The following is a 144,179-nucleotide window of genomic DNA, read 5'->3' as shown; positions in this document are numbered from 1 at the left end:
CCACAGGTAGTTCCACAGGTGCTACTAGCCCGCGGTGGCAACTAAGATAGAGGTACAGTTACGACAGGCAGTCTTGTGGTAAGAAGCAGGCAGATGGTCAGGGCAAGCGGCAGAGGTCCAGAGTCAGGAAAAGGAGCAGGAGATCAAGGCTGGCAGAACAGAAGCAACAACAGGGTCAGGTCCAGGGTCACAACAGATCAACGCAGAAGTAGGAATGGGAACAGGGACAGGAACAACCAACGCTTAGTAAAGCTTTCACAATGGCTAAGAGCTCAAAGATCCGGCAGGGAATGTTGGGAGCAGCCGGCTTAAATTGGAAACCTGGACGTACCAGCGCAATTCATAGGTGCGCTGGCCCTTTAAATCTATGAGAGCCTGCTCTCGAGGGCGCACACATGGCCTAGCTGGGACGAAGCGTGGAGAGGTAAGTGAGGGCCAGGACAGGCAGTGCCACGGAGAGGGGCATGAGTGTGCCTGCGATCCGAGACATGGATTGCAGGAACACCTGTGACACATATCCATAATATCCATACTCACTTAACAGATCTCCCATTGCTGTGTTGTACATATAGGCTCTGTCATGGACATAGGGGAGGATCATCACTGTAGTCAGTCATTGAGTGCAATTGGTTACCATTCCAGTCATCAATGGGCTGAAGAGTTTTCTGAGGATGTAAGCATGGATTTTTTTTTTTTTTTTGCTATTTTTAGACTGCAGACTGGGTCATTTTAAATATTTTATAATTTTTTTTCAATATACATTCCCTTAAAACCCCTTTATACCCACCTGTGTTATTTTCTGAATATAACAGTTAAGAGTAAATTATTTTGTCTGATAGTACAGAAAACCATGACAATTGCACAGTCCTCAGATACTTGAGCGGAACATAATAGTCCCTTTTATAAGACAGTACAGGCCATTGGGCTCCAATAATGTGCTTTACACCAACTAATGGGTCCATATTAAACCACTTATAAAACAAGATCACAGCAAGAATCATAATATTTACACCTACTGCCTCGTGATGGGTCCAGGATTTTGAGAGTTAAATCTATGAATTTCAGTCCATGTGCAGTAAGTTTATACTTAGTTGCAACTAACCTGAGACTAAGAAAATATATGTTCACATCATGAGAATTAGGTATTAATTTCAGATGAATGTCACGTAAGATATCACACCTTGACCAGGTGAAAGAAAGCACAGAACATTAGACAATAACAGACCGTACACACCCTGCACAAAAATGTAATATACTCTGTCTTAGTGGACATGTTACCCTGCACCCAACAGGTAACCTTTGTCTGCCTGGGGGATTGTGTATCCTCTAAAAATGACAGCTTCAACAATCAGTACATATTTCTGTGACAATTTGATAAATCTTAATCACAGTTGAGTGACTTGCATGTCTAACCTGTGTTTGTCCTGGGCAGCTCTGAAATCACCAATAAATGGAACGTAACAGACATCAGCATTTGTTACCTGCAATAAGAAAAACATGTCAGAGCCTAATCTGTCTGCCTTCTTAATGTCTGCCCCCCCGCTGCATGTACTAACATGATTGCTTGCTGTGTTATTGGATTATATAATCTAATGACAGACCCTGGTTTTATTTTATACTTCAGAAAGTACAAATTTAAAACTAGGTTTTGCTTTAGGGAATACATTTGCACAATAATAAAGTATGTCGTTAGTTTGCAACGTCTGCGAGTCAAGGTTTTTTTTTTATTGTTTCAGTACAACGTTTGTGAGGGAATGTAAAAAACAGAGGTGTTACTTCTAAACTCTTCACCGTGTGATCATTTAAAAATTCCCTGTAGATTCTGTCAATTTGCTATAAATTGTATGCACCAGAGGTTTAGATAAAATAGACCACCTACATTGCAGAAAGATGTACACAGATAAAGCGCAATATCTTAAAATGATTTTTCCCCAAAGGCTCGACAAGTGTTAACTATGTTGGTATTTGCATTATGGATTATGTGGTGCTCTCCCTCTAGAATTACATTAACATACTGTATAATACCACCCAAGAGTAACGTTGTAGTATCTTCATAAACAACTCTTCCAGGGTTATTCTCTGAATTTATTTCATTGTGATATTTGTGAATGGGGTTTATTATAAATGTAATGTTTTATACATAAGTACATAAATCATTTAGTTTTTTTTGTCTATTTGTGGACTGTCTACCTTACATGATTATAAGTAATGATGAGCTGGTGTGTTGGAATTGAGATTGTCCGGACCAAAAAATTTGGTTTGGCACCTGACCTTGATCACAAACTTGAACCCTAACACCAAAATTATAACCTCTTAAGTACTGGCCATAATACATGTACGTCCTCAAGACACAGGCTGTGTCCTCTCTATGCAGGGCAGGTATCTGCTGTATTATGCAGCAGACACTTGCGGCTACCTACTGCAATCAATGCTGGCAACAGTTGTGGCAATTTACCTGTAAGCTGCCATGTTCATAGCCAATCATTTCACATAAACAGCAGCTTCACTTTGGTGCAGCCATACTGCTGGCAATCAGCATCCCCCACAACAACATCAGCATACCTCCTAACATTTGTGGAAGGGAAAGAGGGACAATATGGCGGCACGCGGCGATCCCCCTAAGCCACACCCCTAATCACTCCCTGGTCACGCCCCAAATTTTTACGACATTATAATAATAAAAATCATCTTCTCAATAATAATAATAATAAAAATTTTATTTTAAAGGCTTAGTGGTTAGCAATATGATGATTTTTGGTAACTAAGAGCTGTTAACTCCTACTGTTACACTGTGGCACAGACTTACTATAGAGAGGGATCTTCTCAGAGATTGTTATTGTAATTATTGAGACGATTATTATTATTTTTATTATGGAGACGATTATTATTATATTTACTATTATTGATAATCCTCTCCATAATAATAAAAATAATAAAATTTATAATAATAATAACTGTCTCAATAAATACAATAATAATCTCTGAGAAGATCCCTCTCTACACTCACCGGCCACTTTATTAGGTACACCATGCTAGTAACGGGTTGGACCCCCTTTTGCCTTCAGAACTGCCTCAATTCTTCGTTGCATAGATTCAACAAGGTGCTGGAAGCATTCCTCAGAGATTTTGGTCCATATTGACATGATGGCATCACACAGTTGCCGCAGATTTGTCGGCTGCACATCCATGATGCGAATCTCCCGTTCCACCACATCCCAAAGATGCTCTATTGGATTGAGATCTGGTGACTGTGGAGGCCATTTGAGTACAGTGAACTCATTGTCATGTTCAAGAAACCAGTCTGAGATGATTCCAACTTTATGACATGGCGCATTATCCTGCTGAAAGTAGCCATCAGATGTTGGGTACATTGTGGTTATAAAGGGATGGACATGGTCAGCAACAATACTCAGTTAGGCTGTGGCGTTGCAACGATGCTCAATTGGTACCAAGGGGCCCAAAGAGTGCCAAGAAAATATTCCCCACACCATGACACCACCACCACCAGCCTGAACCGTTGATACAAGGCAGGATGGATCCATGCTTTCATGTTGTTGACGTCAAATTCTGACCCTACCATCCGAATGTTGCAGCAGAAATCAAGACTCATCAGACCAGGCAAAGTTTTTCCAATCTTCTACTGTCCAATTTCGATGAGCTTGTGCAAATTGTAGCCTCAGTTTCCTGTTCTTAGCTGAAAGGAGTGGCACCCGGTGTGGTCTTCTGCTGCTGTAGCCCATCTGCCTCAAAGTTCGACGTACTGTGCGTTCAGAGATGCTCTTCTGCCTACCTTGGTTGTAACGGGTGGTGATTTGAGTCACTGTTGCCTTTCTATCAGCTCGAACCAGTCTGCCCATTCTCCTCTGACCTCTGGCATCAACAAGGCATTTCCGCCCACAGAACTGCCGCTCACTGGAAGTTTTTTCTTTTTCGGACTATTCTCTGTAAACCCTAGAGATGGTTTTGCGTGAAAATCCCAGTAGATCAGCAGTGTCTGAAATACTCAGACCAGCCCTTCTGGCACCAACAACCATGCCACGTTCAAAGACACTCAAATCACCTTTCTTCCCCATACTGATGCTCAGTTTGAACTGCAGGAGATTGTCTTGACCATGTCTACATGCCTAAATGCACTGAGTTGTCGCCATGTGATTGGCTGATTAGAAATTAAGTGTTAACAAGCAGTTGGACAGGTGTACCTAATAAAGTGGCCGGTGAGTGTATATATCAGTGTAGTAACAGCTCTTAGGTACCAAAAATCCTCAGATAATCACTGAGCTCATAGCTTATAGCTGGATAGAGGCTCTTTGTCTCTATGGCAGTTGGACTGCAGAGGCTGTGGGTTTGAATCCTGGGCTAGGCAAAAATTTATTTAATTGAATTAAATAGAGCCTTGGGTCTGGGGGAACCCTAGGAGAGGAGATGTAAACACCATATATGGACAGATGGCGATGTCTCCCTGATGACGTGGCCCCTGCTCTGCGCTAACCCGACACATCTCTCAAAAGGTTTCCCTGCCCGATGTCTGTAGAAGCAAGAAACGCAAGTTCAGGCTTTGAAAGTATTTACTAGGCGGGACACAGAGCCGAGACAACCCCAGCCAGTGCAGGACCTGGAGGGAATATCCGGGACAATCTCCCAGCTGCCTGTGACAGCGGGGCAGAGATTAAGAAACGGGACTGTCCCACTGAATCCAGGGTTGCTGATTTTTGCTAAGACAGCTGGGAGGCTCTTATGGCTGCCAGTTAAAAGTCTATCACAGCCTGCCAGTCTGTAATATAAGAGCTGTATATTCACAATATACTGCAATACAGTTGTGTAACAAAAAAATAAGCAATGGGAAAACCACATACCCTTCCTCTCACTGCGGTTAAAGGCGTTCTGGCTGTTCAGACCCAGTTACTCTCATAGTGGTAAAAGAAGCATTTTGAATCAAGCTAATGCAGGATTTGATCATTTCAATTTTAAATCCAGCTAATGTGGTATTTAACTTAATTAGACTTTATAACCACTCAGACGCTGACACACCCAGGTCACATGGTACACATGGTCCTGGTTCATCTTAATAAACATGATGGTGTTCACATTGGCTGTGGATAGGCGGATCCTATTGTTGGTGATGACACTCCTAGTGGTGCTGAACATGCGCTCTGACTGCACACTTTGCACAAGGCAAAGCAGGCAAACTCTGGCCACATGTTAATGTGTTGACAGATAATCTTATACCATGTAAGTCACAGTCTGCCTTCTAGTACTACGTGGCTTGTACTATGCGCCTCCACCTATTTTCACTTGTACTCCCTCATTTTTATCTCATAACTATCCGAGCAACTTGGTGGTCATTGCCCAGATACTGCACCATGTATTGGCACATATAAGGAAGGATGGCTGAGGAAGCAGGAGAGGAGGAAGCAGAGTAGGAGACAACTGGAGGGAAGGGGTGCTGTCCGGCAATCCTGGGTGGAGGCAGAATGTGAGTACAAGGCGCATGCTGATGGCCTGCAGAAAAGTAGTGGTGGCTGGGAATTACATGCTAAGGGACAGCCGTAACCATATGAACTTTAAAGCTGCCCAGTTGGATCTACCATATTTCTCGACAAAGATTGTAGTGGGAAATCACAGCATTATACACCTGTATCCCATATGACAAAATTAATAGAAATACTGATTATTCCCCCGACCGGAAGGAGTATATTCTTTCAGTGACACATTTTTTCTTTCTGACAAACAATTTGCTGGTTATATGCTCCATATTGTTGTGCGCTTTAAATTCTTCTGTTATCTCTAGTTTACAGACATCAGCTGGACATGATGCTAGATGATTAATTTGGTGCAGTATAAGACTGGCGAGTTGTACTTTGCACCTCCTATTAGTTGGTCTAATTTGCAGCACCATAATATTGAATTTTTTTGAAGCAAAGACTGCATTTTAAGAACTGGTTATTGTCTGGTGCAGCCCCTTTTAACAAGGACACAGTCTAGAAACTTCTTAAAAATGGTCTTGAATGTTCAGAAAATGTGGAACATAGCATTTTAAGTTCTGTTGTGGACAGAAAACTGGGAGAGATTGAAACATCTCCCCCAATAAATCTAAATGAATCTAAAATAAAGTATGGAGCTAGCCAAGAATATAACCAGAACTGAACTTACATTAAACATATATGGAAGCCAGAGAGCCTCTGCCCCAGAACATTAGAGCAAAGCTTTGTTGGTCACAGCTGGTTAACTATTGCTGGACCAAAGCAGAACTTCAGAGGAGATGGATTTGGTGCAATTAAATCAATCCCATCAGCAAGGCAGCCACATCTTTTGAAACAACAAAACAATATTTGTAAAGATGACATAAATTGAATGAAAAAAAAGTTCCACCTTAGTTTTCTTATACTTTATTTAACTTATACAGTGTTCTATTGTTGTTAAAATGACACATATGCGAATGCAGCTCTGAGAATCTGATACTATGGAAATAAGTTCATGCTTTGTAAGGGAGGTGAGAGGGGAGGGAGGGTATGTTTGTTGTTTATGCTGAGTAAATAGGGAAAAAACGGAAAACTACTGTGTTTTTCACTAAAAATTTTATTTGACTAAAAAAAAGTTCATGCTTTGTGATATGTAAAAGTAAACTCATAGATCTGTATCCCATTAAGTGTACAATTGTGAGATGAATAAATTGTTGTTTAAAAAAAAATATATATACATTTATTCTGTGATAGCATATTTCTATTTCTACCGCTACCATCACGGGCCCCCTGATACACTCTGTCAGGGATCTGCCTCTTATACTGTGAGTGCCCCAGTGGAATAAAGCACAAGTCATAGGGGGAGATTTATCAGAACATGTATGCCACTTTTCTAGTGCACAAGCCCTGAGATAATCACAATTCTTTACAAACCGCTTGCACACTTGCTATAGCCAGGGGGCGCTCAAGCCTGAGCGCTCGCTGGTAATGGCGCAATTCTACACAGCACAGCCAGCCTCCAGATCAGGGGCTGATATGATATGCCACTGCATGATTCACAAGCGTATGATAAATGTCCCCCCTTGTCTATATGAATAGAGTAATGCAGTAATATTTGTTAGGGGTGGATGTTATCTATGAGGTCACAATCTGTTTTATTTATACTGAATCAAAATAATTGTCCAATATATATGGGCCTTTAATGGGGGACTGTCTAGACGTAGTGCCTAGGGCAGTGGGAGCTGTAAATATGTCCCTGATTACAATACATGACCGAATAGCCTGACCACAAAAATGCATCATTCAATTACATCCCTTTTTTTACTGCAAATAAAAAAGTAGGATTTTTTTTTTGGATGAGATCCTCATGATGGTCCATTAATGAAGCATGTCATCTTGAAGGGGTTAATTAGCGTGATATGGTACCTGTAGTAGTTTATAAGGAACATTTCTGCTCACTTTTTAAAGTTGTAAATATTTGTGATTTTTATGAAATTTTGCAATAATTACTATAACTGTTTTTGATTTCGAAGAATAGGTACTTTGCTATGACTAATAAATTCCTAAAGTAGGTAGATGTAGATGAATCACTTTATATTAAAGTGTTTGTATTTCTTGTGGAGCCATCTCAAGTGCACTTTGGTTTACTTTACCTGCTTTAGCCTAAAGGTGTGTCCTTATCTCACCTTGCTATCTAAATGAGGGGTGTGTAAGCTTACCTTAGAGGCAAACAATGTGTAATTAGAAATCTATGCTAGTAGTAATGATAACCTGCTCCACATTATGTGTTGATATAATATTTTATATATTTTATAAAACTTGGAAAATGTCCTGTAAGGCAGGCAGTTCTGAAGACAGCTGAGCAGATATGCTCGAACAAGAATATATACCATATACATTATTTACTATATTGAAAAGAATTTACAATTGCCTAAATTCAACTTCTCTTTATATGAACAATATACACATTTATATAGTACATGGCAGGGCCGAGTTTAGTCTTTTTGTCGCCTGAGGCGAAAATTTTAATGCCGTCCCTCCATCCCGCTACATACTAGGTATAAAAAGTCCTCATTTGTCATCCACAATTAAATTAACCAGTGACTTTGCTAAACAATGAACATGTAAGTTTGGGCAGTAAATCTGGTAGATGTCTCTTATTGGCGCATGTAAATAGAAAAGCAGCCAAGAGAGCAGAGACACACCATTATAAGTTTCCCTGCAGGAAGGCAGCACTGTAAGTATTGGATGACAACTAAGTAGCATTATAACTCTCATTTTTATTATACACATTAAAGTTTTCTATTTTTTTAACAGGTTTCGGGACCCTATTGGATTATTTTTCAAGAAAAGGATTTTATAACATCTAATAAAATGGTCAATCAGGGGTCTGGGGGAGTTTTTATTTCAATAAAATATTTTTTCATTTGTATGAGTTGTATCTAAACCACCCATAATCTATTATATATACCACAAGCCCTGATCTACAGCACCCTGCTAATTTATTTACATACCTGATTTATTTATATACAGTTCCCTTAATTTATTTATAACAGCCTCAGATACATATTACCAAATTAAATTATATACAGTACTCCGCCAGTACACACAGCCTCCCCAGGCAATGTGCAGGTTCCCCAGTATACACAGCCTCCCCCAGTAGTATATACAGCCATGATAACCACAAAAATGTACACACAGGTGCATTGTGCTGCACCTCTCTTCCTGTCAATTACATTGGCAACTTAAAGGCAGCGATATAATTGATTTTTCAGCCATCTGACACCCCCCCAAAAAGAGTTTGCAGTCTGCCACCTGAGATGGGGACTTCATCATAGCAGATGTGGTCCTGATTGGGGCCACCAGCCAGTTATCCTGCATAGTGAATGGCTGCCACCTGTCATTATTCTACTTTCTACTTAGTATAATCATTTCCACCAGTCAGTTATCCGTCTCAGTGTAATCAGTGCCAAGAGTCACTATTCTGCTTAGTAAATTCATTGCCGCCAGACAGAATTCCACCAGCTGCCACCGGTCAGTATTCCACTAATATTCCACCAGCTGCCACCTGTCAGTATTCCACTTAGATCACACTAGCTGCCACTAGTCAGTATTCCACTTAGATCACACTAGCTGCCACTAGTCAGTATTCCACTTAGAACACACTAGCTGCCACTAGTCAGTATTCCACTTAGATCACACTAGCTGCCACTAGTCAGTATTCCACTTAGATCACACTAGCTGCCACCAGTCAGTATTCCACTTAGATCACAATAGCTGCCACCAGTCAGTATTCCACTTAGATCACGCTAGCTGCCACCAGTCAGTATTCCACTTAGATTAAACTAGCTGCAACTAGTCAATATTCCACTTAGATCACACTAGCTGCCACTAGTCAATATTCCACTTAGATCACACTAGCTGCCACTAGTCAGTATTCCACCTAGATCACACTAGCTGCCACTAGTCAATATTCCACTTAGATCACACTAGCTGCCACTAGTCAGTATTCCACTTAGATCACACTACCTGCCACTAGTCAATATTCCACTTAGATCACACTAGCTGCCACTAGTCAATATTCCACTTAGATCACACTAGCTGCCACTAGTCAGTATTCCACCTAGATCACACTAGCTGCCACTAGTCAATATTCCACTTAGATCACACTAGCTGCCACTAGTCAGTATTCCACTTAGATCACACTAGCTGCCACTAGTCAGTATTCCACTTAGATCACAATAGCTGCCACCAGTCAGTATTCCACTTAGATCACGCTAGCTGCCACCTGTCAGAATTCCACTTAGATCACACTAGCTGCCACTAGTTAGTATTCCACTTAGATCACACTAGCTGCCACTAGTCAGTATTCCACTTAGATCACACTAGCTGCCACCAGTCAGTATTCCACTTAGATCACACTAGCTGCCACCAGTCAATATTCCACTTAGATCACACTAGCTGCCACTAGTTAGTATTCCACTTAGATCACACTAGCTGCCACTAGTCAGTATTCCATTTAGATCACACTAGCTGCCACTAGTCAATATTCCACTTAGATCACACTAGCTGCCACCAGTCAGTATTCCACTTAGATCACACTAGCTGCCACTAGTCAATATTCCACTTAGATCACACTAGCTGCCACTAGTCAGTATTCCACTTAGATCACACTAGCTGCCACTAGTCAGTATTCCACTTAGATCACAATAGCTGCCACCAGTCAGTATTCCACTTAGATCACGCTAGCTGCCACCTGTCAGAATTCCACTTAGATCACACTAGCTGCCACTAGTTAGTATTCCACTTAGATCACACTAGCTGCCACTAGTCAGTATTCCACTTAGATCACACTAGCTGCCACCAGTCAGTATTCCACTTAGATCACACTAGCTGCCACTAGTCAATATTCCACTTAGATCACACTAGCTGCCACTAGTTAGTATTCCACTTAGATCACACTAGCTGCCACTAGTCAGTATTCCATTTAGATCACACTAGCTGCCACTAGTCAATATTCCACTTAGATCACACTAGCTGCCACCAGTCAGTATTCCACTTAGATCACACTAGCTGCCACTAGTCAATATTCCACTTAGATCACACTAGCTGCCACTAGTCAGTATTCCACTTAGATCACACTAGCTGCCACTAGTCAATATTCCACTTAGATCACACTAGCTGCCACTAGTTAGTATTCCACTTAGATCACACTAGCTGCCACTAGTCAGTATTCCACTTAGATCACACTAGCTGCCACTAGTCAATATTCCACTTAGATCACACTAGCTGCCACTAGTCAGTATTCCACTTAGATCACACTAGCTGCCACTAGTCAGTATTCCACTTAAATCCCACTAGCTGTCACTAGTCAGTATTCCACTTAGATCACACTAGCTGCCACCAGTCAGTATTCCACTTAGATCACACTAGCTGCCACTAGTCAGTATTCCACTTAGATCACACTAGCTGCCACTAGTCAGTATTCCACTTAGTGACCGGCAGCAGCTTCTCTTCCCCAATCACATAAACAGAACTTGTTGTGGACCACAGGAGTCTTGAAAGCTCTTTTGCTTCCAGGGAAGGAAAAGAGGTGTGAAGTGGTTTTCCCTCCTCCCCTTCTCTTCCATTCTTTAGCAGTCGGGATTAGTGCTGTGCAGAGCAGCTATAGGAAGCTGCATCACTGAGCACCACTGCCACCTACTGACCACATTAATTCTCTCTAATCTGCAGAAGAGGAGAAATGATTATTGCAGTTTCTGTTGGAAACCTAGAGAACAAGAAGCAGCACCATGCATGATAATAGGTACAGACACCAAGAGTGGGCACACCAGGTCCCTGGACCCGAAGCCACTGCCCCTTATACTGGGGATGTACCAGCAGTTTAGACACTATAAAGCTGTTGACAATGTTTGGAGAGTAGTGTAATCATGCCTTTGTGTATTTTGGTAGACTCCATTTAAAATGTCTGCACAAAGGGCGCTTATTTTCTATGGCATTAGCGCTTATTTGCAAAGGAGGATGATGTGAAAGAGCGCACCTACATGTATGATCATTCCACATCCTGTGTAATTGGATGTTACACATGAACTTTATTTAGAAGGTGGCTGCAGCCAGAAATGCAGAATATGGTGATTATATGACTTTGCAAGTACTATTACCCAGTATATTTCTAAAAGCCAAACCAATACTTTGGTCTTGGCAGTAGAGCTAGCAGACATTTGGGTTGGACATATAAAGAGAAGAAATCGCTTCTGACATAAGGATGCCCTGGGCTTAGATTGGCCATCGGTTTCTATATTCATAAGACATGACTCATTTAAACAAAAGACAAATGATTTTCTTTGAAGTCTTTCCCAAAACCGTGACATTTCGCTCATCACTCTACTTCATGTGAGAAGGATGCACAGCCATGATCAAAACAGGCCATATTTCATCTATAATGGGGAGGATTAATCATTGTGGCACTTACTGAGGCTGGTGCAGATGATTTACAAGCTTAGTCATGTTTCATAAAACTGTCTTTCTCAGGATGGTGGCACTAGCGTTAAGGAAATTGTCAATTTCATCAGCAAAAAAATGATGATTTTCAGATTTAAATCAGTTTTCTGTCAGATTTTGTAAAGTGTCAGATTTGAATATTTGTTTTGCATCAGATCTGGTGCCTTTTTTAGCAATTGCAACATCCCCCACCGGGGCCTAGCCCTTTGAGGTGAGGCCTGGAGTCAGCCGGGGCCCGCTGTACCGGAGTGGCTGGCGGTTGCGGCCTAAGCACGCTATTGTCACGGTGCTTGGTACGGGGGAACCGGAGGGCTGTCCTACAGCCTGGCAGGTCTCCAGCAGGGTGGTGTTGGCAAGAAAAGATATGGGAGCGGCTGCTATAGCGGATCTCCCTGGGGCAACCCCTTAATGTCCCGAGTGTGAGTCTCTGGGTGATGGACAGGGTGCCGGTGATGATGGTAGTTGTAGTAGCAGGGACCAGACGGAGACAGAAGTTGAAGAAAACAACTTACAGTTCGTTTATTGCAACCGGCAGGAACTGCAGAAAACGTGTCTTTAACAGGTGGAGTACTGGAGAGGTATTTGGAGGGAGCCACAGGATGTAGTTCACCAGCCTGGATGTGGAGGGCAGGCTGGGAGGCAGCTGTGTCCTAGAGGATGCTTCAGCTCGGTCCTGGATCTCTTCAGGTATCTCCCTTGAAGGTAGGATGATACCCCTTTCCTCACTACACTAGCTCTAGTCTAATCTTCCACTTCAGGCAGGGGCTAGGCTCTTCCTGCACTGGTCTGGTATGCTAGAGACTCTGAGCTGCTGCTCAGCTAACTACTCTCTGCTTTTGTCCTGCAGACCCGGAGGGCCTGACTAGGACCGGTCTCTTCTCCCTTCTGGGAGAGACTGCTCTCTTCTCTCTCTTGGGAGAGACTTCTCTAGAACCTTCCTGGCCAGAGGTTTTATTACCTTCCCTTGGTCAGGTGGTGGCTGCTCCTCCAATTACCTCTCAGTGCACAGAGACAGGATGTAACACAGACATTGGTTGACATAATTACATCTCAGATTAACATCTGCCTTGCCAGGCAGGATTAACCACTGCAATTTCCCCTTGATCCTATAAGGACCATGTAGTGTAATGTGGTGTTACCTACAGATGGAACGTATTCGCAAGCACTACCTCGCCATTGCATCGGCGAGGGTGTTGCATACCCCGGGGGCAATTGAAAGAGCCGCCCTCGGCTCGACTACCGATGGTTTGGGATACAGAGGGGGCTAAGGGCACTTCTGGGAAGTGCAGGCTGTGTGAGGTGTAGGGACAAACCGCCCATGGTCCTGGAGACAGGCACCTGGGTTGGTGTCGGACTAAGACAAAAATATATAGCTGTATGACAGTTGGTCGCTGACGCCATTAAACCGAACTGTACAGTAGGAAAGGTGTGGTGTCATGTCCTGTAATCCACTCCTTGCACCAAGGCCTGTATATTTGTTTGATCAACGCTTCTTCCCTGGCGGCAATTATATGGTGTCTATCTGCATTGCGTTAGCATATGCGACACGAGTACCTCCTGACTGACAACCTTACCCATGTATGAGTGGCATCCAGGTGCTAACTGTGTAACACCCCCGGTCCCCTAAAGACCCGCAGTTTACGGACTACCCCCATGTGCAAACCTCAGTTTGAGGGATCAGGTAGCGGTCAGTGTTTTACATAAAAGACGGTCCGACACAGCCACACTACAACCTGAAAAGCCTATGAAAGGGTTAATGCATACTACTGGCATATATTGACAGTGTGCAAATATTTTTGTAAACTCACATTGGCTTAGCAGCCCAATGGGTACACATCTTATAACATAACGTTACAGATAGATAGGCTACTCAGAGTAGCACGGTAACAAATGTCTCTTTTCCTGCAAAGAAAAGGCATAAAAAGTGCAAGCAGAATGTCCATACCTAGAAAGGAAGGCATTAAGTGCAAAATGATAATAAATAAAGTGGCAACTTTTCCTGGTAGTATCTGGCGAAAGTCTCACAGAAGGTCTCTAATGACAAAGTCCATCTTCTGGGTACAGCCCTTGATGTGGGGAAAAGTGCACTGAGAAGCAAAGGGTCTCCTCTATTTGGAGAGGGACAGAGTCCTTTGAAGACATCTCTGCTGTGGCAGAGGAAGGGTGCTATCATAGCACATGACAGTGTATAATCTCTTGACTGAGACAAATAAGGGTAAGAGTCTCAGGACAGTTTCTGGCTCTATAGGGATAGGCAGAAATAAATATACATATGTACACAGTACCTGAAGAAGGCTTTCAGCCCATCAGGGGTTAATCTTGCTGCTCAAGAGCAATGGCTGCAGGCATGGGAGCAGGAACTGCAGCATGGACATCATCAGCCTGGGTGAAGAAAGCAGTGTTGAGATCTGTCACCTGAAGACATCTGGTGGTAGACACTGGAACTGCTGACCTGGAACACCCAGAAGCTGGAGCTGGGACAGCAGGGAGGTCATCTGCGGCAGCAGGCATCTCAGCAAAGGAAGGAGGCAGGCACTTCTCTGGCTGACCTTCTGTAGCTGGGGGCGCTGTGGAGCGCATGATGATGACCGCAGGAGCTGTAACTTCTCCATTGCTGACAGCTGAAGGATTGTTGTTCCTGGACTGACCTGCAGCTCTTGGGGGCGCTGTTGCGCTGGCGGTGGTAACCTCTGTAGTTGGCAGGGCGTTCTCACCGGATAGCCTGGGCCTCTTAGCAGGTGGTCCTGGATACTCCGCAGGACGGTCAGCAGCATTAGATAAGGGGTCAGGCCCCTTTAAGAGAGTCCCTTTTGTAGCCGAACCTCCTATGGGGAGATGTTGGCCCTCTGCAGGGAGGCCGGACTGTACCCCAGTCGGGGCTAAGGGAGATATAGTCACAGTCACTGTGATATAGGCCCTGGGGGCCATGGTACTCACATCCGCGGTGGTCCTCAGGAGGTCCGGAATCGGAGGAGGCAGCCGCTGTGGAGAATCCGCCATTGGAGACTGCGTACGGGAGACAGCAGTAAGCGGTGCAGCAGAGGAAGGTGCCCGAGGCTTGTGGGCAGGCCATGCGACACTTGGTTCTTCATCTCGAAGGCTGTGCGGCATGTCGGCAGGACAGGAGACAGCACGTGGAGAAATCCAAGATGGCCGATTAACCTCTCTGATGCTGGATGGCGGCTGCGCTGACTCTGAGGTACCTCGTGGGCTCTCACTGGCGTTGCAGCGCGGGAGAGTTTCGCGCCAGAGGGCGGAGCTAGAGTCTTTCCCGCCAGGAGTTGTGGCGGGCTGAATTTTCTGCTGCGCCACAGCGCGCTGAGGCAGGATTCGCGCCATACACGCAGGGGGCGGAGCTTAGCGATGTCTCTGGGTTTCCCGCCAGTGAAGGTTTTGGCGGGCTGGAATTACTTGCTGCGCCACAGTTTCGTGAGGTAAAATCTTCAGGCGCGGCAGCGCCGGATGCAGCGGAGCTGGTACAGTTCTTGCAGGGATTAACCTCTTGAGTGCTGGAGCGGAGCTCGACAGCACGTGGCAGCAGTATAACACAGTTCAATCCAGAAACACACAATTACTTGGGCCTAAACCCGGATGGCAGCAGGGTTAGGCAGCACAGTCTTTTTAATAAAGGAAAGTCTTTAATGCCGTAATAAGGCACAGAAGTATCAATCCTGTTCGTGACGCCACTTGCAACATCCCCCACCGGGGCCTAGCCCTTTGAGGTGAGGCCTGGAGTCAGCCGGGGCCCGCTGTACCGGAGTGGCTGGCGGTTGCGGCCTAAGCACGCTATTGTCACGGTGCTTGGTACGGGGGAACCGGAGGGCTGTCCTACAGCCTGGCAGGTCTCCAGCAGGGTGGTGTTGGCAAGAAAAGATATGGGAGCGGCTGCTATAGCGGATCTCCCTGGGGCAACCCCTTAATGTCCCGAGTGTGAGTCTCTGGGTGATGGACAGGGTGCCGGTGATGATGGTAGTTGTAGTAGCAGGGACCAGACGGAGACAGAAGTTGAAGAAAACAACTTACAGTTCGTTTATTGCAACCGGCAGGAACTGCAGAAAACGTGTCTTTAACAGGTGGAGTACTGGAGAGGTATTTGGAGGGAGCCACAGGATGTAGTTCACCAGCCTGGATGTGGAGGGCAGGCTGGGAGGCAGCTGTGTCCTAGAGGATGCTTCAGCTCGGTCCTGGATCTCTTCAGGTATCACCCTTGAAGGTAGGATGATACCCCTTTCCTCACTACACTAGCTCTAGTCTAATCTTCCACTTCAGGCAGGGGCTAGGCTCTTCCTGCACTGGTCTGGTATGCTAGAGACTCTGAGCTGCTGCTCAGCTAACTACTCTCTGCTTTTGTCCTGCAGACCCGGAGGGCCTGACTAGGACCGGTCTCTTCTCCCTTCTGGGAGAGACTGCTCTCTTCTCTCTCTTGGGAGAGACTTCTCTAGAACCTTCCTGGCCAGAGGTTTTATTACCTTCCCTTGGTCAGGTGGTGGCTGCTCCTCCAATTACCTCTCAGTGCACAGAGACAGGATGTAACACAGACATTGGTTGACATAATTACATCTCAGATTAACATCTGCCTTGCCAGGCAGGATTAACCACTGCAATTTCCCCTTGATCCTATAAGGACCATGTAGTGTAATGTGGTGTTACCTACAGATGGAACGTATTCGCAAGCACTACCATTGCATCGGCGAGGGTGTTGCACAATTCTGTTGAGCCATGTGCACATCTGCTTGGGATCATTGTCCTGTTGCATGACCCTGTTGTGAATAGGTGACCATTTAACTTCAGAATATATTAGAATACAGAGGATTTTCTGCTCATCTTAGTGACTGTGAGGCGCCAAGGTTCTAAGGCTACCTCATAGACTGTAAGCTCTTGTGTCTCACCCTCATCCTCATAGACTGTAAGCTCTTGTGTCACCCCCTTATCCTCATAGACTGTAAGCTCTTGTGTCACCCCTCATCCTCATAGACTGTAAGCTCTTTTGTCACCCCTTATCCTCATAGACTGTAAGCTCTTTTGTCACCTCCTCATAGACTGTAAGCTCTTGTGTCACCCCCTCATCCTCATAGACTGTAAGCTCTTGTGTCACCCCCTCATCCTCATAGACTGTAAGCTCTTGTTTCACCCCCTCATCCTCATAGACTGTAAGCTCTTGTGTATCACCCTCATCCTCATAGACTGTAAGCTCTTGTGTCACCCTTCATCCTCATAGACTGTAAGCTCTTGTGTCACCCCTCATCCTCATAGACTGTAAGCTCTTTTGTCACCCCTTATCCTCATAGACTGTAAGCTCTTTTGTCACCTCCTCATAGACTGTAAGCTCTTGTGTCACCCCCTCATCCTCATAGACTGTAAGCTCTTGTGTCTCACCCTCATCCTCATAGACTGTAAGCTCTTGTTTCACCCCCTCATCCTCATAGACTGTAAGCTCTTGTGTCACCCCCTCATCTTCATAGACTGTAAGCTCTTGTGTCACCCCTCATCCTCATAGACTGTAAGCTCTTGTGTCACCCCCTTATCCTCATAGACTGTAAGCTCTCGTGTCACCCCCTTATCCTCATAGACTGTAAGCACTTGTGTCACCCTTCATCCTCATAGACTGTAAGCTCTTGTGTCACCCCTCATCCTCATAGACTGTAAGCTCTTTTGTCACCTCCTCATAGACTGTAAGCTGTTGTGTCACCCCCTCATCCTCATAGACTGTAAGCTCTTGTGTCACCCCTCATCCTCATAGACTGTAAGCTCTTTTGTCACCTCCTCATAGACTGTAAGCTGTTGTGTCATCCCCTCATCCTCATAGACTGTAAGCTGTTGGGTCACCCCCTCATCCTCATAGACTGTAAGCTCTTGTGTCACCCCTCATCCTCATAGACTGTAAGCTCTTGTGTCTCACCCTCATCCTCATAGACTGTAAGCTCTTGTGTCTCACCCTCATCCTCATAGACTGTAAGCTCTTATGTCACCCCCTTATCCTCATAGACTGTAAGCTCTTGTGTCACCCCTCATCCTCATAGACAGTAAGCTCTTTTGTCACCCCTCATCCTCATAGACTGTAAGCTCTTTTGTCACCCCTTATCCTCATAGACTGTAAGCTCTTTTGTCACCTCCTCATAGACTGTAAGCTCTTGTGTCACCCCCTCATCCTCATAGACTGTAAGCTCTTGTGTCACCCCCTCATCCTCATAGACTGTAAGCTCTTGTTTCACCCCCTCATCCTCATAGACTGTAAGCTCTTGTGTATCACCCTCATCCTCATAGACTGTAAGCTCTTGTGTCACCCTTCATCCTCATAGACTGTAAGCTCTTGTGTCACCCCTCATCCTCATAGACTGTAAGCTCTTTTGTCACCCCTTATCCTCATAGACTGTAAGCTCTTTTGTCACCTCCTCATAGACTGTAAGCTCTTGTGTCACCCCCTCATCCTCATAGACTGTAAGCTCTTGTGTCTCACCCTCATCCTCATAGACTGTAAGCTCTTGTTTCACCCCCTCATCCTCATAGACTGTAAGCTCTTGTGTCACCCCCTCATCTTCATAGACTGTAAGCTCTTGTGTCACCCCTCATCCTCATAGACTGTAAGCTCTTGTGTCACCCCCTTATCCTCATAGACTGTAAGCTCTTGTGTCACCCCCTTATCCTCATAGACTGTAAGCACTTGTGTCACCCTTCATCCTCATAGACTGTAAGCTCTTGTGTCACCCCTCATCCTCATAGACTGTAAGCTCTTTTGTCACCTCCTCATAGACTGTAAGCTGTTGTGTCACCCCCTCATCCTCATAGACTGTAAGCTCTTGTGTCACCCCTCATCCTCATAGACTGTAAGCTCTTTTGTCACCTCCTCATAGACTGTAAGCTGTTGTGTCATCCCCTCATCCTCATAGACTGTAAGCTGTTGGGTCACCCCCTCATCCTCATAGACTGTAAGCTCTTGTGTCACCCCTCATCCTCATAGACTGTAAGCTCTTGTGTCTCACCCTCATCCTCATAGACTGTAAGCTCTTATGTCACCCCCTTATCCTCATAGACTGTAAGCTCTTGTGTCACCCCTCATCCTCATAGACTGTAAGCTCTTTTGTCACCCCTTATCCTCATAGACTGTAAGCTCTTTTGTCACCTCCTCATAGACTGTAAGCTCTTGTGTCACCCCCTCATCCTCATAGACTGTAAGCTCTTGTGTCACCCCTCATCCTCATAGACTGTAAGCTCTTGTGTCACCCCCTTATCCTCATAGACTGTAAGCTCTTGTGTCACCCCCTTATCCCTATAGACTGTAAGCTCTTGTGAGCAGGGCCCTCACTCCTATTGTTGCATATGAGTGATTGTACTCTGTAATGTAATAGTATATTTGTATATGTCCCCTATGATTTGTAAAGCACTATGGAATATGATGGCGCTATATACATAAAGATTATTATTTACAACACAATTACAAACCGTACCCACCCCCACGTTGCTTTGCTTAGTTTTAACCATGCATTGCATTATGGCAAAACATCTACCATATTTTTCGGACTACAAGGCGCACAAAATATCCTTTGATTTTCTAAGAAATCAAAGGTGCGCCTTATAGTCCAGTGCGCCTTATACATGAACCGTACTTACAGACAACAGCTGCCTTGAACTGTGCACATGTCTGCCACCTGCTGGTCATTCATCATTATAATCCGGTGCGCCTTATATTTGAACGTAAACGTTTTAGCAGCCATTTATTGATGGTGCGCCTTATAGTCCGAAAAATACTGTACACTTTGGTCCACATTTATAAAAAACTGTTCTGCACTGCTCTGACAGAATGCAACATTTTGTTTTTGGTGCAAATTGTTCATGCTGCAGAATTGTGGTGCTCGTTGGACAGAATGGTGGGCCACAGTCCGACTAAGCACTAACATTCCCCTTTACGGACACATTGTCAGAGCCGAGACAATGTGCAGCCGAGACACAAAACTGGCGCATATACTTTATAAATACTCGTCTAAGCAGTTAACTTGCTCTTTGTAGTGCAAAGTCAGACAGAAAACTGGAGCAAACACTAATAAATGTGGGTCTTTTTCTTTTTTTTTTTAAATTTGTCTTAGAGACATTGGAATCCTAAACATCTTGCTCCGCATTTATCAAGATATGTTTACAACCAGAATGACATGAGGAAGGTGGATACGTGGGAAAAGCAGTGTTCACCAAGAATAATGCAAATTTCTTTCTGGTGGAAACGGAGTTAACAAATAAGACTATCCACCTAACTTTCGTTTGTTGAGATGCAAATTTACAGACTTACCTTATGTTATTTGGCCATTTTTCTTGGTCCTGTCAACCATTTCAAACAACCCTTTGGTGTTTAGTCTTCAACTTATTGTACTGTCGTGAAATTGAACATTCACAAGCTTACTGAGGCCAGTAGAATCTGAGATATAGCTCTATTTTGCTGTTTCTCTGAGCATTGTACAATGTTTATTTTTTAAAGGAGACCTACCACCCCGATTCTACCTATAAAGGTAGAAGGGGTGGTAGGTAGATGGATGGGACGTGAGGAGAGCCCTTTTTTGGGCTAATCCCGACGTCCCGGGTGTCTTTTAGAAAACTTTATTGCAGGTATATGCTAATTTTTTTATGCGGCTACTGGGGCATGGAGTAGCCCGACATGAGGCTACTAGTCGTGGCTACTCCACGCCCCAGTAGCCGCGTTACTCCGCCTACCAGGTAATCTTCGGCGCGCAGCTCCTGGTAGCTGCACGCCCTCGTCTGGGTCCCCTGCGTTCAGCGCATGCGCAGAGCGCAGGCCTTTGGCTGCGCGGGGCGGCTCCGGGGCCGGAATTACTGCTCATGCGCAGTAGCCGGGGGACTCGGACAAGGGCGTGCAGCTACCAGGAGCTGCGCGCCGAAGATTACCTGGTAGGCGGAGTAACGCAGCTACTGGGGCGTGGAGTAGCCGCGACTAGTAGCCTCATGTCGGCTACTGCAATAAAGTTTTCTAAAAGACACCCGGGACGTGGGGATTAGCCGAAAAAAGGGCTCTCCTCACGTCCCATCCATCCACCTACCACCCCTTCTACCTTTATAGGTAGAATCGGGGTGGTAGGTGCCCTTTAAAAAGCCTGTCCCATCCCGATTCCTAATTCTTTGGAACTCTTGGACAACCCCATTAAGGTTATTGTTGATGTGTTTCAGATTAGCAAAGTGTCAAAACTTTTTTTTATAGGAGTGTTCTCACGCATGGCTGTGACTTAGTCTAAGAAAGGAACTGTAGCAAATTCAGTTACTATACCCTAATCAAAATTCATATGTATTTATTTTTGAAGATTATATATTTTGCAGAAGCATAAAAGGGTGTACTATTTTAATCAATGTGAATGGCCATTTTTCATCAGTTGTTTTTTGTCACCAAAATAACAAGTTGAGTATTTTTCTAACCATATTGGAACAGATTTATTAGTCGTAAAGTTTTATCAATGTAAACTGAACAGGTTATCTAAAACTGTGATACATTTATACACTGTTCAAACAAATAAAGAGAACACTGAAACAACACAATATAACTTAAATCAAATCTCTGTGAAATCAAACTGTCCACTTAGGAAGCAACACTAATTGACAATCAATTTCACAGGCAATTAGCAAGACACACTCAATAAAGGAGTGGTTCTGCAGGTGGGGACCACAGACCACTTCTCAGCACCAATGCTTTCTGGCTGATCTTTTGGTCAATTTTGAATGTTGGTGCTGCTTTCACACTCGTGGTAGGACAATACTTAGACTGAGCTTTCTTTCATCTACCTCTAAAGCCATAAGGGCTTACAAGTAGGGTACATGCACATGGTCAGGATGTGCAGAAAATATGCATCCACATATGTGCATATAACACTGACTGATTTTAAAAGTAAACTTTGATTAGGTTTTCACCATTATACCTAATAGGATCCCACAGACATCTTTTAACTGTTTTCCTTTCAGTTTTTATTATAGAAATTCATAGCTCATATCTTTATTAAATCAATTAAAAACAAAGTAGCTGGTACCTTATCAGAAGACTCACCAGGGCAAAGTTTCTACCTCAACTCCCTCATTACCCCCTCGCTCAGGGACTTGGCCAACATCTCTCTTGACTCCCTCATTTGCCCCTCCTTTCTCTTCAATGAATCACTATGTGACTAAGCCAACGTCTCTCTCAGCTCTCTCATTCCCCCCTCCCTCAGAAATTTCTCATCAGCAAATCATACACAGCCAATGTATTTCTCAGCTCCCTTATCCCCCCCTCCGTCCGAAATTCCTCTTCAGTGAGTCACTGTGTGACTTGGCCAATATCTCCCTAGAATCAGCAATTCCCTCTTCCTCATTTATGAGGGAGGGGAAAATGAGGGAGCTGTTGGAGAAGAGAAAACACACCCCTTGTGACACAATGAGACCATTGGCAAGGTTCCAGATACTTATTTAAAAAAAATTGCCTTCATTTAGATATGAGCTGTGGATTTTTATAATAAACTGGTTGGGAAACATTGAGAAGACTTCTGTGGAAACCTATCATTAGATTTAATGCTGAAAAACTGATGACTGGATCGTTTAAAAGAACTTTTGTGGCTGAAATGACCAAAGAAACAAGGCCATGAGACTGCTGTATTGCCAATTTCAATTCAATAGATTAGGAAAAAGTGACATAGATTACTATACTACCGAAGGCAGGGCGTCGCTAGGTCAAAAGATCCGGGGCTCATGCCCCGGATCTTTTGCCTGGAGCCCCAGATCTCCCCGGGTTAGCAGGACATCAGCCCGCTGCCCGGGGATCCTTCCCTCTCTCATCGCGATCTGTGACACAGATCGTGATGAGAAGGAGTGCAGGCACTGCTTTCCCCTGCAAGGACCTAGACTCTGGGAGAATAAGACTCCCAAGGCTGAAGTACCTTTGATGATGTCATGGTCAGATGACCTGCCGGGGAAAGCAGTGCACAGAGATGCGAGGGTCTGTGAGGTGAGGGGGGAATATGGGGGGCTGTGTGTGGGGCACATTACTTACTGGGGGGCTGTGTGTGAGGACATTACTGGGGGGCTGTGTGTGAGGACATTACTTACTGTGGGGCTGTGTGAGGACATTACTTACTGTGGGGCTGTGTAAGGACATTACTGGGGGACTGTGTGAGGCACATTACTTACGGGGGTGCTGTGTGGGCACATTACTTACTGGGGGGGCTGTGTGTGAGGCACATTACTTATGGGGGGGCTGTGTGTGAGGCACATTACTTACTGGGGGGCTGTGTGGGCACATTACTTACTGGGGGGCTGTGTGGGTACATTACTTACTGGGGGCTGTGTGGGCACATTACTTACTGGGGGGGCTGTGTGGGCACATTACTTACTGGGGGGGGGGCTGTGTGGGCACATTACTTACTGAGGGGGGCTGTGTGGGCACATTACTTACTGGGGGGGCTGTGTGAGGCACATTACTTACTGGGGGGGGCTGTGTGGGCACATTACTTACTGGGGGGGCTGTGTGGGCACATTACTTACTGGGGGGGCTGTGTGGGCACATTACTTACTGGGGGGGGCTGTGTGGGCACATTACTTACTGGGGGGGGCTGTGTGAGGACATTACTTACTGGGGGGCTGTGTGGTGGACATTACTGGGGTAATGGGCACATTTCTTGGGGCGTATTCACATGAGGCACTAGGACAGGCCTTGGTTTGATCTCATTTGCGTTTCCAGTAATACACATGTGATGGGTAACAAGCACCTGGTGTTGTTTAAATGCAAGACAAAGTGTGAGCGCCGCCTTACAGTATTTGGGGAGATTGTTAGGGGCAGCAGCAGGATAACATTGCCAGGGAACCAAGATGTAGGGACAATGAGGAACATAAGACGTGGTGATGTATAATGGAGAAGATGGAGGACACGTCACCTACTATCACTGGATGTAACATGTAGGGATTCCTCCTGTGGTTTCTGTCGCTCTATACACCATTTGTAAAGTGGTTATTGGCACAACCAATGTGAGGGGGTTATGTACAGTAGGGGGCATGTTGTGCTCTGTCATGTTATATTATATTTGTATTTGTTTCCTATGATTTGTAAAGCGCTACGTAATATGATGGCACTATATAAATAAAGATTATTATTATTATTCCCATTACTGTAAGAGCGCTACATATGTATTGGGGCCCGTGCCCCGGATCTTTTACAACCCTGGCAACGCCCCTGACTGAAGGCCTGTTTATGTCGGTCAATTATTGTCATGGATCTCTTGTCTCAGAGTGATTGTAAAGGAAACCAGCCAGTGTAAATAAAGAATAATAATGATTAAAACGTGTAACTTTCACCAATTGTGGTTCTGTAAAAATCAAATGTTATTGACACAATCTCTTTATGTAAATGTGTACTGACATTTACTCAAGGCATGGCTGCAGTGGATAAAATGGGCTACATTCAGGCTGTTATTCAGGTCTTGTTCAAGATAAGTGATGGAATGTGCCACCAAATTTACTCAACATAATGGAGATTAGAAGTGCACACTGCGGAATGGGACTCAAAGCTGGAGATATATTTGCAAATATCTACTGACACGATTACTAAAAACAAAAATTATGACAGCTAGAAAGGGCCTAAAATTCTAAAGCAGAGAAAAAAAAATCACCTGCTGCGATTATTACCATGAATAATGGAAAATTAGACTGGAGGTTGAAGCAATCCACAACAGGAAAATCAAAGTGGGTTTATAAAGGCATTAATTAAAAAATCCTATCGTCATATAGTGCCAACATGTCTCCCAGCACTGCTCAGGAACGAATATTTACTTAGGAGGTAATGGAAACTACTATGGAGTAATTAGAACATGTAAATCACATCAAATCGGAAAGAAGCAATCTAAATATATAGCCATTCAATTAGTGGGTACATATACATAGTTATGTACGTAAAAAACTTAAAACATGCCATTTATACCTGTTAATGTTTTGTTACATTATTATTTTTTCCTAATTTGGAGCCGAATAGAACGCTCATAGGAAAAATTACTGCGTTTCCATGGTCAACAGAAGAACACAACAGATTTAGAAAGCCAAGTAATTTATTATATATCTGTAGGATATCAGTTAAATATGGAGTCTATTCCTTGAAGTTTCCTTTCTTATCTGGGTAAAGGATTTTCCCACATTTAAATAATCATTTATTCTATTTAATCACCCGTACCAGCTGTATCTAGAATACATACAAACCCGCTACTGTTAGTAGATATTGCTCTGACTTACTAATTTTGGCTCCCCTTGGTGTTCCTTTGATCCCCTCTCAGAATGTCAACAGGAGGAGTGAATAAATTAATGAGGGGGTGCTGTAAATATAAATGAATAATGGGGCTATTTATAAATCTAGGGGAGCACAGCATGTCTGCTGTAATGTTAGGGGTATTTTCTTTATATATGCAGGGGGCACAATTTTGCCAGACATGTTTTGAGGGGTATTTGTTATTTAGGAGAATATTTTGTGAGACTTAATGCACCAAATATCCCACGTGTGTGGAGAAGGCTCAACATCATTAAGGGGTTAAAATGACACCAAAATCATTGGTCCTATAGAGGGCAGCTTAGGGGGTTCTGAAGTAATGCGCTCTTACCATCCTCCAAAAGTGACTCGTAAAGCATAAAGTGATTCTTCTCAACTCCTTTGTGCATGTGACTTTGTAAGTAAAACATAGCGAACAAATACACAAGACAAAAAAGCAAATGGGTGACAGAACCGCTAGGCGGCAGTCAGGATTAAAGTTGACATCAAATGTGCTGGGTGGCCAAACAGACACGGTAATGGCCAGAGTGGCCTAATATAAGAAAAAAGAGAAGACAAGGTAGCAGATTTATCAAGCAGTCTGAAAGTCAGAATATTTCCAATTGCCCATGGCAACCAATCACAGCTCCCCTTTAAAATATTCATGAGCACTGGTGAAATGAAAGCTGAGCTGTGATTGGTTGCCATGGGCAACTGGAAATATTCTGACTTTCAGACTGCTTGATAAATCTGCCCCAAGGTGTTTTCTGTGGAAAGAGAGGAATGGAAAGAGGGGAGTAGGTAGGGGGGAAGGGAAGTGGAGGGAAAAGGGGAGAGCAGAGAATCCCCCCCATCCTCAACCCACAGGGGTGAGGATGGGGGGGAGAAGGGGTCATCAGTCAGCCCAAGCGACCATAGGGCAGGGGGATACCTATACTGGTAGGCGGGCTATTTGCCAGTGGCCAGGAGAGACCTGTATGCTGCTGATTGCCTGAACTGTGTCCAGGGGAGCCAGGTCTTGTGGAATTTCTCAAACGTGTCGTGCATTGAGGCAGTAAGTTCCTCCATTAGTATAGACATTATTTTAATAAATGGACAATGGGTAAAACTTAAAAGAGGTAATGCTGGAGAGGACAATTCATATCCTACGTGCTGATACAGTTAGTCAAGTGGTCTAAAAGCTGATGGCCGGATACATTTAATATGGCGTGCCGTAGAGGTGTGTAGTGGCCAGCGGAGTGAGCAAGCAGAGGGTGTTCCTGTCCCGTTCCTTTGCAGTTTTGAAAAAACCTGCGAACGTTCCTAGGTTTTTACACAAAACTACGCCTGGCAGGACCCGGTGTAGTTTTGCTCAGCCAGATACATCAAGACGCTGTCATGTCATATATCTCCCCCCTTGTTCCAGGGGAAGCCCTGGAGATGTGGAAACACAGTATACGGACAATTCAAGGTATTTCGTGGTTCCTGCTCTGCTGCTGGCCCCACATATCTATTCATAGGATTCCCCAACCCAACACATGTATTCAAAGGATTCCCTGTCCAATGTTTCCTCTGAGGAATTCCCTGCAAACAGTTACTAGGAGTCTGTAGAACAGCAAAAGTCTTTCAGTACTGAAAATTACAGAAACTCAGTAACAGTAACAAGGTTTTCATAGATTGTGCAACCCTAACCTGACATTCAGTGAATTTTCACTTTGTTGTGCTAAAATGTGCAACTTTTTAAAATAGTCATAAATTCCCCACCAATGAGAGATGGCATATAAATACTACTCCCCCAGCACCAACTGAAACCTTCGCTGCCACCACCTCTACTTTACTTTTTAACTTATAATAGGAAGGAAATCGGCCCCTGTCTACAAAAATCCCTCCACAATTTAGAGATATAAAACTTAACAGTAATACCAGTAGCATTATCCCTTCAGGAACTTAAGTTAGTTTAAGACAACAAGTAGAGACGTTTTAAGTTTTAAATATTTAATGCACGGATGTGCAGTGCAAACATGAAAAATACAATTGTCAGACTAAAAAAAAAAAAAAGATAAATGTTTACAAAGTAATATACATACAACACAAGCAGTTGTAAAATAAAAATAGAAAACCATATAGCCATTACTTGGATAGAAGACTTTTCCAGGCCAGTTGGTTTGACAGATGAGATTTGGACAGCCTGCCCTGTTGATATGGTTCCTCTAAAGACGGAATCTGAGCATTTCCATATGGCTTGTGACATTACGGAGAGGGGATTATTCACATGCTGATGTGGCTTGTCACACCCCGCTGTAATGTACATTTTGTTAGTGGATAGTTATTGAATCAGATAACTTTCCACAGAAAATTATTACAATGGTCCAACTGCCTCCGATTAACTGGGTACCCCATTCTATAAAAAAGAAACAATGTTCTCCAGCACTTCTGTACATGAAAAGTAAAAACTTTTATTGAAGCATATTAAAAATGTGGTGTACATCCACATACAAAGAGCAGACATATCTGCGCATTTCGAGCTGCTACAGTCGGCTCTTCAAGTTCTGGTCATGACTAAGAGCCGCATGTAACAGCTCAAAATGCGTAGATCTATCTGCTCTTTGTATGTGGATGTACACCACATTTTTAATATGCTTCAATAAAACTCAGGTTTTTACTTTTCAGCTATGGAAGTGCTGGAGAACATGGTTTATTTTTTTTTATCTATTACTCTGCTGCCTGCATGTGTCTTATTGCCTCCTTTATGTGCACCATTAATGGTGTCCAAGATCACATATGGATATGGTGAGCTGACTATTATATATGATTTAGTGTTGTGAAATATGACCTCATTCTCTTTGACCTAGTGGGGTTCCTTGAAAGATACAAACCTGAAATCCGCAACGGAGGTAGGGAGGTAGATAGTCCAAAGATGCACCAATACATCAATATTCTTCATCCCAACTCATGGATATAAATCTCCATTATGTAAAAGAAAACAAAAACGTCTCCATTTTTCATATCTATGCTGTCTTACTATTCATGCTCTATACAGAGAAGATATGAAGCACATGCTATTACTGTAATGCCCTTTCTCCCATAAGGCAGGATAGAGATAGCCTAACTCTATTACAATGAATGCATTTTTAATAGGACAAGATAAATGGAGCAGGCGGCACTAGTAATGGGCATCCCAGGAGAGATCAACAACATTGTCTCTTTGGCAACCCCTTTAATTTTATCACAAGAACGCAGATTGTTTTCACTTGTGGTTTAGATATTGTTATCCGTCTAGCAGGATCCATTCATGAACAAGTCATTGCAGTTAATAATTTAAGACCCATATCAGCTACATTACCGTCTTTAGCTTCAAACTAATTGTAAAGTCTTCACACATACGGAAACGTTGTATGAAATATGTATCTCCTGCTCACAAATTATGATTATTACCATACTGTATCAATAATTCAGTCAAATGTAGAATATTATTGTTATTTATTAAACAGCTGTAACATTTACATACCGTAATATACACTTGTTATTACACATCTTAAGGAAGTTGTGGAGCCAACATCTTCTCTTCATTTGGGATCTTTCAGACCAGCTTTTTCCATGTCCATATGAGATCAGTGATTGTTACTGATCCATTGTACTCTATGTGGATTTTCACATGTCTGCATTTTTCTACCCACTCAAGATCCATGCAAAATAAATCACATACAAATAAAGCACAATTTTTTCAATACCCAATGACCACTGACATCCATATTGGTCAATGGTTCCAGGAAAAAAAAAACCCTGTGTCATCAGTGCCCAGTAGGTTTTTCTCAGATGATCCTGGGGAATGTAACAGTGTCTGATTGATGTGATACATGAATAAGAGTCTGCTAATACTGGTTGCTGACAGGTGCAATCCTAATTTTGTACTGTACTGTAAGATGGATTTGTCCCATGCTTCTAATTATTGGATGTCCAGTTGGCCACTGTGGGCAGACCTCATCACACTGCTAATATCATTAGCTGACCTTGTAGTCGGAGGTCTGCACCTCACTGAGATTTATTATCAAGACTCAAGGCTCTATCACATCATTATCCTCTGACAGAACAGAAGAATCTGTGTCCAGCAGGAAGTACAGATTCAGACATCTGGGCTTCTAAACACGGTGGATGAGGCCCCCCAAAATGGAACTGAACTAATTTCATCATTCCCGCAAATAAATACCAATAAATGTTTCTTTATGCTTTTCCATTAATTGTGTTAGTCCTTTAGTACGAGATTCATCAGGGAGCAGAACTGTCCGAGAGATCAGCTTTCATTCTGCCACAACAGCCAAATTAAAACTGAGCCCGGATTAGATTCAATGGGCAACTAGAACATTTTTACCTCAGACAATTATGATAACTCTCCCCCAGAGTCAAACCCTTGTATTTGTAATGCAAAATTCCCATTTGCCTACACTATCTTTTCACCACCTCCACCAACCCCAACCTTTTGCATGTAATTCCGAAGATTCTCGTTTAGTAGGAATTTCTTTATTCTTTAGTAGTGCCAATAGTTACAGCACCAATAAGCAATAGGCTCTCTATTGTTACATGGGCCATCGCAGGCAAAACTGGCAGTAGAGAAACCAGTTAACGTACCGGACACTGAATGGCCAGGAATCAGATAAAAATCCAACAAAACCAGTGGAAGGTCAGCTACCAAGGATAGCCCACCGATAGCAGGAGTTATTGGGGGTCTCGCTACACAACGTAACCTGCACTATTAGGCATAAATGCTAAGAATCAATGCATGTGGTTGAATGTCCCATCTCTAGAAACGCAAGACAATATTTTCAATATGCTAAAAGTCTGACACTTCACTGGTTCCTTCACATGTCCAGTGTTATTTTAAGATATTTATCAGCTCCTGTCTTTTACAATGTTATGTATGTGAGTGAAGAAGAATACTACGCAGAGATCCAAAATGTGTCAGATGCTTGGCCAGCAGAACATTAAAGGGGTATTCTCATCTGGGCACTCACATCCAGATTAATTCATCTGCCATATATAAACATTTCTTTAATTAGATGTCGTTAAAAAAAAAATTACCTGTGTGAAGATAATTTCTCATAAATGTAGTGATATGGACCCTTAGAAACAAGACTTACTCCTCGGATACGGCCACCTCTGCTGGAGGGATTGCACAAAGAAACTAAAAGTTTTTGTATATGAAATATCCGGGAGTTACTGCATGTCCCCCTGCCGTCCTGTGGTAATGATCGCTGAATCCAGGTGGTCAGGCAGGACTCAATAGCGCATGTCTGGCCACTGCTGCCAAAATGTGAGGTGGTCGTATCCCAGGAAGCCATCTCATTTCTAAGGGACAACATGCCTACATTTATTTCACACAGGAACATTTTTTTTAATAACATCCAATTGAAGAACTGTTTACATGTGGCAAATGAATTAAATTAAATTTAAATGCCCAGATGGGAATACCCCTTTAATGTGTACAAACCTTAACATCGAAATGTTATGTTTTCTGGTCTACTTTTCAGAAGGTGAACAATTATTAAAATACCTATAAAAGGTGGAGAATTAGATCTAAACTATGTTGCCTGATCCAGATTTAAGAACACCTACATTACTGTGCAGCACGGAGACTGAGTGGGTAGCACATCTGCCTTGCAGCGCTGGGGACCTGGGTTCAAATCCCACCCAGGTGAACATCTCCAAATGTTTGTATGTTTTCGCCGTGTTTGCATGGGTTTCCTCCCACACTCCAAAACATACTGGTAGGTTGTTTAGAGTGTGAGCCCCATGGGGACAGGGACCAATTTGGCAAGCTTTGTGCAGCGCTGCGTAATCTGTGTGCGCTATATAAAGAATTATTATTATTATTATTATTACAGATGACAGGAGTTACATACATTAACAGATGATAATATAGGTGCTTAGGTGGTAGCCTGGGGCCCAAGACTTCTAGTGGGCCCTTGGCCGCTAAACCACCCACCAAAATTTAGCCATGAAAATCCTTGTACATACTCATGAACACAAAAGCAACTTCAGGACCTCTGAAGGTCCTCCAAAAGTCCTGAAACTGTAGATTGAAAGCGGCAGAAAGGACACATCCTCTATTCCCTTAGAAGCTTGATGCCATTACCCACGTAGGAAGTGAATTCCAGACTTGTAGGGGCTATAATATTCATACAGACCAGGGTCCATGGCAGACTTACAGAGGTTACAGAGGTTTAAGACTGACATTTCCTATAATTGAAATTTTCTATTTTTATTACTTCTAGTCTATGTGTAGATACCTTGACTAGTCAGCATAGATCACTGGTAGATTCAAGTCTGGTTTTATAATTACATTTACTTTAACAAGAAAACTGTACATTACTTGTATAATAGAAATTGAGCAAACAGGACACCTATAGAAAATCACTGAAAATCTTTATTTGAAAGGTTAGAAATAACATCCATATCATCTCAGTTACATCCTCGTTCCATCAGTTTTTAATTTTTTTTTTAAATATATGCAAATGCTTTGAAAATTGCTCTTCAAAAGATGACACAAAACATAATATAATATCTATTTGATAATGTTACAAATATACTTTATATTATTAATATTTATTTGGATTAAACAAAATTAAGGCATTGTTATGGTAAGCAAAGTGTGATACATCGGACATCTGAATGCAAAACAAACATGAAAAGGGAAATTAATTTTCAACACTTAAAGAGGATCAATCACCTCTTCTGACGTGTTTTTCATTAAATACTGTCATTCTTTATTAATTCTGGAGCATCAATTCCTAGAATTCAGTTTCCCCGTTATTCCCCCAGAAATGTATGAATAACCTAGGTGTTCTCCGTGGGGATGTCCCTTCACTGTCTGAAGAAAAGCTCTTTTTTAATGGCCTATATGACTGTACAACTAAAGATATAAATGCTTTTGACAGTAACATTTAGAGCTAGTTCATACTAGACTGGAAAATCCCATAAAAAAACATTTTCCATTAGGAAGGACGGCAGGACACTTTTGTTGGCATGACCTATGTTGCAACAATTGCAAGTCCATGGTGGGTTGGCACACACATAGTTGATCTCCACTGTGTGCACCATAAAGGAATATACCAACAAAATCAAGCATGATAAATCAGGGACACTTAGGCTCGATTCAGACAAACATGTGCTTGTCCCAGGCAATGGAAAGCAAGAAGGGGGCGAACGCTGCTCTGTCCTCCCCTCTCCATAAGAAATATTGCCACACGGCTGTTCTTTAGACTGAAGATGGAGTAAGATCACTGTACCGCACCCAGGTGCCATATCCGGCCGCAACATCCGCACAAGTGAAGTCTGAATGTGGCCTTACTCCTAGATCCAGGCACTGTGACTGTGGTAATCTTCTTATATTTCTTATCCATGGCCTCCTTCATGGTTTGTCCCTTCGTGGTTTGGCTTCACAGGCTGTTACAATGGCTTACCCTGCATGCCTGCTGTAATCTCACTTCAGCAGAGGAAGTGCTCATGCACAGTGTAACAGCCTGTGAATCTGTAGCATGGAGTGTTTAAAAATTGATTTTAGAAGGAAGGAGACCATGGATAACAAATAGAAGGAGATTACCGCAGTCACAGTGCCTGGATCTATGAGTAAGTGTCCCTGGTTTCTCATGCTGGATTTTGATGGTACATTTCCTTTGAGTGTGTGTGAACTGATTGGAGAAACAGCTGGCTCTCAGCCTTGGCTACTTGCCTATGTGGCAACTTTGGACAGAATTTTTAATCAGATGTCCAAATCTGCCTCCAAATCTCCTCCATAAAGCATTGTGCGAACCCTACTCAAGATAAATAGTTTTTATGAGTTGGAATTACAATTCTGCTGGTTAGACAAAAGGCTAACAGTCAAAGGGAACCTATCAGCAGAAATTGATCCAGTAAACCACTACCAGTAGGTTATCGTCTGGCTTAGTGGCATCATCCAGGAAATGAACTTTGCAGTGAGATGTAAATGTGCAAAGTCACAGAGGCAGAGAGATCAGGGCTGTAGTCAAGCTCTCCCCACCTCTGAACACTCCTTCCGCTGTTGACATCATTCAATGGACTTCGTGATTAGTGATGTCTCCAGACACAGAGCCGTCGATTCTAGTGGACATGGTGCGCTTGATTTAACTGATGAACTCTCTGCCTATATGACCATTTTACATATCACAGTTGATTTGTTGAGTAGTGCCACCGTGCTGGACAAAAAAGAAACACAATTTCAAAGGTGTTTATTTGCTTGACACCATTCTGATAGTGTACCTTGCATTATGATCTTGGATGTACATCCTCTGAGCATGTACAATGGTAGATTATCATAGAGGCTGAAAGTTATTATAAATACCAATTGTAATCAATTAAATGTATCATATTTAGTTACTCAAGCTACAAATATAAATTGTCTGAAGGTGGACATACCATTTAAGTGTTAAAAATTAATAGGAATTTCCATCCCTACAAATGTGAGTAGGAACTGTAGAAGAATTATTTTACAGCAAAATACATGGATTAAGCAAGATTAACAAGAACCTGCCTAATAGTTTTAATATTCATTAGTCCCTGGTTAGAAGATAAGGGGCTCATTTAACAGTGAAGAAGGCCCCAAGATTTTCTTAAGGTTTAACACAAACAGACAAATAAATTAGACGTGAACAAATTATTGAAAACTTATTTAAAATGACAGAAAACTGGAGAAAACAAAAGGCATTGAAAACAGACGGAAAGATATTGTATTTGATTTCTTTTGAGGCTAAAGACAGAACATGTAATGAAACACTAGTGTGTATCCCCCACACCAGAAACCCATGTCCTAGCTCCAGCAGGACAGCCTGAACACATCAACAAAATGTAGAAATATGTAATAAATTATGGCTTTGACCATTCAGGCATAGTAATACATACCTCATGTTTATGCAGTGTGAATATATACATATGGATTCTTACATGCAGATAGAAAATTATCTTTTGCGGTAAAAAAAAAGGCTTTGCAACGGAATTGCTAAATGTGATGCAGAGAGTCGAGCAGTGAAATGTTGTAGATGAGGATTCCTGAGATATTTATTCATCGTTGTCTAGTGGAAAGACAAAAGAAAACACACGAATGGAGCTGACAAATATACAGGAAAACACCAAAAATCTATAATGACCGTGCAAGGCTGAGGTTCCAGGGGGTAACGAGTCCTGCTTTGGTCAATAAGTGTCTTTCCCAGACCATGGGACATCACTTGTGTTATTGGAGGAAGTAGTCCAAGGAGGCCACTGAATGGCCAAAGCAGGTCCCATGACACTTCTGTCTGGGCCCGAGGCCCGAAGAGGGAAAGTAGTAGAGCTATGCAAGGTAAATACACATTTTAAAAAAATATATAAAAATTTTAGCACCCCAGCCCTGGCCACCACAGGGTTTACAGAATTCCTGAAAAGACCCTTTAACATTGTTTATTCCTGTGGTTCTTTGGTGAGAACCTGTCTTCACTCCCTACATCAGGTGAAAGTCAGAGGCTACTGCCCCACCTTGCTCCTATGAGCACCACATTAAGGTCTAGAGAACCTCCCTGAGGTCCTCACTGGCCTCCCACCAGGGAAAAGAAAACCACTGAGGACCAGATAGAGGTGCTAGAATTGATGGTTTGGGTCTGCCTGTCCCTGGGAGTGGACCCCACTGTCTGGTGGGTGCTGTCACGGTGAAGGGAGAAAATAACATTTCTGTAGTATGCATTTTTCCTCTTTTATGCCTCTTAGAAATGTATGAATGAAGTCACACATATAGAGGTTAGCAGTTACTTTTAGCAGATTACTGTTTTGTACATTCTGTGCTGGCAGTGTCTGGCTGTGTAGAAATACTATACTTTCACAAGCGGAAGGTAATGCACAGATGTACATTTATTCCTCAATCTGTAGGAAGATTTTTAGTACAATAGTAGGTACAGGATAATAGGGAAAGTTGCCCTAGAACCACGAATTCATAAAAAACTAGGAAGGTTTCTTACAGCCACCATGACCACTTAAAGACACCTGTCATCAGCCCCCCCCTCCCCTCCACACACACGGAGTACCTATCCATGGGATTAGAGGCAGCATTCTTGTAAAAAAGACATTTATTTCTGTCCTCTGTTCCAGTCACGTAGTTGGAGCTGCAGTACACAGTCAAGCTACCTCTCTCCCCCTCCTCATGGACGCTGACATTACTGACCAGTGAGGAGGAAAGTTGCTTTCTCTTCACACAGCCTCATAGTCCTCACCTTCCTTAAAGGAAACCTACCACCACAAATCTACCTATAAAGGTAGATCGGGTGGTAGGTGAATCAATGGGACGTGAAGATAGCCCTTTTAAGGGCTAATCCTCACGTCCCCGCACTTTTTTGTAAACTTTTATTACCCTAATATGTTAATTTTGTTATGCGGCTACTTGGGCGTGGAGTAGCCGCATCTGAGGTTACACGAGGCGGCTACTCCACGCCCCGGTAGCCACTTTACTCCTCCTACTCACCATGTTCGGCGCGCAGCTGCTCATAGCTGCGCGCCCTCGTCCGCCGATCCTGCCATCTGCGCAGAACAGCAGGCGCGCGCCTGTGCAGCCCCGGCTTCGGAGCAGTGACCGCGCAGGCGCGGGCCTGCTGTTCTGCGCATGCGCAGACGGCAGGATCGGCGGACGAGGGCGCGCAGCTACGAGCAGCTGCGCGCCGAACATGGTGAGTAGGAGGGGTAAAGTGGCTACCGGGGCGTGGAGTAGCCGCCTCGTGTAACCTCAGATGCGGCTACTCCACGCCCAAGTAGCTGCATAACAAAATTAACATATTAGGGTAATAAAAGTTTACAAAAAAGTGCGGGGACGTGAGGATTAGCCCTTAAAAGGGCTATCCTCACGTCCCATTGATTCACCTACCACCCGATCTACCTTTATAGGTAGATTTGTGGTGGTAGGTGCCCTTTAATAAGTGGTAACTGATAGAGCAGAGCCGTCTAGCTCACTTGCTCCCTCCCCACTCCCTCAGGAATTCCCTTCAGCCAAGTTAGCAGTGTCAGCATCAGGGAAGAGGGAGGGGTAGCTTGACTGTACACTGCAACTCCCACCTCCGTGTCTGAAACAGAGGACATCAATAAAAGAATTGAAGAATGTTGGCTCTAATCCCATGTATAGAGGCATCAGTGGAACTTGTATAGAGACATCTAGAAGGTACTGGTGACAGGTTCGCTTTAATGATCGGAGCAGCAATATAAAGCTACACACCTGTAAACATTTATATTTACTAAAAATATACATATTAAGGGATCATACAGGGTCTCATGTAAAATACATGTAAAACAGTGGATAGTTTAGGAGGAGTCAATAAAATCAGAACCAACCTTCTTGGTATGCGCCATCAGCCATGACTAGGCGGAGTATCCTGGGATATAAATAAAGGTGTTCACTGCCTAGAATTTTTTCCATCAATGTTGAACATGTGTCAATGTTTTCATCTTCGTCTTCATGTATGGCCTAAAAAAAATGTTGTGTAAAAGTAAACGTTATTCAAACACCACGTAAAAGTAACTGTGTCGCAAACGCAATGTCAAGAGAATATTAGCAGAATGTGTGTGAACACAGCGATTAGATGAACATAGAAAAAACTCAGATCAATATTCATAATAGCTTCTCTGACATTGCCTGCCCCTGATTGGACAGTATGAGAGAAGATTAGCATAACACACGCCTTCAGCTCCAGCCCCTCCTCTCTGACCAAACATTGATTACAATGGTCAAACACTGGGAATGTTATCTCCACAACCGTGGAGGTTAGAAGGAAAATTCAAAGTGCCCCTGAATCTGTGTAGCCGCCCCTACAGGCTGGTATTATAATCTCTACATGTGTGAGGTGGTGAAAGGTCCTCTTTAAATGCATAACATTTTACAAATAAGTTAGTTTACAGATTTTAAAGAAAAGTAAAAATATGCATTTATTTTAAAAAGCGTTGTTGAAGACACTTTCTGCATAATATTTAGGCAAGTACCATTTTTTCAGACACACACAATTTTTGAAAGACAAAGTCTTACTTATAAGTGTCTGCGTCTTATAGTCTGAAGTCAGGAGGTTCCAGCACTGTCAGACCTTCCCGATTGCTATCAGATGAAGAGCTGAAAAAGCGTTTCACCGGGTTACTGATAGAGAGGAGGCTACCTGCAGCATGAAGGAGGTCTGGCGAGATGCTTCTTGCAACACTAAGGTCCTTAAACCCTTTTACACTGACATCAATAGTCAGGTCAAGACCAAGGCATGTGAAGGGAGAAGTTTTCGTCATACTGCAGCTGGGACTGGGTATGTAGTAGAGCTGTGTGTGAGTTAATGGATTTAGCAAAGCTATGTTTGTAAATATGGATGAAGCAGAGCTGAGTAAGTTAATGTATGTTTTTAATTGTATTACAGTGGTTAAGGACATGCTTTCTCATTATACTAAACATTTCCCCCTATATTCAGGTTGATAAGTAGTCATCATGCCATTAACTTTACAACAGTTGGGTGCAAATCCTCTCTATCGGCTGCTTCTTCTTTTTAACCTTCCATCTGCCTGGATGACACCACCCCCAGACAATGGCGGCATGCCGAAACGGGTATTGGAGTGTCAGTCATTCAAGTAGACGCGGGCGGCCATAGACACAGGTATAATGCCTTATGTATGTTGACTTAATGCCTGGTAATAGGGTTTGTTTTTTCACTATTGCACTTTAGGCTCTACATGCTGTACTGTATTAAACATATCATTGGATGTAATACTTATTGGAACACAAATCCTGTCCATCACTCCCAAAATCTGTCTTTTGGGAAAGGTGTGTAAATTTGTATATATGTAATATGTATATAGATTGTAAATATGTATATATATTTTTTGACTTACTTGATATTTGAAGTCTGACATCTTTCTGTATAAGGTATAGTGAATGGATGTAGTAAAGCTGTGTATGTGAGTGAATGAATTAAGCAGAGCTGTGCTTGTGTGTGACCACAAGGGAATTTTTTTATTGGTTTCAAATATAAGTTTCCCTTTTTTTGATGGCTAAATCTGGGATGAGACTTATAGTTACAATACTTGACATTATTACATAACATGTCACCTAACAGTGTTAGCATTATAGTGAAACACATTACAATATATTTATTAAGACTAAAATAGAAACATCCCCCCTTTACACTGTACAATATAACTTAGCATCGGTCCCTCTCATTTTAATTTATTTCACCACATTTTGTATACCAAGCACGTCATTCAGTCTATGAAACATCTAATGCAAATAAAGATGATTCCCAGAGTGTCAAATGTTACCTTTATTTTGTTGTAAACCTCAATGAACTTTTCAAATCCCATCTCCTGCTCCAGTTTCAGCCTCAGTTCCTCCAGGTGGCCAAAGACGCTGTCACCTTCATCATATTCATTCTCAAAGTCCTCGCTGCTGTCATCTGCAGAGACACGAGACATGTTTTCATGAGGTGTAAGACAACAACATAAACATGGATACTGGATGCCGCTCTGAGATGCATCTGTCACCCATGGGCATTTAAAAAACAAACAAAAGAATTTGCATACTTTATTCTGCGTTTCACTTTTTCTTGCCTTCTGTATTGGAAAGTTTAGTCTACTGCACAATTCTATCCTTTAAATAAACTTTATGTACACAATACTTGATAAAGGGAGGGGGGCACTTTTAACTTCATCTGTAAACTTGGATCCCCAGGTAATATTAGCTTAATAATCAAGACATTTTTTGCCTTTTTTCCTTGTCGCATGTCAAGAGCTTTAACCCCCCCCCCCCATCAAAGTAGCTGTATTAGGGCTTGTTTTGAGCAGGGTGAATTGTAGTTTTTATAGCTTTTTTGGGAAAAACATAATGTATTGATTACATTTTTTTTTAAATCTTTCAGGGGTGAAATGAGGAAAAAAAAAAAAAGAAAGAAAAACAGCAATACTGTTATTGGTACTGCATTGTATTCACCATCCCCTGATCTGGAAGGCATGTTGGGGTTTGCTCCTCTAGTTTTCTGCTTCAGTATTACTTAAGTATCCAATACTTTTCATTTGAGTTTTTACAATTTACAAAATAAAGACTAACATCTTTAACCCCTACCCCCTCCCTAGATGAGCACATATGTCCATGGCATTAAATATCAGCCTATTGACGCATTAGTATGCTACCATCCCATAAAAAGCATCATTTTTTGTCAGCAGAAATACACCCAGCAATACATCTACAATTAAAACACCCCCACGCCTTAAACGTGTATTGGGGTGTTCTGCTCACAGTAGTTATACAGTGCACTTTTATGGATAAGCAATATATCTAATCTATCAAAGCTTTTGGTCAGTTATATTGTTAAACACCCTTGGGTATGATTTGTATATATCTCTATGCACTAGCACTTTATCCACAGTTTTGGTACATAGGAGTGGTATGCTCTTTCTCTGCCTCAGCTTACTTGTGCAATATGTTGTAATAACTTAATGGGGTTTTCCTTTTGTATTATTCATTACTGTCCATGTATGTTCTCTGTCCCAATGATGAACTTTGTATCTCCATGCAGTGTCTTCATATTCCCCCTGACATTGATCCATATGTTGTCAAATTTAATAAAGATAACTTCTATTTTTCTAAAAATTTTAATTGGCTTGTTTTCATATGTAGTTGGGAGTTCTTTATGGTTAATCATATATTACCGTCTGTGACAGATTAGAACAATATGGGAGGAATATCTGTTGTTTATATGATATGTATATATCTATGTATGAAACACATGGAATATATACTGTATATACTTTTTCTTCACCTTATCTTTGTGGTTCTAAATCTTGTGTTAATTAAAAAATAAGACAGGAATAGCTGTAGGTACAATAATATGCTTTAACATATGAAGAGCCAGGGCAAGTTTTTTGGAAGAACCACTAGTTCTAGCAATAAGCCATCTAATGAGTTCAACCCAGGAGGTTGTGAAATATATAGCTCTCACCACCATCAATGGAGCCAAACCTGGGTGGTCTAACAAAGGACCCCATAGAGCCTCAATCTTCTGTATAGCATTATGTTTTTAAGTGCAGTAGTACTTAATGTTATTTTGTGTATATCCTTTGCAGTTCATTTACTCTCCGCTATCTGGTGCCCGTTTTTTTCCCTATACCCTGCCATTATTTACTTCCATATTGTACAACCCCACTGTGAGATGATGCATGTATTGGGGTACTGAATTTTTCATTTATATAAGCACATCTGCCCTATTTTGTTGTCTGATTCCTGCAAACACAACATATATCTTCAGGATGTTATTGCATATGTGGTTTTACACAAGTAGTGTGGTTTTGTCAGCAGGAGTGGGGGGTCCCATCCCGGTAAGTCTATTGTCCGCTGGGCTATTCACTGTGCTTTGTCCATTTTTAACTTGTACTCCAGTAAAATTCATATGTTTTTATCTATGTACCTAATAAAATGTACGGTATATTCTGTCATCATTTCTGAAGTGGTGTTTTCCTTCTTTGTTCTATTTCTGGTGTGGCACAACAATTGTAGTGGTCAGGCTTTTAGGGACTAAGTGATATTACTTGTATATATTTTTAAAAAATATGTAAACCTCATTTTTATTTTACACCTCATATTGGCTAAAGGTGCTTGCATTAAATAATGGCTGACAGATCTGGGAAAAATCAGGTTTTAATATGATATTGCTATGAGCGATTTGGATTCCTCTGGGTGTTGCTCTCACAAATACAACATGGAAGGGGGACTTACTTTAAATTGCTCCAGGTACTGTACACTCTGCCCCTCTGTGTGACATGAGACCACTACAGCCATCACAGGTAGAGACAATGAAGAGGTTCAGTGTGAGAGATGGCTCTTGCTGCACTTGCTACGCAGGCGCCCAGGGATCTAGGTTGGATTTTACATTCTACAGAACTAAAGCCTGATAGAATGTAAACACTCTGCCGACTCTAATGGAAGGTACAGGAATGTACCTGAATGCCATTCTTCATTAATGGCACTTTCACTGCTCGGCTGATTCTCCTCATCCTCCACATCATTATTTTCCTCTTCATTCATTTTATTTTTATCTTCATTAACGTTATCATCGGCTCCACAGTAATCTTCATTCGACTCCTCCCTTAGCAGCTGCTCCATTGATGCTTGCAGTTCCTGTAGATCTCGGTCTGTCTCGCCAAACATGCTGCAAAGCATTAAAAGATGTAGAAATCGAAGCTGCTGCTGACCAGTAAGGAAACCAGTATGTATAGAGATTGCATCAGAAAAACTAACAACTTCAGAAAGTTGTAATCTACCTTTTGAATTGAAAATACAGATTTGTCCACGGGAGATTAAATATTGACATATGGACCATTTTTCAGTTTTTCTTTTGCATTAGAGGAAGCAGAAATCTTAGAAAACTGACTACAACACATGTTTAATGTGTGAAAGGCTTAGGGGCACCAGGCTCCATTAACACCTATAGAACCTGGAGCCCCTCAGGCTCATTTGCATACAGTCTTTCATCCTGGTGGTAGATGCCCTTTAAAAACTTTATGTGTCAAGTCAAGTTTCAGTTTTAGATGGAAGAACCATTAGTGCCTGAAGGACTTTTTCTTCTGTTCAGAAAAACTTAGGTGAGGGACAAGAGCTGAGGATTCTGCAGCACAGACAAGGTACATGTTGTTATTTTAAAATGCATCCAAAACGTCGAATCCAATCCTGGATTCTGTCAGGATGCAAGGTAAGTAATAATACAAAATTATATTGTAATGCAATTGCTTAGAGAAAGCAGAAAGGCATATTTGCAATGCACATGTATCCGGCTTCTGTAACCTGTCTTTAGTGAAAATGAGGTCCCTGGTGACAGGTTCCCTGTAATATAACATATAAACTGAAAATAAGGACAAAATGTGAACTGTAATCAATCATAGTTTTCATGAATTTCAATGATTTTACTGGCTAAAAGGGTATGAAAAATTGGGACTAAGCTGGAAAAGTTTTATGATAGCTCTATTATAGAAAAAAAGTCACAGAAAAATTATACATGTATTATAGCTCAAACCATACAATGTGACATCATCTGATAAACATTTTGATGCAGATGCAAACATTAGGTTATACTTCAGAAAAAAGGATAAAAAAATGAAAACTTGATTGGCCCTTTTTTCTTCACACTCACGTGTCTTCAGAATCAGACTGATCGGCATCTTGTACAGGCTCATCTTCAATGTCCTCTATTTCTAGGGGCTCTTCACCCTGTAGGTCGGCTACGCTAGGGACATCCACCAAGGTCTTAAATAATTTAGACAGATCAGGCAGTGAACATGTCCTCAGCATCTAACAACAAAGTGAAAAAATAAATCCATAACTAAATAGAAAGAATCTGCATATAAGCAGCAATAATGGTAATTTCCGACCAATTGTCAATACCAGTTGTATTGTTATATCCATCTGTGATCATGTCAATGACTATTTTCATTTCTACTGTATTTCTCCTCAGACAGATGAGCTGTGGGGTAAGGACTGTCTACACACTTCCCACGTAGCGAGCGTTACATAAACTAAAGTCATGACAATAGAGCAGAGGTTTCCCGTAATGTTAAACCCAGGCATTAAGGAAATATGGAAGTAATTAGAGGACAGTTGTGGAGGAAGATTTTCATCTCTCAGTTAAAAAGAAAGTTTAGTATAAGTTTAGGCATCTAGAAAGCTGTGAAATCTCACACTCGTTTTCTCACACCTAATCCTACTCTATTGTAAAAGCACTTCCAGACACTGACTCGAGGAAGGAAAAAATCAGTTCTTTTTCAGCTTCCAAAAAAATAGTCACATAAAATCCAGAAATAACTTTAGTTTCAGAGACATAACATCTATTCTATCTTATGACCTGTGACCTTTCCATAGCTCAATCCATAGGTCCAGGCAGGAGAATACACATTTGGCGACTTGAGCCGATTTTACAGTTGGCATTTAGCAATTAATTTTATTCTATCATTTTTTTATTTTCATTTCTTACATAAAATATCTAATATGGCTCACATTTATCATCAACTCCTTTAGGAGTTAAATGTACTGTACTTTGCCATCTTTCTGATCATACAGTCCTATTTGTAGTCATGCATTTATATTTATTCAATTAGTCTCTTTTTCCAACAATTGTCCGAATTTATTATGCACTTTACATGAGTATTTGCATAAACTGCAGAGGTGAAATAGGCAAAAGTGATGATGCGTGACATTTATGTAGTATCGCTTTAGTAAATTTTAGCGAGAATAAAATGATATGCTGACATGTGTATAGATTTGCTTATCCATATCAATGCTAAGGATTCTAGAATTTTATCTCTTTATTTGAGTTATTAGTGTTAGTAAAAATACTATGTCGTGATTAGAGAGTTTGAGAGGTGGACCTAACGAAATTTTTGGGGTGGTCGGGACGAATTCATCTAAGTCGGCACGCGTGCGCAATAAGAATCCGCAATGGTAATATACAAGTCGGTACGCATGCGCCAGATGTCCTCTCAATCGGCCGAAACAATGATGCCACAACGAACAGCCAATCAGGTATAAGAGGTGGGCATAGAGACAAACAGCTGAGACACTTCCGATAATACAGACTGCGGATTGGTCCCTGATTGCACCATCCCACTAATGACGTCACATTACAAGGTTTCAAAAGGAGTAGAAACACGCCGAGCGCATTAGTTCAGCCCCGATACCCCCTGAGGACGCCAGAATTATGGCGAAACATGTCGGGGGGGCTACCTGAGCGTTTATAATCACGTTTTTAGAAGTGGTGATACGTAGTGGGACAAAGCTAATATAGCACTGTGTTGATCTGCAGCGACACACTAAAGCTAGGCAATCACTAGGAAGGAGATATTAGGGCATTTTGGCTGGCTGGGTGGTTAACTGAAGAGCGGCTATTAACAACCGCAAAAAAACGGGGTAACAAATATATCCCCTCCAGTCTATACCAAAAATCTACCCTCTCTCCCCCTGTTTCTACCCAAAATAGTACCCACTTCCACCACATCACGTTTTAACTTAAATTGCACATGTTACTAGTACTTAATATCTGAATTGTGAATATTAAAAAGACTATTCAGTCCTAATTCAAAAATTAATAAAAGTTAAGTTTTAAATTTAGGTCAAAGGACCTTCCTCTTTCTTGCAGAGATGCAAGAAATATGAATAAACTCCAGTAAAAATACTATAAAACTAGAAACATGCTGTGTTAACCTATTAGGGACTTGCCAATAGTTACTCGATTGTAACCAAAAGAACCCTTTAGTAAATAAAAATGAACTTTTATTAGCAAATATTAAAATATAAGAAATTCTTTATTTAGTGAAAGTAATAATTACATATAGTAAAATTAGGCGGCAGGACTTGATAGTTTAGTTATACTTAGTATTGCCCTTTCACTATATTATGTAACAAGAAGCACATGTAACTTTGCATTAAGTCATAGGGCAATACCACAGGGAAGGGTGGGCAAATAAATAATTTCTTGTATTACAGATTTATTAATAAAAGGTCAATTTTTATTGACTAAAGATCAATGGATGTTTATTATAAAAGCATAATTGGTGTATGTTTGAATATTGCTGCATCTGATGACAGGTTCCCTTTAAATAGGCTGGTCATGCTTCATGTTTTATATAAAAGTGTAGGGGCAGAATTTAAAGTACCGTATATACTCAAGTATAAGCCAAGGCTCCTAATTTTACCACAAAAAACTGGGAAAAGCTATTGACTCGAATATAAGCCGAGGGTGGGAAACGCATTGGTCACAGCCTACCCGCAGTATATAGCTATTCAGCTCCCTGCCCTCCAGCCTCCTGCCACCCAGTAAGTAGCCAGCCAGCCCATTCCCCCCAGTAAGTAGCCAGCCAGCCCATTCCCCCCAGTATGTAGCCAGCCAGCCCATTCCCCCCAGTATGTAGCCAGCCAGCCCATTCCCCCCAGTATGTAGCCAGCCAGCCCATTCCCCCCAGTATGTAGCCAGCCGGCCCATTCCCCCCAGTATATAGCCAGCCGGCCCATTCCCCCCAGTATATAGCCAGCCGGCCCATTCCCCCCAGTATATAGCCAGCCGGCCCATTCCCCCCAGTATATAGCCAGCCGGCCCATTCCCCCCAGTATATAGCCAGCCGGCCCATTCCCCCCAGTATATAGCCAGCCGGCCCATTCCCCCCAGTATATAGCCAGCCGGCCCATTCCCCCTAGTATATAGCCAGAAAGCCCATTCCCCCTAGTATATAGCCAGAAGGCCCATTCCCCCCAGTATATAGCCAGAAGGCCCATTCCCCCCAGTATATAGCCAGAAGGCCCATTCCCCCCAGTATATAGCCAGCAGGCCCATTCCCCCCAGTATATAGCCAGAAGGCCCATTCCCCCCAGTATATAGCCAGAAGGCCCATTCCCCCCAGTATATAGCCAGAAGGCCCATTCCCCCCAGTATATAGCCAGAAGGCCCATTCCCCCCAGTATATAGCCAGAAGGCCCATTCCCCCCAGTATATAGCCAGAAAGCCCATCCCACCCAGTATATAGCCAGACAACCCATTCCACCCAGTATATAGCCAGACAACCCATTCCACCCAGTATATAGCCAGACAAACCATTCCCCCCAGTATATAGCCAGACAAACCATTCCACCCAGTATATAGCCAGACAAACCATTCCCCCCAGTATATAGCCAGACAAACCATTCCCCCCAGTATATAAACAGCCAGCCCCCAGCATGTCCAGCATATAAAAATAGAAAAATCAATACTGACCTATCCGATCCCCCTCACAAGTCCTTCTTACGTCCGGCAGCGACAGGTTCGTGTAACAAGCTGCTGCCATCATATTGTTTGTGTGCCGACAGCCATGCACACACTGTCAGTAGTGGCTGATGTTATAGCCTGTTGGCCGCAACATCACATGGACCTGCTGCCCATAATAAGAGTAGACCTGTAGGGGGTGAGTATAACTTTTTTTTTGACTTGAGTATAAGCAGAGTTTGGGTTTTTCAGCACATTTTTATGCTGAAAAATTTGGCTTATACTAGAGTATATATGGTAACTTGCCAACATATATGCAAAAGTTCCGCACTGCTTTCTAGAAATGTAAAGGCTCTGATTCTTAAATGCTTTTTAACTTACATACTCAACCTGCCATTCCTGTGCATAAAATGTGATCTCAAATGGTCATAACTGGACAGTGCATGGTCCACTCCCAAGGCCTTATGACTGTATTCTCATTACTGTCACTTCCCTGTACACGGACTGGTCAAGGACAGTTTCGGATGACATGACCGTTCCCCTCTGACCATTGTACGGACAGGAATGGCTGACTTATGAGGTAAACATTTAGGAACTGGGGCTTTACTTTACATTTCAAGAAAACTGCAAAACTTTTAACAGTTATAAATCACCTAATATCCTGCCCCCATACATTACAGAAAATTTGAAGTAAAGCCGTAAACCCCTTTATAGGGAACCTGTCACCAAGTAGAAAATGATAAGTTTAATTTCATCCTATGGTGTTTTTGAATAATATGGATATTTTACTATTTTAGTTTAAGGGGTTGTCCTGAATTTATAAAATACTATATCTTGGGTGGGCTTTTTCAAACTATAAACATCTTATACAGTACTTACCTCCTCAGGCGCTCCTGTTCCACTGTTGGCGGTGCCATCACGACCACAGCCACATGCCTCTAACAGCATTAGTTTCGGTGTGTAGCGTGCAGTGCCATTCTCACCTGAACAAGCAAAGGCTCAGCAGTGACGTACGGCACCACGGATGAATGGGGACGCCAGAGAAAATAGGTATAAGAAGTTTATTGTTTTAATAGCGTCCCTGCTATATATTACTTAAAAAAAAAAAATCCTGGAAATCCCTTTAAGAGCCATAGATCTATTCAAAACCTGTATCTGTGAAAAACACGTTTATGTGCATGGGCCATTGCAAACTGTGCATCACTGTGCCATTCATTAGGAGTAGCAGACGTTCTTGTGCATTTAGCCTTAGAAGAAGGAACAAATGATTTTACTTAAGAACTAGTGAGAAAACAAGAAATCTGTTATTTTCAGCACTGAATCCCGACATCAATCTTTGCATAGAACATACAATTCAGTGTAGCTATAACAAGGATGCCCAGACTGAGATGACCCAGATCTCACAATACAGAAAACATTGCACGTCATCACGTTCATTAAAAAGAAGGATAAGAACCAGGATAAAACATCACACTATCCTCAGTAAGATGCTTGATCACACCTTCTATCCCCAACCTTCCACACACAGGATCACAGAATAAAAGATTAATGATCCTACAAAAGGACTTCAATGATATTAATCTCAAGAGTTTTAATCAACAAGCGAAAAGAAAAGGAGCAGTTTGATGTTTCAAGGTCACCAGGAGTAGGCTACCTCTACCCATGAGGTCACGCAGGGAGTCCAGCATTGTTCAAGGCTTTCATGCTTTTTATCTTTATGTTTGACGACACGGTCCTGTATTCCTGACTTTTCATATGTACTTCTTAATAATCTACCAAGGGAATCGGTCTCATTTGCATCACACCGCTTTCTATTAAACATGCTGTGCCGATGATTATATAGCCCTATGTAGAGGCGCCATTGACTTTGATCACTATAGGCTTCCTCCTAATCTCTTGGAATGAACTTCAAGCAGCCACTTACATCCATTAAGTATAATAGATTGGTGATTAATTACTTCTTAGAATTAGATTTTTGTCGTCTTTTCAAACATCTTCATTTTAAAAGATTGTGTAGTAGCTTATGTGATAAACATCACTGCTTTCTTGTAGACTTTAAAGGAAACCTACCATGAGGATTCTACTATCAGAAGTAGATCTGATGGTACAGTCATGGCCAAAAGTTTTGCGAATGACACAAATATTATATTTTCACATGATCTGTTGCCCTCTGGTTTTTATATGTGTTTGTCAGATGTTTTTATCACATACAGAAATACAAGTGCAATCATATTATGAGTAACAAAAGCTTTTATTGACAGTTACAATGAGTTAATGCAGCAAGTCAATATTTTAAGTGTTGACCCTTCTTCTTCAGGACCTCTGCAGTTCTCCCTGGCAGCTCTCAATCAACTTCTGGACCAAATCCTGATAGCCGTCCATTCTTGCACAATCAATGCTTGCATTTTGTCACAATTTGTTGGTTTTTGTTTGTCCATCCGTCTCTTGATGATTGACCACAAGTCCACAAATGGGATTAAGATCTGGGGAGTTTCCAGGCCATGGACACAAAATCTCTATGTTTTGTTCCCTGAGCCATTTAGTTATCACCTTTGCTTTATGGCATGCTGGAAAAGGCATTGTTGATCACCAAACTGCTCTTGGACGGTTGGGAGAAGTTGCTCTTGGAGGACATTCTGGTACCATTCTTTATTCATGGATGTGTTTTTAGGCAAGACTGTGAAAGAGCCGATTCCCTTGGCTGAGAAGCCGCCCCACACATGAATGGTTGCAGGAGGCTTTACAGTTAGCATGAGACAAGACTGGTGGCATCGCTCACCTTGTCTCCTCCGAACAAGCTGTTTTCCAGATGTTCCAAACAATCGGAAAGGGGATTCATCAGAGAAAATGACTTTACCCCAGTCCTCAGCAGTCCACTCCCTGTACCTTTTGCAGAATATCAGTCTGCAGAATGTCCCTGATCTTTTTTTTGGAGAGAAGTGGCTTCTTTGCTGCCCGCCTTGACACCAGGCCTTGCTCCAAGGGTGTCCACCTCACAGTGCGCTTACACCTGCCTGCTGCAATTCCTGAGCAAGCTCTGCATTGCTGGTAGCCCCATCCCGAAGCTGAAACACTTTTAAGAGACGGTCCTGGTGCTTGCTGGTCCTTCTTGGGTGCCCTGGAGCCTTTTTGGCAACAATGGAACCTCTCTCCTTGAATTACTTGATGATGCGATAGATTGTTGACTGAGGTGCAATCTTTCTAGCTGTGATACTCTTCCCTGTTAGGCCAGTTTTGTGCAGTGCAATGATGACTGCACGTGTTTCTTTAGAGATAACCATGGTTAACAGAAGAGAAACAATGATGCCAAGCACCAGCCTCCTTTTAAAGTGTCCAGTGGTGGGATTCTTACTTAATCATGACAGATTGATCTCCAGCCCTGTCCTCATCAACACCCACACCTGTGTTAATGGAGCAATCACTGAAACGATGTTAGCTGCTCCTTTTAAGGCAGGCGTGCAATGAAGTTGAAATTTGTTTTGGGGGAAAAAGTAAATTTTCTAGGCGAATATTGACTTTGCAATTAATTGTTGTTAAGCTGATCATTCTTTATAACATTGCAAATTGCCATTATAAAACCTGATGCAGTAGACTTTGTAAAAATTTACATTTGTATCATCCTCAAAACTTTTGCCCATGACTGTAGATTCCTCCTGCCTGCCTCTGCCCTAATCTGTAATTTAATATTCCTGTTAACTTTTTTAGTAATATGTAAATTGACTCTGCAGTTAATTTACATATTACTATAATAAAGTTTTTAACCAATTAGGCTAGGCTCCAGGATTATTTTACAGATTAGGGCAGAGGCAGGCAGGAGGAATTTACTTCTGATTCCTCATGGTAGGTTCCCTTGAACATAAGTGTGCAACCATTACTTCTATGGGCCATGTACATTTTATGGAAGCATCAGATAATTTTACAAATATTATTAGGAGTAAGGCGGTAGCAGAGGGCACATATGGGGTTTACCAAGTTTTAAACTCTAATTAGGGTGGGGACTGTTTAAAGTTATAAGCAAAACCAACAGTATATATTTCCATAGGTATGTGCTAACCTATGGAGCTTCTAACTACAGACTAATACAACATTCAGGCTGTACAATGAAAAATATATTAACAATGTATCTATACAGGCAGTCCCTGGTCTTTTGGGTTTGTTCTTAACCCCTTCCCGACATTTGACGTAATAGTACTGCATCGCGGGAGGTGCGTTCCCGCAAAATGCAGTACTATTACGTCAAGCTTCTGGCCCCGGCTCCTGAACGGAGCCGGGGCCAGAAGCTGCGGGTGTCGGCTATATGTTATAGCTGACACCCGCCTCTAACACCCGCGATCGGAGATTTCTCCGATCGCGGGTGTTAACCCCTAACACGCCGCGGTCGCGCTGACCGCGGCGTGTCAGAGGCATTTAAAGTATTTTAAAAGCGAATCGGACCCCCCCCCGCGGCGCTTACCGGGGGAGTCCGCTCCTCCGATCGCAGCCCCGGGACTGCCGGTGCCCGGGGCTGCGCGATCTTCATCCGGAAGCCGGGTCCGTGCCTTCAGGCAGGACCCGGCTGTAAGACACTGGGCATGCGCAGCATGCTCAGTGTCTTACATTACACAGTGCAATACTTCTGTATTGCACTGTGTAACCTGTAAAAAAGCTTGAACAAGTGATCAGAAGATCACTTGTTCAAGCTTAGGTGTCATTAACTGTAAAAAAAGGAAAAATAAATAAATAAAGGTTTTTTACAGTAAAAATAAATAATAAAAGAAAGTGAAAGTCCCCCCAAACACCACATTTCCCTTTACACAAGTAATAAAGTATAAAAAACACTAAATCACGAAAAAACCCCACTTATTTGGTATCGCCGCGTCCGTAACAATCTGTACAATAAATCCTAATCATAATTGGACCCGCTCGGTGAACGTGGTAAAAAAAACAAACCAAAAACTTGCCAAAAATTAAAACTTTTTATCAAATTGCTTTACAAAAAATGTTCTAAAAAGTGATCCGAAAAAGTTACAAGCACCAAAATGATACCGATAAAAAGAGCAACTTGTCACGCAAAAAATAAGCTTACAACCAGCTCCGTAAACCAAAAAATACTAAAATTATGCCACTATAAAAATGGCAATACTAAAACAAATGCAATTTTTTCTATTCTAGTTTTCCTTCAATAAAATTGGACAAATATAAATAAAACTATATAAATGAGGTATCACAGTAATCGTAGTGATCCGTAGAATAAAGATAATATATTATTGTTATGCTACAGTGAACAACCCCCCAAAAAAATGCTAAAAATCCAAAACAAGAATTGATGATTTTATTTTCCTCCACACGTAAAAAGTTAATAAAATTTCTTCAATAAGCTAAAAACCCACTAAAATGAAGGTTTTTTTTACAGTGCATCTCGTCTCGCAAAAAATAAGCCCTTATTTGTCTAAATTGCTTAAAAAATTAATAAAGATTGTATAGCCTATTCCCAACGAGCGTTGTTATAGAACGGTGCGGTGAGTACTGACTTTCCAACACCGGTCAGGGTAAGACGGCGGCTGTTCACTGATCGGGGTAAGACGGCGGCTGTTCCTGACAGCCATCCATCCTGCCCCATGGACCAGAAGGGTTACGTCCCCCCCACACACCCCCAGTTTATTATCGCTGCTACTGGCTCATCAATTCAGACAAGCCAATAGCAGCGAATTTACTTATGACGTCAGTAATACCGATCACCATGTCTGTAGACACGGTGATCGGGGCAGGGTGGCGGCTGTTCCTGACAGCCACCAATTTTGCCTTGCGGTCCAGAGGGGTTTTGTTGCCCCCCTCTGTCCATGTTTGCCGCTATTTGCTGGTCGATATGGTCCAGCCAAAAGCAGCAATATTCGTCACAATGGGCATCGCTAGGGTGAATAAGAGCAACACTTGGCGATAATTTCCCTACGAAAAACCAAGATATGGTACAAAAGTGCTGGCCATGCACATTGTACAGATTATGCTGTACAACTCTTACGAGCTGTTCCAATGTGCAGGTCCTGCCGTATCATTTCAAGAGGAAGATATTAGGAAACTAATATTGGGACAAGAAGGACGGGGCCCCAGTACCTCTGGTTTAGATGTTCCTGTGTTTTGCCAGGACAGCATTTTCCCGGTGAATTCTGCTGCTTCTAATGGTAGGACTCAATAAAGAGTCTGTTCCAAAAGAGAAGTTAGGATGGACACTACATACTACTAAGAGACCTGCGACAACTCCAGAGTGACAAAAGTTTAGTTGGTCCCCTGGTATATTCTACCTCCTTATACACTACACATTCACAATTCACGCCCAACCTATTGTGAATTAATTTCGGTAAAATGAATAATTGTAACAACTGTTATGTCCCGTTGCTCCCTATACCCCTCCATTATTTCATAAGGGGCGCCACATAACGGGCACTGAACTTTCCAGAAATAATTGCAATTTCCATCTTGGACTCCATTGCACATCATATTTGGAAACCACCTATATGTTCAAAATGCTCATTTCACCACGTGTATTACACTACACCACATATTACACCTTGCTATATTCCCCAAGGGGTGTACATTCAACAATTAGGGTCACTTTTCGGGTTTTCCTCTGTTTTGGTACCACTACGTCTCTCCATATGTATCCTGACACATTTGAAGGATTTCTTACAAATTTGGCCTCTAAAAGACAAACATCCCTCTTTTCCTCTACTGTGCGCCCATAAAGCATTTTATATGCACATGTGGGGTACTTCTACACTCGGGAGAAATAGTTTTACACCTTTTTTGGGGTTATTTAATATATTATCCCTTGTGGCTTACATAAATTAGGGGTAAAGTGACATTTATAGGAAAATTTTCACCTTTTTAATGATTCGGGCCTAATTGGATCATTCACCTGTAGGGGCAAATACATACATTACACATTGCAAAATTCTCTAAGGGGTGTGCGTTCAAAAATTAGGGTCACTTTTCGGATTCTTCTCTGTTTTATACCACTAGGGCTCTCCAAATGCATGTCAAACATTTCTGTCAAATTTGTCTTCTAAAAGGCAAACATTCCCCTTTCCTTTTACTGTGCGCCCATACAACATTTTATATACACATGTGGGGTACTTCTACACTCGAAAGAAATAGGTTCACACATTTTGAGGGGTTATTACATTTTTTTATCCTTTGTGGCTATATAAAATTAGGAGTAAAATGACCTTTATAAGAAAATGTTCACCTTTTATCTATTTAAGTCCTAATTAAATCAAACACCTTTACGGACAAATACACATATTACACCTTGCTAAATTCTCTAAGGGGTGTGCTTTCCAAAATGGTGATACTTGTTGGGGTTCCCCTCTGTTTTGGTACCACTACGGCTCTCTAAATGCATCCTGACATATGTAAAGGATGTCTGTCAAATTTGGCTTCTAAAAGGCCAACGCCCCTCTTTCCCTTCTGAGCTTCACTGCGTACCCATACAACATTTTATTTGCATGTGTGGGGCAATTTTATACTCGGGAGAAATGCTAGTACACATTTTTTGGGGTTGTTTCATCTTTAATGCCTTATGGGATACAAAAATTAGCCGTAAAAGTGACTTTTTTGGCAAAATGTTTACCTTTTTCCTTTTAGGGACCTAATTGAAGCAAACACCTGTAGGGGTAAATACACATATTACACCTTTCTGAATTCTCCAAAGGGTGAACTTTCCAAAATGGTGACACTTGTTGGGGTTCCTCTCTGTTTTGGTACCACTAGGGCTCTCCAAATGCATCCTGACACATGTAAATGATGATGGTCAAATCTGGCTTCTAAAAGGCCAAAGCCTCTCTTTCCCTTCTGAGCTCTACTTTACACCCATACAACACTTTATATGCAAAAGTGGTGCAGCTCTGTGCTTAGGAGAAATAGTTTTACACATTTATGGGGTTGTTTCATCTTTTATCCCTTGTGGCTTACAAAAATTTGGGGTAAAAGTGACTTTTTTGAGAAAATTTTCACCTTTTTTCCCTTTTGGGGCCTAATTGAATCAAACACCTGTTGGGGAAAATACACAAATTACACGTTGCCAAACTCTCCAAGGTGTGTACTTTCCAAAATGGTGTCTCATGTTGGGGCTTTCCTCTGTTTTGGTACCACTATGGCTCTCCAAATGCATCCTGACACATGTAAACTTTTTCAGCCATATTTACCCTGCAAAAACGAAACAACGCTCTTTCCATTCCAAGTGCCCCCCTGTGCCCGTACAGCAGGGTACAGTGACAAAATGGGTATTGGCATGCTCAGGAGGAATTGCCCTAAACATTGTAAAATGCATTTTCCTTTTTAACCCATTGTGAAGGTGCAAATTTTAGTGTTCAATGAATCTATAGTAAGATAAAATTACATTTCTCTAATTTCACTTTCATTTATCTTTCACGCTCATGAAACGCTCAAAGGGTTAACAAAATTCCCAAAGGTTGTTTTGAATATTTTGAGGGGTGTAGTTTCTAAAATGGTGTCATTTGTGGGGGGTTTCTGTCATGTGGGCCTTATAAAGTCACTTCTAACTAAATTGACCCTCCAAAAGTAGGTTTTGATGATTTTCGTGAAAATCTGAAAAATTGCACCTAAAGTTATAAGCCTCCTAACATCCAAAATAAAGGAAAAGATGTTTGAAAAATGATGCCAAGTTAAAGCAGACATATGGAAAATGTTAGTTATCAAGTTATTTTAGTGATATGACCAACTTTCCAAAAAGTAGAAAATTTTGAATTTGGAAAACATTGTTTTTTTCAAAATTTTTGCCAAATTTCCATTTATTTCATAAATAAATACTAAATATATTTATTAAATTTCTCAACCAGCATGAAGTACAATGTGTCACGAAAAAACAATCTCAAAATCAACTGGATATGTTAAAGCGTTCCAAAGTTATAACCACTTAAATAGACACATGTCAGATTTTAAAAAATGGTCCGTGTCAGGAAGGTGAAAAGTGGCTTCAGCGTTAAGGGGTTAAATTGAATTTGAAAGTAGGTCGAAACTGGTATATTCTAGAATTGAAGCTCCAAACTAATTTTTTTCTTTGTCCGAGTGAAAATTGGAATTTTTAAAGTATGTGCTGTCATGGGTACAAGGATTATAAATTAAACTTCATTACAGACACCTATCAGGTGTTTGTTGTGGTCTGGGACTAAAATGAAACATCCATAGAGCTTCACCAGAGGTCACAGTAGGCAGAGAGGTCAGCCTGTAGCTAGGGAATTATTTTAGGAATTATGCCATTTCCTTTTGTGATTTGTACAGTATATATACTCTTGATATATGGAGCTTGAGAAAGGCTCCTTGTTTTGGAGCTTAAACGTTGTCAAGTGGGAATAAAAGTTTTTGGACTTTGGAAGCCTTGGAGTGCTGCTGTATATATAGACACAGTTAAAAGTTTGGTTTGTGTGTTACTTGTACTCATTTTCTTTATCTTATGTGTCATATCCAGCCTCAAGCAAGAATTTTTCAAAATAAAGCTACAGGTATCCGAGTCATCAGACACGTCATCAGGAAGAGTTACTGTGTATAATATAATGTGTGTATTAGAGGTCATATTTCTAAGAGAATAAGGACTTTAGAAATTACTTTCCTGTGACCTCATTGCAGCTTTGTGGAGAAGAGTCTGTGCTACACAATACAAGTCAAAATTTCACATTGTACGCGAGTTGTACAAAGGTTACAACTATAAAGTATTTAAAGGTCGGTCTTGTTAATAAACAGACTTGTCAGAAGTGAGCAGCACATTCCAATCTCAGTGCTTAGCCCATTTTGTTTTCTGTTCCCTAGGTGCCAGGCCTGGAAACAGTAACCAGCAAATTACAGATCCACAATGCAGTCTGAACAGGTAAATAGTATCTTGATTAAAACCATGATGATATCTGCTGGGTGACATATGCTGGATCCATGGTTATAATCATATTGGAATATTTTACAGTTCACATATTAGTTTTTTGAATGGATGCCTTTACCAGAAAATCATGTACCAGCAGCACAGATGCTTGATAGGGGGAACAATAGATGATTTCACAAGTCATCTCTGTGACCCGACCTAAGAAGCCTGGGTACTACACATAAATGGTGACCCCTGTTCTTGGGCAGTATAATGATTGCGTTTGTTAGGCAAATTTAATGGTTGCAGTATATGGGGAAGTTTATGTGAAACCCTTTGGATTGCATCTGCTTAATTCAGTGTCTAAAAGAAACGCAATGAAAAACTTAACAGTCTTCAACTGCACCAGATTTAGCAAAGTGTTAGATGCTAAATTATACATCTGGCTCCGTCTATTTAACCCATTGGAATATATGGAGGCGTTTTAGACTTTCACAACGTGCAAACTCTAAGCCTGCGGCAGCCATTTTCTGTCATGTGGGAAGGGAAGTACTCCAGAATCTCTCTGCAGTTTTGACCATGCAAAACTACAGGGATCAGTTTATTCATACAATTGTGTGTTGTGTTAGTAGCAGCAGAACTGTGAAAAATAGAAATGAGTGAACCTTCTCCAAGTGCATAGGGCAGTGGTGGCGAACCTATGGCACGGGTACCAGAGGTGGCAGTCTGAGCCATGTCTGTGGGTATCCAGGCCATCACCAAAGAGGACACAAGGGATCTTCATGGATTCCCAGAAGCCCCAGGACTTTCTGCGCTCAGTGCTATCTTAAAGTGACAGTGCTGCCTGAGACTACAAGAGAAATGGGAAGGTGTGGGCAGATCTGGATTATCATTGTAGCTTCAGCTCTAGGCCTGAAAATTCTTCCTATTCAGGGGAACCTGAATTTGTAACCCTTTCGTTCTACTGTATTGGTGTTCTTAGGATACTGATATGATTGAAAGCTATAACAGAGAAGGGAGCAAGAAGTTACTGCTTAAATTTACTTAAATGTTGACACTTTTGGATAAATAAGTGGGTTTTGGTTGTAGTCTGGGCACTCCGTGTCTAAAAGCTTCGCCATCACTGGCATAGGGGTTGTGTCCTTACCCTGCTGTACTCTGTGTTCTCTGCAATAAAGTGCTCCACAGCCCCCCTCCGCTCTGAGTATCGGCTGTAATATACAACCACAAGCCTGCTACAAGTTATTCAGGGACGGGTGCTTTTATCTCTATGCATTAGGTGCACAGTAAAGTGAGGACGCAGCACCAGTGAATTTGGAGAATCTGCAAATCTGGAATATAAATTCCAGGATTCCCATTATCTACATACACAAAAGTAAGTGTACTCAGGAAAGGAGAATGTATGGAAGATGGAGAAATCAGGTAAAGCATTAATACATATTAATACATGGTCGCCACATATAGTGGCTAATTATATGAAAGAAATTATCAACCTGTAAATTGTACCATATTATTCAGTTTACTCTGAACAATGGTAAATTCAACATATGAGAAAAAGATTGGCAATACAACACCCATGCCGTGCTGATCCATAGATGAGAAGAATCTACAGACAAAACATAAACTTACCTTTGGATTATTAGCATCAAACAGACCAGTAGAGAGTCCAATCAACAATGCCGTCTTGCCTTTGGTCTTGGCTGGAGATGCAGAGCGAGAACGAGGAGGCAAGGAGTCATCAAATGAAGATTGCGCAGACACACTGGGCGTGACAATGTTGTGGGGTAACGGTACTTTATGAAATAGCTCTTTGGGTGCATCCCCTGCGCAATATTCTGTTAACACAGAGAACATGAAATCATTGTGGGCTATAATGCATGTTGAGTTATGAAAGTATCCTCCTCAAGGGTATCTGCTTCAAGGGGCCTCCTCAGCATTAAAGGGGTATTCTCGTCTGGGCATTCACATTCTGTTTCATTAATCTGCCATGTATAAACATTTCTTCAATTAGATGTTATTAAAAAAAATGTTCCCGTGTGAAGATAATTTCTCATAAATGTAGTCATTTTGTCCATTAGAAACGACATAGCTTCCTCGGATACGGCCACCTCTGCCTGAGAGATTGCACAAATAAACAAAAAGGTTTTGTATATGAAGTGTTCGGGAGTTACTGCAGGTCCCACAGCCGTCCTGTGGTAATGATTGCTGAATCCAGGAGGTCAGGCAGAGCTCTATAGCGCATATCTGGCCACTGCTGCCAGAGTGTGACGTGGTCGTATCCGAGGAAGCTATCTCGTTTCTAAGGGACAACATGGCTATGTTTATAGGAAATTATCTTCACACAGGAACATTTTTTTTTAATAACATCCAATTGAAGAAATGTTTATGTATGGAAGATTAGTGAAACTGAATGTGTATGCCCAGACGAGAATACCCCTTTAACCATCAATATTAAATTGGTGGGGGTTCAACACTTGACACTCCCAGCTAATCAGCAACATCTCCCCCTCACCGGTCCATTTTGTTTCCCAGGTAAAGCACTGTACTTTTGTGGTTTGTCCTATTCAAGTAATCATATTCAAACACAAGAGGCTACAATGCAATAACACGCACAGCCAGAAATTGTAAAGAAGTGGACAGCCCTTTTAAGTCACTGTTATTTAAAAATTGCATGTTGCTTTTGAATACAGTGGAATAAAAGAATGGCAACAAAAGCTGACCTGTATCTTCTTCATTCAATGCACATTCTGTATCAATATTCATATCTTCCCTTTGACAGTCATGTTCTTGCCCAAAAAGCTCTTCTTTGTCACTGAAATTAGGACATAAAAACAGAATGAACATTTGGGTACAATGGATACAGTAGTTTTGCACTACACATGCACCATCTCTAATTCTCAAAAATGGTGTGTAGGGACAGAGGAAAATCTGCCCCATAATCCTCCCACTCAGAATAAAACAGAACAAGGTGATATATGGTATTAATTAAAGGGGAAACTGATGTAAATAAAGCACCTGAGGAGCTGGAACGGACAAACTGCAATTCAAACTGCATTACAACTGCATGGTAAAGAACTGCATTCACTTTTTATTTGGTTTTGTAATTTAACAGGTGGCACACAGAACTGGATTATGGGGAGGGCTCCCAGGGTGCGCACCCTGGCCCCCCACCAGCAATGTCCGACGGTTAGCTCACTGCTGTGAGACGATTGTCTCCAGGAGAGATGCACAGTGCTTCCGACTCACTGAAGTACGGGAAGGCTGCATGGACAGGTTCTCACGGACAATCTCATTCTCCATGAAGCATGCTCTATGGGAGCTGCGCTGCATGCAGAGTGACACCGGATCCCCCTTTAGAACCTAACACTGGTTGGCTGCACTGGTTGAAGCCAAGTCCTAGCGAATCAGTGTAAAGTTTACTTCCTCACCTAACATCAATTGGCTGTGATCTGTGGGCGGACTCTCAGGAAACAGTGGCACGTGGGACGAGTAGTAGCTGCTGTAGTAGCCAGCCCTGCAGCTAGGCTAACACCACTGCCACTATACCAGTTAGGCCAGAAGCTAGGCTAACATGTAATTAGAAGAAGGTTTAGAATATTAATGATTTAGTATAGTAATGATGGGACTCCCATCAATCTCTAGAACTGGCATGTGCCCTGCGGCTCTATTCATTGTCTATGGAAGCTTGCCGAGCACTGTGCCTCAAGCATTCAGAGTCAGTGTCGCATGCTTGTCCTGTCCCTTCACCCATGAGAAGGGTATACCGTTCTTCATATAGTGGGGATCCCAGCAGTCGAACCACGCTGATCATCTTGTTATCTCGTGGATAAGGCCGAACTTCCAAACTTGGGGAAACATCTTTAAGTCCTTTGCCATGCGGTTGTGATACAATTTGCACTGCTAGGTGTGAATGCCGCCAGAACTGCAGATAGCTGACTGGGCGACTGTATAACAACTTTACCTTTTTGCTTCGGTTTCCTCATTCCAAACACTTGCAGCTTTGACAGGATGCTCATCGCTTCTATTTGCTTTGGTATCTTCTAAAATTTCAGTTTCTATGTCCTCAGGGTCTTCTGTAATAAAAGTGTACGATGAGTGAGGAGAATTCACATATGTAAACACCAAGCTCAAATAAAGGGCTGGAATAAGTTGTGCCCCACCTTAGCACTGTCTATAGCAGTATCAGAGCAAATCTTTTTTTATATATAGTAATTTATCCAATGACATAACTAAAATGTTACCTGTTTTACAATACTTCAGAAAACATAATCATTGTCTTGTCTAAACTGAAAATATCTAGTCCGGTTGCAAAAATCTTTCTGCAGCAGAGACTCAATGTCCATGTCTAAATCCCCCTCCCCCATCCAACAAAAGATTTATGACAGCCTATATATGGAGGCAAGGGCAGGCAAGTGCATTTTGAGTTTTTACTGCAGAAAGGTAAGATTGATCACACATCAATGGCATCTACTTGGAACATTTTCACCAATGTCACATAGTTCCCCCCAGAAGACTGAAAATAAAAATACACTTAATCACTGCACTGACCACATAGCTCATGTGTTGGTCAAAGGTCATGGAGACCCAGGACTAACACAGGTACCCACTGTTGGATATAGGGATAAGAAAGATAAGTTAATGTATTTTTCTCAATTTTGAATGTAACATGTCACATACTTTTATCTCACTAAACTACCTCCCCACATAGACTCAGGGCAGCCCTATCGGAAGCACATTCCACAGGTTATTATACACCATTTCCATCAAAGGTCACATCTTTACAAAGTACATGGCCTAGCTCTCTCTTTTGAGGGGATTCTTGGGATACAGACAATAGGTACCTGAACCATGGCTCAACAGTCTGACACATAGTCAGCTAGACGCTCGCCTACATATTAATGTCCTTTAAATAGCACCTGCAGAACCAAAGTTAATGGAATCATTTCAAAACTTTTGATTTCTATGTAATTATGTTGCATTGCAGTTTATAATGATAAAAGCCTATTGTAATGTAAGACATACATTGTGCATTGGCTTTTGAGAAGCAAGTATTGTACAAGATGAAGGCGGTTGAGACTCTGTAAGCACTTACAATCTAAAAATCTTATTTCTGCAACATAAAATGAATTGGTTCATGCTATATAACTACATGTACTGCAACTGTATTTTGAGGTTATGATGTTCTAATAAAACAGTTTCTCCTATTTACCTATAAGAAATTTCCTCCAAATTTCCCACAGCTGTTTATAAAATCAATGCTGAGCTCTGATTGGTTTCCATGGGCAACTAGAACAGTTTTACCTGAGAAACTTAAAGATCAAGCTCCATATTATGGGGGACATTTATTATATCTGCAGCTTGCATTCCCAACTATGTATTCTTCTGCTATATCTCCCGTTCTGTAGATCATACAACCATCTTATCTTGGGATCATACAAGCCTGATGAGTTTTGAAATATAAAGCTCTATTCTTTAATTTTAGAGCCATGATTCTAGCTGCTAAAGAACCCAAGATATAAGTACCTAAAGTAATGCTCCTCCTCCAACCTCTGAGCTCGATTCACCTGGTAAAAGATGACTCTCCTCTGTCTTTTTTCACAGGTACTTTGGAGCAGGTACTATATAGGTAATAGGAGGGAGATGTTACATAAAAAGGGATTCTAGATTTCATTTCCTACATGAGGAGAGTAGTAGATCAATGAGGTAAAAGTAGGGGACAGTAGCCCTTTTTTGCAGGGTAAAAAATGATGAAGGCAGGGAGAAGGTGGAGCCAACAGGGAGGGTTGGAGTGATCAAAATCTATGCGGGTACATGGAGAGGGCTCACGGGTTGATCCCTCTCTATAGCCGGTAAGTCTTTGCTGCATATTACTTATGCCCGCGATCGCCGCCGGCAAAGCTTCGCATGGGCACCACCATCTTGCTGAGGATCGTCGCTCCCCGTGACGTCATTGGGAGGCACCGATGTGTCGCCATGCGTCCAAAAATGCCCGATCTCTCAAAATTTAATTTAACGGTTTTTAACCTGTGTTTAACGGAAAATTGCAGCCATTTTGAAAAATTTGTAAATGTATGAAAGCATTATAAAACCCATACAAATTTGGTATCCCCGTGATCTCACCGACCCAAAGAACAAAGTAGACATGTCATTTGGGGCGCACAGTGAAAGCCGTAAAATCCAAGCCCACAAGAAAATTACGCAAATGCGTTTTTTCACCATTTTCATTGCATTTGGAATTTGTTTTCCGCTTCCCAGTGATCTATCTGTGGGACAAGGACTATGAGGCTGATAGTGATGTATCAGTGTCTTAGTCCTCATCCAGAGGGACATTGCTATCAGCGTATTAATCCTCATACCAGGGGACATCACCATCGGTGTCCTAGTGCTCGTCCCAGAGGGACATCACTATCGGCGTCTTAGTTCTCGTACCAGAGGGACATCACTATGAGCGTCTCAGTCCTTATCGCAGAGGACATCACTATGAGCGTCTTAGACGTCATCCCGAAGGACATCACTATCAGAGTCTTAGTCCTTGTCCCAGAGGCATATCACTATCAGCATCTACAATTTTTGCCTTTAAAAGTCCATCAAAACCCGCTGATCTCCCTAACTGCCAGGTGCCTATAATTAAAAGCAGCTTGGAATACTGCAAACCCCAGATTAACCCTTTGGTGGGGATTTACCAAAAAATACACATTAACTAATAGTTGGTTTTGCTTTGTGACAGCTTGAAATGTAACATTAAGCTATTGACACAAAAGTTAGCAACACAACACGTCACCCTGTCTAAACTAAATCAGATGTAATCTTGCCGAATATCTTTAAAGGTCATTTTCTCTGCTGCCCTGAACCAAGGCCATTACATCATAGCTACAGCACATCTCCTGAGGATCCTCCGCAGGCCTGGCTTTAAAGGCATCTGGATAAAGTTGGACATTATCACTTAAACATATTGATTCCTTTTTCCTTTGTACACAGATAAACAGAATGAACGACGGACACTAACCAGACCTAGCTCATTACCGTCTTAAAAGGAAATTGTCCGATATGGTGCGATAAAGATGAAAAGTGATGAGGGTGTTGATCCTTTTGGGTATAAAAGGGTCAAATACACACAATGACACTATAGACAATCACGTTGTATTCACTTATCAGCATTAAAAGGACGGCTTTCATGTGTATTAAAAGGATGATACCATAGAGCACGGGAAAAAATGGTTTGTCCTGTCTGATGATTTGTGGAAAGAAGTCAATAACAATTATGTAAGAAGACAAGAGAAAATCATTCAGAGTGAAGGATTGCTATGTGCAAAGCTGCAATGCCATTTTCCTTCACGATGTGCTGGTAATTATGGTCAATGTGACCAATGAAAGATTACAGCTTCTGAATATTGGTCATAATTGCTATTTATATAGATCTGCAAAATTTATTAACAGAAATCTGTTTATGTAAAGTGAATTGTCCTGATAAAATGCAAAATGCACCCACAACTGTTGGACATTGCCGATGATGGATTGTGGGCACTGTCAAAGTTTCTGCATGGGGCATACGTTTTTTGGAGACCCTTTTACAATTTCCACTCTTTGTTTCACTGAAGCCAATTGATGAAATCAGAAAGGTACTTTCTTGCTCATTAATGTACACTCTGCACACCATCTTGACAGAAAAAACATGTCTATATTTTTGCTAATTTATTAAACAAGAAAAAGTTAAATATCACATGGTCACAAGTATTCAGACCCTTGGCTCAGTATTGAGTAGAAGCAGCTTTTGAGCTAGTACATCCATGAGTCTTCTCGGGAATGATGCAACAAGTTTTTGACGCCTGGATTTGGGGATCCTCTGCCTCTTCCATGTTGATGCTCTCCAGTTCCCTCAGGTTGGATGGGGAATGTTGGTGGACAGACATTTTCAAGTCTCTCCAGAGATGCTTAATTGGGTTTACATCAGGGCTCTGGCTGGACCAGACAAGAATAGTCACAGAGTTGTTCTGAAGCCACTGCTCTGTTATTTTATATGTGTGCTTAGGGTCAGTGTCCAGAGCACTCTGGAAGAGGTTTTCCTCCAGGATATCGCTGTACTCGGCCGCATTCATCATTCCTTCCATGGCAAATAGTCCCTGCCCCAAAGAATGAGGCTGCCACCACCATGTTTCATTATTAGGGTTGTATTTGGCAGGCGATGAGCAGTGTCTGGTTTTCTCCACACATACCACTTGGAATTAACATCAAAAACTTCAATCTTTGTCTGAGCAGACCAGAGAATTTTATTTCTCATCTTCATGTGTGTTTTTTTTGCAAACTGTAAGAAGGCTTTCATTTATCTTGCACTGTGGAGAGGCTTCCATTGGCACACTCTACCATAAAGCCTCTACTGTTGGAGGGCTGCAGTGATAGTTGACTTTGAAGAACTTTTGCCCATCTCCTAATTGCATCTCTGGAACTCTGGAAGAGTTGTGGGCATCCTAAACTTCTTCCATTTAAGGATTATGGAGGCCACTGTGCTCTTAATGATTCTGCAGCACTCCAGGTTTCCCTTGCCCACATATGATCCTTGCCACAAGAGATCCTTGAGCTCTTTGGGAAGTTCCTTAGACCTCATGATTCTCATTTGCTCTGACATACACAGGTGTGTGCCAAGTTCAATCTTGATCAACACAGATGGACTCCAATGAAAGAGTAGAACCATCTCAAGGAAGATCAGAAGGAAAAGGACAGCATGTGAGAAATATGGCAAAAGGGTCTGAACACTTTTGACCATCTGATATTTGAGTTTTCAGCAAAAATATCTACATTTCAGTTATTTTTCTGTCAAGATGGTGTGCAGGGTGTACATTAAGTTCTTTTTTTTTGCTCATTATCTATTAGCTGTAATTGAAACAGAGTAAAAAACTGAAAAGGGTCTAAATATGATCCATACCCACTATAGGTCTAGCTAGGGCCCTCAGATGATGGTGTCCATGCGCCACCAATCTTTAGGTGCCCCAGACAGGTTAGACTATGACACCCAGCTGTAATCAGTGCCAGCATCGATCAGTGCAGGTCTGATGTATAATACACAAGTCACCAGCCTTGTATGAATAGGGCTCAGCCCCATGACATACAAACACATTATGTTGATGAAAGTGGGACAACATCCTGTGGGATGTTTTTTGTGGGAAAACCCCACAGAAAGAAGTGGAAGTGAGTTCTATAAGTGATTTGAAAAAGCACACACAATAAATATAAATATATACATCTCTGCTTGCTTTGCTTCTATAGAAAGCTTCCAAGTTTACTTACTGACCTTTTCAAATATATGAATAACTCCCCTCACTCGGGATTGGCTGTAGAGGAGCAGGGGGCGTCGCTAAGCCCAGTGATGGCTGTTTTCATATATTTGAAAAGGTCATTTTTTCCCCAAGGGTGGGGGGGGGGACTGCTCCTTTCCAGCTCCTCCCATTTGGCAACTGCCTAGTCACACAGCACATGCTAATGAAAGGTACAATATAACATATCTTTTTTTCTGTAAAACCAATTTTTAATACAAAAACACTTTGGCAGCGTATGTACTATGCTCTGTGGGGACTGAGGGAGTGCTAAAAATGGATCTCCCGGTGACAGGTTCCCTTTAAAGTATAACTGAACCTTTGAAGCATTTTTTTTTATTTTGAAAATTAATAGAGCAGGTCATAATACATAAGCTTTGTAATATCGCTGTCTTCTCCCCCCGTTTCGCCGGTAGTGTTGGTATATGACAAAGTTTACTATTGTCATACGCACTTGAAATCTAAATCTTGAAATCTAAAATAGTTTTAAAAGTTTTGTTACACTCTAACATATTCATTCAATAGAAGTTCATATTATATTTGTAGCAACGGAATCTGGCTACACTAGTAAGGCCTCATGTAATATGTGTGCAATACCGACTTTAAGCATGGGAAAGTGATGCCCTGTTTTTGGCCCGTTTCGGCCAGGTGGACATGTCCTTGGGAAATGAGTAACTGGTCAGCAAATTAGGGCAGGAATAGAACTAGTTTTAGAATTTGCGGTGTGACCGCTCAGCTCACTCACCATGCATTGTGACTAGAGATGAGCGAGCACTAAAATGCTCGGGTGCTCGTTATTCGAGACGAACTTTTCCTGATGCTCAAGTGCTCGTCTCGAATAACGAGCCCCATTGAAGTCAATGGGAAACCCAAGCATTTTTCAAAGGGACCATGGTTCAGGAATAAAATGTGTTAATTAATTGAAAAAGAATGTCTTCTGATAAGTTAGCAGATGTATGCAAATATCCGCAATCTATTCTTCACTGTTCCGCGCGTATATTATCTCCCGACAAGTTAGCAGATGTGAAGAACAGTGAAGAATAGAATAAAAACAGTGAACACAGTGAACACAGGATCATTTAAATGAAAAACGCAGTGAAGAATAGATTGCAGATGTTCGGCACATCTGCTTACTTGTCGGGAGATACGCTGTCCCGGGATCCGCTCCTCTTCTTCCACTGAAGTCTCCCCGATCTCTCTGCCCTTCCCGCTGTCTCCGTGCCTGCCGCTGCCCCGCTGTCTCCGTGCCTGCCGCTGCCCCGCTGTCTCCGTGCCTGCCGCTGCCCCGCTGTCTCCGTGCCTGCCGCTGCCCCGCTGTCTCCGTGCCTGCCGCTGCCCCGCTGTCTCCGTGCCTGCCGCTGCCCCGCTGTCTCCGTGCCTGCTGCTCCCCGGTGTCTCCGTGCTGCTCACCGTGTTCTTCAATGTGTTCTTCACATACTATTTTGTTCGCACCGTTCCACGCGTATCTTCCGACAAGTAAGCAGATGTGCAGAACATCTGTAATCTATTCTTCACTGTGTTTTTCACATAAATGATCCTCTGTTCACTGTTTTTATTCTATTCTTCATTGTTCTTCACTGTGTTTTTTTAATCAAATGCTCGATCTCGAGCAGGGGAAATACTCGTCCGAGCAACGAGCCGTTTCGAGTACCTTAATACTCGAACGAGCATCAAGCTCGGACGAGTATACTCGCTCATCTCTAATTGTGACCAATAGAGCTCAATGTGGGTCTTGAAGTAGCTTCTCTTTTAGCGAGTAGCTCAGGGCCCCCAAAAACAGTTGTGTGCATGAGGTCTAAACCGAATGGTCAGAGAGCTGTGAAATGGCCTATACAATATCACCAGACTGATATTTAGTAAAATATAATTTACTAAGCCTCTGTTCAAACTAGCAGCATGGCTTTAGTGAATAAAAAGTAATAAATTGCTCTGCCACATTTGGTTTAACAAGATATAGAAGAATCACTTCCTAAAGGAAATTCAGACAAGTAAAAATGAATAAACGGACAACACTATTAAAATTGCTTCTCACCACAGGACTGGTCCTCAACTGGACAAGAATCAGACACTGTATCAGCCTGTTCCTCTTTGGGGGAAAGGTTTTCTTCTTGCTGAGGTGTATTCACTTTCTCCATAGGAAATCCTTTAATTGCCTCTTGATCCTGAAAGTGATTCTGCGCTGAATGTTCTTCATCACGGTTGACATGAAGCTTGTCTACAGAAAATGTTTTATTACCGAATATGTCTGAAATGTTTTCATAGGAATAAATGGTTTTAAATAGGTTTTATTGGCAAGAATCCTTTAGGCAATGAAATTATATACTGTAAATAGCACCTGCCATAACATTATTTTTGCAAAGTACTTGGGCATATAAATCTGGGTGAGAAATCCAGCAAGGAACTTCATTACAGTAAAATGATTATCCCTTTATTACAGAGCACAAACGAAAAAATACAGTGAGCCATTTGGATACCTGCTGCAACTTACAATGGTGACTAGATTTGGTTGAATAAGTTTTAAAAGTTGTTTTGGAGAAAGTTCTTTTTAATTAAATAACAGTGTGTGGATATTTATACAAGCTCCAACCTCACAGGTTTGTAAGAGTAAATGCTCACATGGCCTCATTACCTATGTTCACTAGTAGTTTCCTCAAACTCCCAATCTCTGACCTACACAGAAAAAGCAATTGGAGCTATTTGATCAAGGATATTGCATACTATCTTCACAAGTGTAGTTTTACAAACTATATTTCTTCATTAGAAACCCCATTTAACTAGGGTAACATATTTAACATTTATGTCTTCTGCCATTTCCGCACAAGGGTCGACCCCCACCTTGCCAAAGACCTATCCTTATTACCTGAATGAAGCATAATTCGACTGCTAGGGAGTAGTGGATACAACATCCCAGATTATGGCGGTAGAGGAAAAGAGAATCAATAAAACACAAAACATAAACCACATAATAAAGAAGCGGTTTACCATCTGCAGAATCCTGATCCTTCTCAGATTGTGATGCAGTGGTTACATTCACTAAGGAAGTGGAGTCCGTCACCACAGGGACATTCTGTGCATCAGGTGAGATTAAAGAATCCATGTCAAGACAGGGATCTCCACACTGTTCTTCTTCTTGGGATTGAGGTGGATCAGTGTCCTCTTCAATATTTGTTGTATCAACTGGACCTGTTAATTACAACGTAGATAGTGTAATTTATAAGAGGTTTACAATTTATCATTGGATCAAGATAATGAGCCCAAGTAAAATCTACCTTCCATCAGCCACATCATGTCTATTAGTGTTAAAGAAAATCTACCACCCGTATGAAGGATTGTAAACCAAGCACAGTGACATACTGGTGAGTGCCCCCTCTGGCAAGATCCATTCTTCTTTTAGCTTCTTAGGACCTTGTTTTTAAAAAAAGGTTTTATAAATTATGCAAATGAATAGAGGTCATTGTAGCCCTGAGCCCCTCATGCTAATTTGCATACATTTATAAAACTTTATTTCCTAAAAACAAGGGCATAAGAAGCTATAAGAAGAGATCTTGCCAGAGGAGGCACACACCAGTAGGTCAGTGTGCTCGGTTTACAATTCTTCATCCTGTTGGTAGTTTTCCTTAAAGTGCACCCGAAACCTGCAGAGTAGAAACCTTGATGACAATGTACTACTAAATAAGAAGCCTCTTCATCTGTCAGCCAAGTGATTGCTAAATGTTCCCATTATTAATACTTAAGTAAAATTAAATCATCTTACTATTGAAAGGAGGAAATACATTTTGTGATGTGGTGACATAAATGCTACATTGTAGTGGACATAAAGTGGGGAAAGATCAGCACTAAACACTAGTGAAATCCACAGCGCTCAGACATTTAGAAACCTACCTCATGATGGGGTATAACAGCTGTCAACACTCACAATGTGACTCAGGAATGGACCTTACTACATATATTCTGGAGCTGTTTTGGCCTTAGTTGTTGGTTGTTCCTGAATTGACCAACTATATCCTGAGGGATGACTGGGTGTGGATCCTGTTACACTAATGACATTCCACTGAGCAGGTACCAACATTACTTGGGCATCTCTTTAATGTGGGAAGGGCAGGCACAACCACATACTCAAGGTCCTGAAACTGGCATCAATGGTCTGGTGGTTGTGGATGGAGTGAATGACATTTGTTGTATGGAGAGCCTAATTCATGGTGATACAGCAGAGGATGAACAGTTCCAGTGCACCTGATGTAACTGTATAGACTTCAGCTCTTTGAGCAGATTCAGGGAATTCCTTGGAGTGCCAAGTGGGCTTGGGTGACTAGACTACCTTTCTAAATAAAAAGCACAATTTACTGCCCACGTTAAGCGATCCCTCCTCCCACCTGGCTCTTTTAAAACCTTGCGAATGGGCAATAGGTGCAATTATTTTCAGACGACTTCTCTCAGCCCCATATTTCATGTCCCTACGTTGCTCCACATGCTAAACGAGATATTCACTATCACACCATTACCCATGCGATCGGAATGCCCGTTGGATCCCCCTAACCTTTTTATTCTTTATTTTCTCTTTTATTCAAGTCTATTAAATGATCCTTACCTCCGCTTTTCCTGTCTTTCTCATAAAAGGGAGTCACTTTTCAGTTCATATGTGTGGTAAAATTATTATGCATCTGCTTGTCAGGGAATTGTACATAGTTTGCCATACTGGGACCAACAAAGAGTCTAGATCTGTGCACTGTTGGACTAAATTATAGATTTTGGATTTCTTGACTTACACACTGACTGATAGGTGCACACTCCCCCAATTAATCCTTTATCCATTACTCTATCATTCATTCCCTACTCCTGAAGTATTTGTTCTCCTACTAACTATCTTGGTTTGAAAAATACAATAACAAACATAAAAAAACATTGTGATTTTTGTGACAACACCTTTAAGGTATTCTTGGACAGTGCAAAAGGGTTTTCCAGCTTCTATATCTTAATAACCTTTTCATGGAATAGGGATCAGATCTGTGAGTCTCCAACCCTCAATGCGCCCATGATCAGCTGGATCAGTCAGTTCCAGAATCAAAGCAGAGAATGGAGTAAAAAGACTGCAGAGCTACAGTAACACAATTCAGCTTTATCACTGAGAAAACAACAGTTTTTTCCTGCTCCATTCTCCATGTTGATCCCAGCAGCAGGGGCAGATAAATAGGGTCCCACTAGTGTTGGACCACTACCGATCTGATGTTTATGACTGATCCTACGTGAAGCGGGAAAACCCTTGAAGTTAACCAAATTAAACATAAAGGTATAAACTATCCAAACATTAACCTGCCATTTAGTGCATTACATGATGTAACTTGAATGAATGTTAAAACTCTTGAAGGTTTCCAGACAAGTGAAGTTTAATTTAACTTCCCACTATTAAATAAAGTGAAAAACACCAGTCCCATCTTCCTGTGAGAAAGCGGAGCTGCTAGTTGAGTCATGTAAATAAAAGGTAAATCCATATGTGCCATTCTATACACAATCAGACATGGCTGAAATGAAATCCATGTGGTTATGTAATATTCCTGGATGTAAATACAACTAGTGCAAGAGCTCCCCACTTCACATATAGACGGAAGAATGAATGGTAATGGGAACCACATTGGAAGATAAGTGATACACACAATCCCACATCATAAAAATCTTTTATTTTTAAAGTTCATTGCAGCTAAAAATTGTGACAGCCATCACACCGAAAAACATGGTGGGGCACATTTATTAACAAAAATATTCCAGAATTCTGGTGGAATTTAGAACTCAAACAATGATGTGCACATCTCACGCCGCATTCACAAATTGTGTTAGACCCTTTTCTGGACCACTTTAAGATGCACCATTATAAGCCGAAGTAATAATAAACTGGCAAGTCCATCTAGTCTTGCAATATCTTACTATTAGACTGTATTAGTAAATGTGGCCCTTTCTACACCGAATGAAAAACAACTCATAGGCGATTTTTGACATGTGTTAATGTACAATGATAATTATTAACGGATTTTACAAGATTAGGATTTTGTTCTCATAGATAAGAGAATATATATCACTTTGTTCTCATTTGTTTTTATTTCTGGTCGCAGTTTTTTTTTAAAAAAATGTATTTTTTGCCTGAGCTCAAGTGACTTTGACTGATGTAAAGCAGATCACTAAACAGTGTTAGGTAGCAGCCATACAGATCTGTGTAATCATCTCTTTGTGTATGTTCTTAGTAGCAGTAGCAAATGTATTGATATACAGAATTGTAGCTGAATACAGAGCACTCTGGTCCAGTCCCCTCTGCTCTGGGTCATTCCTGTAGACCCCCCCCCCATTTGAATACTGCAGCAGTTACTCAGAGTGGAGAGGCTGTGCTGTGTTCAGAAAAGAGATCTCACCAGTGCACCACAGTGTTTCAAATCCAAACCTGGATATTAATGCATTTTTCACAACACAGAAATGAATGAATGATTTCACAGATCTCCAATACTCTGTCCAGCTTTGTATGGTCAAAACTACAGACAGACCCCGTCTAAAGGGAACCTGTCAGCAAAAATTGACCTAATAAACCACTACCAGCATGTTGCCAAGCATCTGAACACCTTCAGAACATGTTTCTTTCATGACACAGTGTTGTGGTCTCATCCAGAAAATAAACTTTGAAGTGAGATGTAAACTGTTTGTATAAAGTCAAGGAGGTGGAGATTTTAACACTGAAGTCATGCTCTCTCTTCCTCAGAAAGCCTCTTCACTGTAATTGATGGTACTGCATCCAGAGACCTCACTAACCAGATCTCCTAAAGTCCAATGCATAATGTCAATCACAGAGGAGAGGCATTCAGGGTTCAGGGCACCTTGACTTTAGTATTAAACTCCTTAATACTCCTTAAACTTGACTTTCTACAGCCAATTTACATCTCACTTCAAAATTGATTTTCTATAAGATGCCATCATACTGGACCATGAAAGAAACAAAAACAACAAGATATTACATAGTAAGACAAAATATTGGTAGTGGTTTATTAGGCCAATTGCTGATGACAGGTTCCCTTTAAGCTCTATGGAGTATCTAGGTATGCTCTGTGTAGGTGTAAATTGAAGCAATGATGAAGTCTATAGCATTGTTATCTCCAAATGTAAACGTGTCTGTGATGGAAAGGAGGTCACTGGATCAGGTCTATAGTCTCACACAAAACTCACCACTGGTGACTTGCAGCAATTCTGTCTGGAGTTGGAGCTGGGCCTCCCCAAGGATCTTCACAACCGACTCTTCTGGACTCTTCCCCCATTCACGTCTTTGTTTTTCCTCTAAATCCAACTTTATTACACCCCCAACAGTCTTATCTGAGATAAAAAGTAAATAAAACAAAAGTAACTTATTGTAAATAACTAAAACTTTTTGTTTTCAATTATTTTTATTGACATTTTCAAATTTTGCAAAAAATTTACAGTGCTTGACAGAGATTAACAATAAAGGTTATACATTATACTCCAGAGAAAAAACGGTGTTGAAAAAGAGCCCAGCAGCTCGAGTATGAGGAGATATCATACCAAACCTATACTTTATTCTATCCCAGACAGCTAGATTTGAAGAGAGGAGTGTGCACAGTATAACAGGTCTATCCTTCGTGGTAGACTGGATGTCCTATGCAGGGAAACCAGAGGGACTAACCTAAACATGTAATAATATTTGGAAACATTCAGAACCCCTAGTCCCCCATCCACTCTAGGGGTGAACATAGCGATGAGTAGGGGTAACAGGGTCATCTTTAGACGCTTCGTGGCCAAGCCAAGAGATATGCCAGGAGGACCAAACCTGTAAGCCTTCAAACTATTTTTTTACACATCGGTATAAAGTTTGCCTCAAATAGTTTAGAGAAATTAGATATCAGATTTATTCCTAGATAAGAAATTTTATCCTCCCTCCAGCCCATCTCAAAATTCAATTGCAGCAGCTTTGTCATGGATGAGAGGCTGGTTTAATTTACAGCCTCTGATTTATCATGGTTGACTTTATGACCAGAGAGGGACGCAAATTTATCTAGAACCTAATATAAATTGCGTAGTGAGGTTAAGGGGCGATGTGAGCAAAAATAGAATAAAAAAGGCACACTTGTGTACCCTACCGCCTACTTTAATACCCTTAATATTGGGATTCACCATGACCAGTTAAGCCAAATAGGGGAAAGGGGACATGAACTCCTTAACATTGACTTCTGCTGAGGGGGAAGAGTAGAGACTAGTCAGAATTGTTAGAAACCTTGGACCAAAGCCCCACCTTTTAAGGATATAAAAAAGGAAGTCCCATTGAAGGGAGTCTTATGCTTTGTGAATATCAATCGCGAGACACATAGTTTGTTTGGGCGAGGTGTTATCCCATCAGGTCTACCACTCTACGAGTTTGGTCTGCTGCTTGCCGAGAGGGGACAAAGCCTACCAGGTCTGGGTGAATATAGGCCTCTAGGATAGTATTGATTCTATTAGTATGTAAAAAAAAATTTCTAAAAAATATTACCCTAAGAGGAACAAATATTTCAGCAGTAAATATTACGTCATGGGCACCAGATAAATACTGCAGTGCAGCGGTTTAACCAAGGAATAAATAATAATATTATAACTATACCATATAAACACTTGACCCAAAATGCATTTTGTGGTTCTTTAGCAGGTAAAATATTTTTTTTATGGCTCTACATTTAAAGCCATAGGTAAAAACTATTCAATGCATATTTCTGGCCCAGAACTTAAGCATAGGCTCCATTAATATTACACAAGTTGAGCCCCTCGTACATCCGCTCGCTCAATACAAGTTTTGCTTTTGACTGTAGGGACACTTAAACTTTAGAAATATGCTGCTAATGTGAAACTGGATATTATGAAAAACTTTTATGATAACTATAGTATTTTACATCTGTACTAAGGTGTTTTCTATTCCAGATTGTTTTGTAATGGAACATGAGCCCATGTGGTTTTGTTAATAAATTTGCAGCAATGCGGAAACCCCACATGGAGCAGTCAGAAAACTTTTAACTTTTAGTCTGCATTAAGCTCCTTCCCATACCGTAAATAAAATCAGGTAGTGACAATAGGTAGTAGCATTATACATTTTAATGGAACACTTATTCTCTTTACAAGCTTCAAACTCACCATGTTTTCCTGCACAGGTGCACTTCAGACATTTGTATAATCGTAAAGGACTGAAACTGAACTAGTCCTTGTTCCAATAAACTTTTTAAAGTAGATTAACAAATAGATCCACAGTATACTGAAGGATAAGTGCCACCTGTATATATACTTGCATGTCAGGGAGTTCCTATAAGTGATCAGCAGAAACATTCACTTCCATAAGGAAAAGGGGCTTAAGGGGACCCCACCCCTGCACCATGCATTATACTATTGGCAGCTGTTGTACAGAAATGCACGATTTAAAATGATTCAAAAATGCCATCATTATTTCCATCTATGACCTTTGTGAGAAATTTGCGGTTTAATCCGTGAGCTGATGAGGCAGTCAGTGCACCGGTAAAGTGTCCCCAGCACCTGGAGCCCTACTATTCCTGACTTTGTAAGATAAGCAGGAGGTCCGAATTGTCAGCAGCACTGGGTAACAATGAAAGAGGAGGGAAGTGATTTGGGCTAGAATGGTAGTGCTCCAGGTACTGAAGGTGCATCAACTGCTCCATTAGTATGTGGAATAAAATGGGAATTTTATGGAAATGGCATAATCGAAAGGAATAATCAAGGTATGTGGGAATCACAGATCATTTCTTTAGAACATACTGCTGATGACACAGGCTGGTGGAGGTGGAAGACTCTTTATAGAATCCTGGCTTAAATGAAATCTACCATTTGATTTGATGCATTCTGAACCAAGCATACCTTGAAAATACTGTAGCTATGCTGATGCAGGATCATATTTTGTTTAATCCCTGAGCTGAGTGGTTTTGCTGAAAAAACAATTAAAATTCAGGATAATGAGGCTCTGTCGCTTCTGTGCCTGGGCCTGGCGCTTTTCCTTTCACATTAGTTATTCACTGCTTCACAGGATGATGTACTCACTGTGTTCTTCCTGCCTGGCAGAATAATCAATTGCTGTACCATCCCCCAGCTGCTGTGTATGAGTGATCCAGCTCAGGATGAGAAGTCCTGTCTTGGCTGTTCAGAAAGTTCTGTGTGAACATGTGGATCCAGCTTTCCCAAGGTCCTGAATTTTAGAATTGTTTTTTTTTCAGCAAAACCACTCAACTCAGGGATTCTGCATTCTGCATCAGTGTAGCTACAGCATTCTCAGGGTATGTTTGGTTCATAATGCATCAAATCAAATGGTAGATTTTCTTTAATTTTTCTCAACGGTCATAGGAGATACAGAGTGAGTTGGACATTTCATTAACTTGGCCAGTAATAACCAATGATAGCAAAATATTACAGAGACGTTTGATGTTTTTGAGTAGCATCGATCATAAAACAATGTATGCAAAGACTACTCTAAAGTTTAGTTCAAAATTCAGTCAACAGCATTGCGGTACTCGCCAAAAAACTATTTTCACATTAGCATAAACTCATGATGTAGTGGGGAACAGAAGAAGGATGAAGATCTGTATATTTGTTTCTCAGCTGACTGAAGGGGACATAGTTATCCAGTGCAGTTGGGGGATTGTGACTCTTTAAAAAGAACCCGTCAGGCAAAATACCCCCCCTAAACTAAATATATATTCATAAACTGCCATTAGAGAGCATTGCCTCTATCCCTTCATTGTCCCTCTACATGCCTGTAAACCTAAGCAACGAGGTCCTAAAACTGTATGCAAATGACCTGTGAAATGTCCAATGAGTCATTATCATATTCAAGCTGTCCAGCTTATTCATGAGTGGGAGGCACCGCCACACTCCCCAGTGCATAACTGACAGCCTGTATAATGGTGTGAAGCTGTATAATGATGTGCTTCCAGGTGCTGGCGCCCCCTGCAGCCTGTGTGTGTATAGGAGAGATACAACAGCTCCAGGATGCAGCCATGTTATAGCAGAACATGTCAGGTACTTGTGTAGCTGATGTCTGTGTATTAGGAGGATGCAGCATGTCAGCAGATGCAGCACACACACTAGCAATGCTTTACTATACATTACACACAGACATGAGTAGGGGGAGGAGAGGGGAGGGGGAACAGGGGTGACATCACTGCCTTGGACCATGTGACCAGCCTCATTTACATAATAAAGAAAAGATGATTTTATAATGATTAATGTATGAATTGACTAGATAAAGGCTGTGATGGGATCCTTGTGAGCTGCTCCAACAGGTAGAGGTGACAGAAATATTTACCAGAAACACCCACTTATATTTTTACTGGTTGCTATGGCACTGCATTCATTAATCTCATGAGTAAAAGTAACCTAAAGAGAACCACAATACCGCCACAAAAAAAATGTGTTCTGAGAGTTGGACTTCAGATTTAGCATTAATGCACTAAGCTACAAATGGGCAATCAATATCTATATGTTTACGTTTTAGTTACATTCCAGTCTACTACACAGCGGATTTAAGCAGTCAATAACTTTTCTATAAAGTACTTACTGTCTACAGCACATACAGTATCCTCTATAAGGGTGAGTTGTGCAAGAGGGATTAATGGATTTTCTGCTTGCCACTTCTTGCGGTCAGTAACATGCTCCTCTTGATGGTGCTCGGCATCACCATTATCTGTTGTCACTGTGATATTTTCATTTGTTGAAGTCTCTTCTTCCTGAGCTTTAAGGTTCTGATTTAATCTCTTGAGTATCTGACGTTTTTCATTCTACAGATAATAAAATACAGTCAGTAAGTCCATACTCCCTAATAAGAGGGGAGAGAAATAGTTTGTATTCTTAGTGGAAAATCATATCAAAAAATCTACCTTATCATAGAAACGAGCAATTGTGTACATGCTGTGCTCTATTCTCCTGGAGAGTATGCATTCACACCATTACTATATTAACCCCTTCTTAATTGCAATATGGCAATATATGGGCACATGCCCCATGTAGATAGATGTAGATGCAGATACACACACCCACACATCAGGTCGGTATAAAACTTTAAACAGTCCTGAACCATGGCACCTAGAAACACTATTCTGGTGATCTGTCCCAGGTACCTCAGTAAGACCGCTCATCGCTCCCGGAGAGTATTGGAGCAGACAGCCGCTTCATGACCATTCTGCTCATTTATCTCTAAGGAACTGGTGGAGATCACCTCATTGAGATGTATGGGCCAGAACGGTCATGCGCGGTCGTCTGCTCCATTAATCTCCAGGAGTAATGAGGGATCCGACTAAAGTACCTGGAACCCCATCGGACCCCTTATTCTCATGATCTGTGGGGGCTTCATAACTAAGACCCCAAACGATCAGCAAGTTAGGCCCTATCCTGTGGATAGGGCCTAACTTGGTTCGTGGAACAACCCTTTTAAAGAGGAGAATTCTTTGAGTTAGAATTTTAAATACAGATCTCAATTCCTGATTGTAACTTTAAGAATGGATATGTCTGGTTCTGTTTCACCTTGAGACACAAGCTTGATATAATATTTATATCATAGTAAAGGTGAGATTCTCCTCTTTAATAGGACAAAATAGAATTGTGTTTCTAGGTGTCAAGGTTCTGGAGATATAAACAGTTTGACGGAAGCCACCACAAGCAGACAACATTATTCCTTGGTTAAGTACATGTACCTTCTGTCTCTGAACCTGAAAATGGTCATGGATTGACACTGTACATATTTATGACATATTTTGGTAAAAGTTTATACAATTTTACCACTTATTAAAATTATTTTGAAGGCAACCTATCATCAGGAAGGTCATTTTTACAGGTTCCAATAGCCCCTCCCATGCCGATTTTAAAAATGTCTGCATTCTGACTAAAGTCAATTCTTTTAAAACGTCTATTTATATTACCTGGCTCCCTGCCAACAGTCGAGCAAGTCAAGCGGGTGGGGACAGCTGCATCACATCGAGTCTCAGACACCTTGCTATATCATCTCCTTCCTCATAATACACCCTTTTATCCAGCTAACCCTTCTCACCATCACAACAGAGAGCTGGTGGGAGGGGTATGAGCATGGAAGAGGAGCGGATACAGCAAGGGGTTAAGGGAGCTGCCCCTTCCCTTAGAATAACTTAAACTTTTAAAAAAGTACAATATATTTTATTAGAATGACAATACACAAATTACAAAAAACCACATAGTAGGGACAGAAATGGGGGAAACAATTAGCCCCTGATGGAGATTGGGGCAACCATCGAAAACATAAGCGCCCTAAAGGAACCCCAAAACCTAGAAATGAATCAATAGTACTACAGACTACACAGTCTGATGAATAGTGGTAAATAATGCGAACGGGAGTATAACCAAGAAAATGTATCCTTAATGCAATCCTATGTGAGGTAGGGACCGGAGGTACCTTCCGGCTCCCACTATACACATAATCAATTAGTGCTTACCCGTAAGCATGGTGGAAGGTTCAATGGGGGATCCTAGGAGGCCACTAAACATACACCCCATTTTTCTTTGGTTTTCTGTTATTTAAACTTTTAAAAAGGATTGACTCAAAATACTGATAAAATTATTTTTAAAGTCAGCATGGGAGAGGCTACTGAAACTTGTTGTCAGGTAACAATGAACTTCCTGAAGGCAGGAAAAAAAGCATATTTTTAAAGTCTAACATATCATGAAAACAGTAAGTAACAATTGATATGTTATGTTATGATATTGCGGGTGTTACCAGTGGGTGTTTTCTGCAATATCCCAATGAGCCTTCTCCATTCCCCCCCAGCTAAAGTGTGATGTACATATAAGTCACACGTCGGACATATAAGTCACACCAGAAAAGAAACATAGATAATAAAGTTTCCTAGATATTTTGAAAAAAATCAAAAATTCCCAATAAAAATGGAATACAAACTTGAACTGAAGTATCTGCTTTTTTTGCGTCTTCTGTGTTTTCCCTGATTTCCTGTTCGACCTGTAGTCCAGAGAAATAGAAACGGAAATAAAAAGTGAAACTTTGATTTTCTTTATATGGTTAACTATAGTATTAATAAAGAACAGCTAAGAAAAAGCTATTCTATGAATAGCTATTCTTGAAAAACTGAGAGCAGAACATAGGATCAAAACTTACTGGTCACCTATTCAAGAAATGGTGCAGCTTGTTCTGCGTTTCATATAACTCTTGTGCAGGGGATCTCCTTAATGTGCCCTGACACAATGATACCTTATGGAAAGTCTCAGGGGAACTCTAGGTAGACTGGGGATTGTCAGAGTGGGATCTGCTGCGATCAGGTTTCTTATTGGACATACAGTAAGTACGGAAAGCATTCAGACCCCTTTACATTTTTCACTCTTTGTTTCATTGAAGCCAGTTAGCAAGATCAAAAAAGTTCTTTTTTTGCTCATTAAGTTACACTCTGCACCCCAACTGGACAGAAAAATTGCTAATTTATTAAATAAGATAAACTGAAATATGACATGTTTGTAAGTATTGAGACCCTTTTCTGTGACATTTATATTTAACTCACATGCTGTCCATTTTCTTCTGATCCTCCTTGAGATGGTTTTACTCCTGCATTGGAGTCCAACTGTGTTTAATGAAACTGACTAGACACAACTATATAAGATCTCACAGTGCATGCAAGATCACTTGAGAATCATGAGGCCTAAGGAACTGCTGAATGAGCTTAGAGATAGAATTGTGACAAGGCAAACATCTGTCCAAGATTACAAAATAATTTTTGCTGCACTCAATGGCCCCAAGGGCACAGTGGCCTCCATAATCCTTAAATGGAAAAAGTTGGGGACAACCACAACTCATCCTCGACCTGACCATTAAGCCAAAATAAGCAAACATGAGAGAAGAGCCTTGGTGAGAGAGGTAGGGAAGAGCCCCAAGAAAATGGCTTCCACCAATATTTATCATCCAACCTGAGGGAACTAGAGACTATCTGCAAGGAAGAAGATCCCCAAATCCAGGTGAGAAAAACTTGTAGCCTTTTCCCAAGAATACTTATGGCTGTACTAGCTAAAGGTACTTCTACTCAATACTGAGCAAGGGGTCTGAATACTCATGGCCATGAGTATTTCAGTTTGTTTTTGTTTACCAACACTCTAACATAACATAATATATCGACTATCAATTTATCAGATTTGCCAAATGTGAACATACAGCTCCAACATTCTTCAGTGCAGAGGTCATAGAGATGGCTGGTGTACTAGGCTTCATGTGCGACTGTCCTCTGATTGGTGAACCTCCAGCATCTGCATGAATGGCATGGCTAGGGGAGCCCGGTCCAGCAGCATTTGAAGGCCCATTAGGATTCTTGAACCCCCGGGCAGCCAACTAGAGGGGAGAAAAACCATTAATACCATTATAAACTTATGTTTAATAGAGTGTGCTACACCCAACTACATTGAAGCATCACAACCATCAGAGCTGAATTCATTAATATAAATATAAAGGACCTGTAGCTGGTTTAGTGTCCCAAATCACCCTGACAGGTTCCCTTTAAATTTTATTATCACTGTAAGTAAAATGACAATATGGTGCAGCGACTACATCGAGGTAAAGTATAACTAATAAAATAAAGTATAAAAGACTTTCGCCACTTCTGTGTATTCGGCCGACCTATTAGATTTTGGCTCAAAAGAGCGGATGCCAATAACTGAAGAACTAACCTAGATGAACAGCCCCCTCACAAGGTGCTCTCAGCATGAAACAAGCTCTGGGGCCAGCTCTGTTTTCTGTATAGTGGTCAGACCTGGTTACTACAGATCAGCTTCCAGTCAGTCTGCATCCTGGAAGTCTTGGGTATCAGACCTCCACCAATCTACAATAATTCCAATGTCTGCTATATGTTGGCCCTTTTATAGCAAATTGGCAAATCAACTGGTATGAATAATAGCATCCACCCAAATCTCTAGAATTATACAATATTTTTCTTTCAGCGTGATATAATATACAGGCGGTCCCCTACTTAAGAACACCCGACTTACAGACGACTCCTAGTTACAAACTGACCTCTGGATGATGGTAATTTACTGAACTTTAGCCTTAGACCACAATAAACAGCTATAACAGTTATCACATGTGTCTGCAATGAAGCTTTATTGTTAATCCTGGTTCCTATGACAATCCAACATTTTTAAAATCCAATTGTCACAGAGGCCAAAAAAATTTGGCTGGAGTTACAATTATAAAGTATACAGTTCCGACTTGCATACAAATTCAACTTAAGAACAAACCTACAGAACCCATCTTGTACGTAACCCGGGGACTGCCTGTACAAGGTGCGCCATCATTAGAAACAATTTCCAAAAAGGTTGCGGCTAACTTTTTTAAATGGGATTTTAGGCAGCTTTACTGGAACCTGACAGAACTATTCAAAACAAAATATATGATCCAATGACATTAATATGTAGAAGAGCTATCTGAAATGACTGCTGTGTTACTATAGTCTTTTTATTATGTGATTATTATATCAGGAGAGTTATTGAGAGGTCTTTTAGAGGCCACACAATTCCAGTTTATCTGGAAATAAAGTAGATTTCTAAACTTTCTATAACATATGAATGAGGATGAATGATATAGATACCCATGACTTGATTATGTCCTATAGACACCCACCAAGCATACAAGCCACATAGTAAATCGGATCTCTTAATGGCTGTTTAGGTACTAAAGATGAAATTATGGTTCCCCTTAGGGAGGGAAGGCTTATGCAAGAAAAAGTAATTTCTTCCTTCAGACACTTTGGGGAGCAATTTCAACTCTGATTTGGTGCATAAAAGGGCTGATATTCCAAATAAAATTGGGCTCAACCTGGATCAGGCTTTATGAGAAGGTATGGAAACTACTGGCATTATCTACTCTCACATCTGCATTTCTATTATAGCATGCAAGACAATAAAAATTGGGATTTGTGCTAGAAAGTGCTGGAAAGTTGGGGAAAAAAAAGAATTTGTATACTTTACATCCAGGAGAGCCACAGTCATTGAATACTAGCTATGAGATCATTTGTGTTGATGTGCATTACGATATTACATGTGTATGAATGTCCCATAAAACCCAGGAGAAAGCAGGTTAAATGATGGGTGTACGTGCAAGATGGAGACCTTATGCGTTCCTCATTTCAAGGTGTCAAATAAACAAGTCCTGCACCTGGCAGACCACACAGGAGCGACTCCTGACACCCTGCTACGGCTACAATTAACCTTTCACCAGGGATGAGAACTGCTGGCTGCAGGTGAGAGAATGTATTCACATGGTGACAGATACAAATGTGTATTTCACCCGATGACTAACGCCGTCTCATCACATCCTGAATACTTGTAATTGGCGACATTCCTAACATAAAGGTCTGTATCTCTCCACCTGGCCTGAATGTAGTACATATTGCCTGCTGAGTAGATATATTTACAGAAATTAGACAATAGCCGGTCATTAGTCTTGGGGCATTGTGAAGAGATGGTGAATGCTCCATATGACTACACTGCAGATAATCTGTAACATGTAAATGGCAAAGAGGAAATAATAAATCAAAATTAGTAAGCATAAGCAATACAGCAAAGTTCAATAGAGAGGAGGCCCGAATTTGCCATTAGGCTTTGGATATCCAAGTTAAGGAGGGGTGTACTAAGGAGAATTATTTTTTTACCCCCATTTATACCTGGTCAGATGACTGCCAAAGACTGAAGGCATTATAAACTAAAGGAGAGGTGCCTAAAAATGTATTTGGGAGGGGGGACTGAGGAGTGTTCTAATAATAATAATAATAATAATATACTGAAAAGAAAGAGAAAACTGCTTGCATGGTTGTTTATGAAGTGTTTGTGCCAGTTTTGTGGCCCGTCTGTACCGTCTGTCACACCACAAAAGTCTACACGGAGCGTTACGGGGCTGATTTGGACCACACACCACATTTATTACTACAATTAGACAGAATTGTGTCGCACGTTCTATGTTAAAGGTGCACACTTCTCGAGCAGAGCAGGGAGCGCCAGATCAATGAAGACCGTGCACCAGTTTTGAATACTCTGGCGCAACCTGCACATTAGTGAGGCAAACAGCACATGGTGCACTTTGCACTACTTTTGATAAATGTGGACTAATATCATTATAGAAACAAGAAATAATGATAAATGTTGTATATAAGCAGGTCCTTAGTGGTGGTGTTTCTGGACTCTGTTATAAAACAGGGATAAGTAACAATTCAAGACTATAGGCCAATGGTTCTCAACCTGTGGGTCGGGACCCCAGGGGGGGTCAAACGACCACAGCTGGGGGTCGCCTAAATCCATTGGAGCTGCAATTTTATTGTGTTTTTAGTGTGAGTTGCATGTTTTGGGGTCACCACAACAAGAGGAATTGTATTGCGGGGTCACAGCATTAGAAAGGTTGAGAACCACTTCATAGGCAATGATGTAACCCACGTCTCTATAACAAAAGTTGTTCAGCTCTGTATTAAATGTAAAAACTGATGTGTTCTGTTTCTTGGCTTTTCTCATTTAGTTATTATTTATAATTACCATAACACTAAAATTTCATAGCATTTTCTCCTTAGTATTTTGTTAGTTCCTCTGTTATGCCTACTAGAGAATTAAGAATAAATTGAGCTCTGTAAAACCAGCAGGGTGTGCGGGCTGACACTATCTGGGGATGACCCCTTGATGAGGGGAATTTTATCTCCCTGTTGTTAATCTATTCCCATCACTGCAGTTGTTGAGCCTGAGCGTGGCACCTGAACAGCAGTGGTGCTTAGTGTACCACCCTGTTGACGTCATTAGGGAGGAGCAACTGCCCCCTTACGGCATCATCTAGTGGTGCTGATCAGTTGCCACGATCGCTGCAAGCCATTTTCTATATGAAAGAATATATTACTGCTTTTTGTTAATGGTAAAACCTTCAAGTTGCTCCTTTTAGTTCTACTCCAAACTGTGCAAAACTTTGGTTTTCTACAACCATCAGCACTTTTTGAAAGGGAGGTGTAACAAGGGCAAGATTACTAAAAATTTAGAAGCTCTTAACTTGCTAAGGCCGTGCACATAGTGATGAATAATGCCCATTCTGCTGTCAAATTTATTTTTGAACCATGCCCCCTGCAAACCCAATATGGCACGTTGTATAACATACCATACAAACTATTAAAAATAAGGCTGGATGTGATCGTGTATGCAGGAGCTTTTGTTGCAGCTCTTACTATACAGGTGTTGTAAAAGATTGGTTGAACATTGTTAGAGATCTTTAAAATGTGGGTTATTTGTTTTCCTTGTAATTGATGTAACATCTTATTTTCTATGTTACTTTGTTGGGACCTGCGAGTCCTATATCTCGAATTGAGGTTTATTACTGTTTTGTCACATTTAATTATTCATAATAAAGAATGATACAAAAAAAACTAAATAAATAAGGTTGGATGTACATGGTCATAGTTTTCAGTCATGTCAAGTGAGATCAGTTGGTTTAAAAAATATACCAATAATGGATATTCATAAATATCTTTTGTAATTTATAAGTACAACAACTTCCAACAACATCTGCATGCGCCACAATGAGCTTCCTCTCTAATTTATACAGATATCAATGTGTTAGGAGGGGAAGGAAATCCTAAAAAGTGATATCTACAGACCAAAAAGTTTAATTTCAGGGGTCAAAGGATTATTTCTTCTTTTTATATAGATATGAAAATAAAATAAACCCTTCAAAATACAAAGAACATGAGGTTAGTTTTACAGATTTTGTAAACTAAAAATTACTCAAGTTGTTTTTGTTTTATTTTTTTTCTCTTTTTATTGCTATTAACTTGTAGGCATGATTGTAACAATCCATGGAAAGAAGGGACACTATAAGCTGTGCAAAAGGTCAGGACAAATACACAGCTTATAAGGTGTTTTTTATGAAGTGCTTCTTTTGGCCTTTAATTAATGACTATCCGGAGAGTAATAAAAGCACCAAGACTACTCTAATGTCAATGAGCCTATTGTAGTGTAGAGAAGAAGGAATGTAAGCTGCTGGGGTTGACAGTTTTATTTCCGTCTGCTTTGGGTATATAATATGAAGTCAGAGTGTCAGTGCCCCATGCTTTACTGCGCACTATAACACAAGCACTGCCATACCTATCCCTGGGGAAATCAAAAGGTGGGAATACTGCCGTGCTGGAAAAAACACAATCAGACACCTTAAAGGAAACCTACCACTTAGTATGGCAGGGGTAAGCTGTAAGTACCGAGCACCAGCTCAGGGTGAGCTGGTGCCGGTACTTACTTTCGTTAGTGTTAAAACCGCGGTATCGCGGTTTTAACACTTTTTAAACTTTAGGGCAGAAGACACTTCGGCGCTGCGTGCGCACGATCGTGCGCGCGCCTCCATAGGAAATAGCGGAGATGTTGCGCGCGCACGGTCGCGCGCAGCGCCGAATCCCCTTCTGCCCTAAAGTTTAAAAAGTGTTAAAACCGCGATACCGCGGTTTTAACACTAACGAAAGTAAGTACCGGCACCAGCTCACCCTGAGCTGGTGCTCGGTACTTACAGCTTACCCCTGCCATACTAAGTGGTAGGTTTCCTTTAACATTGTGACAGTGCAACAAACAGAAAACATATAAATATTATCTGCTAAAAAAAAAACACACCAGAAAACAAAATACATTAACTAAAATGGATCAAGTTTCTGTAGAAAATTAAAGTGTAATTGTCTAATTCCCATATGAACTCCTCACGTCTTTTTTTGAATGGAATAATGGTTTGCTGGAAAGTTGCTTGAATGTATTTATCAACAATGAAGTTGCATTTGTATACACAGTGGGGCTTATTTACTAAGGGTCCACAGATATTTAACAGGGGATTGTGTCACACGTGATAGGATTTTGGCGCAGCTGGGCTGGCTTTCATGCAGCAGAAATCGGGGGGAGGCCACCGGACGATCCGTCTGGGCATTTAACTTTTAAATTGTGTCACAAAATCAAGCACTTACATGCACCGGGAATGAGAAGGTGAACTCCGTTGAACCTGAGCGGGGAAGCGACACATGCAGGATATAAGGCACACGATCTTGAAACGCAATACGGTACATTATGGGACAATGCACTTTCTGTGAACTCCTCCGGACAAGTGAGTAAATGAAGGTGTAAAATTCTGTCAACAATTTATTAAGACAAATGCAATTGCCAGGTGTTGGGGAATGAACTTCTAGGTTTCAAAGGTAACCAGTCATTAAGAACAGGCAAAATAAACCTCTCATCCATGCATTAAAAGTGCAGTGGAGGTGTCCCAGCTTAAATCTGCCTCCTCCCACCTCCAAAATCGCTCCCCAAACCTTTTCTGCTTTTGTCTATGTTGGTTCCACCCACTACAATCTGGCTCCACCCACTGGAGGGAACACGAAAAAAATGAAACTAAGAAATGGTGGAAAGGTAACCATATTTGTAAACTGCCGGACAGAAGCATGTTGTTTGATTTAAGAAAATATATGATTACAGGGTGGGTAAAGTATGACTTAAATTGCAGTTTTGTTTTTTTTGTGTAAATTTTCCAAAAATTAAAAACTTGGTTGGGCTACTGTCCAGAACGCCCTTGAAGCAAAATGTTTTTATTCTCTGCAACCTTAAATTTAGGGCCACTTAAAATTAGTTTGAGCCATCAGTGTTCCTGAGCAATTAGTAGAGTTAGTTTTGGCAGTCTATATGCTAATTAGGTTCTCTAGCAGCGGATAGGCTAATCAGCTTATAGGGTGCCAAGAATAAGAATAGTGGTTGTTAGAATTTCTTTTGCTGCATTGATTTGGGCACATCTCTATTTTTTCTTGCAGTATAAGTTGTATTTTTGAATATTGCAATTTTGAAGATAAAAATAATTTAGTGTTTGAAAATCTAAGGGAGAATGGAAAAGAATCCTGCAATTCTACTGTTGATGTTTGATCATTATTCCAGCATTAAAATCTAAATTACCTGTATTTAGGATAGTTGATCAATACAGAACTGTAGAGCTCTGATTCCTAGCATGGATAATGTGCAGCTAAAGAGAATGTGCAAAATAAACCATATAAGGCTACTACTGTACATTCACACGAACGTATGGGGTACGTATATACGTCCGACGTATATACGTACCCCATACACAGCAATGGGCACACGGCGGCCTATGGGAGCGGTACGGTGCGGCACCGCTCCGTAGCCGGGAGAAAGATAGGACATATCCTATCTTTCGCTGGAATACGGCGGCATGCCCAATGTTCCTATATGGAAGGGGGCGGGGGTGAGCAGCGTTAATGTGAATGTAGCACAAATAACTTGCTGGTGTATTCCAGGAATAAGCATAATTTATATTTAAGGGGTTCATTAAAATACAAGCTTATATGCAATTAGTTTTTATTTAAAATGTTGCTCCCCTTAGCAGAAAAATGTTGTGGACATACACTGTAATGAAGAATTAAAATGCAACTGGCCCTTTAATAGGTCCTGTGACTTTGTCCCTGTGGAAGGTCATGTAATCATCACCATGTTTGGCTGTACAGGTAGTCCCCGGGTTACATACAAGATAGGGTCTATAGGTTTGTTCTTAAGTTGAATTTGTATGTAAGTCGGAACTGTATATTTTATCATTGCAATCCCAGCCAGAACTTTTTTGGTCTCTGTGACAATTGGGTTTTAAAAATGTTGGGTTGTCATAAGAATCAATATTAATACTAAAGCTTCATTGCAGACACATTTGATAACTGTTACAGCTGTTTATTGTAACCTAGGACTAAAGTACAATAAATTACCAATATCCAGAGGTCCGTTTGTAACTAGGGGTTGTATGTAAGTCGAGTGTTCTTAAGTAGGGGACTACAGGCGTCGGTTGCTTGCAGTGCGTTTGAGTGGGCAGAGAAGCCTCAGATATCTGTGCTGAGGGGCCAGTTCATAGAGGTGAAAAGTGAAGGTGTGTGACAGGACAGAATGTGAAGTGGGAATGGACGAATAGCGATGTCATTTATTGGGGCTGAAGAGGGGTGTATTGGAGGAGAGAGAGTTTTTACATGAAATGGACTGAATGATGATGTATATGGAGGCAATCCGCAAATTAACACACGCTGGTGCATGGTACACCAGTAAAGTATGTGACACATCCAGTATGGCAAGTGTTGTGGTAAGACATGAACTCAGTGGGGCTGAGGTATTGTGCAGTGATGGCAGTTAAACATCATTACTATGGTAACAGGGCAAGACAGTCTGGTACATCATCAGTGGGAACAGAGAATGAGTGGGCGGAGCTGTAACTGAGGGCTCATGGGAGTTGTAATATCCTCTGGTGGCCATCTAGTGTTACAACTCTACCTACTTTAAAAGGCCCATAAAATTTGGAGAAAAATCATAAAAGCGATATATTTGATTTCTATTTTGTGATTAATGACATTGAAATGGTTTCAATTTATTAATATCATTATCAGTTTTTGTATCAGACATTCATATTCCCGGTATAACCCTTTAACTTTTTTGCAGATCCGTACCATTATGGTGATAACAAATGGATGTCCACACAACATGTCATAATAAATCGTATAAATGCAGGTCCTACATATGTGGCTGCATTGCGAACTCCTAGTGAATGTACATAGCTATATACTCAATTAATTCTCCATTCACAATGGCCACAGAAAAAGAAGTGGAGGTGGTAGTAACATTTTCATGGTGAGTGCAGGTCACAGAAGGACCCATATCTATAAGAAACTTATGAAATATTCTGCATATGTTCCATATATATCCAAGATGACATTATATAGACCCTTCCTTCTTACTTAGGGAAGCCTATAGTCTTACCCAAGGACACCAATTAATATATGTCTCTTGCTGACTTCCCTCACTAGATTTGATATAAAAATAAATTACTTAGTCACTTCCAAAAAGTAGAGATTATGATGAATAGGTTTCCAATCCAAGAGATATAGAAGAACAAATCCCATAAAGCATAACAAATATGCAGCAGTGTTCATGGTGCTTACATGTTCTTCCCAGGCTCTTTTTTCCCTCTCATCTGCTTCTCTCCTTTTTCGTTCAAGTTCTTCTTTTAAAACAGCCGCCCGAGCATTTGCTTGGGCCTCCAAAAGAAAAAAAAAAAAGGTCATAGACGAAGATCATAAACTTTAGAGTTTGCTCTAGATGAATAACATGTGTACTAAGACAAAATAGGTATGAAAAATGCTTTGTGATGTGTTTATGAGACTGGAAGGATTACAAATCTAGACAGAATCTGATGCTTCAGATCCAGTCATAGCCTAGTTGTGTTTTATACATACTGAGCTGGTATGTCAGTAACACGCAACAAGTCTACAGATGGATAGAACGGATAACAAGAGGATTACATGCTTAAGCGGCAATGTAATGTACATAGAATTCAATTTAAAGATCACTGAATCACAGTATTAATGAATGAGCCAACACTGATATAGAGGTTGAAGTGAATAAGCCCCTAGAATTAATGCTCGGTCCTCACAATATCCTGGCAGAAATAACACACAGGGGCAGATTTATCAAGTGTCTGAAAGTAAGAATATTTCTAGTTGCACATGGCAAACAATCACAGCTCCCCTTTAAAATATTCATGAGCACTGGTAAAATGAAAGCTGAGCTGTGATTGGTTGCTATGGGCAACTGGAAATATTCTGACTTTCAGACACTTGATAAATCTGCCCCATATTGTCAGGTTAAAATGGTGAAATTCATTGGAGGACTTCTAGTATACCTTTAAAGCTTCAATTTTCTTTCTTCTTAGCTCAGCTTCATCAATGCTATCTCTTCTACCCGGAACACCTTCTTCTCCCTGTTTAAATGGAGTGACATAAAATGGTATATGTTATATACAAATGCATAGTAAATAAAAGTTAAATGGAACTGCCCAAATTGTAAAGTTATTCCCCTATTCTCTATAGGAGTGAAAGAAATAGTAGTTCTCTATGGGACTACCAAGAAATGGCATCAGTAAGCCATCGGTGCCAGAAACAATTCATTTTAAGCCTCCTGCACACTGTCCCCTTTATTTTGACTGGTGGGTTCCCAGCAGATGAACCACCAGTGTTCACCAGGTCACCCCATATCCTGTGGATAGGGCACCACTTGACCATGAAAATACAGGCGGTTTGTTACAGAGCAGAACAGACTGATAAATCATATGGTAAAGATTCTAGAATTGTATTGTAGAGAAAGAGTGTCATTTGCAATTTATTTGCTATTTTTAATATTTAGGAGTCCAATGGGTGTTCCTATTCAGTGCCTGAAAGGTATCCACACACTTATACAGGAACGTTAGTACTAAGTAGACCCACCCACTGCATCAACCAGGTATCTGTAGTAGCAACTACTCCTTTTTAGACTTAACAAGCCTCAGCTCAAATATTTGAAAAAAGTAAATTTTTTGCACAGTCATAATTATAGAGAAACTATTCTAACTAGACAAGAAAATAATTATCCTTAACCAAAGAGAATTTGGATGAGAAACTATTTTAATAGACTTTGGATTCATAAATATGTGTAACACATTTCCACCTTTTACTGTTATTTTTATATTTCCAGTAAAAAGAATTCTAAAGAGCTTTTATCACAACTTAATACGGCCAAAAGGTGTTCGGTTTTTGCTCTTTTATTGTCATCAATCCCTGTTCAGCGCTGATGAGAGCTAATCATCCAGAAGCAGCTGTCTGCAGCTCAGATGAATGGCTAGCCTTCTCGGGCTATGGCATCCGTTCTGCACACATGCTCGCTGTTGGAGGAAATTAATGCAGTGTTCACATTTATCTACCCACGTTTCCTACTCTGACCCTTAATTATCTGTCTTTTGGATCTGCAGGATACTGATAGGCATAATATGGAAATTATCACTGCTAACCATTCGCATTACAATGTCTCTGTGCTTTTATGTAGCCTATCTTCCAAATGTAACATTTCACTCATTTGTAGGACTTAAAATATATTTCCACTCTATACTTTATAAAAAAAAATAATGATATCATGTGCAAAGAAACTTCATATTATTTTTTAGAAGATTTTATAAATTCAATGCAGTAATAAGCACTAAGGGGAAAGCGGGGGTGTTATCATCTTGGTGTACGGACAGAAAATTACGACTCTTCCCCCCCCCCCCCTTTCGCCACCTGCATGTCGCTTTTAAAAGTAGGAGTGGAAAGGTGGAGATCATAGTGAATTTTATATAATCTGGCTTAAATTATAGCTGAATTCTATACCAGACAGGACCTTGTGTAGAATTGATCCAGGTGCCAGAACCAGAGTATATTTGGCATATCGTACAACGGCGGATGGAATGTTAAGGCTGGCACATAATATTCCAGTCTTAAAGGAAACCTACCACTGCTCACATGATGCAATCATACAAGCTACCACCCTGTAGGCTATTTAATGCTGATGTCAGCACATACTTTAGTTAGGCAAGGCGATCTTTAGTTTAGCTAAAAAAACAATTAACTCACATATGTAAATTAGCCCTCCGGTGCTACCCCTACGTCATCAGCCCTCTGTGGATGCCTTCGATTGTTAATTATTCACGCCTCCGTCTTTCACTGGTCTCAGCAGCTGAAGGAGGGCGGGTAGAAAGAAGGAGGCGTGAATAGGCGTGAATTGGAAGGCATCGACGGAGGGCTGATGACGTATGGGTAGCACCGGAGGGCTAATTTGCATATACGAGTTAATTGTTTTTTTAGCTAAACTAAAGATCGCTGTGCCTAACCAAAGTATCTACCGGCATCAGTATTAAATAGCCTACAGGGTGGTGGCTTTTATGATTTCATCATGTGAGCAGTGGTAGGTTTCCTTTAAGGGGAACCGGTTACTTAAAAGGAACCTGTCAACAGGGACCTTATTTTCACGACAAATTGTAAAAGCCCATGACACTTGCAGTGCAAAAATGCCTCTCTGCCTTTTCTAAGCATTTGCATTACAATATAATCGAGTGTTATAACTTACCTTGCATCCTGACAAAATCCTGGCATAGACCCATGGGTTGGGCTATGGTTTGGATGCATTTCAAAAAACAACATGTGACCTGCAGGCAGCCTCCAACTTTGTGCTCCTGTACAACTGTCCCTCCCCCACTGATGTCAGGCTGACCAGGCTGTGACCTCTGAGAAGGAGCAGGAGGTGGAGCTGTGCAAGAGCACAAGGGTGGGAGCTAAGATCTGAGGAGTGAGTAACACACGTTGTTTTTTGAAATGCATTCAAACCAAAGTCCAGTCCCTGTGACTACCCCAGGATTTTGTCAGGATGCAAGAGTAAGTTATAACACACATGTATATTGTAATGCAAATGCTTAGAAAAAGCAGAGAGAAAGATTTGCACTGCAAGTGTAATAAGCTTCTGCATCCTGTCTTTAATGAAAATGAGGTCCCTGGTGACAGCTTCCTTTAAACGAAGCAATACTAACTAAACATTTCTATAAAAATTGCTATTAAACAACAGTACAACTATCCCTATACTGTTATTCCCCATGCCTAAAAAGTTCCATAGTCAGTTTGTAAAGCTTATTCAGCATCTACGCAAATGACCCCATCCATCATCATAATTCCTCTGAGCTATATCGGGCATATTCATGTGCTTCCTGTTCAGACTCACCTCCAGCTCCTTCCCCTTGCAGAAGAGAGGGAGTGGTTTCATCACCAATCGATCATCTGCAGCAGGAGCTCCTTGACCAGGCAGCCTTAAAGACGGATCTTAGCGAATGTGGAACTGAAGGCAGTGTCATACTGACACAAGCTCACAGTAGCATGCCAAGTGTTTCACCACAACACTTTTAGAGCCACAGCGTCCTTTTGTGTGGTAGCTATCACAGAGATGTTTGTGTGACAATAAGGGAATTTTAATTAGTTTGAAAAATTATTTTTATTATGTCCAAATATGGGGTGCGTTTAATAGTCCGAAAAATACTAAAGTACTTTGTGTGCTTTATAACATCAGCAGGACTGTGAAACATGCATTTATATTCCACGGCTGTAAGTGGACTTTGTGCACTAGGGGAGTGCCCCAATGTGAAGACTCCCTTCCCCCAAGTGCACCTGGAAACGATACAATCCTGCTATGAAGTTTTAGTTAAGATATCAGGACATTGTGTCCAGAAATCTTTATGAAAAGAAGTCCCCTAAACAGCCAATATAAAATCCTAAAGTTGCAGTCAATAATGGGTTAACAGATCATACATGCACAGCTTTAGTGAACCACTTCTTTCTAAAATCACATTGTGTATAAATAGATTACCTTTTCTCCTCGTAATTTAGCTTTGATTTGCTGTCTTTCATTGAAATTCTGGAGACGGATTTGCCGGAGCCTTGCCAAATATTCCTACAGGGAAAAAAAAAGGTTTATGCAATAGTTTCTTAGATAACTGGAAGCCATGATTTTATCTATATAGTATGGCAGGTATCATTTGGACTCCTTATAATCTAGATAAACACTTATTTATGGTGTGTGCAGTGGTACTCCGATAGATAATAAAGAAAAGCAGGAAAACAAATTGTTTATTTCCTAATATATTGTCATGATATGAACCCATGAAGAGATCGGGACTAGTATCGGTAATTATTCCTACACTCTGGTAGGGGGTACAGGAGGTTACCCTACTAGGACATAAGGACAAGTGATGATTGATGATGTAAAACATTGATCTGCACTTGTTTTATAACTCTGACCAATTCCACCTTTGGTCATGGTGGTCCACCCAATAATACAAACCTTGAAATAATGCCTACAAAGGACGGTGGAAACCATCTTAACCATGTATACTAGTAGTAATTGCTATGTACTGTATACCCACAACAAAATTCCCACAATTTAACCTATTGTCATATAATTAGCAGAACAATGTAGCTGTAATAATATGCGGAGCGTTAACCCGAGTCCAGATGCAAGTGTCATACACAGGCAATAAGTTAGTGAAATTAAATGTGGATAAAAAAAAGGACATTAGAACCAATGATATGATTCAGAATGGAGAGGGTTTATAAAGGACAAATGCAATACAGACAAGACAAATTGGGTCGTAGTAGGAGCTTTATCAAAGCCAGCATGAAGTGCAGCATCTTGAGCAGCCCCTTACATTATGTACAACATCTAGGAAACATGCACAGACAGAAGGAAATGATCATGGCATGTGACAAAAGGGTGTTGCAAAGAGGCTCAGGCATGCGATAGGCCTACCTGTTCTTCTTTGTGCCGGGCCTTCCCTCCTCCAGCAGAGCTTGGTCTGCCTCCATATATAGCTGCCAGGCTGTACAGGGCATCCTGTTCACCATTTAATGTATGAAGTGTAAGAAAGGCTGGGCCCACATCAGAGGGAGTTTTAAAAACATGTTCCTAACTTTCTATAGCTGTCTTAGGCCCCTTCCACACTAGTGTTGCATTTCACGTCAGGGTGCAATGCGTGAAAAACTGATGTTTTTGGCTGCGTTTTTGTTCCATTTTTCCTTGGAGTCATTAACGTTTTTGCGTTTTTTCACGCGCGTGTTGTTCGTTTTTTTTTGCGTCTTCGGTGCGTTTTTCACGCACGTTTTTTAAGTCAATGGGAGACTCGAGCATTTTTCAAAGGGACCATGGTTCGGGGATAAAATGTTTTATTTAATTGAAAAAGAATGTCTTCTGATAAGTTAGCAGATGTATGCAAACATCTACAATCTATTCTTCACTGTTCCGCGCGTATATTATCTCCTGACAAGTTAGCAGATGTGAAGAACAGTGAAGAATAGAATAAAAACAGTGAACACAGTGAACACAGGATCATTTAAGTGAAAAACACAGTAAAGAACACAGTGAAGAATAGATTACAGATGTTCGGCACATCTGCTTACTTGTCGGGAGATACGCGCGGAGCGCTGCGAACAAAATAGCATGTGAAGAACAATATATATGTGTGAAGAAGACATTGCAGATGTATGGAAACATCTGCAATGTGTTCTTTACACATATATATATAGTGTTCTTCACATGCTATTTTGTTCGCACAGTTCCGCGCGCATCTCCCGACAAGTAAGCAGATGTGCCGAACATCTGTAATCTATTCTTCACTGTGTTCTTTACTGTGTTTTTCACTTAAATGATCCTGTGTTCACTGTTTTTATTCTATTCTTCACTGTTCTTCACTGTGTTTTTTTAATTAAATGCTCGATCTCGAGCAGGGGAATTATTCATGTCACCTAGCAACCCATGCATTTAAATCGCATTGCACTTGCAATGCATTTTTGATGCGTCTCCATAGACTTGAATGGGGCGGGAAAAACGCGCATGAAACGCAAAAGTAGAGCATGCTGCGATTTTGACGCGCGTCAAAACAAACGCAAGCACGCGCGTGAAAAACAACGCAAATGAGGAAAGGCCCATTGGAAACAATGGGACAGAGTGCAATGCAAGTTCTGCGCGTCAAAAGCACGCGCAGAACTCACGTGTGAAAAACGCTAGTGTGGAAGGGGCCTTATCCTCACCTCCCAAGATGGTTTTATTTTGTGGTTATTTGCTTAAAGAGGACCTTTCACCACCAGCATCTCAAACTTTTTCAATCCAGTCAAGGTGATGCTCTACAGATTCTGCTGCACTTGGCGCCATTTCTTTACCCCCTTCCTTTTTGTTAGATTTGCAGCCATTATGCTAATCAGGATCTTTACTGTCAGATAGGTGGTGCTAAGCTGTTTGTCATAGCCCAGGACCACCTTACATACTGTGGGGAGCCCAATTAGCTCATTAGGGGTAGAATTTACAGCATTCATAGCTCAAGAACAGAGAAAATCCAAACACGCCAGAATCTGAGGAGCAACAGCGGAAGCAAAATTTATACCCTAGTAGTTGGAGAAAAGCAGATTAATATATGGTTTTCATTTTCTATTAAAGAATTATAATACTACTTGACACTTCTTTATTTAGCCCACTCCTAAATCTCCACCCAGTGACTGGTCCTACTTAATGACAATCAGTAAAAAGCACAGATATAAGATGACGAATTATACAAATATTTTTCCCCGAAAAATCAGCTATTAATCTGCTCAGCTTCTCCTGCTGTATAACATACTGCCTACAGATTTGACTGCATTTTAATGTGATGGCCTCCCCATAAAGTACAACTCCGCTTTTAACACTATTTCACAGTTTAAACAGACATATGCGATGGTATAGTTTTGCTGTTCTTCTACAGACATCACATCTTTTTTACCCTTTTTTCTGCTAAATGTTTTTTTTAGAATCCTACTGGTTGCTCTAAATCATTCAATTTCAATAAAAATATTGTAAAATATGTGTCTAGTTGGATTTGCCCTACAATAAATATACGTTTGCTTTGTAAGATTAGGGATAACATAAATTTACAATGTAGTGAAATTAAGGCTTTGTTATGGTGCCCCCTGCTGTTTAGTTCATTCACACAAGTCCAACTTATGTGATCAGTGCTGGTGGACGCACATGCTCAGTAGTTCTGGCCTACCTCCTAGATGCACATGCTAACAGGGATCATGATGCAGAGAGCCATATATATTAGTGGCTACACCAAGGAGAACCCTACAAGATTACCATCATCATATCTCATAAAAATATTACAGTAGAAAGCTTGCTTTGCATGATCTAAAAAAGTTAAATAATAAATAGTCAGAAAACCCATTTAAAGATGAAGTTTCCCTTAAAGAATAATATAATAACCTGAACCTCTTAAAGTCTAACATAAAACAGTTATGGCAGATGATCACTGGAAAAAAAAAAGAAACGGAGGATGAATACTATGCACTGTGCCATGTCCAGAGGAGCTTGAATAGCACAAAATAATATAATAATTCAGTATGTAATATATAAGCACATAGGTTTCTATGGATAATTTTACTTTCTGTGGGGTACTTATGGTGATTTCATCTGAGTATATGAAGCAAAGCCAGCACAGAGAGAGGATGTTAATGGCTGTGATTAGATGAGCATAAGCGATAGAAGTTTATGCTATCAACACATGAAAGGTGCAATATTTATATCAAAAACAGGATTATAACCATGAAGAATACAAACATCATTGGTATGGCATACGCAATACAAAATAAATCCACTAAAATCACAGAACACTCTCTCAATGCTTCTGTTTTTACACATTTTGGTATTCATTATTAAAAGGGAATCTATCGGCTCCCAAATCAACAACCAAGTAAAACCAGGATTCTGAAGGGAATTTTAAATGTTTTTCAGACATAGGTCTCCTGTTTCCCAGTGATCTGCCGTTTCAATGGCAATTTCATTTTTAATATTTAATTTGTCTTTTCTCTTCTTTCTACACCATGGGGCTCATTTACTAAGGGTCCAAAACGCGCACTTTCGCCGGGTTTACCAACGATTTCCGATTTGCCCTGAATTGCCCCGGGATTTTGGCGAACGCGATCGTTTTTGGCGCGTCGGCGCCGGCTTTCACGCGACAGAAATCAGGGGGCGTGTCCGTCGGACAACCCGACAGATTTGGAAAAACCACGGAACTTAAAAAATAAGTGTGTCACAAGATCAGCACTTACATGCACTGAGGAGAACGTGAACTCCGGCGGACCTCGGCGCAGTAGCGACACCTGGTAGATATCGCGCGCAAGGACCTTAGTGAATCCCGGCAGAACCCAAATCCTCGTCGGGGAACGCGCTGCTGGATCGCAACTGGACCAGGTAAGTAAATTAGCCCCAATATGTTGTTAAAAAATGTTAACCTTTGTGTAAAAGGGAGTTGCTGAGTAGTGATCAGCAGCGCAGCAAGAAAAACACAAGTGCAGCAGCAGGTATAGCCCCACCCCCAGTGCACCAAAAAGCTATTTTACCTAAAAATTTAAAATGAATTTTCTATGAATTGACAGATTTCTGGATACAGGAAAGGCTTTGAAATATCAATATTTGTCAAACAATAGGCTGGTTTTACTTGTTAGACAGGAATTTAAAACGGGAAACGTCACACAGGACTATACGGGCGTTAGCATCTCAGTGAAAGGCCATGGTCTCCTAGCGTGCAACTTCCTTGTGGACAATTGGCACATCTCGCCAAAGACTTGGTGATGTACATGTGTTCTATGTCACTCTGTATTTTTGATATATAAAAAAGTTGGATTGCGATTTTTGATTCCGGTCATCTGTTTAAAGGAATTTGAAAGGTGCCTTTGAGGGGATGGGGTGACGTGAACATAACATTAATAAAATTTGTAGACTATTAAATAAACCACATTTTTGCAAAAATAAATAAAAATTGTAACAGATTTTTTTTTCATTTTCTTTTAACATCTCAGCAATGACAGTGCCTACAGAACAGATACCACCATGAATGCAGGACCTTTTAATGGCCGGTTAATAATCATACTCCCAGCCCACAAAATCCCAGCGATTTTCTTTTTGTGGCCAGAAGCATGAATGCGAACGAAGATTAACCGCTCATAATAAGGTAAACTTGGTTAAATTCTTGGCAAGTGCCAGACTATAGGCCAAGTTTCTCCATTCATGATATCTATTGTCAATGTGTCAAGACACTTACATTTTGAAGAAGTCAATTAGTCCTACAGGCAGTCCCCGGGTTACATACAGGATAGATTCTGTAGGTTTGTTCTTAAGTTGAATTTTTATGTAAATCGGAACTGTGAAGTTTATAATTGTTCTCTGTGACAATTGGATTTTAAAAATGTTGGATTGTCATAAGAACCAGGATTAACACTAAAGCTTTATTACAGACACCTGTGATAACTGTTAAAGCTGTTTATTGTAGCCTAAAGCTAAAGTACAGTAAATTACCAATATCCAGAGATCCGTTTGTAACTAGGGGTCGTCTGTAAGTCGGGTGTTCTTAAGTAGGGGACCGCCTGTATATAGGACTGAAAAGTAGTGACCAAGTAAGTAGCTAACATCATGAAAATCCTAAACGCATATGTATCCGGCGACACCGAAGGGGCTAGGACTTAAATATATACGGCACTGAACGCATGATAAATCCCCACAATGATAGTATATGGTTGACTAAATAACCCCAGCTTCATACCATGTGTCCCTCTGCACGTGCTTTGTTTTGCATGGCTTCCTGCTTTCTCTGCCAGAATTCCTCTACTTGTCTTGCTCTTTCTGCAGCTACATGTCCTCGATGTCTTGAGAAAAAAAAAAAAAGGAAAAATATTTACATCTGACCTATAAGAAATATACAAATATACACACATTTCTGTGTTTTATTTTACAAAACATTTTATTGAGAGGCTCCCATTGTTTGTTTTTCTATTAACCCCTACCCAGCGAGGCCCTTTTTCATTTTTGTGTTTCTATTTTTCACTCCCCACCTTCAAAAATCCATAACTTTTTTATTTTTCCAAGTAAAGAGCTTTGTGAGGACTTGTTTTCTGCGTAACAAACTGAACTTCATAGTGACTGTGAAAAATGGTGAGAAAACGTATTTGCACCGTGTTCTTGTGGACTTGGATTTTACGACTTTCAGTGTGCACGCCAAATGTCTTCATTCTTTGGATAAGTGCCATTACAGTGATATTTATCAAATTTATAGGTTTTTATAATGTTTTTATACATTTACAAAAAAAAAAAAATTTTCATTTTGCAAGCTTTTTTCATAATTTGGTGTACGGAGCTGTGGGTGGTGTCCTGTTTTGCGACTTTTGAAGATGTTTTCAATGCTTCTATTTTTAGGACTGTATGGCTTTTTGATCACTTTTAATAGAATTTTCTATATTTATTTAATTGGCAAAAAAGTGGTATTTTTTACTTTGGGCGCCATTTTCCGTTATGGGGTTAAACGCCGGAAATTACCATTATTATATTTTGATAGATCGGACATTTTGGGATGCAGCGATACCTAACATGTTTATGATTTTTACTGTTTATTTTTATCAGTTGTAGGGAAAGGGGAAAGTCTGATTGATCCCACCATACTACTACTGTATGGCAGTATATGGGGCATTGCCATGTGAAAATCGCACATTGTAATGAATGGGTTAAAACCAGACAGCCTCAGGTCTTCGGAAGACCAGAGGCTGTCAAAGCAACCGACCGATGCCCCCCCCCTAATGACATCAATTCCAAGAGGATGCCGTCCGGGCTTAAATGCCGGTGGGTTGCATCAAACACCCATTGCAGTGTTACCGGTGGGTGTTTGATGCAACACGCAGCAAATGTCTACCTTGTATGGAGAGGGCTCAGCCTGTGAGCCCTCTCTATACCCCCGCAGCCGGCATGTGACGTAATAATACGTCACGTGTTGGTAAAGGGTTAAATGTGTTCCACATAAAGGGTTGGATTTAGAATTTTATTTGAATAATATTTTTAGGCTCCCTAAGGTGCTTGAACACTTATGAAATATTTTGCAATAAAACAGTAATACAAATCAGCACTTGTCATGCAAAATAAGACACTTTACATAGCTCCATGTTATAATATTTGGCAGCTTTCATCACATGGAGGTGCATGCAGCATGCAATACATAGTAGAAACCAGCAGTAAAACAGTTACATAAAGTGCATAGTATGTACAGTGTGCTGTATGAGCACTAACAGGTCACATTTTCTCTGCTGGGAGTAGAAGATGGGGGAGGAGATGTAGAGGGATCGGATATTGAAGAGGGGAGATTTTGTACCTCTCTATTCTGTATAGGATACAGAATGTGTATAACAAATTCAACTACTCATTTCAGCTACACACAGAGAGTACGGTCACATGACGCCATATCTCGGAGACAAGCTGGTGCACGAGCCAGGCAAAATCGAGAAGGATAGCAAAGAAAATATTATGTATATAGTAGGTAATTAAGATAATATACAAAGTTGTTTTACATCCCAAAAACTATGGATTTGTTAAGGAAAAAAATTGTTTTAATGGTGTCCGTAAATGTTGATATAGACTTAGTTGTTTTTTTTTTAATGCATTCAACATAAAAAAACTATATAAATTTGGTGGTCATGATCATACCGACTAAAAAAAATAAAGGATAATACCAAAAAAAAAGGTTCAAAAGAACACAAACACAAGTAATAACCATAAATATACTTTATTTCAATCAAAATAGAAGTTAAAAACAAGACATAATACAGCATACATGGACGGACACAAATGAAATAAAATTGTGTGTATACCAAATAACGGTGGTAACTAGCCAGTACAAAGCATATCACATTATAAATGAAGAGTAAGTGAGAGGTAAGATGGGACAATGCCCAAAAGTAAGTAAACTAGAAGTGTACAACGCAAAACTGTAAACCAATGGCTGTAATACTATACCAGGAAGAGGATCACACACAAGCAATGCCCCGACACGTGAAAAAGCGCCATATGCGAAACACGTGTCGGGGCATTGCTTGTGTGTGATCCTCTTCCTGGTATAGTATTACAGCCATTGGTTTACAGTTTTGCGTTGTACACTTCTAGTTTACTTACTTTTGGGCATTGTCCCATCTTACCTCTCACTTACTCTTCATTTATAATGTGATATGCTTTGTACTGGCTAGTTACCACCGTTATTTGGTATACACACAATTTTATTTCATTTGTGTCCGTCCATGTATGCTGTATTATGTCTTGTTTTTAACTTCTATTTTGATTGAAATAAAGTATATTTATGGTTATTACTTGTGTTTGTGTTCTTTTGAACCTTTTTTTTTGGTATTATCCTATTTTACCCTAAGGTATTTTGTTCACATGCCCACACCTAACGGGTTTTTTCTTTTTTGTATATAAAAAAAATAAAGGCCAAGTGTCATTTGAACTGCACAGTAAACATAAAAATGGTATAATTGCATTTTTTTGTTAGTCTCACAGCATGTGGATTTTTTATTGCCCACTTCCTAGTAGTTTGTATGAAATGTTTACCAGTACCACCAGGATGTACGATTTGTTTTGCAGAAATCCATCATACAGCTATGTAAATGGAAGAATAAAAAGGAACCATAGCCTCTTAGTAGATATGGCATGTAGAGCGCCGGGGAGGGAAAAAACTAAGACTGAAGTTCAGTTTTAACTAAACATTGTCCAGTTAATACTAAACCTCGCTTCATACCTACCTTGTGAAACAGACCTCACCTGTCTACATACGCTTGCTTAGATACTTCTTCCAACCTTTTCAATTCCTTCTTCACTGCATCTCCATCGGGGAATGGAGAATGAACAACCGGACCATTGGAAGGCTCCACCGGGATGGCAGCTCTGCAGGAATTAATAAGAAAATCACTTAGGACCAGAATAAGTCTCCTCCTAAAAATTGCATTTGTATAACAATAGAAAATGTTATTGCTGATGGACATATCATTGGTAGCTGAACTGAACAGATATGGCGGAGCTGTTTCTTATTGCGAGGTATCATTCAACTGGTAATCATTTTTCACTGATTTCACATACTTGGGTGCTGCCTCCATGTTCGGTGTTTCTGCTCTGTGCTTGACCTCCTTGTCATCAGTTGACTTCCGTCTCTGCAGCTGGTCAAGAATAGAATGGTAGTGTTCATAGGAGGCTCGAACAACAGCCTGTGAAGGGGCCACTCCACCACCACCACCAAAATAAGGTGCCTGGGCAAGAAAAAGTGACTTATGTATTTTTTTTTTTTATCATTTCTTTATTTCCTGATTTTTTGGCATTTAAATTTCTTTCCCCATTTTATGAAATCAAAAAATGTAATAAATAATAATTTTTAAAAAAAATATTTCTTCCTTTTGGCCACTGGAGGGAACTTCAGCAATTTACTTAGACAATGTACACAGTGTATCCATTCCGGATAACACTGTTAGACATAAAGTTCTGTAGCAAGCAGGTCTCCTGATCTCAGGAATTGAGATCTTGTTCTCCTGATCTCAGGAGAACAAGAGCTGGATTCTTATCCACCCCGAAAACATGAGATCATAATAGGTCCTTTTACAAAATCATCTGTGCACTGGGTCCCTCTAGTGGCCAACCATGGATAACCAAAATTTCTAATAGTGGTTTTCCTTGGAATATAAATACCATATATATACTCGAGTATAAGCCCTGTTTTTCACCGAAAACATAACTCGGCTTATACCAGAGTCTATGAAAAAAATTAACACTGTACTCGACTTACTGATGCCCCCCCTGCAGGTCCTCTTCTATGGGGCCATCTACTGGGTGGCAGGGACAGGCTGGCCATCTACTGGGTGGCAGGGACAGCTATATATTGGGGGATGGGGACTGGCTAGCAATATATCCCAGCTGGTGGCTCTGATCAATGCATTTCACACCCTAAGCTTATACTTGAGTCAATAGGTTTTCCATTTTTTTGTGTTAAAATTAAGTACCTCAGCATATAGTATAAAAATACAAAAACAATTTTTCAATAACATACTCAGAGATCACCTCTCTCTAGGGCTGCTATCTGGTTAGAACTTCTAACAGATTCCCTGTAACATAAGCATAACTCCTATTATCTAATCTATCGACCACAAAGTTTACAGACATCATTGGTTCATAACAGGGGAGAATCTTTGCCAAAGGAGGTTATTGGCACATTTACCTTTACGTCACCACTTCCTCCGGAGCCAATCACATTCTTCCAACCTTGCTCCCGTGCACGATTTATCCGCTCCAACTAAAACAAAGACAAAGTTGTTTACCCTGCAACACCCACTTGACTCTAAGAATTATTACAGGAACCCTTACCAGTTGTCATTCACACTGATGGCTCTGCCAGATATTGGCAATATTCCGTGTTAGGCAGTGTAACACTTTTTTTTATAACTTTGACTACAACAGATTGTTTTAGTTTTTTATTTGCACAACATAAATTATTTTAAGTGTCAAAATGCCACGAAAACCTTTACTGACAAGGATGCATGTAACTCTACAGACTGCGATAATTATACTATAATTAAAAGATTTTATTATTATCATTAATATTATTGGTAATAATAAATAAAATATAATTAGAGCCTATGTATAGAATACACATTGGTCTTGTTCAATGATATTCAATGGTAAAATTGGTTTCCAATTTATTGCTGGTGAGGTGCAGCCCCCTAGTGGTGTTAAATGAAATATCACCTATGACATATCTTTTAGAGACCGGGTTCCCAAACTACAACCAAAACACACTTATTTATTGCAAAGTGCCAGCACGGAAATTTAAGTACCACAACTACCACAACTTTTAATCATATTGGCCAACAAAACAGTTGAAAGAATAAGGGAAAATTTTGACTAATGTTGTAGCATCTCGCTATGGTCCCCCTGTACAGGAAGAAATGTGGGGCCTAGAGGAGCTCTAAAGATAATCCTCCCTTTTCCACATGGTCTACCTCTTCCTGCAGTCCCAAGCAATCGAGAATTTGTTTCTTTAAAATGGCACTGAGAGCAGCATTTCTTGAGTCTCCTGGGACTGCAGGCTGATTCTTTGAGTTCTATGTTGATGGCTTGGGTGCCCAAAAAGAGGGCACCCGTGCCACAGGTTCGCCATCACTGCATTATAGTGATGCAGGTAGAAACGACAATGAATGTGTAACTTGAGGGGTGCAGAGAATCTGGTTTCACCAAGATCCTGGAGGACTTAGGAGGCCCATAAGCAAAAGTTAAAAGAAATAATGTTCTCTTTACGTGTTATCCAGGCACCACAGGGTGGGTATCAACTGCACCTGGAGAGGTTGGTTGCAGAACCACAGTATTAAAAAACCATACAGCGCTATCACTATGTATCACTATGATAATAAAATTAATCAGACACGTCTCTTTACTCAAAGAATGGATGTGAAAGTTTATCTGTCACACAAGATTAAATCATAAAAATATATATCAGATAATATATCACCAGAACTTCATAGAATAAAACAATCTAAAGTTGCCTATTGTATAGAGGTGAAGTATTCGGAATCCCACATCTATACCTCAGACCAATGAATATAAATGTAATGACAAATTATGAGATGTGTTGTAATATTGTAATGACCAAACTGGGATTCTTATAAAATCCCATGCTCCCTAAAAACACGCCTTGGCCCATGCTTCCTATGACTGGTAATAATAATTTCATTAACAACTACCGAGAAAGTTGTTGCCCTTCCCACCGCAGCCCTTTTTCATTTTTGATTTTTCATTTTTCACTCCCCACCTTCAGAAATCTATAGCTTTTTTATTTTTCCATGTACAGAGCTCTGTGGTGGCTTGTTTCCTGCTTGTTTATTTGGATTTTTATTTTTTATGATTTTTTTCCCTTGAGAGGAATCCTCATAGAGACTTTAACCCCTTAACGCCGCAGTCCTTTTTCGTTTTTGAGTTTTCATTTTCTCACCTTCAAAAATCTGTAACTTTTTTATTTTTCCATGCACAGAGCTGTGTGGTGGCATATTTTCTTTGTAACAAATTACACTTCAAAATGATGGTATTTAATATTCCATGCCGTGTAATGGGAAGCGGGAAAAAAATTCCAATGAAGTGAAATTTGTGAATAACGCATTTGTGCCGTTTTCTTTTGGGCTTAGATTATACGGCTTTCACTGTGCACCCCAAATGACATGTCTACTTTATTCTTTGGGACAGTACGATAACAGGGATACCAAATTAGTATAGGTTTTATAATGTTTTCATACATTTACAAAAATTAAACCCTCCTGTTCAAATTTTTTTTCTTTTTTTTTGCCCTCTTCTGGCGCTAATACATTTTTCATGCTCTGGTGTATGGAGCTGTGGGTGGTGTAATTTTTTGCGACTTTTAATGATGTTTTCAATACTTCAATTTTTAGGACTGTGCGACCTTTTGATCACTTTTTGTTGTATTTTTCAAAATGGCAAAAAAGTGGCATTTTCCGACTTTGAGCGCTATTTTCCGTTAGGCAGCGAAAAAACGCTATTATAATTTGATAGATCGGTCATTTTCGGATGGGGCGATCCCCAACGTGTTTATGATTTTTACGGTTTATATCTATATAATATTTTTATATTTTAGGGAAAGGAGGGTTATTTGAATATTTATATTTTTATTATAATTTTTTTTTATTTTTATTTTTACTGTTTTTCAGACCCTCTAGGGTACTTTAACCCTAAGTCTGATCAATCCTACCATATACTACCATACTACTATATGGGAATTTTCCTCCTCATTCATTACAATGTGCTAATCGCACATTAGAAATCAATCGGTTAAAACGAGTCCCGAGGCTGTCGTGGTTTACCGATCGCTCCCCCCCCAATGACGTCACTCGGAGCGACGATCACCTTCAAAATGGCATGGCCCACAGGGCGCCATTATTTTTTTAAGCCACCAGCAGCTTTGCCCACGACGATGGACGGGTTAGCAACAGGTGTTACCGGTAAGCCTTTGAAACATGCAGCAAGGACTTACCGACTATGGAGAGGGCTCAGACCCTGAGCCCTCTCCATGCACCCGTACCTGAAGTGTGACGTGCTATTACGTCACATGTCGGGAAGGAGTTAAACAACCCTTAGTGACACAACCTGAAAGGGCTTTATCGACCGAGACATTTTTAACAAATTTTCGTTTGTGGCGTTTTTTTTTTTACATGCTAGAAGATTTTTTTTAAAAATTTTAAAGATTTTTTGCAGCGTTTTTGGAGACACATAGGGCTAGTTAAAAGGTAATTAAAGTTTAAAGAGTTTATTTCATTTTTAGTTTTATTTGGGGTTAGAAGTGGCTTTTTTAATTTATAGCATTATTAATGATTTCCATGATCATGATTTTGTTACAGTCATTTTGATATATATCATGTACAGTCTCAAAGGCAAAGGGGGTGACTATGGCGATATTTCATCCTATGATTAAAGCAGGACTCCGGTGACATGTTTCATCTTTTGTTAGATCTCTATACCCAAAAATATATGTTTCAACCTGAATTACCCTTTTTTAGCTAACAATTATTATTTAACTTTACTTCAGTTCTGTCATATGATCTTATGTTGAGCCCCTGTGAATCAGCATGTCTTTGTGTTGTCTCAGGGCAACATGATTTCTGGATGATGCACCATCATGGATTGTACCACACAGACTCTACACAGGAGGGAGCATATACTGTATATACTGGAGTAAAAATGTGCTGAAAAACCCCACCTCGGCTTAAACACGAGTGTATAAAACAAATAGATCGATGCTCCCCTTGGCTCCTCTTCCCTCGTAGCAGAGCAGAGCTGTGTACATGCGCCCTCCCCGCCAATGCACATTTACGTCATAGTGTGCACTGGCAGGCAGAGCGCATGGACAAGCCTCTGCACGTTCTGCTACATCGTTAGAGAAGATAGATGAGCCGCAGGGAGCATCGGAAGGTTAGTATGGAAGTTTATTTTTTTATACACCGCAGAGCATTTAATTATTTGGGGGCTACATCAAGCATTTCATTATTTGGGGTGGCTGCTGCAGGGCATTTCCTTACGGGGGGGGGGGGGGAGGAGGGGGCTGGTCTTGACCCGAGGGTTTCTCCATTGAATTCTAGTCCATAAATCAGTTGAATTCCGTTTATTTTGAACAGTATGACAACGCATTTCACTTTCTATAGAACACGCCACTGCACACTGAGCTCCAGACCTAATGAAGCAGCCGTGGCAAGGGTGCGAAACGCGTTGTCACACTGTTTTATCTTCAAAATAAACAGAATTCAACCGACCCTAAGAGTTAACCTTGCGCCCTTGTACCCATGTGATGTTCTCCATGCTGTGCCGGTCTACTACTACTTTTTCCTGCATGTGCTATACGGCTATAGATTAGTCTTTCCGTGCACCAGAAGACTTCCACAGAGTGTGTACAGCCCAGATGATCCGAAGGTTGGGTGAGCCGGCTTTTTTCACTTTCTTCTACTGGGTAGTGAAGGTGTTATATGTTTTTGTTAGAAATTTTTGGCATCGTACCCATGTGATGTTCTCCATGCTGTGCCGGTCTACTACTACTTTTTCCAACCTTGCGCCCTTGGTACGTCTCTTTTTTCGGTGTGTCTGGATAAACCAGCCATACAATTCACCCATAGAATCCTTCAAATATATGTGTTCTACATGTGACTATAAGGGAAACAAGACTACAAGCGGGACCGAGCATATCTGCAGTCAGGGCCGGCGCTATGGGTAGGCAAAGGTGGCAATTGCCCAGGGCCCCTGAGAGAAAGGAGAGAATCTCTTCTTTCAAATGAATCTTGAATTTTGTTCCTAGGTGCTATGGATCCAGAGATATTCAGGTTTAAAGCGAGAATATCAGGTGCCGTTTTATATATAAAAATCACTCCCAACGGCAGTTTAACAGCTAATATCTCCATTTTCCTACAATTTAGAAACACAAATTTAGATTCAGATAAAAGAGGAAACTCTCTCCTTTCATAGGAAAAAAGAGGTAAGGTTCTATGTGTCACAGAGCCAGAGATACAGCCCCCTGAAATTAACCCCCCCCCCCCCCCAATCCAGATTCTTAGCCATCAGGCTTCAGGGAACATTTGCTGCACACAGGAGCTGCTGCACCTTACAGATAATGGAAATATTCACTTTATATGTTACTACATTTTGAGAAGGGAGTTTTTGTGCCATTTTTGCGATTAAACGCCAAACTAGCTGCGCAGCAAAAATAACCAGCTTTCCCTCATTTATCCTAGCAATCCAGATGTTTTGCTGCGCCTAATGATATTCATCACTTGCGACTTTTCATTTAGGCGCAAAAACACTCCAGCCCGAAGGTGCCGTTATCTGAGAAGAAAGCACTGAGCCCCTTTGCAGAACAGCTAATTTCTAGCAGAAAAACTCATCCAGACACTACAGACACTAGAACAGATCATACAGAAATGAAATACTCTGCAGACAGGAGCTGCAGACTCTATTTACAGTTCATCACCTTCTATTTACAAAACATTCTGCAGAATCCTCAGCTCAGAGCAAGAGAGAAGAGAACGTTACAGAATGTTGCACCTAGTACTGACAAGTGTCTGTACAGTATCACCAGTGTCTGAGGGGGATACTGTGCAGAATTCCAGGGGTGCAGCAGGAGACCAGCACTGGGGGATCCCCTCCAGGAGAAGCCACTGCTGAGGAGGTCACTGGGTGTCACACACCTGGGTGCTGCTGTGATTGTTATCTTCATGCTGGGATGTGGGAGAAGCAGAGAGGAGCTTGTAGCAGGATGACATGTAAGTGCCTGAATCTAACATTACGCCTAAACTGTGTTAAAATAAAGTGATTAATAAGAGGCAGGATATTAACTTATCACAGATGGTTGTAGCTTGTGATAATTCTGGAAAACGGTGCGCCAGAATTTAGGCGCAACTACTACATTTAGGCGCACAAAAGTGATAAATGTGTCCCTTTCTCTCTTATTCCCTTTTATTTTGTGATAGTTATTTTTTGTTGGGAAAATTGACTGATACGATGAACATTCAATCCTCTTCACCTAATGTGACTACACTGCGACCAGAACATGTCCGAAAAGTTATATGTAACACCAAAAACACACACATGTCCTGGAATAAAGTTTTTATTTCCCATCATCCGCCATTATTTCCACCGATGTTATGACGTTGCGGAGGGTTCTGTTATTGTGCAGCTAATACAATGGCCACATCTAAAAGTGACTTTTATTATCTCATTAGAGAGGTTTATGGATATATAGTTATTTATTTGGGTTACCATTTTCTAAGGAACAGACAATTATACATCTGTGTGAATTTTCTGCAGTTCCCTTTGCTGCATATTTTGGTGAATACAGTATATTGGTGTGGGGTATGTATGCTCTCCTCACATCTTACTGTTTTAGGAAAGTAGATTTTTTTTATATAAGTATCTGGATTTGTACATATTTTAGAGGAAATTTTGAATGTTAATTGCCAAATGCATCGCCTGGTTGTCTGCTTTCAAAATTATATAGGTTTTATGGCGCCTTTACTTTTTATTCTGTTTTATTGATATATTTTGCAGGTTGTGACTGTCTAAAAATTTCTAGCTGAAAAGCAGATCTCTAGTTATTACAGTTTTAGTGATTTTATGTGGATTTATTGATGTGAACATATCAATAGGGCACATTTGTGAACTGTATACATGTCCATCTATTACATTTAGGAGATGTGAAGGTAAACATTTTCTGTTTGGATCAAATTTTTTGCCATCAAAGTCAAATTTTAAGTATTTTTAATAAAATGTTTAAATTTGAATCAAAATTGCATGAAGGCGCCTATGTCTATAAAATCTTTGATGCAATTTTGAAAATGGGGCAAGTGTCTGCTTTCAGAAAATATCGGTCCCTCTCCCCAATGGGCCTCACAGTCTAATCAACCTACCAGTAATTTTTTGGAGTGTGGGAGGAAACCGGAGGAAACCCACGCAGACACAGAGAGAACATACAAAATCTTTGCAGATGTTGACCAGCGCTGCAAGGCTGTGTAGTGCTAATCACGGAGCCACCATGCTGCCCATAAATCTCCCTATCATTTATCTATCTCCTATAAAATTCTCCCATATTACAGTTTGTTTTACCATACTAAAGGAGCCTCTTGCTGACTGTGACTGGTCATAAAATAGTTTTATTTTGGGGCCCCACTTTTAGTTTTGCCCAGGGCCCCACTTTGTCTAGAACCGGCCCTGTCTGCAGTACAGAACTCACTCTTTCCTTCTCCAGTCGTCTCATCTGCTCAGCTTTCAGAAGGTTCATCTGAAATACATGAAAGTTTTGAGCGGATTAGGAGGTATACTGGCAGGATTTGCCATCACACTATGATTGGTAGAGGTTAACTTCCCTAAGTTTATTCTACACAGCAGTGTGACCACAAACGGAATGAGCAAGGAACTGAACAGATATGTGCTTAGGGAGGTTGGACCTTCAGGGATCATAAAATGATGGTAAATCTTCAGTCCATGTCCTCATTTTAGGACACATAACCCTAATGACAGCTAGGAATATTTAAAACAGTGAAAACATAAAATTTTAATATCAGTGTTGCCTTGACCCGTTTCATACCTGTTCTCTCTGTCTTTTCTCTTTTTCTAACTGTCTAATGTCCAGTCTCTTCTTCTTCCCCGCATCCTACAAAAAATAAAGACACAATGACTTGTGCACTGAGTAAAAGAAGGTTAGTGTCATCAGGACCAGCAGGGATAACATGGTTAGAGGGCGAGTGGGAAGAAACAAGGAGGAAAGGATTCGAGGCTTTGAGGTAGCACGAGCACTGGAACAGCCTGCACCATAAGCGGTACTGCTGATCCCTCCAGCTCTATAGGATTTGCTTTGTGATAGTATTACAAGAAAGCAGGAGGGGCAGCTCTATACCTCAAACATTTTCCTCCTTTCTTCTACTGGATTCATTTTCTTCAATGGCACTGCTTGGGCCTGGACAAAAAGTGAAACTCCAAATTAGAAGACAGTAAAGCCAGCAGGCACCCATGGCATGCCACCAAGCATCAAGTGGAGATCTCATGAAGAGAATAGGACAACTATCGGCACTATATAAGCAGTAAAGGAGAAAAATGTTTCACAAATGAGAGCTCTGCCTTTGGGACCCCCACTGATCACTATTATGTCTGAATGACGTGGTGGTCCAGTGAGCAAGCGATGCCTACACTCAGGGTCTATAGGTCCAATGTAGACAGTCAAGCAAAGCAGTGCATTTATCAGCAATCCAGCAGACAGGTGACACTTCATCTTAGGAGGACAACCCCTTTAAGAAAGCCATAGCCATAATCCTGGCTAAACAAACATAATAATAGCGATACAATGTCCAAAAGAAAAGGACGTAGATGTAGAAACAATCAGAATAAAGTAGCATTTGTAACTATGTATAGTAGACAATTTAATCAAGTGAAAAGTATCATTAGGAAGTATCTGTCAATTCTATCAGGGGATGCAAAACTATAAGATATAATGATCCTGGGTTTACAAATTGTAGAAAGGCTTGAACTAAAGGGTCATAAGTGTCCCCTAGTTTTTTCTCTAGTAGGGAAATTAGTAATCACAGAAGCAATTGGTACAATTTAAGGGAAACTATAGACATGGCCACAATGGGTAAGATTTCTCACTGCTTTTACGCCAGAAGCATTGAAATAATTGCAAATTTATCACTTCCACGCAATGGCCATGGAGGGGGTGTAGAGGGCCACGGCAGCTGGTGGAGCGGGATGGTCGCATGACGTTCCAGCTCTGTGCCTGCATTCTTTGGTAAAAATTCATAATGCAAACTATGCACAACTCTCCATACAGTATAACAGCATGATACACTACCTTTACTTTTAAAATATATGATAAAAGTTTAGGTATGCTATTCTTGAGGTAGCTGGAAGGGGTCCAACCTTATGGTGTGAGCTCTTTAAAGGAAAAGTCTGATATTACAGCGCTGTCTCCTTCACCCTAGAGCTTATTCAGATGGGGTGTCTGTAATAAGTCTGCAATAATTTCAATCTGCGTCGTGTCAGTATTGTACCATCATGCCCACAAAAAATTTTGGGCAAAAAATAAAAAATGCTTTTCCAGCAACATCTGGAGGAAAAAGAAAAGTGACAGCATCCATTAGACATCTGTGTGCAGTCCGATTTTTCTGCAGACCAGTTAACTTCTATGGAAGACTTTTATCTGAATGTGCAAAAAAAAGGAGTGCATGCTGAATTTTTTGCTTTCACTTTCATCTGAATAAGCCAAAAGAGAAAAAAGGATCAGTATGCCTGCAGTGAAAATGATGGATTGCGAATGGAAGTAAAAGATGCTCATCTGAAAAGTTCTGAAGGAGCAACATCTAAGGATGGTCTACTGGGAGAGAGAGGCAAATGTGGTGCTTCAATCTGACCCCTCCCCCCCCCTTCCCTAGTATGCTATGGATGGTCTATTAGGAGAGACGATCATCATATTGAAATGACAGGACCAGGGATGTGCAGCTCTCCCAGTAAAAAAAAACTGGGATGTGAGAACAATATACCAATCCTTATTTTAGCTAACGGTTGTGTCATTTGGATTCTTTCATTTCATCCATTTGGGGAACCCGATTTACCTAGGGAGAATATCCATGATATGTATTGACAGTGACATTTTCGTGATCAGAGGAGTCACATTCATTGAAACCAGTAGTTGTATTCTTACCTGTCTGTGTTTGATCTGTGGTTTCCTCTCATAATACTTCTTAGTAGCATCTGCAGACTTTCTGACAGATAAAGGCACTCCATACTTAGCGGCCGGTTTTGTGATTTTCTGAGCAGGAGGGGAGGCTGATGGGGTGACTTGAGCTGGTCTTTTGGCTTTTATCAAAAAATTAATCGTAAGTACAACCATTTATACATGAGTAATGAACATATGGAAGAAGTATTTCATTGCATTATAAAGTGATGCTTACCAGCTATGGCAGGGCCTACAGGTTTAGGTGGATTCAAAACTGCCCCCACACCAAACTCATCAGCAATAAGCTATTAAAATAAGAATAATTACTTAAAAAATATAAAACACAGTATACAAAGAAAATCATAATTGTTTCCCCTCTCCAACTCCTATCTGTAATTTGAAGTTGTCTCGGAGCTGAGGTAAGTGTATATTTGCTGCAATCATTTTAAGGGTAAGTGTATCAGAATAAACAATTCTAACGCTTGGGCAGAGAAAATAAAGGCAGTCTGCTCCAATTTTTTTAAATTAAGAATGGCATTAAGGCTTGTTTTTTGCGGGCGATTTAGTTGCTGTAATTTAAAATTGGGAAGCAAAATGCAGAAAAATCAAATTTTTTATGGAGCAGTTTTCTATTATTCTTTTATACTTTTTACTGTAAAGGCCAATAAAATAGTAAAATAAACATTATTTTAACCTGGATTGTATGAACAAGGTGAAATGCAATAAATATTTTTTGAAAAGTAAAAAAATTAATAAAGGGCAAACAACCATTTTTTTATTTACCATATATTAAACTTTAATATTGTTTTATGCTCCACTTTTACAGGCAATCATTTTTCAGATCGCTAGGGTTACTAGCTATCGGGCCCTCAAAGTTAGCTTTTTATCGCCTTTAAGGGGAAGGTGAATGACAACTTTTGATTTTACATCCGTTAAATTATAAAAAAATCTACCATCATAATTAATCATGATAAACCAGGGACAGTTACTTATAGATCCAGACACCGTGACTGTGGTATTCTTCTTATATTTGTTATCCAATGCTTCCTTCTTTCTAAAACCAACTTTTATAATTATGTTAATGAGACTGTAGGGCTCTGGTTGGCGTTACCGGAGGTCCTCAGCCTACCTTCAAGCTGTTATAATGAATAGAACAGGCTAGGGCAAGACATGTTCTGCTCATTGTAACAGCTTGTAAATCTGCAGCACTGAGGGGTTCTGGTAACACCCCATGAGCCCTTCTGGCTCATTAGCATAATATTAAGTTGATTTTAGAAGGAAGAAGGCCACAGATAACAAATACAGTGGGCAATGAAAGCATTTTTCACTCTTTTTGAAAGTTCAAAAAAAATTCTTTTTTTGCTCATTAATGTACATTCTACACACCATGACAGAAAAAAACCAGAAATGTTTAATAAATTAGCAAAATATCTACAACAAAACCAAAGTAACACATGGTCATAAGTATACAGACCTTTTGCTGCGACACTCTGTGGCATAGATCTGGTCAAGGTTACAAAAGAATTTATGCAGCACACAAGGTTCCTAAGAGCACAGTGGCCTCCATAATCCTTAACCCCTTCATCTGCATCGGATATGTCGGACGCCGAGTGCAGTGATTGAACACTCAGCATCCAATATATCAGACATAGAGCTGATACCGGCTGAGCTTGAGATCTGAGCTGAGCATCTGGGTAACAGCCGGTATCCCAGTGTAACACCTGCGGTCAAACTGGGCTCCGATCGAGGGTGTTAAAAACCTGCAACATATTATGATTTTTACCTATTGAATCCCACAAAAAAATGCAATAAAAAGTGATTAAAAAATACTTACTCCAGAATGATATTGTTGCAAAGTACAACATGTCACGCCCAAGAAAATCAACCAGTTCCGTAGCCAAAAAAGTAAAAATGTTATGCCAGATAATGATAGATTTTTACCCACATTAGAGTTTTATTTGGCAAATTTAGTAAAATAAGACAGTCAAGCCAGTAGGCACCCATGGCATGCCACCAAGCATTAAGTGGGGATCTCATACATGTGTGAAGAGAATAGGACAATTATAGGCACTATATAAGCAGTAAAGGTGAAAAATGTTTCACTAATGAGAGCTCGGCCTTTGGGACCCCCACTGATCACTATTATGTCTGAATGACGTGGTGTTCCAGTGAGCAAGCGATGCCTACACTCAGGGTCTATAGGTCCAATGTAGACAGTCAACACATCATCTTAGTAGGACAACACCTCATCCCAAAAAAAATGCTGTCACATGGCCCCAATTACGAAAAAGCGAAAATTTTATAGCCTTCAAAAGGGGCCAATGTGGAAACTAAAATCCTTACAGCTGCAGGGCCCTCCTTCCCTCCTGCGCCTCACTGTGCGCCCATAAAACAAGTAACGGCCACATGTGGGGGGGTCTCTGTACTCAGAAGAAATTGCATAACAAATTTTAAAATGGGTCTTTTTATCTTTTGAAAATGTGTACATTTTAGGACTCAATGAACGTATAACCCCAAAAATTTGACCATTCTAAAAGTCACCTCCATTCTGATTTAATTACTATGAAGATCTCAAGGGGTTAACGATCTTCCTAAAAGCCGTTTCTGATAGTTTGAGGGGTGCAGATATGAAAATAGATTACCATATATACTCGAGTATAAGCCTAGTTTTTCAGCACAAAAAATGTGCTGAAAACCCAAACTCTGCTTATAATCGAGGAAAATATATATAGGTTTTACCAGGTTTTTGTGGTAAAATTAGGGGCCTCGGCTTATACTCGAGTATATACGGTATATAGGGGGCTTTAATGCTAAATATTTAAAAATTTCATACAAAACAGTATTTATCCCCAAAAGTCAATTCTGAAAATACGGAAAATTGATATTCAATTTGCAATCCTTGTAACATCAAAGTAAATTATCCGGACATTTCAAAAATTATGAAAATGTAAAGTAGACATATGGGAAATATTATGATTTCTTGTGGGCTTGGATTTTACGGATTTCACTGTATGCCCCAAATGACATGTCTATTTTATTCCTTGGGTCGGTGCGATCACGGGGATACCAAATTTGTATAGGTTTTATAATGTCTTCATACACTTACAAAAATTAAAACCTAAAACAAAATTAAAACAAAAAAATTTCGGGGGGACTTGGCCATCTTCTGGCTCTAATAAGTTTTTCATACTTCAGTCTACGGAGCTGTGGGTGGTGTCATTTTTTCCGACTTTTGGTTGTACAGTCCTAAAAATGGCAGCATTGAAAACGTTGGAAGACCCGAGGCTGTCATGGCCGAATATGTCACGGGGAGCGAAGATGCTCGGCAAGATGGCGGCGCCTATGCCCCGCCATCTTTTTGAAGTTGCCGGCAGCGATCGATGACATAGCACCTGTGATCGGTGCTAGCACGCGCGCGTCAGTAAGGGGTTAAATGGAAGAAGTTTAAAACAACCACAACTCTTCCTTAAACTGGCTGTCCAACCAATCAAAGCAATCGTGGGAGAAGGGCCTTGGTTATAGAGTTGAAGTAGAACCTACTAAGCTCCTGAGATGCAGTATGGAGATGGAAAAGTTCCACAAAGTCACCTATAACTGCAGCCTCCACCAGTCGGGGCTTTATGGCATTGTGGCATGAGCTATTCATACCAGTCACTGTAGCTCTCAGCTCATGTCTGCTCTTCCCCTCCTCCCTCTTGCAATGCAGAGCAGAGGATGACTAAGCAGGAAAGGAGGAAGAGGGACTTGCCAGAAGACATGAGATGAGACATTCTGCCTTGCATGATTAGCACACGCCCATGGCAGGGTGCCAGGTAGGCTTACTAACTTCATTTTCTTGGGACAGGAACAATGCATTTTTTTAAAGCTAAAAACAGTGTGGGCACATGCTATGGGAATTTGTTGTTAGGCTTATTAGCGAACCTGGTGACAGGCTACCTTTAATTCTAAGTGGTATGTGTGGAGAAAACCAGGCAATGATCATCACCTGCCAAATACAATCCCAACATTGAAACATGGTGATGGCTGTGTCATGCTATGGGAGGAAAGGGGGTTAGCTGCAGGGACAGGGCAACTGGTTGCAATTGAAGGAAATATAAATGTGGCCAAGTACAGAGATATACTGGATGAAAAACTCTTCCAGAGTTCTCTGGACCTCAGACTGGTCCGAAGGTTCATCTTCCAACAAGACAATTACCCTAAGCACACAGTTAAAATAACAAAGCAGCGGCTTCATAAAACTCTGGAGAGACTTCAAAAATGGCTTCTACCAACATTCACCATCCAACCTGAGGGAACTGTAGATGATCTGCAAGGAAGAATGGCAGAGGATCCCAAATTCATGTGTAAAAAACTTGTTCCCAAAAAGACTCATGACTATACTGGCTCAAAAGGTGCTTCTACTCAATACTGAGCAAAGGGTCTTAATGACATTTGTGTTTTTTTCTGTCAAGATGGAGTGTAGAGCGTACATTAGTGATCTTACCCATTGGCTGCAATAAAACAAAGAGTGAAAAATGTCATGGTGCCTGGATCTATGAGTAAGTGTCCCTGGTTTATCATGATGGATTAATTTCTTTAAAGGGAACCTACCACCACGATTCTACCTATAAAGGTAGAATGGGTGGTAGGTGAATGTATGGGACGTGAGGATAGCCCTTTTTAGAGCTAATACCTCACGTCCCAGCTATCTTTTAGAAAACTTTATTAGGCTAATATGTAAATTTTGTTAAGCGGCAACTGGGGCATGGAGTAGCCGGACATGAAGCTACACGTCGCGGCTACTCCACGCCCCAGAAACTTCTTTTCTCCTCCTACCCTTACATCTTCGGCGCGCAGGTCCTCGTAGCTGCACGCCCTCGTCTGAGAAGCCGGCCACGCATGCGCAGAACGCAGGCCCGCGGCCACAGCTCCGAGGCAGAAGCTACTGTACATGCGCACAACTCCGACTTCTTGGACGATGGCGTGCAGCTAAGAGGAGCTGCGCGCCGGAGATGTAAGGATAGGAGAAGAAAAGAGGCTACTGGGGCGTGGAGTAGCCATGACGTGTAGCCTCATGTCCGGCTACTCCACGCCCCAGTAGCCGCTTAACAAAATTTACATATTATCCTAATAAAGTTTTCTAAAAGATAGTCGGGATGTGAGGATTAGCTCTAAAAAGGGCTATCCTCACGTCCCATACATCCACCTACCACCCATTCTACCTTTATAGGTAGAATCGTGGTGGTAGGTTCCCTTTAAACACTAGGAGCACACAGATTTGTGCTAGTCTGTTTGGAGTATAGTTTTCTTTAGATGAAGAATGTAATTCGACTACACACAGATAGAGATAATCAATTCTTTGATCTAGAGGTACATATTTACCTGTGGGGATAAAAACTTTTCAATGCGTTTATATATAAAAGGCTTCTCCAATATGGAGTTGACAGATGGACGATCCCTAGGATTCCTTTTAAAAAGCATAGAAAGCAGGCTGCGGAGGTCATACGAATAATGCACAGACACTGGAGGGTATGAGCCGCGTATGATCTTCAATACTAGGTTTTTCATGTTCCCAGCTTCAAACTGCAATTAGAAAGGAGTCACAGAAATATAAAAAAATAGCTTTTTGAAATGTTATGCAGAATATATCATTTGTATAAAAACTGCATTCTTATACACTTCTCTCTATGAAACAATCCTAAAATGTTGCAAGCATAGATTAAATAACACCAGCAGATATGGGCTGTTATAGAGCATGCAAATGAAATCTGAATGATCCTGAAGACATGACACCCCTCATTGGGCCCAAATTGCTACTTACTGCATGTTTGAGAGTGCACATTTCATACAGGACACATCCTAGGGCCCAGATATCACTGGAGAAAGAGAAAAAAATATATATAAAGCTGTGAAAATCAATATTAGGATGGAAAGCATTACCAATGTAAGAGCTAACCCTCTCTGACCTGCAAATGAAGAAAACAATGGTTTGATGCTAAGAGCAGCAGGGGGCGGGCACAGGTACGTTGAACTATATGTAAAAGCCCCAGGATAGATATAAGTTCAAGGCAGAGGACAAAATCATTCTTTCCTTCACTGCCTCACTGAAAAGACTGGGTGCAAATTGTGTGGCTTTACAATGTAAATCTTTCTTAAAAGAGACATCACCTCCAGATTTTAACCCATACCAACCTCCTCAATTAGGGTATGTACTTTCTGGAATTCCCTCCTTTACGTGAAATCTTGCCAGTTTATCAAAATTCATCCCCAAAAAGTCAAGTATAAATCAGCAGAGAAGAGTCAAGTTTAGAGGCTGCGGGTGGATTGGCACTTCATATGCCACTATCTTGGGTTCTGAAGTACCTATACATATGCCTTATATTAACCACTTGGCCCTTTTTTGCTTTTGTGTTTCCGCTTTTCACTTCCTACCCCAAAAATCTTATTTTTCCATGTATAGAGCTGTGTGAGGGCTTTTTTTTCCTGTAATAAATTGTGCTTCATAGTGACAGTATTTAATAAGAATTCTAGATGCAGAAGCGCTGGTGTCTGAGCTTTAATCCGCCTCCTCCGCTGGTAAAAAAAAAAAAACATTAAATTGGGTGCAAAAATCAATCCTATGACTGATGCATTTATGCAATGTTTACCTTGGAAACACCAAAACTAGTCAGTAGAAGTCTGTGGATTAATTACCTTTTATTGTTATAGGGCCGATTCTCACATATTTCAGGAGACAGGTAATAGGGTGTTCCAATACATGTGCGAGCCAGTTCTATGGTGCTTTACATAAAGAAAAAATACTCCATTAAGAAAAATAAAAGGGAAAAAACATTAATTGTAAGCATTTTAATAGAAATAAAATTACCTGTTCAATACCCTCGCTATACCAAAATCACCCAGTTGGATGGTCCCACTTTTGGTCAAAAATATATTCTACAATAGTGAAAAAACAACATTAATTAGTAACATGTAAAATTTTACTAAAATCCAGAATTGCAATGGAGTTTAAAAATTCTGTCTAACCTGAGACTTGATATCTCTATGAAGAATTTTTCGGTCATGAACATGCTTCAAAGCCAAACAAAGCTGGACAAACCAGTCTAGGATCTAGTGGGAAAAAAAGGGAAACCTAATGTATATACATCACTGCATTTGCAAAATGTTCAAAGGCCCAAAAGCTGCCACAGACCTTTTGTCAAAGACCATAACAGCAGGGCAGCGTTAAGAAGTTAAGAAATATTCAACAGTACAAATACAAACACATCATCAAAGCAATACTCAAACCATAAATACAACAAGAAAAACCACACTCCTTAAAGAAATACAGCACCAGAACGGAGCTTGGTACAGAAATAAAGCACCAGAACTAAGTTCTGCACTAGTTAAGCACTTGGTTCTTCCAGCACTGGGCTCTGAACAGAACACATATCACCATCATTACCACATCAAAGCATGGTGGCAATAATTTAGATTTGGGGTTGTTTTTTTTAGCAAAAAGACTTCAGGAGATGCCCTTTCAAGCTGACAGATGTGGAAGAGTTGGGCAAAAACTCAAAATTCTGTGCCCTCCTGACTCCTGCCAAAAAGACTGAATAGATTCATACATTCAAGAGTAGTTCAACAAAGTAAGAGTTTAATATTCTGTATTTAGCATTTTAACTTGTCTGTGTAGACTTTTTCCTTCCAACGTAGCCATTATCTGTGCTGGATATCCGACTGGAGTACAATTCAATTACCTGGTCCTCCGAGAATAAAACTTCTTTCTGTGCATTTATTCGTTTATACAAATCCCCTCCTTCACAGTAGTCCATCACAATGTAAAGGCAACCACTTTCTACAAGGAAGAGAATGTTATTGGTGTTTGCGTATAAGACATAGCAACTAAATAACAATAAGGATTCAGTATTCATTTCTTAAACTAAGAGATAAAAGATGCACTGTGGTTCTTTACCATGGAAAATAAGACAATTATTATAATGTAAGTGGACAATCTAAGTCAGTGTTAAACACAAGCCTACATCATTGGCTCCCGGTCCCTATGCGGTATAGGAGCAGGGTAATTCTATGCTCACCTTGCCCCTAAAGCTACAGCAGTCTTCTTCTTTAGTTCTGTGTGCTGGAGTAAAGAAGAAGTCTGCTGTAGCTTTGGAGAAGTGGGAAAAAAAATTAGTAAATGTGGGGAGCACTAAAACTGCTGTGGGGGCACTCTGACTATTGGCTCTGACTGCTGTGTGGGGACATTCTTGCACAGGCGGTGTCCAAGATCATTTAGCTATATGTTCAGTTTCGTGGTTGCCCTAAAAGGGCTGATTGTAATGGTAATGCTGTATAAATGTAACTACTAAACAGATAGAGTAGACATTTGTGGGCAAAAAAAAAAAAATTGCATGCATCGTATTTCTCTATGATGCAAGGACTCCCCTCCACTGCACAGTGCTTGGTCATTGCGATCTGACCCACACTTGGGTCTGTTCCAACAGAGCGAGCACATTCTTGCGCAGGGGTCATTAGAGTAGATGCATATTTTGTGTTGAAATGTACAAAGATTTTTCAATTTTGGTTGAAGATACACATAGACATGATCTTTCCAAAGAAGCACAAACACATATTAAACCAGGAAATTATGAAGCAAACCCGTTATTCTACAATGTATAAGGGATAAAGTTGCAATTAGCATGAAGACAATATATTTTAGTTTCCAACCTTCAAATGATTCTCTGTACTGCACAATATTTGGATGCTTCATATTTGCCAGCACTGCCACTTCTCTCCTGGATTCTTCTCTCTCTTTGTTTGACATCTTACAAGGAGAAATACAAAAGATATTATTATGTTATTATTTTGGGAAACAAAAGCAATGAAAATGCTTGCCACAGTTATAATAAAGTGCTCTTTTATTTTACCCCAGCAATTTAAAGTGCTATCATTAGATAGCGTTTTGATACCGTTTTGAAATTAAATCAATGCACACGGGGGTGGGTCACGGCCGATCGCATATGCGTTTCTATGCAAACGTGGTTCCTTTCTTACTAAATCAGCGAACAATTAACATGTAGTACAATGTTTGTCACATAGCAAAATGAGTAAAGCAGTTCAATGAAACAGAAAACATTGAAACAATGAAATGGCAGCCCAGTGTCCAGAATAGAAAACCTCTGGAAAATCCTTGGTGACAAAGTTATAGCCAAGAAATCCACAACAGTCTCAGAACTGTGGAAGAGACTGGAAGAAGAGTGGACCAGGATCCCACCAGAGCCGTGAGAGACTAGTGATGTCCTGTGACCGCAGATGTGCTGAAGTTACTCACAGCAAAGGCCTCGGCACTAATTGTTCCTGTTAAATTCAAGTGATCATACATGATTCTCTAATTTTGATCTCCAGTGTACATCTCTGATCCAATCATCCCACATGTAACCTTAGCTTATCACAAGACCTTCTGCTTTACTCCACTATCATCAGCTCTTCCCATAACTGTCTCCAAGACTTTTCACGTGAATCCCCCACAGCCACGAATACTCGACAAAAGACGTATCAGATGGTCCCATCTGTTGAGGATCGCCTACAATACGCAAAAACTGCACTTTCGTATTCTTTTACCTCATGTGTCCATCTACCCTTCCATATACATTTTGAGATTTTGAGCAGGTTTCTCCTTCCACTTAGCGCTCTGGGCTGCTAATTATTCATGCCTCTCGCGTGACATCACCTCCATCTTCCAACATGGAGACATCTTGTTCTATGCTACTAATTGTAACTTTCTTTTCTAAGTTATCCCGGCGTGTCAAAACTAGCGACAGACAGTGCCGGGATCAAGATGTAGTGAATATTTCTAGGGTTTTTTTGAGTACTTGATTTCCTTTAGCAGTGCTCAACATAGGGTGCATTCACACCCACAATGGAGGCGCGCTGTAGAGGAGGAGGAGGGGTGACGTCTCTCCTCTCCATAGAAAATAATGCCACATGGCCTTTCTTATGGCCGAGGATAGGGTATGCTCTAGCTCTTTTGCGGCTACAGCTCAGAACGGTGAGCACTTGTTGTGCTCACTGTACCGAGCCAGGGTGCCATAACGGGCTATGCAGCCAGATATACGTTGTCCCGACGGTCATGTGAACGCACTCTAATAGTAAAAATAACAACATAGCAATCATCCAGAAGTGAAGTACATTGGGGCAGATTTATAATTCATCAGGTAGCTGGTGGCACTTTTGTGGAGTGAGCTTCTTGCTCCATTGGTGTATTTTGTACAGTACCAAAATAGGATCAATGCTACTTGTCAATCTCTATCAGCTCCATAGAGATGAATGGAGCTAAATGTTCATGTGCGGATGTCTGCTCCATTAATCTCGGGGAGCGACGAGAGGTTCGACGGAGGTACCTGGGATCCCACTGGAACCCTCAATTTTGTCATCACTGAGACCCCCAACGATCAGCAAGTTACGGCATATCCGGTGCATAAGGCTTTACTTGTTTGGTGGAAAAACCCCTTTAATATCAATATATACAATTATTATATGTATACATGGGAAAACCAGTCCAAGGATCAAAAACAATTGGGGGAAAAGCCCAAAGTAGTGATGTCCACGGCAATAACAGAAATGAAAATAGAGCGTCCAAATATGATGAGGCGACAAACAAACATCACATTTGTTTCACTTGCACATTCTCCAGGAATCAGCAGGAGGGCATCTGTAAACCCAACACGCCCAATACATGAAAGAATTTTGTATGTGTCCTATGACTAATATTAGATACATTAATATAATGCTATGTACATATGTGGAACTCATATGTCCGGAGAAGTGTCACTCAGTATTGCCCACTGATGTCACATGACCTTGCACTGCAGGCAGGAACTTCGGCAGGGAATATCTGTGCCTAGAACTATGGCACATCCTGACAGCCCAATCCTATACTGTGACAGGGGCTGATATGTGCATTCTTTAAACATGCTCTCAAGCCGTTAATGACCGCCCTATCAGCGGTCATTAAAAAAAGATTTCTGGATATCACTGCCCAGACCCAGCAGTAACATCCGGGATTGGAAAACCTCTGATCCCGGTTGTTTAACCCCTTACACACCATGGTGCTTACCGGGGATTCAATCTGTTCTGCCTCAGCCCCGGCGTGTACCCCGAGGCCGCCGGCTCTAGTTCACACCGGGTTCCGCCTTTTGGCAGGACCCGGCTGTAACTAACAGAGCATGCTCAGCTACTTACATTGTACACTGTAATACAATGTAGTGTAAAGCCCAATTGTGGAAAAGTTATAAAATGTAAAAAAAAAAAAACACATTACAAATATTTTTATAATAATTAAATAAATAAATCAAATAAAAGTCCCATAAACTCCCAAGTTACATAAAAATAAATGTATATAAAACACAAAAAAAAGCATACACGGTGAAGAACATTAAAAAAAAAAAACACACACACATAAAACTTCCCGTTATATACTATTTTTCATCAAACACCATCACAAAAAATGTTCTAAAAATTGATCAAAAAAGTTATACGCTTTAATATGATACAACTGAAAAGAACAATTATTTTCACAAAACATAAACCCTCAACCAGATCTGTCAGAAAAATACAGTTCTGCCCCTGAAAATTTGTCGATAGTAAAAACAATGCTATTTTTCGCTAACATTAGTGTTGCTCCGCAAAATTGAGCAAAGATAAGAAAAACTATATAATATACCGATATATCTAAATTAGGTATTACCATAATCATAGTGATCCAGAGAATAATAATAAAATATTATTTTTATGTTATAGCGAGCAGGGAAAAAAAGTGCTAAAAATAAAAAATAAAAATGTATGATTTTGTTTGTGTTCACCTTGAAATAGTTAACAAAATCATGAATAAGCTATAGACTCTCCAAATAAATTATCTATAAATTGTATCTCACCCCGCAAATAATAAGCCCTCATATGTTCACATTACCAAAAAAACACAACATTTATAGCCTGTGCAATGTGACAATACAAATCTGCTGTGAATAGCGCTGCTTCCATTGTATGCCCGGGCGTCTGCCCATACACCATATGTGGTGGTAAACTGCTGTATCAGTACACTCGGGAGAAATTGGACATCCAACTTTGCAGAGCATTTCACTATTTAATTCATTATGAAACTGTCAATTTCAGGCCTAAATTAAGGTGTTTTCCCAAAAAATTCTAAAATTTCTAAATTGCAGGTTTCCGATAAGCCTAGCAGTGTAAGGCCCCTTCCACACTAGCGAGTGTGATGCGATGAACTCGCATCACACTCGCAACGCAAGCTGCCGGGAACGCACGGCCCGAACGCTGCACCGCGGGAGTGAACTGACATGCTGAGTTCACTCCCGCGGTGCAGCGTTCGGGCCGTGCGTTCCCGGCAGCTTGCGTTGCGAGTGTGATGCGAGTTCATCGCATCACACTCGCTAGTGTGGAAGGGGCCTAACACTGCTGCATCTGCACTGCTGCTGCGTCTGTTGCTGTCATTTTTAAGGGTGACAGGTCCTCTTAAAAGGGTTAATAGACTTAATAGAAGTTGTTTTACATACGTTGAGGGGTGAAATTTCAATAGTGGGATAATTTAAGGGGTTTTACTATTATTTAGGCCTTTCAAAGTCACTTGAAAGCTGAGTTGTCCCTCAAAATGTGAATTTTGGTAATTTTCATGAAAATGTGAAAAATCGCACCTAAAGTTCTGCGCCTCATAGCATCGTAAAAAAATGAGAGGATGCATTAAATATCATTCCAACATAAAGCAGACATCCCGGAAATGTTAGTTATCAAGCTTTTTGGGTATTTTAACTATCTGCCTGGAAAGCAGAACATTTCAAACTTTGAAAATGAAGAATGTTTACGAACTTTTGCCAATTTTTCATTTATTAGTAATAAGTAAACTTATTACTTAAATTTTACAAATAACATGAAGTACAATGTGTCTTAAAAAAAAATCTCAAAATCACCTGGATATGTTAAAGCTTTCTGAAGTTATAACCATTTATTGTGACACATGTCAGATTCTAATAATCGGTCACTAGAAACAAGCGCCGGTGATAATGGGTTAAAACGGCTCTCTACCAATCCATCTAATGTCCTTCTCCTGTCTGTTATCCAGCAAACATCAGATATTTACCAAGCTCCAGGCTTCTCTGCAGTCACTTTCAGCTTGTATATAAGATGGTGGCTGATGGCTCGTTCCAGAAGCAGCAATTTTAATTATTAAATTGTTTTATTGTGTTCCCTTATAAAGACTGGCTTTACCATTATACCTCTTGTGTCACCCCCTCAGACTCCTGTAAGCTTTTGTGAGCAGAAATGTTAGTGTGACCTCTGGTATTATACTGACATCTGCCCTGATCGGTGCAGGCTTCGATCACAGCACTCAAACAGTGGGTAAGCCCTACTTTATTATGGGTTTTCTAAACGGGGTCTTTATACTTCATATAGATGATATTATGGCAGATGGTGGTCACAGTGGGATGTAATCTTGTGTCCTAGAGCCATTATTTCCCAGGAGCACGGGGTAATGATTGTGATGCACACAAGATGCTGGTACTTGTGCAGACAGGGAGAGGCCGGAGAACACACCCAGCAGGGCAGCCATGGCCATTCCCTGGTGCAGGAGATGAGGATAATAAGAGGACAGGACAGTGTATGACATGTCAGGCAGCACCGCTGCACCCACCTTACAGATGCCGATCTCCTTGATGACATACTGCCTGCCATCTTCCTTGGACTTCACTAGGATGGCCTTACCGAAGGAGCCCTCGCCGATCTTGCTCACCCTCACGTATTTGTTCATGGTGGCCGGACACTACGGCATGACTGGCCGGGCCAGGGTGGGCGCACTTCTGCGTAGGGCAGTGGAATGCAGCGCACACTATCGCCGGCCCGCGGTCTGATGTTAGCGGTTGCTGGGCAGCCAGCAGACAGCGTGCGTCGCACATATGACGTCACTGCCAGCTCCCGGCTTCTACTGGCAGAATGTTTAGTCATTCCAGAAGACTGAGGCGCGGGACGCCATGTCTGTTATGGGAATGAGTCTCTCTAGCGGCGCACAGTGGACTCATAGAGGAAATAAAGTCTGTGTTTAATTTGTTTCTGGTTGCTATGGTGACCAAGCCACATTTTACTTTTGGTCAAGAATGTTAGTGACATGTCAATAAAGTAAACTATACACATGGCCACAGTATGAAGGGGAGCCAATGGGGGAGGGGGGAAGGCCACGGTATGATGGGGAGCTGCTAGGGGAGGGAGCAGAGTGTGAAGGGGATAGGGTGTAACAACAATGGTAGCAACCATAGCAGCTGCTATGGGACCAGGGTCGGACTAGTTTAATTTATTTTGGGGGCCCACCAAATACTTAATAGAAATATTCCAGGAGAAGTGAATTTTCTAAGGGGGAAGTAAAGGGCCTGCAGGGGTGACGTTATCTCAGGGCATTGATGTTAGGGATGGTATAAGAGTTACCCCTGGTATCCCTGGCTTTCTGCTGGTGGCTCGGCTGTGGATGTGGCACCACACAGACAAATCATACTTGGCTCTCTGACCCTATAGATACAATAGTACATACAGGGTTGGCCTGGCCCACTGGTGGGTCAGTGAAGCCACAGGTGGGCCCCAACACCTTGTACTATGGCAGGGGCCTCCATTCAGATCCATAGGAGGGCCCTGCCAGTGGCTGCAATAGTACTCGATGCAGCCGGAAACTGTGTGAAGAGAAGCTGCTAGAGGAGGGAGTAGTGTAATCGAGTACTATCACTGCAGCTGTGAGTGCAATATGACATCATTTCCCGGCCGCACATCTCTCCCCATCCCACAGCAGTAACAGGACACAGGATGAGGTGAGTAAATGATTTTTTTTTTTTATGCTATTGGCAAACGAGAGGTGGGGGGCAGTGTGTATGAGGGGGGCCTTAATAAAATCCGTAGAGGGGTGGCAGTGTTGATGAGGGGCGCCTTAATAGAATCTGGACCAAAGGTGGAAGTGTGTATGAGGGGGCCTTAATAGAATCTGGTGGGGGGGGGCAGTGTGTATGAGGGGGGCCTTAATAGAATCTGGAGGGGGGTGGCAATATGTATGAGGGGGGCCAGGCCCGGCGCCAGCACCCGGCCAACCCGGGCAAGTGCCGGGCCCCGGGGTACTGGAGGGGCCCACTCGGGCCCCCGGATCAATTGTACCAGTGTTGCTATAAGACACTGGTACAATTGATCACCATCCGGATCGATCGCTTTTCTGCCTCTATGCTGCGCTGGTCGGGAGCGCAGCATAGAGGCAGAATCTAAAACTCACCTGTCCCGGTTCCCACGCTCCGCAGGGTATGTGACGGCTTTGAAGCCAGAGCACATGATGACGTCATCGGATCACGTGTGCCGGCTTCAGAGCTGGCGCGTACGGGAGGCCCAGGCCGAAGACAGCTGCAGCCGCTGCTCCGGGGGAACCAGGAAAGGTGAATTTTGTCTTTTCCGGAGGGGAGTCAGGGTGTCCGCGGGGGGCGGGGGGGTCAGTGTGTATACAGGTGGGGGGGGGGGGGGGTTAGTGTGTCAGCAGGGGGGGTCATTGTGTCCACAGGGGGAGAAGGGGGGGTGTTAGTGTGTCAGCAGGGGGGGTCATTGTGTCCACAGGGGGAGGGGGGGTTCAATGTGTCTGGAGGGGGTCATTGTGTCAGCAGTGGGGGTTTAGTGTGTCCGGGTTCAGTGTGTCCGCAGGGGAGGGGGGGTTCAGTGTGTCCCCGGGGGGGGAGGTTGGGGGGGGGTCAGTGTGTCCGCAGGGGGAGGGGGCGCAGTGTGGCCACTGGAGGGCGGTCCACGGAGGGTCCCGCTAAGGCTCTGTCGCCCAGGGGCCCACTAAAACCTGGAGCCGGCCCTGAGGGGGGCCTTAATAGAATCTGGAATGGAGGGCAGTGTGTATCAGGGGGCCCTGATAGAATCTCAAGGGGGGGCAGTGTGTTCGGGTTGCCTTACTAAAATATGGAGGGGGCAGTGTGTATGTGGGAGCCTTAATAGCATCTGGAGGGGGTGGCAGTGTTTATGAGAAGAACCTTAATAAAATATGAAGGGGGCAGTGTGTATGAGGGGGGTCTTAATAAAAAGGGGCAGTGTGTATGAAGGGGCCTTAATAAAATATGGAGGGGGGTGGCAATGTGTATAAGGGGGGCCATATACCTTGTATACTCGTGTATAAGCCGAGTTTTTCAGCACAAAAAATGTGCTGAAAAACGTCCCCCTGGCTTATACACGAGTCAATACTTGTAAAAAATAATAAAAAATGGACTAAAAAAAAATAAACTTATATACTCACCCTCCGGTGGCCCCGATGCGCAGCGCTGCTCCCCCGATGTCATCGCGGCTCCTCTTCTGGCTCTTCTGGGCATATGTGCATGTTAAAATTAAAAAAATGAAAATAAAGAGTTGATCCAAATGAAAAAAAAAAATAATGGCTCAGGCGCAGTTTGCTTGCACATGTATTTATGAAGTGTTTGTGCCGGGTTTGTGTTGTGGCTGACCGTTAAAATAAATGTGCCCCGAAGAAAACTAATGCACTCAATATAGGCGTGATTAGCACATGCAGGGTGCGCCAGATTATTGAATATTATTGGTGCACCCTGCAAATTAATGCTGCTAAATGCAAGTAGTGCAAATATATTAGTACCTCCCTAAACCTGTCCCTATCAGTGATTGATTATATTGGACTATTCTTCCTGCAATTGATCCTATCTGGTATTAAAATGTTCAGAACAATCTCGTTGACACCCCACATAAATAACACTACACATGCTGAGAGCTGTTTTACAATCTAGACCGGGTTTATAATTATGGGTCGCAAACACCTTAAACGCGTGAGATCTCTTGTGTTTATCTTATCCTGTTGATGGTTGTGTCATTTTAAAAGAAAGCCGAATAAAGAAGAACATTTTGCATTTTGTAGGTACTTTGTTGCTCAGGGCAAATCTAAAATAATTGACCGGGATCATTAAAATATATTATATGCACGGATGTATTATAGTGTATGCAGCCCTCTAATTGACAGGTATACAGTACCCCATAATGAATTAACACATGTAGTCCCCCCTTTTGATTCATATAGTCGCCCTGTAATAAATATAGATACTGTACAAATGCCATCCTCCTTTTGTTACATATGTATACTGCTTCCCTCTCTATTAGATATATATATTATATATATATATATATGTGAGATCATTCAATAACTGACCCCCATTGATCACATACTGTATGCCACTGAGGCATCACCCCTGCAGTACAGGAGCACTGCGATGGTAACCACAGAGAAAAAAACTAAAGGATCCAAACAATGAATATACAGAACGGCAGCGTAAAAACAGGATAAAAGTTTCATTTTGGTTCATAATGTAAATTGTGTAAAGCATGACTCCTCCTCGAAGGATACAAGGTATTTAATAACTATTCTGTGTCGCTGTATAGTTATCTAGCACACTGCCCCCAGCATACAGGTATCTATAACACTGCCCCCCCCCCCCCCTCAGTATGTAGGGGAGCGCTGGAAGGTGAGTACTTATTTTATTGGGGGGAGTGCGTGGTTGCTGGCGCCCCCCTCCTTTCACTTACCAGGTGGCGCCCAAGGCCATCACTCTTCCCCGCACAGTGGAAGTAACAGACCTGTTTATACAGCACATCTCCACATGCCACCTGGATAACAATGTCCAAATACACTCACCGGCCACTTTATTAGGTACACCTGTCCAACTGCTCGTTAACACTTAATTTCTAATCAGCCAATCACATGGCGGCAACTCAGTGCATTTAGGCATGTAGACATGGTCAAGACAATCTCCTGCAGTTCAAACCGAGCATCAGTATGGGGAAGAAAGGTGATTTGAGTGCCTTTGAACGTGGCATGGTTGTTGGTGCCAGAAGGGCTGGTCTGAGTATTTCAGAAACTGCTGATCTACTGGGATTTTCACGCACAACCATCTCTAGGGTTTACAGAGAATGGTCCGAAAAAGAAAAACATCCAGTGAGCAGCAGTTCTGTGGGCAGAAATGCCTTGTTGATGCCAGAGGTCAGAGGAGAATGGGCAGACTGGTTCGAGCTGATAGAAAGGCATCAGTGACTCAAATCGCCACCCGTTACAACCAAGGTAGGCAGAAGAGCATCTCTGAACGCACAGTACGTCGAACTTTGAGGCAGATGGGCTACAGCAGCAAAAGACCACACCGGGTTCCACTCCTTTCAGCTAAGAACAGGAAACTGAGGCTACAATTTGCACAAGCTCATCGAAATTGGACAGTAGAAGATTGGAAAAACGTTGCTTGGTCTGATGAGTCTCGATTTCTGCTGCGACATTCGGATGGTAGGGTCAGAATTTGGCGTCAACAACATGAAAGCATGGATCCATCCTGCCTTGTATCAACGGTTCAGGCTGGTGGTGTCATGGTGAGGGGAATATTTTCTTGGCACTCTTTGGGCCCCTTGGTACCAATTGAGCATCGTTGCAACGCCACAGCCTACCTGAGTATTGTTGCTGACCATGTCCATCCCTTTATGACCACAATGTACCCAACATCTGATGGCTACTTTCAGCAGGATAATGCGCCATGTCATAAAGCTGGAATCATCTCAGACTGGATTCTTGAACATGACAATGAATTCACTGTACTCAAATGGCCTCCACAGTCACCAGATCTCAATCCAATAGAGCATCTTTGAGATGTGGTGGAACGGGAGATTCGCATAATGGATGTGCAGCCGACAAATCTGCGGCAACTGTGTGATGCTATGATGTCGATATGGACCAAAATCTCTGAGGAATGCTTCCAGCACCTTGTTGAATCTATGCCACGAAGAATTGAGGCAGTTCTGAAGGCAAAAGGGGCTCCAACCCTTTACTAGCATGGTGTACCTAAAAAAGTGGCCGGTGAGTGTATGTGCTCATTAATAATAACATTGACCAACACAACACAACTGACCACACTGTTCCCCACATATATCATATATACCCCTCACAACACAACTGACCACTCTGTACTCCCCCACAAAATAAATCAAATCTTGTTCTCCCGAAATATAGTATAGAATATAGTATTATTACTTTATATATAGCTCCCTGCAATTAACTATTTTACCTTATGCCCCCTTCACTTGTTAGTATACAGTGCCCTTACTAATCAATTATGTTTTATATTTTAAATTTATATTAATTGTTCTTTTCTATTTGTAGCGTCCATCCAATAATTTATATATTCCAATATATATATATTTCCAATTTTTATACATAAGGAGCTTGTCCAGATTGCACATATGTTTAACGCTTAAAGTCAGAGATGAGCATCATGTTTTTGGCATGTAAACAATGGTAATATTTGTGGTAATAAATGGTAACCATATATAGTAGATATGTTTATGTGTTGGAACAGAGAAGTCCTCCAGCACTCCTTACACTGCACTGTTATAAATGTAGAAAATTGACTGTTCTGAAGCTGGAGAATAAAATATGCGGTAATCTCCCCAAAAAAACCCCAAAAACAACACAGTCAGTCAGTCTGCACCGGAAGAAGCCTGAAGAGGCGAAACCTGGGTCAGGCGAGGTGTTTGACACTACTTGCTTTTACTGATACGCGCGTTTTTACTGATATTTTGTGAGTATACACAAATAAAAATCTGCAGATAGGTCTGCACTATCTTTCCATTTGCTCCCTGGTATAGGATCTACAGTACCCCACGTTTACGGGGGTGATATGCGGACTGGCTCTGGATCCATAGGAGGGAGACGGAAAGTAAAGCAGTGTGCCTGGGCGATCTTCTATTTTTAACCTGTGAACAGGTGGTGAGACCACTCATTCTGTTTGAACTACTATTCCTTGATAAGAGTTGAGCACTGACAATCTGTGCACTGTGCCTGCATACTTTATGCTGCCATTGGGTGGCATTGCTACTGCTTCATACCTTGTACACCAGCAGAGCATGCCGATGTGTGGAAGAAGAAGCAGTGTGGAGAGCTCTTGTTCTGAGCGTGGGTTTGTTCTGAGTTTTTTTTTCTGGCTACTGCTGGACATCATACAAGGGGCTGCTGTCTAGCATTATGTTATACATAAGGCTGCTTCAGGGCATCACATTGCTAAGGCAGGCTGCTGATGGTCATCATATTATAAGTGAGGCTGTAGCTGGACATTATTTTGCTATGGGTGGGTTCTGCTAGGCATTATATAATAAGGGACAAGGGTTGATGCCACTGGAAATCAAATTGCTAAGGGAGGTTGCTACTTGAAGTTAGATAAGGGAGACTGTTGCTGGACATCATATTGCTAAGGAAGGCTGCTGCTGGACATTACATAAGGTGGGCAGCAGCTTTGCACTATATATTAACCCCGTATCACTGACACTAGTTTTCAGCTTAATGACCAGATTTGATTTTTTTTAATTTGACATATCACGATAATTGGTTATAACTTTGGAATGCTTTAACATATGCAGGTGATTTTGAGAATATTTTCCAGTGACACATTGTTCTTCATGTTAGTTGTAAAGTGTTGCGTTTCATTCTAAAAAAAATGAAAATTTGGCAAAAGTTCGTTAAAATTCCCCATTTTTAAAGTTTGAAATGTTCTGCTTTCCAGACAGGAATTAAAACTACTCCAAAAGCTTGATAACATTTACGGAATTTACGAAAGGCGCAGAACTTTAGGTGTAATTTTTCATTTTCATGAAATTTGCCAAAACTCACATCTTGAGGGACAGCTCACCTTTTAAGTGACTTTAAAAGGTCAAAATATGTAAAATATGTAAAACAACTTCTATTAAGTGAATGAAAGCAGCGCCGTTCAGAGCAGCTTTGTATTGTCACATTGCACAAGCTATAAAATTACATTTTTTTGGTAATGTGAACATATGAGGGCTTATTATTTGTGAGGCGAGATACAATGGGGCACATTTACTAAGGGTCCGAATAATGTTTTTCCGCCCGGTTTCCCGAATTTTTCCGATTTGCGGCAAATTACCCCGGGATTTTGGCGCATGTGATTGGATTGTGGCGCATCGGCACCGACTTTCACGCGTGGTTGTCAGAAAACTCGACGGATTCAGAAAAAAACACAGAATTTTTAAAAAAATTGTATCGCAAAAATAGCACTCACATTCACCGAGATGGAGAAGGTGAACTCCGGCGGACTTCAGCGCAGCAGCGAAACCTAGTGGACATTGGGCGCATGACCTTGGCCAATCCCGGCAGAACCCGAATCGGTGTCAGAGAACACGCCACTGGATCGCGACTGGACCGGGTAAGTAGATCTGCCCCAATGTATAGATAATTCATTTTGGGGGTCTATAGTTATTCATGAGATTAACTATTTCAAGCGGGACACAAACAAAATCATCAAGTTTTATTTGGGATTTTTAGGAATTTTTTTCCCCGCTTACTGTAAACGTAAAAATAATATTTTATCTTTATTTTCTGGTTCACTATGATTACGGTGATACCACATTTATATAGTTTTTCTTATCTTTGCTCTATTTTACTGAGCAAAACCAAAATAGGAGAAAATCGCTTTGTTTTTACTATCAACAACTTTTCAGACGCAGAACTTCTGTATTTTTCTGTTGACAGATGTGGTTGAGGGCTTATTTTTTGTGAAAAGAGTTGTTCTATTCCTATATCATATCATATTAAAGCACATAACTTTTTTGATCACTTTCAAGAACATTTTTTGTGATAGTGTTTTGTGATAGTGTTTTTGTGAAACTATATATTACAGGAAGTTTTTCGAGTTTTTTTTTTACATTGTTCACTGAGCGGGTTCAATATTGATTTAGATTGATTGTACAGTTTAATATGGATGCGGTGATACCAAATTTGTAAGTTTTTTAGTGTTTTATATACCGTATATACGCGAGTATAAGCTGACCCGAGTATAAGCCGAGACCCCTAATTTTACCAACAAAAACTGGGAAAAACTACTGACTCGAGTATAAGCCGAGGGTGGGAAATGCATTGGTCAACCCCCCCCCCCCAATAGTATACAGCCTGCCAGCCCCCAGTAGTATACAGCCTGCCAGCCCCTAGTAGTATACAGCAAGCCCCTAGTAGTATACATCAGCCCCCATGCAGTATTTAGCAGCCCCTAGTAGTATTTAGCAGCCCCTAGTAGTATACAGCAAGCCCCTAGTAGTATACATCAGCCACCAGTAGTATACAGCATCCACCAGTAGTATACAGCATCCACCAGTAGTATACAGCATCCACCAGTAGTATACAGCAGCCACCAGTAGTATACAGCAAGCCCCTAGTAGTATACAGCAAGCCCCTAGTAGTATACAGCAGCCACCAGTAGTATACAGCATCCATCAGTAGTATACAGCAGCCACCAGTAGTATACAGCAGCCCCTAGTAGTATACAGCAGCCCCTAGTAGTATACAGCAAGCCCCTAGTAGTATACAGCAAGCCCCTAGTAGTATACAGCAAGCCCCTAGTAGTATACAGCAAGCCCCTAGTAGTATACAGCAAGCCCCTAGTAGTATACAGCAGCCCCTAGTAGTATACAGCAGCCCCTTGTAGTATACAGCAGCCTGCCCCCACGGACCTTAAAAAAATAAACTTAAATACTCACCCTCCGTTGTCAGCGCGGCTCCCCGATGTCGGCGCGGCTTACCGATGTCCCAGATGTCAGCGCGTCCCGTCTTCTTTCTTCTCCGCGGCTCCTCTTCTTTCTTCCGGCATGGACGCGGCCATGTTTGCTTCTAGCAGGCGCATACTATGACGCGGCCGCTGCTGACGTCATAGTATGCGCGGCCATGAAGAAAACATGCCGCGGTCATGCTTGGGTGTAAGGCATTAAACACCCAGGATCAGAGATTTTTCCAATCCAGGGTGTTAGTCCCGAAATCTTCTTCTGACGCACCACTGTAAAGTACCCTTAACGACCACCGCAAAAAGCCCTCATTAAGGGGTTAAGAGAGGCTGCTGCTGGACATTATATTGCAAAGGCAGGCTGCTAATGGACATTATATATGGGAGGCTGCTAGACAACTGTATATTATTTAATGGGGCTGCTTCTCTGCATTATAGTATTCTGGGAGGTTGCTGTTTTATATTATCAAGAGAGCGCGCCGTTGCACATTATTTATTAAAGTAGGCTGCTGCTGGGCATTATATTATTAACAGAGTCTGCTAATGGGCAGTATATTATTAAGGGAGGTTGCTGCTGGACAGAACATTATTAAGGGAGGCTGTTGTTGGACATTAAATAAAAAAGGGAGGCTGTTGCTGAACAGTATATTATTAAAGGGGTTTTCACACGAAGGATAGGACCTAACTTTCTGAACAGTGGGGGCCTCAGTGCTGAGACCCTGCAGATCGCGAGAAATGAGGGGTCCGTCAGACCCCTCATCGCTCCTCAGATTAATGGAGCAGACGGCTCACTGATCTCCGTCAGCTCCATAGTGATTAGTGTAGCAGAACACTCATGAGCGGCCATCTGCTCCATTAACCTGAGGAGTAACGATCTGTGTGGGCGATCTGTGTGGGTCTTAGCACTGATAGGGCCATGGATAGGGCCTAACTTTCCTTTGTGGGAAAACCCCTTTAAGAGAGGCTGCTGCTGAGCATTATATTAAGAGAGGTTGCTGCTTGACGTTATATTATTAAAGGGGTATTCTCACAAAGACAAGATTCTTAAAGAGGACCTGTCACCAGATTTTGACCCCCCTGACTAGCGATACCTTCCCATTTCACCTTAAATGATCTGCCAGTGAGGCACTGTACCTTAATTAATTTCTGATTTGAAAATTAGCTTTTCTGACTCTGGTATCTCTGAATTGTCTCTCTGTAAGTGCTGTTTGGCAATTGCGCTGGTAGATGCTTTGTAGCAGTGCAGGAAGCAGGGACACGCGCAGAGTTAAAGTCCAAAATCAAGTGTTTTATTCACACAAATTCAGCCTTGGCTTCGGTACATACAAAATAAACCCTGCCCGGCTGGGCACTGCCTAGAATAATACAATAACAGCACCTAACTATACATGTACCAGGCTGCCTGGCACACGCTCTTAGACCGCAGTATAACAGGAGGCACTCAGTTACCTTTGCTGTGTGAACAGTCCAGCCTTCAGGGTTTCGATGCGGCCTTGATCTTACCTTTACCCCTGGCTCAGTGACAATATAATGTTTAATTACAGATGTGTATCCGGGCAACTCTGAGAACACATCTGTATTTCTACAAACTCTCGAGACTCTCACTGTTGTCCTTTGGTAAGGGTATCTGCTATTTGCCCCTCTGCATCTGCTACAGGTTTATCTGCAGCCTGTGAGGGTATCACAGGAGGTGGACTAGCCAGAACCATCTCTGTAAGCAGACTCTCTCTGTCTTTCTGGGCCTTTAACAGATTTACATGATAAGTCTGCTCAGGTTATCCTGTAGTTCACATCTCCTATTTTCTCTAGAACCTCATACAGTACTTGCCATATGGTGAGAGATTTACTTTCTACAGTGGGGACAAGATCAAGTACCCGATCACCAAAGGTCCTTACTTTTGCTGACCTGTTATAAGCCCGGCTTTGAGTTCTTTGTGCCTACTCCATATTCTCCTTGACGATGGGCATGAAGGCCGCCACCCTGTCCTGCATATCTACGATATGGTCTATCACACTTTTGTGATGGGTGGGCTCTTGTTTCAATGTCTCCTTGGCTATGTCCAGAAGGCCCCTGGAATTTCTGCCATACACTAACTCGAACAGCGAAAAACCCCAGTAAAGGCCTGTGGGACTTCCCGGATGGCAAACATTAAATATGGCAACAGTGCATCCCTGTCCTTCCCATCCTTGTTTACCACATTCTTTAGAATACTCTTTAGAGCTTTGTTAAACCGTTCTACCGATCCATCCGTCTGAGGATGGTACACAGAGGTGCATAACTGTTTAATATTAAAGAGCCGACAAAGCTCCTTGGTGACTTTTGACATGAATGGGGTTCAATGTTCTGTGAGGATCTACTTGGGTACTCGGCAAAACATGGCAAACAATTCTTTAGCAATTAATTTTGCAGATGTGTGTCATAGTGGGATGACCTCAGGATATCGGGTAGCATAGTCCATGAATGCCAGCATATACTGGTACCCCCTAGCAGATTTAAACAGAGGACCCACCAAATGCATAGCGACCCTTTCAAAGGGATACCTCAATAATGGGCAGAGGTACCAACGGACTTCAAAAGTGTACCATGGGGGCATGCATGTGGTAGGGTAGTCATTTACGTCCCCATGGATGCACAGGACTACAATTGTGTACCCTGTGACAGTCTTGGGGTCTATGAGGGACCCATTAATAAATGTCACCCTACACCTGCCCGAGTCCAGCAGGGCCAACCCTGGATTCCCTGCAGAGTCAGGGCTAGTAGCTGTGTAAACTGGGGCAGCATAGAGAGAAACCCTTCTGGCAGAACTGCAGTCCATGGGCTCTGAGGAATTGGGGCAATGGGCTGCAATATGACTTGGCACCTGGCAGGTCCAACAGGTCGGAGCCTTCCCCCACTTCTTCCCCTGGGGTGCCTCCCGGACATGGGAAGTGGTTTTAGCTCGAGGACTCATGGGTTACATGACCTTCCTTGCCTTAGGGCCTGCCCCGCTATAAGGGGCTCTCTTTTTTAGGGACTGGGTAGCACAAAACCTCTCCACCAACCCCACCAGTGCCATGGCATCAGATGGGTCCCCGTGTCCCACACATTGCTGGATCTCATCCGGCAAGGCCCTCAGGAAACGGTTCAAAACAACTTTTTCCACAATCTGGGCTGGAGTTGATGTCTCCGGCTGGAGCCACTTGCGGACCAGGTGCATCAGTTGATGCACCTGTCCCCTTGATGTCCCTCTTGGTAACTCCAGTCGTGTACTCTTTGAGCACGTAGATCCAGATTCAATCCTAGTCGCCGCCATTGTTCTCCCCCAGACGGCGCCTAGTATGACGCTGAGGGTGAGTATATAAGTTTATTATTTTTTAAATATTTTTTAAGAATATGCATGTGTGTATTGACGAGGGGACATTTTTCAGCACATTTTTTGTGCTGAAAAACTCAGCTTATACACAAGTATATACGGTATCTCTATCAGTCCTTGTATACACAATATTGGTTTCCCTGGGATCCGACCGTTAATCTTCTGCTCCCCGCAGTGTCTCTCTGCCCCTCCCCCTGCATTCAAGGAGAGCTCACACATACACACATTTTCTGCCAACAAACCGCAGCGTGAGGAGACTAAGTCTACAAGCAACAGGCAAGATAAGATCTTTATAACAGGGCAAGGAGGTACAGCAGAGCTGACTGTGTGTTATATAGCTGAGAAGAGCTGTAAAGTGTCATTGTTTGTTATATCCATCTCATGGATATCACCATTTCTCATCTCTGATCTGTGTCATTTCTCCTGTTCTATGTGTCAGATACTAGTGGATGTTCAGAAGCTAAATGATAGTGTAGATAAACCTGTACCCTGATAATCTATTCATATTCTTTTGGGCCTTGCTTCTACATCTTTCATTGTGCACTCCATATAACACCTACCCTTTATTCTTTAGGTTGGTACTATACGTTCCGCTGCCCGAACTGGCTGACCTCACCACCGTGGCTCAGTAGTCCCAGCCAATTACTGTGCAGGACCAGCAACTTTCCCAGCTCAATGCCATCATGCAGCAGTTACTGGTCACCCAGCAGCAGCATCCTGTTCCTATGGCAGCTACCCTGTCTTCTACTGAGCCCAGACTACGTTTGTCCATGCAATCCAAATATGACGGAGACACCAAGTATTACAGGGGCTTCATCACCCAGTGCTCACTGCATATCGAGCTGATGCCTACACAGTTCGCCACAGAGAAGTCCAAAGTAGTATTTGTGGGAAGTCTACTCTTCGGGAAAGCCTTGGCATGGGCCACCCACTCAGAGACAGGAGCGACCTGGTCCCTGCCAACACCACCGCGTTCCTCGCGGAATTCCGGTCTGTCTTTGAGGAACCAGCCCGGGCATCTTCTGCTGAGACCGCCCTGTTGAATTGCATCAAGGGGACTTATCTGTTGGCGACTATGTGGTTCAATTCGGTACTCTAGCTTCCGAGCTTTCTTGGAATGAAGCAGCCATGACTGCCATTTTTAAGAAAGGACTGTCTGATAGAATCAAAGACACCCTGTCTGCACGGGACCTGCCGTCTTCTCTGAGTGAGCTCATCTCCCTGGCCAGTCAGATTGACATCTGTATCCTAGAGCATCTGCAGGAACAGCGCCTAGAACAAACGCAGATCCTAGAACAAACTCCTGGCACCAGTTTTTCAAAGACCTCCGCAACTGCCCCACTTGTCTGCTGCAGGGAGGCCATGCAGGTGGATAAAGCTTGTTTGATATCCCAAGAGCGCTCCAGACAGGAGAATCTGTGTTTCTACTGTGCAAGCCAGGAGCACTTTCTAGGGACTTGTCCTCTCCGTCCAGGAAAACGCACACACCTAGAATTCCAGGAGGAGGGTCCCTAGGTGAGAACAAAGCTTCTTGATGTCTGAATATACCTGTGCTACTCAGCTCTGGGACTGGTATCCAGTTTTAAGCTTCAGCCTTCCAGGATTCTAGCTCTGCAGATAATTTCATGGATGCTGCCCGGGTCTCCCAGCATCACCTTCCTGTGGTCTGTCTTGAGAAGCTGCTGGTCATCTCATCCATCAAGGGGCAGATCCTCTGCGATCCGGTCCCGCACTGCACGGAGCCTATATGTCTGCAAGTCAGGGAATTGCGCAAGGAGAGACTGTCATTTTATGTGCTACCCCTTTCCAAGTCTTCCGTCCTTCTGGGTCTTCCATGGTTGCAGGACAATGCACTAGAGCTCAACTGGCAGACTGTAGAAGCTGGGGACCGGAATGCCAGTCACGCTGTTTTACCTTGTTCCGAGTCCACCATGTCTTCTCCGTTGTCCTCCAAGCCTCTGGTGTGTCTCCCAGGTCCACTTATGGCCAATGTCTTCTCGGAGAAGCAAGCGGAGAATCTGTCACCAAACCATCCCTACGACTGCCCTATAGACCTGCTGCCGGGCACATCTCCTCCACTGGCACTTTCAGTGCCTGAAACAACGGCTATGTCAGCCTATGTGAAGGAGAACCTGCAGAAGGGGTTCATACACAAGTCCTTTTCTCCTGCTGGTGCAGGGTTCTTCTTTGTGGCCAAAAAGGATTGCTCACTCTGTCCATGCATAGACTATCGCAGCCTTAACAAAATTACCGCAAAGAACCGCTACCCATTGCCTTTGATCACAGAACTTTTCGACCGCTTACGTGGAGCCAAGGTCTTTACCAAACCAGACAACGCACTAGCTGTATTCCAGGAGCTTGTCAACAACATTTTCAGAGACTTGCTATATACCTGTGTTGTGGTCTACCTGGACAATATCCTGGTGTTCTGCGGACCTCGAGTCCCATCAGGTTAAGGTAAGACAAGTTCTCAGGCGCCTAAAGGCCAATCACCAATATGCCAAGCTTGAGAAGTGTCAGTTTCATCAGAAGAGCCTTCCATTCCTCAGTTGCCTCATCTCTGACAAGTGACTACAGATGGATCCTGCCAAGTTATCTGTGGTACTTCAGTGGCCTCGTCCAGTAGGACTTCGTGCTATCCAGATATTCCTGGGCTTCGCTAATTACTACCGGCAGTTCATTACGCATTTCTCTTTCCTTGTGTCTCCCATAATGGCACCGAAAAGAAAAAAAACAATCCTCAGCTGTGGCCACCAGCAGCTGAAGAAGCGTCTCTCCAAGCTGAAGTCTGCCTTTACCTCTGCTACTGTTCTCACCCGGCCCGATACTGAGAAACCGTTCCTGCTCGATGTTGACGCCTCCTCAGTTGGTGCTGGAGCCGTTCTCACCCAGAAAGGGACCAAAGGTTCGGACCCTCACGTGTGGCTTCTTCTCTAAGACCTTTGCAGCTGCAGAGAGGAACTACTGTGGAGCAACATCGTGGTACCACACCTAATTGATATAGTCCTGTGTTGGAAAATGGCGCTACGGACATTTGGGCAATATCTTACGCTACGAGGTTCAACACCGGGAATCACTGTTTTTATATTTAGATATAATATCACTTCTAATGATAGAGGGGAGATTTGAACGTTAGGTTATAATATAGAAAAATTCTGTATATTTAGATCCCCTAGGGCAGTGGTGGCGAACCTATGGCACGGCTGCCAGAGGTGGCACTCAGAGCCCTCTCTGTGGGCACCCAGGTCCTCAGCATAGAGTTCATAAGACAGGACACATGGCCTCCCCCTGCAGTCCCACACAGGACATTCAGGACTATTTTAAAGCAACACATCCTTGGCTGCCTGGGACTGCAGGAGGAGTGAGAAGATGTGGACAGAGCTGGATTATAATTTGATCTCCTGCCACGGGCCCTGCATTCTTCTTGTACACGGGACCCTGGAGGGAAGCGACGTTAATAATCTGAATTTCTCCTCTTTCTACTGTGTAGATGTCCTCAGGAAGCAAATATGGTGAAAGCTTGGACAAAGCAATAAGCAATAAGTTATTGCTTAAATTGTCGTGTTGGCACTTTGAAATAAATAAGTTGGTTTTTGTTGTCGTTTGGGCACTCGCTCTCTAACAGGTTCGCCATCACTGCCCTAGGGTAAATAAACCCCATACTACTGTACTGCAATACCACTGTATTGCAGTAAATGGGGATTTTCCTATTGATATAGTACACTGGTACTCTAATATACATTGTGCTCAACGACAAGCCTGGGAGTCTCGAATAGACTTCTGGTTGCACAGCAATGAATCGCCGACGCCCAATGATGTCACGTGGTGGCCATGATCTGGACTGCCATCATTGAGATCCTTCCAATGGCTTTGCCAGGGGCATTTAAATGGTTAACATTTGCGATCTGTGCTAGGACATAGTTTTTATCCAAGAGCCATTATACTTTAACCCCTTACCAACGCGTCATAATAGTATGGTGCACGTTGGGTGTAGGTACACGGAGAGGGGCGGGCCCGTGTGCTGAGCCATTCCCCGGAGCTACTCCCTGTGCGGAGCCATTCCCCGGAGCTACTCCCTGTGCGGAGCCATTCCCCGGAGCTACTCCCTGTGCGGAGCCAGTCCCCGGAGCTACTCCCTGTGCGGAGCCAGTCCCCGGAGCTACTCCCTGTGCGGAGCCAGTCCCCGGAGCTACTCCCTGTGCGGAGCCAGTCCCCGGAGCTACTCCCTGTGCGGAGCCAGTCCCCGGAGCTACTCCCTGTGCGGAGCCAGTCCCCGGAGCTACTCCCTGTGCGGAGCCAGTCCCCGGAGCTACTCCCTGTGCGGAGCCATTCCCCGGGAGCTACTCCCTGTGTGGAGCCATTCCCCGGAGCTACTCCCTGTGTGGAGCCATTCCCCGGAGCTACACCCTATGCGGAGCGGGGTCCCCTGGAGCTACTCCCTGTCTGGAGCCATTCCCCCGGAGCTACTCCCTGTGCGGAGCCGGGTCCCCGGAGCTACTCCCTGTGTGGAGCTAATCTCTATGTAGCCGGCCTATGTGTGGAGGTAGTCCCTGTGTTTGGCTGGTGCCTGAGTGGAGGGTCCCTGTGTGTGGCCATTCTCTGTGTGGTCAGTCCCTGTGTTTGGCTGGTCCCTGTGTGTGGAGAAGTCTCTGTACAGAGCTAGTGCCTGTGTGGTCAGTCCGTGTGTGTGGAGCTAATCTCTATGTGGCCGGCCTCTGTGTGGAGCCAGCCCCTGTGTGTGGAGCAGTCCCTGTACAGAACTAGTGCCTGTGTGGTCAGTCCCTGTGTGTGGAGGCAGTCCCTGTGTGTGGAGGCAGTCCCTGTGTGTGGAGGCAGTCCCTGTGTTTAGCTGGTCCCTGTGTTTAGCTGGTCCATGTGTGTGGAGCCAGTCCCTGTGTTTAGCTGGTCCCTGTGTGTAGAGCCAGTCCCTTTGTTTAGCTGGTCCCTGTGTGTAGAGCCAGTCCCTGTGTTTAGCTGGTCCCTGTGTGTGGAGCAGTCCCTGTGTTTAGCTGGTCCCTGTGTGTGGAGCAGTCCCTTTACAGAGATAGTGCCTGTGTGGTTAGTCCCTGTGTTTGGCTGGTCCCTGTGTGTGGAACAGTCCCTGTACAGAACTAGTGCCTGTGTGGAGCAGTCCCTGTGTTTGGCT

The 144,179-nt window shown here is 41.6% G+C and overlaps 1 protein-coding gene across 5 annotated transcripts; it reads right to left on the bottom strand.

Annotated features, from left to right (window-relative positions):
* Window positions 1-31,581: 31,581 nt before the first annotated feature.
* Window positions 31,582-127,053, bottom strand: NEK1 (NIMA related kinase 1). 5 transcript variants are annotated; one of them, XM_072119979.1, is made up of 35 exons: window positions 126,761-127,053; window positions 121,786-121,882; window positions 120,819-120,916; window positions 120,106-120,189; window positions 119,948-120,015; window positions 119,776-119,862; window positions 118,904-118,958; window positions 118,465-118,665; window positions 113,339-113,408; window positions 113,089-113,243; window positions 111,292-111,351; window positions 110,983-111,048; window positions 110,629-110,676; window positions 103,576-103,650; window positions 102,450-102,616; window positions 102,135-102,257; window positions 99,103-99,205; window positions 94,290-94,373; window positions 93,351-93,434; window positions 89,836-89,913; window positions 89,096-89,191; window positions 80,290-80,463; window positions 79,033-79,092; window positions 76,669-76,888; window positions 72,297-72,440; window positions 68,079-68,279; window positions 67,129-67,311; window positions 59,750-59,861; window positions 58,509-58,600; window positions 57,418-57,623; window positions 42,351-42,508; window positions 41,164-41,372; window positions 38,491-38,624; window positions 36,538-36,670; window positions 31,582-34,265 (listed from the first exon to the last, which is right to left on the bottom strand). In XM_072119979.1, the coding sequence occupies exons 1-35, from the start codon at window positions 126,875-126,877 to the stop codon at window positions 34,252-34,254; spliced, it is 4,056 nt and encodes a 1,351-aa protein (XP_071976080.1). In that variant the 5' UTR covers window positions 126,878-127,053; the 3' UTR covers window positions 31,582-34,251. The 5 variants fall into 5 exon arrangements, with proteins under 5 accessions (XP_071976080.1, XP_071976073.1, XP_071976057.1 ...); XM_072119972.1 differs by lacking the exon at window positions 94,290-94,373 and having other exon boundaries at window positions 89,096-89,195; window positions 89,837-89,913; window positions 102,450-102,526; window positions 126,761-127,052; XM_072119956.1 differs by lacking the exon at window positions 94,290-94,373 and having other exon boundaries at window positions 126,761-127,051.
* Window positions 127,054-144,179: the final 17,126 nt, after the last annotated feature.

Source organism: Engystomops pustulosus, chromosome 1 (assembly GCF_040894005.1).
Source record: "Engystomops pustulosus chromosome 1, aEngPut4.maternal, whole genome shotgun sequence".
NCBI lineage: Eukaryota > Metazoa > Chordata > Amphibia > Anura > Leptodactylidae > Engystomops > Engystomops pustulosus.
The sequence above is the reverse complement of the archived record's forward strand: the minus strand, read 5'-3'. Positions and strand labels throughout refer to the sequence as shown.

Excerpts from the sequence above, each read along its gene's own strand:
- NEK1 (XM_072119979.1), bottom strand. The coding sequence starts at position 126,877 with ATGAACAAATACGTGAGGGTGAGCAAGATCGGCGAGGGCTCCTTCGGT. Across the intron at positions 113,409-118,464 it reads AAAAGTTTTTATCCCCACAG|CTTATTGCTGATGAGTTTGG; the intron begins GTAAATATGTAC and ends TTATTTTAATAG. Across the intron at positions 113,244-113,338 it reads TGTAGGCCCTGCCATAGCTG|CCAAAAGACCAGCTCAAGTC; the intron begins GTAAGCATCACT and ends TTTTGATAAAAG.